The sequence below is a fragment of the Rhipicephalus microplus genome, chromosome 2 (assembly GCF_043290135.1).
Source record: "Rhipicephalus microplus isolate Deutch F79 chromosome 2, USDA_Rmic, whole genome shotgun sequence".
In the NCBI taxonomy this organism is placed as follows: Eukaryota; Metazoa; Arthropoda; class Arachnida; order Ixodida; family Ixodidae; genus Rhipicephalus; species Rhipicephalus microplus.
Window position 1 is genome coordinate 208,553,688 of NC_134701.1, and position 144,179 is coordinate 208,697,866.

Consider the following 144,179-nt stretch of genomic DNA (forward strand, 5'->3'; position numbering starts at 1 on the left):
GCTCTGCCGAAAATATGGTGGAGTCACCAGGCCAGCCGGAAAAGATACGAAAATAACATCATGCGTGGCCTCAAATCACACCAAGACTCATATAGGACGGCCGGCAAAAGACTACCATCTTTCGACAACATTTTGTGCGAAGTACGCAGAAAGAGAACAGAACTTTATTGTCGTCAGACTTAAGGAGCAAGGTGATCCGCCAGGCTGAGTCTGATGACCACCTCCTCTGTCCTTTGTACGGCCTGTAGGTGAACTGCCAGGATGGTGTAGTTAGAACCGCCTCCCACCCCTCTGGTGATAAAGTGGCCAGGAGATCAGAAAAGTTGGGATTTCTCCCACCTTTCCTGACCCATGGATTGTGGTAGAGTGTGTCTATTGAGCCACAATGCGAACGATACGGATCAATCGTTTCGGAGATGTACACGTGCACAAGTGTATGGACACGGGAATGAATGTGTTCGTAATCGGCGCTAAATAACCTCCCGGCACTTAGCCGATCGTGCGGGGGTAGTTTTGACTCTATTGAAAGACGGTTATACTTCATAATGTCATGGTAGAATGTCAAGGCTTCACCAAGGTTTCCGGGATCAGAGGCGGGTATCACCGCTCGGCTGACAAATCCTCGAGCATATTGATGGCTGCGCCTTTCCCCGTGTGCTCTCCGCGTGAGCCGCCACCCATTATAGCTCAGTGGAGCATAGTGTGTCTTCCTCCACATCTGGGGTCCAAGCAAGAGTAAACGCAGCGTTCTAGGGGCCACAATGCCACGTGTGAAGCTGGATATATATCGGCCTTTTTTGCCCGCCGCACAGGTCTAGTGGCTAAAGTACTCGGCTGCTGGCCCGCACGTCGCCGGATTGAATCCCGGCCGCATTTCCGATGGTGGCAGAAATGTTGTAGGCCCATGTACTCAAATTTGGGTGCACGTTAAAGAACCCCAGGTGGTCGAAATTTCCGGAGCCCTCCACTACGCCGTCTCTCATAATCATATGGTGGTTTTGGGACATTAAACCTCACATATCAATCAATTATTGCGGCCTTTGAGTCGCTGAATGCAATGGTGAATCTGTCTGCTGCTGCTAGCGCTATGGCCACTTCCTAGGCTTCTGTCGTGTTAAGTACACGGATGGAAGCAGCAGTTTTGATTCGTGGCGAATAGGCCTTGTTGCTGAGGAGAGTGATAACGTTTATTACATGTGCATTTATAAAGTCCCTATGTTGGGCGGCGTCAGTGTGCTCTACGGCTGGGTTGGACGTGTACGTTTTGTTCAAGGATTGATCGCTCGCTTTCCTTCTACCGTCGTAGTTGTTGGACAACACATTCTTTAGCAGTGATTTTATGAAGAATTTCTTTCTGGTGTCGGGGGAGATGAAGGCAGGATCGTTAGCCATGGGAGATACTAGGTGGCCAATTTCGGCAAAAATTTATTAACCGGCATCGCTTCCCTGTAATCGGTGAAATTGTGGCGTAAGATGCGCTTGAAGAAGTTCTTATAAGGTGTTATGTAGCCCGAGACGTAGTAGGTGCACTGTCGAGGAGTTTCGCGGGAGCCCCAATGCCATCGTAAACGCTTGGTGTGCAAACCGGTTTAGTTGAGCTTACTGAAGCTGAAGGAGATGCGAATAAGTAAGGGCGTACGTGAAGCACGATAGAACGCAGGCCTGCATTATTTCATTTCATTTCATTTTACCTTAAAGACTCCGCTGGAGTGTTACATAAGGGGTTTGGTATACAATATAAACAGGAAAAATTACAGAGACTGTTCACAAAAAAATCTTGCCTATGCATCCGTCAAGGCAGTTGAGGTGGTGATGGAAGCGTTGTGGTGAGAAAGGCCGTTCCAGTCTTTCGCTGTATGATGAAAACATCATGATGAGCATGCTACAGTGCGCGCACTTGGGCGAGCAATGTTATATGAATGGCCTATGCGCAGTGAAACGCGTGAAGGAGGAGAAATGTAGGGTGCTTGACGAAGTGAACTGTTGTAAAACTTGTGATATAATGACAAGCTCGTGATACGATGACGATGAGCCATCGATTCCAACTCAGAATCTGCTTTTAAAGATAAAACACTGACGTCGTTTCAGAATAATGAATGAATATTTCTCACTGCGCGACTCTGCACGGACTCTATGGCGTCGTTGAGATAGTTCTGATGAGGATTCTATATAGGCGATGAATAGCGGAGTTTAGGCCTGACCAATGTTTTATATCCGAGTAGTTTTAAGGGATGAGGAGCACTGCGAAGGTTACGTTTGAGAAATCATAAAGTTTTGTTTGCAGATGAAGTGTTGTAGTCACATTGAAGCATCAGTTGCGATCATGCGTAATTGTAATACCTAGGTATTTGTATGACTTGACATGGTCGATGCGGGTGTCATCAATTGTGAAAGCAATGCGATTACGAATATGTCTGGGAGAAATCGACATGGATTTACATTTATTTGTATTGAAGACTATCCTCCACTGATCACACCAGTTTTTCGTGTTATTTATGCCATTCTGCAATGAGATGTGGTCGTTGTTGTTAATGATAGATTGATAACGGACGCAATCGTCTGCAAACAATCGAATGTTAGATAATATATGGGATGGTAGATCGTTTATGTATATTAAGAATAAGAGGGCACCTACAACAGAACCCTGGAGGACAGTTTACGTGACTGGTAGAAATTCAGAAGCAGTATTGTTGATAATGACATATTGTGATTGGTTACTGAGAAATTCCTCTATTCAGTTAAGGACGTTAGGGTGCAAGTTTTTGCAGGAGTTCCTTCTGCTTCATGCCTCGATTGCGCGTGCTCACTCGAGATATGACATGGGCCGTCTGGTTCACTGTTACGGTGAAGCGGTCTAGCGTAATGATGTTGTGGTGGTTTGTATGTACAATGAATGCGAGTACTCTCATGTGGGCCATCTGTGGTATTGGTCTGTCATTCACATACACGCTAATGCTAGGAATTGGTGTCTGGATTCAGCTGCTGTCTGGAGGTCGAAATGGTAGCTGAAGAACAAGCTCGATCCAAGCCACAGATTCTCTTTCTGCCATCACGGCACAGCTCATGCAAGGTACCCACTATACGTCATGACGATCATGATGACGCTGCTGACGATGACGATGATGACCACGGACAACGATTGGCTTGTGCAGTAGATGACGTCTTGATATGCTCTATGATGCATTTCGTATGACTGGGAGCACCTAACAACCACCATCAAAACGTGGCCAGACCTTTGCCAACCTCTGGCTAGATCCCATGGCGCAAAGCATTAATAATGAAGACGAAATAGCATTCCGAAGCCAACACAACATATCAGTTATGATCAATAAACATTTTAGATAACTGTACACTACTTGGCACTCATTTTTATGCGTGAGTGTTCAATGTGACGGGTGATTTATGGTAGATCTGTGCGAACCCAATGCTTGGTCCATGCATTATCATTCACTTCGCCAATATGCTATGATTGCTTTGTGTTTAGGCGTATTTTTGTGTTTTTTATTAGTGCCAAACATAGAAAGCTTCCTTTCCCACTACTTAAACTGACGAAGCACAACGTCTGCCTAAGATGGTCGTATGAACACACACAGGTGGGTGAGCTTGAAGCTCACATGTGAAGCTTTTTTCATGTAACTGAGGTGGGGCACTTTTTAGCATGTTTCATTTAATTTGGTATGCCACACAAGAAGAAAAGTACAAAAAAGCCAAAAAATAAAAATCACAGCATATCCACGGAATGAATGATGATGAGTGGGGCGAAGCGTCCACCTGTCCGTCCAGTCGCGGGTCAATCTCCGTCCGTGCATCTGTCCGTCTGTCTGCCGGTCTCTATGTCCAAGCGTCTAGTGAACGCTCCAAGTACCACCATCTCGCATTTTTTCACCATATATTGATTTTAAACAAGGACCCCCATCTAGCGGACATTCAAAGAACTAAACTCCCCTGTGGCACATACTAGAGGGAGGTGGTTACTACACAGGACGATGGGGTGACGCCTTAAGGAGCTTCGCCCCAAATATTACATCGACAACCACCTCAGCTGACGTACCACTACTGATATCTCTTTTTGTGCGCTCATTGGAACGTAATCTACTTTTGGAGTTCAGTGCGTACAATATAGCGTTCTCGCCTAGATATTCTGACATCTAACGCGACTGCTTACACAACAGTGATGGAAGAGGATGGGCAATATCAATTTCTATCTCTGAAATTAAAGCATCAATAATGACTCTGAAAGGGTCATTGGCGGTCACAATATTTCTGTCATATTGCTTTCCTTCTAGGTAATATTAGCGGTTCTGCGTCCTGCTGTTAACAAAGCCAAGATGTTTGCTGACGACTGCAGGACAATTTAACAAGAAAAAAATACGTGGGGCCCGAAACGGGTGGGTGGTGGTTACATTGGGTAACGTGCAGATTAGAAGTTCCAGAAAAGCTTGGAGAATTCATAAGAAAACACGGTGAACCAATGAAACTGCTTAGGTGATGCGGGATACTAACAGCACGTATTTCAGCGCATTTTATACAACTACTGCAGCCAGGTGATACTTAATTAAAAGCTTCAGATAGCCGCGGAGAAGTCGGGCGCTTACCTTCGTGTTTGCTTTCAGCCGTGCCCACGCAAGAAAGCTGTAATTGGCTTACCGCAGCACTTATCGAAAACAAACTAGGTTAGCACTAATTTGATAAGGACCACCTTGCTTTTCGTAAGGTGACGACAGGCTTCCTTTTTACTGTAGAGATAACGCATATGCACAAGAAATAGTAACAATCCTGGAGAGTAAATCCTCTTATGCGCTATAACGTACACCAAAACAGCTGAAATTCCGCATAAAAATGTTGGAGGGCACAGGGCCCAGCAACAAAAAGCATTGTTCTTCTATAGGTCACATGTGTAATGAAACAAGTGTTTTTGCGTTTCAGAGCTTTTTTTTCGTGGTACATACTGAGCATGGAACAGTGTGGAAAACTCTGCATCAAGAAGTACGTGAAGCCGTTTATAGCGTGTAAGAGTCAGGTGGTATATGTCATCCCGTTTCTTGAGGACGCTCGTACGTACGACAAATAAGGCATTGTCTCAATAATCGCCTACGTGAATAAGGGTACCATGTGCGAAATTCTACCGGGAACACATTAGCCCCGCATGTTGCAGACTGCAGATGCCGACCTTCATTCGAAGAGTGCGAATTGATAAGCCAATACGCAGGGGCGCTATGCAGGATTGCCCGAGCTCTGCAAAACTTGGGATCTTTCCGAGCTGTAACAACACCCCCATTTCGATGAGCCAACAGTGCTAAACAAAATCAAATACACCCCTCAGCATGCTGCATCTTATTGGTCACTATAGAACTCGGCATCACGTCAAGGACGGTCGACCAAGGTGGCTGGTGTTTTCAAACTAGAAGCATCTTGTTTCACTTGTTTGTCGCTCCACTGAATGCAATGTGCCTCCATGAAATAAAAGAATCGCAAGCTCTTCCTGATTATATTATTTGAAGAAACGAGCTGTTCAAATTCAATTTGAAGCTTTTAATGCCTGCATCAGATAGATTAGATTAGATTTGTGGGGTTTAACGTCCCAAAACCACCATATGATCATGAGAGACGCCGTAGTGGAGGGCTCCGGAAATTTCGACCACCTGGGGTTCTTTAACGTGCACCCAAATCTGAGTACACGGGCCTACAACATTTCCGCCTCCATCGGAAATGCAGCCGCCGCAGCCGGGTTTTGAACCCGCGACCTGCGGGTCAGCAGCCGAGTACCTTAGCCACTAGACCACCGCGGCGGGGCGTGCCTGCATCAGGCCTGCTTTAGAATAATCAGCATGTTGCCTTCCGAGATTTGTTCTGGCCGAGCGCCTCACAACATCGCAACCACAGCTAAACCTTGGGACCGATCATGATCAGTCTGTATACTCTAGCGCGCTGTTCGGCTGATGGGTGTCTTCGTCGTCTTTGTCATCCGCCAACACCGCACCATGTGCTGCCGGCTTATTAGCTATTTGGCTGGATGGTATACTTGGCTACTTTTGCTCTTGCCGAAGAGGAGTGTTCACGCCGCAACACCAGCCAGCGGCATGATTCATTTATCAGCTTTATCACGCAGGCTATACAACACACGTACGCAGAAGTATTCTTTCATCACGTGGCTGCTATGCATCGAATTCAATGGCACCCCGCTCACGACGTGTCCAATCACAGCCGCCACGTTGACGCCATGATGTGAGCGCCCCTTGTGAAAACCTGACTCTATATTTATCTACAACATTTCGAATAAGTGAAACGAGCAGCACGAGGGTGCTGCTGCGTGTGCACCCTTGCCGCTTTATAAATTTAAAATTTCCATGCTGCAGGTGCAACGAAATAACTTGCCCGAAAGGAAACAAACGCCCACGAACACGCCTGCGGAAGCGCATGTTGAGTTGGCAAAACAGATTTGATTGATTTGTGGGGTTTGATGTCCAAAACAACCATATGATTATGAGAGACGCCGAAGTGGAAGGCTCCGGAAATTTCGATTACCTGGGGTTCTTTAACGTGCACCCAAATCTGAGTACATGGGCCTACAACATTTCTGTGGCAAAAGGGAAAGAAGCGCGAGAATCAAGCGGATCGTCCTTAACTGCTGAAATGGTGATTGAATAGCGACGCTGACGCGTACGCATGCGGTGTTTCTTTGAAAACCAGCGCGAATGCCCAAAAACCCATTCTTACGCCACGAGCATTCTTGTAGCCATTTTTATCAGCGCTTGATTCATGCGATCTGCACTGTCTTTATGCCATGGCTTCCGTAGAGCGAGCTCAGAGCGAACTTGTCTGCCCCAGAAGCTCAGAGCTTCCTGCATAGCACCCGAGATAGGCTGGGGCAAGAGCTTCAGAAAGCCTTTCATACTTACAAAAAAAAAAACGAAAATGTATCACCGCCCTTTTCATTGTTCTTTAGCAAAAATAAATTTGTTTCCCCGAGAGCTGAGTGCAGGTATGGGTGAGGAAGCAGATTGTGGGGTGGTCTTGTTGTGCCGATGTTTGGACGCCTATCATTTTTTTTTTTTTCAACCACATGTCTCAGGTCAATAAACTCAGTTGTTAACGCTGTTTCTCCAGCTAGCTCATCACTACACGTTCGGCTGTTTTTTACAGCAAAATCCGTTATGAGATCACTTTCCGGGTCATGCGCAGTTGCATGTTGTCCGCCGCCGCCGCTACCGGTGTCCGTAACCACACCGCGCGAAATTTGAAAAAAAAAAAAATTGGCAGCATATCCACGGAGTGAATGATGGATAGTGGGGCGAAGCATCCGTCCGTCTATGCGTCCGTCTGGTGACCGTCCGTGCGTCCATTCACCCGTCCGTGCGGGCGTCTGTTCGTGCGTCTGCACGTCCATCTGTGCGTTCGTCCCTGCGTTCGTCCATGCATCCGTCCCTGCGTTCGTCCATGCATCCGCTCCTGTGACCATCCATGCGTCCATCTGTCGGTGCAGTCATCCATGAGTCGGTCCATGCATCTGTCTGTGTGTCCGTTCGTCCATCTATTCAACACTCCAAGTACCACCATCTCGCATCTTTTCATCATATATTCCGCATACACACCGCCATCCAGCGGACATTCCAAGGACTAAACGAGAGCTGGCCCACGCACACTTTCTTAGCGTTTGCGCTTCATGTCTACTTCCCATCTTTAACCACCTCGAGTTCATGGTATATACTAGTTCACTGTATTCATGGCACTGCGGTCCAACGCTCGCTAAACCTTTCTAAAACCAAGGAGGTTATGCCCAGCGAGTATAAGGTAGCAGCCCTTTCTTGTCAGATAGTGCTCAATGTGCGTGCCAATGGCTGCTAAGGGGGAATGAGAGACACGAGAATTCGGCTTTTAGTTAACGCGCACGCTGCGAATTTTTTATTGTTCAACGCACAGAAGAAATTTCTTACCGACACCACCTTGGAGGCCAAAATGTAAGACTGGTTACACACTACGACTACTACTACGACTACGAGGGACGAACGGGTGCCGCTATAAGGAGCTTCGCCCTTAAAGAATTGGCGGATCCCACGTACAGTGGGAAGCGATGATATGTGAAGCATGAAAGAGAAATGTTCATATGTCACTTTAAAATCAGCACAACCTTACGAGGTGGAGGTAAATGATGCCGTACATGACTTCCGTGTCATGATCATCATGTTTGGATGTGTCATTTACCTTCGTCATGTATTCACGTCACGTGATACTAAATTTAGTATATGTGAAGCTAGCGAAACGGCCGCGAGCACGCTACGAGCGTGGTATGTTGTCATGTTCTTACATGACACGCATGTCGGAGTTATAATGTTTGCACCAGTCATAAATTTCGTCATTGATTGACGTCACGTAACACCAAATTTGTTATATGTGGAGCTAGCAGAACAGCCACGGGTACATCATGAAGGGCCCAATTTACTCCTATGTAGCGTTGACGCGCGCGCACGCTATGCACAGCGACGCTGCGTTAGCAAAACGCAAGCACTCTATAGTCTGACGCCAGGCGCGATCAGCGTCCGTCAGCGCGGTTCCACGGCAACCGGCGCGAAATGCGACATGCTGAATTTCGCGCTAATGCCATAGAGTAACATTATTCCTCTATGCCGATGTGTTACCCAGACAACACTGCGTCTCCCTCTTTTCGTGACAGAGGAACGCCGGACGCGCTGAAACGCGCATGCGTCAAAGCAACGCAGCATCGCGCGCGCCTGCGAGTATATGGCAGGACCAGCGCCTGGCGTGGCAATGCCGGCGTGACGTGATGAAATGAACGCCGGCGTGCACGTGCACCGCGTCATGTTGAAATGTATTGGCGCCTTGACTGTGGCATGTAGTCATGTTCTCACATGACACGCACCTCATGATTATTATGTTTGCACCAGTCACATACCTTCGTCACCCATTGGCGTCACGTAATACCAAATTTGACATATGTGAAGCTAGCGAAACGGGTGTGAGCGCATCATGCGTGTGGCATGTATTAATGTTGTTACATAATACGCATGTCATGATTATTATGTCTGGATGTGTGATTTACCTATGTCGTCCGCTCGCGTCACGTAATACCGAGTTTGGCACATCTGAAGCTAGCAAAATGGCCGCGGGCTCATTATGAGCGTAGTATGTAGTTATGTTGTCACATGACACGCAATCTCATGTTTATCATGTTTGCACCAGTATCATACCTTCGTCATCCATTCACGTCCCATAATACCAAATTTGAAATAAGTGAAGCTAGCGAAACGGTTGCGAGCGCATCATGAGCATGGCATGTCGTCATGTTGTTACATGACACGCATGTCATGATTTTCATGTTTGAGTCTGTCGCTTGTGTTCACCATGCAATTATGTCATACCATACCAGTTTAGCAACATGTCATGTGAACGAAACCACCGCAAGAGCTGCAGGATCATGAAATGTAAATCATGACATTCAAGACATGATTTTTATGTTATGATTAATCAAATATGTTCTTCATATAGTTATGTTATGCCATGCCAAGTTTGGTATCGATGTAATTATCGAAACAGCCAGGAGAGCTAAAAGTCATAGGCGGCTAGATAGATAGATATATGCTCAAAGTCGCTGAAGTTCGCTAAGAAAATTTTCGCTTTTAAAAACCTTGCACCAAAGGCACAGTGTAGCTCTAACCGGGGTCCGCTGCGTGCCAGGTCAGTATTCTACCACTGAGCTACACCGGTGCTTGTGACTTGTTGTCACACTTGCCTTGGCCAAGCTTGATATCGGAAAAGCAATCGTGTTAATACGAATTATAAAGAGTTCTAAAACAGCGAAACAACCAGTCGCCGCACAATGCGATTAACATAACAAGTGGGTCGTCCAATGATCCAACCTATTACAAAAGCTTGTTCTTCTTCCCCTATTGACTGTGGCGCACACCCACTTCAGCCATAATTCCTCATCGTCGTCAGCCACTGCATGAGAAATCGGCAGAAAATTCTTCGCAATAGTTTAGCGGATACCACGCTTCTCAGAAGAATGATGAAAATAAGCATTGCCAATGTCAGCCTACTACCCAAAAGTTTATTATTAATGCCCTAGTGGGTACCAAGCAAGTGTGCTTGCAGCAATCACCCAATGAGTGTTTTGAAAAGGCTCTGAAAGGTTACTCTTCTAGCTTTCGCTGTGACTTTGCTGCACCTACCACGGAGGCCTGGCGTTTTTGTTTATTATATTAATTTCAAATTTTCCTATTCCGTATCAATTCAAGACAAGTTCTCGATGCACCAATTCCCACGTGAAATAATGTGAAAGCTCTTGTTAACTTGGTATCTGCTGCCGAAATCTCCACAATGAATACTGATAGACCCTTGTCCTAAATGTCGTCCGTATTTTAGAGGCTCTGTATTGAAACAACGAATGAAGCCTACATGAAGGTTGTTCTGCGCTTGCGCGTTCTTAGCACATGATTGACAAAGAAGAAAAAATAGCCTATGACTCTGCATTATCGATGCAAGCTTGATATTCATGCTTTACTTAGAAATATTTCACGACACAGCAGAATTCACCCCACAAAAGAGCACACTATAAAGCTATAGCTTTGAATGATGACGAAGAATATATTCGCAGCTTTGTGGATGGCTCTCACTTTTTACAGTGGAAGCTGTTATGAGACTACAACAGCCACCGCCGGGGTCCTTAACTACTATAGTGCAACATAAGAACAAAACAAGTAAATAAAAATGCCAGGCCTGCGCGGGAGGCGCAGCACAATCACAGCGAAAGCTTGAAGAGTGGCCTTGCAGAGTCACTTTCAGAATCACTCATTGGGTAACTGCTGCAATCAAACTTGCCTAGTACCTTGTACAACAATAATAATAATTATTTGTGTGTAGTAGACCAGCATTCGCTATGCTAATTTTTATCATTCTTCCCTGTTAAACAATTGCAAGGAATTTTGTGCCAATTGTTTATGCAGTGGCTGACGACGATGAGGAATTATGCCTGACGTGGGTATGCGCCACAGTTGACATAGGTGATAAAAAACGATCTTTTGTAATGGGTTGCAGCATTGGACGACCCACTTGCTATGGTATTCGCGTTGTGTGACGCCTCGTAGTTTTTTTCACTGTTTTAAAATACACTTTATTGCGCATACTATTGCGATTCCTTTCCCGACATCAAGCCTGCTTAAGGCAAGTTCGGGAACCAGTAATGAGTAATAGAGCATTTAAGAACAACAAAGAAACAACCAGACGTCGCACAATGCAAATCGCGGGTCGTTGAATCCCCCAACTTCATTACGAATGCTTTCAGCATATTTTTCATCGTCGTCAGTCCCAGCATCAAAAAAATTCTAGAATATCCTTGTGTGTTTCGGGTGCCACGCTTCTCCAAGGAATGACGAAGAATGGAATAGGAAATGCCTCTCTAATACACAAAGAAAGTGTAATGATTTATGGCTAAGTGGGTACCCTACACGTGTGCTTGCAGCAGTTACTCAAAGAGTGTTCATAAAAGGCTCTGAAAGGCTGCTCTTGTAGCTTTCGCTTTGAATATGATGCGCGTTCCGTGTAGACCACATCCGGCTGTGGTGGGTTTAATTTTGTAAGCTTTTTAAGTTCATCTTAAAAATACACAAAGAAAAACTACTGCTTTATTAAAGATAAAGTGAATTTTAATGCCGCAAAACCATTTTCTTTTCGATTACAATACTTACGTGCGCCCATTCTGAGCATCTTTGTTGACGTTTCCTGCAGAATTGAACATTCGGCACTTCCGCTATGCAGGTACGCTTACTTCAGAAGTTCAGAAGACACAGTACCTTGAGCAAATGTTTACCCACATCGCGGCTGCTTGAGGCCCGACTCTTATTGCTGCTGCTTGATGCGTCGATTCACGGCTTGTTCGCAGCCTGTCGGCAAGTTTACTCTGCTGCACAGTTCCTTCACCTCTGTGCAGGAATGTCTTTATTGTGGCGTTTTCGCTGGTCAAAATAATGGCCTAGCACATGTAAGCAATCCATGATAATAAGGGTTGCAGCGCGAGCACGAATGTGCTAGAAGAAACAGACGAAAGTCGAGGTACGGAAGGCAAAGAGGACAACACGAGCGCTGGACAACACAACAAGTACCTCGACTTTCGTCTGTTTCTTCTAGCACATTCGTGCTCGCGCTGCAACCCTTATTATCATGAATTCAAACCAACTAGCCCAAATCGCCATTCTTCTTCAATGTAAGCAATTATTAAAGTGTAGACAAAACAGCTGTACCTGCATGCACGCAAACACCCACTGTGTACAAATAAGGGATGTGCTCTGCTCGTAGCATAATGTGGTTTCTTAGCCATCTTTAGCGTTTAGTCCTGATGTAAGATGATATATATAAACATCTGACTTCGAAGGAGAGCTGAGTTATGACTGAAGCATTCTCGAGGTGCGCCTTTTTGACGAATTGTGCCAATTCGCGAAGACTCTAGCAATTCGTGGCAGTGCTAGCTGACTAATAATTTTTGTTTTCGTTAATGTAAGTACCCAATCAAGGAGACAACCACCACCTTAGCTGATGATGAATCAACATTTATGGGCCCAACATTGTTGGTAGTGCGCGCAGGCACCAGACAGGGCAGTTACCTAGTTGCGGGCCCCGTATGTATCCAGCAGCTCCTGGCCCCTGTCCATCAGTGCACGCCGAGTCGGTAGGGCGGGGCTGAATGTGTTATCCACCACCTTATCTCAGTTGCGATAGCAGGGAGCGCGTTATCTAAACGTTGCTCATTCAGTCCCTACCGGCAGCGGATCGTTCTGGTCGTGTATCCCGTCGTAATTGTATGTAGCCAGCTCTCGTTAGGTATTGAACCGGTCATTAGATGGCGGTACTTACAACTAATGCATATATGCTCAAAATGCAAGATACTAGAGGGCGTTACTTGTATTGTGATATAGGCAAGGCGGCGGTGGCTCGCGCTCAAAGACAAACCCTAATGTGCGAACGCGCCAGAAAACAGAAATGACGTCACACGAAGACGTTGGCGATCGCGTGTTCGCTGGCGGTGCCATACGCTAGGGGGCGCGGTGCAGTAAAATAAAACCCGTTTTGGCGCACGCGCGTGTTCAGAAGGTCGGCGGATGGACAAGGCCGCACAGTGGCGTGCCCGCAAAGTGGCGGTGGCTCGCGCTCGAAGGCGGAACTGCGATGTGCGAGCACGCGAGGCAGAAGCGTGCCGTAAAGCAGCACGACGCCATCGCCAAGATCCTGCCATACGAGAGCGGGAGGCCCAAGCGGCACGGCATATACGCACAGCGTTTCTCACATCTTTAAATGATGACCGACTGGGCAAACGGAAAATTCACGGTTTATTAATGAGTCTTTTCAGAGCTTCGCCCAATCATCATCATTCACCCCATGAATATGCTGATATTTTTTGTAGACCTCCCTTTCTTCCTCTGTATACCATATATGAACATACGCTAACATCACTACAATTATTGTATCCTATGCCGTCCTTGGCTTCATTAGCTATCGTTTTCACTAACGCTGTCTATGCCAAAAAGAAGCTTGGCCTACGTTAGTCATGCTATTCACAGCGCCTTTTTTTGGTAAGACCAATGCATATTGCTTCAGCCACTTCCTTCTACGCAATAAGTTCCGAATGACATAGAAATTTTTTTTTGCACTTTTATCACTTCTTTACAAGCTGTCCTAGCAGATACTCAGAAACTGGCACGCGAGAATCTATATGTTCGCACCGCCGGAGCGCAAATTCATCACCTCGGACTAGACACTAAACTTGGAGTGTGCACATGGTCGCTATTTTCACGTGAGGTTTGTTATTGATTCCAAACATGCCACTCCTGCGTGTTTTGGTAAAACACTTAAGCAGTGGTCATGAGATTTTGCACTACAGAGTATAGTAATCTCCGGGGAACTTGTTTTATGGTAACATTCCCCGTGCCTAGAACGATGGTGCATGGCCGGACACCAAAAATAGGGTCATTCGCAATTTCTATCCGAAGTGGTGCATATGAATACGGGCCATTTCTGCACATACCATGAATCAGATTTTTTTAACTTACAGAGAATGGGAATGACCAGCAAGAAAGCTTTTTATTTGGATAGGAACTAACACATCGAGTTCTTTCAGTAACAGTGTATTTTTCTTAGTAGACTCGTGATTACCAGGCATCAGTTATAAATAAGTCTTAATTCTCTATTGACATAGAAATAAGTGAAATTTCAAAAGTTACGGTCGTCATTAGTCCAGTATATCCTTTATACATGTCTCTCTTGTACATGAAACTCTACTCGAAGCGAATAGTTAATTGATCATGGTGTAAGCTATATACGTATATGTATACACGGTGACCCCAGCCGAGCGAAGTGCAGCTGATTCGCTGTTGTGTTTCATAAACGGACCGCTTATAAAGACTCTCGATGAAAGGGCAGCCATCGCCTCTGGCATTCAGTGTCTCATTAAAACTTCAGTCGTTGCGAATTCTCAGAGAACCGTCTAAGCCCGCGTCATTAGCGTCGATATCTGACCGAGAGCGAGCGAAATTATGTGTCACGCTCGAAGGGCACCCCACTGGAGCTTTCGGTAAAGCTCTAGAATTACATTACACACCAGCATTGATCAACTCCGTTTCATATGCCTTAAGCTGCACAAGTTACGACTAACAATCTCGTGTCTTCTCGAAGAGCTTTCTTCCGGTTTTCAGAATATTAAGAAATGTGTTTTAAAAATATACGTGGTTCAATGGTTCTGCTTATCAATGGTTCTGTTTAATAGTTTTACAATATACATGTTATATGGGAGCATAATTTGACGTAAAAGAAGAGCCTATTACTGTCAGGTTAATTGGGCAAACATAATTTAATTAGTTCAATGAAAGACATTCTTTTCTAGCGATCAGCTGGTACCTTCGCGTGCAAGTCTCCACCGTGCCTTTTTTTATACGTGCTCTCGGAGATGTGTCACGGCAGCGCGTGAGATGAAAACTTTACCTGAGGAATACGCCGAGGCTCAAGAACATCGATGTACGAGCGCCATGAGCAGCCACCTGAGTTATTATGCCCCCCTCCACCCATTTTCTTTAATGCAAAACATTCCTCAGCTAACTTCGGCGACTTTGCGCATATCTATCTATCTAGCCGCCTACGACTTTTAGCTCTCCCGGCCGTTTTGATAATAGTATCAATACCAAACTTGGTATGCCATAACATGACTGTATGATATGACGAACATATTTGACTAGTGATAACATGAAAAACATGACATGTATGTCATGAGTGTCATGATTTACATACCATGGCCCTGCAGCTCTTGCTGTGGTTTCGTTCCCATGGCATGTTGCAAAACTGGTATGGTATGACATGAATGTACGGCGAACACAAGCGACAGACCCTAACATGAATATCATGACATGCGTGTCATGTAAAACATGACTCCATGCCACGCTCATGATGTGCTCGCGGCCGTTTCGCTAGCGTCACATATACCAAACTCGGTATTATGCGACGTGAATGGACGACATAGGTAAATATAACATCCAAACATGATAATCATGACATGCGTGTCATGTAACGACATAACTGCATTCCACACTCATGATGCGCTTGTGGCCGTTTCGCTAGCTTCACATATGCCCAATTCGGTATTACGTGATGCCAATGGATCACAGAGGTAAGTGACTGGTGCAAAAATGATAATCATGAGGTTCGTGTCATGTGAGAACATGACTACAATCCACAGTCAAGTTGCCAATACATATTGACGTAACGCGGTGCGCGTGCTCGCCGGCGTTCATTTCATCGCGTCACGCCGACGTTGCCACGCCATGCGCTGGTCCTGCCATATACTCGCAGAGGCGCGCTGCGTTGCTTTGACGCATGCGCATTTCGGTGCGTCCAGCGTCCCTCCGTCACGAAAAGAGGGAGACGCAGTGTTGTCTGGGTAACGCATCGGTGCAAAATTCAGCATGTCGCATTCCGCTCCGATTGCCGTCGGGCCCCGCCGACGGACGCTGGTCACGCCTGGCATCAGACTATAGAGTGCTCAGCTTTTGCTAACGTAGCGTCGCTGTTCCCAGCGTGTGCGCGCGTCAACGCTACATTGGAGTCTATTGGGCCCTTCATGATGCGCTCGTGGCCGTTTTGCTAGCTCCACATATGCCAAATTTGGTGTTACGTGACGTTGTTTGATGAAGAAATGTATGACTGGTGCAAACGTGATAATCCTGACACGCGTGTCATGTAAGAACATGACAACATACCACGCTCATAGCATGCTATCGGCCTAGCTCCACATATAATAAATTTTGTGTCACATGACGTGAACAGATGACGAAGGTAAACGACACATCCAAACATGATAATCATGACACGGAAGTCATCATTTACCTTCACCTCGTAACGTTGTGCTGATTCTAAAGTGAGATATCAACATTTCTCATTCGTGCTTCGCATATCATAGATTCTCACTGTATGCGGAATCTGCCTATTTTTTGCTTTTTCTTTCTTTGTTAACTCGACCTTCAGCTGTGCCAGTTGGATAGTAGTTCTGAATCATAATAAAATGCGCGCAACTAACCAAAGACGAGAGAGGTCAAGGCGGAGAGGTTCAAACGTTCAACTAACTTCACTAAGCAGAAATGCATACATACCTTAACAAACGGGAAATTTGACCATCGATGGTGACCGTTCCGCGGCGTTTGGGACGAGGGATGCGAAAAGTCATCATCGCGTGATGACGTCAGCATATGACGTCATAATGATGCTGCCATCAAAACGTTTGTAACGCCATCAAGCGTCATCTGACGTAACAATACAATATGCCATTGTAGCACCCTCCTTTGGGCGGGGAACAAAACCGGAGAGCGTGCGACCTGAAGAGAAGAAAGTGAAGACGGTGCATGGCAGTGCGTCGTGAAGCTATGGCTCGTGATCCCTACTCGCTCGTACATCGACTGCCCGCCTCGGTAGGAGAGAGTGGCTACGATGCTTGGCTGCTGACCCGAAGGTAGCGGGTTCGATTCCGGCCTTGGCGGTGACATTTTGATGGATGCGAAATGTTAGTGGTGCGTGTAATGAGCAATATCAGTGTACGTTATAAAACACCAGGTGGTCCCAATTAACGCAGCCTTCCTCTATGGCGTCCCTCGTAATCATATCGTGGTTTCGGTACGTAAAACCCCAAGTAATATATACTTCGACTGAGAAGTAAAATACATTGGCTTTCTATTTCTAGTAATCTTACGTTAAGGCACAAGGGACCTTGTGAGTTTTGTTTTTATCATCAAATCTCAGGCATCAGTTGCTAGCGGCTGTAGCCTTGTCTAGCTGCACTACGGCGGTTAACACAGTTAGCTGAAGCTCTTGCACAGTATAAGAATGCGAATTAAAAAGAAAACATGGTTGGGAACTCTAATAAGGGGGAAGACACTTCCAAGCTTTTAAACAACCTTTCGTCTCGAGCTTAGGGCGCCTAGCGCAAGGATATATTTCTTGTTGAATCGACACTCTCGTATTCCAGTAGAACAAATGACAAATTTCAAACCACGTAGCATCTAAAAAACAAAATGAGGCTGCTCAAAAGCCCCCGAAAATTCAGCATCTAACGCAGTCAGCAACAGTACTTAGCATCATAATATCAATAACATGCAAGGGTATTACGTTGACAACGAGGAGTTTGGTGCGACGCTTCGCCAACTGTTCGTAGCAATTACTGCAAATGGAGGCCTAAATAATAAGCGTCTCCTTACAGCTTAGTGCTACATAAGTGCATGTACGCACTCGCGTTGGCGGCGCTGGTAATGATGCAGCCACGAACAACAAGTGGGTGTCTCTTGACGATCGTCCCACATTTCTCACTCACATTGCTGCCTGTATGAACATACTGCTTATTTGTTCTCACACAAGGTAGGCCCTCGTGGTATGAGTATAAGAAGCGTCATACGCTCATTAGTTACCACGCATATAAATGATCTCCTGAAGAAATAAAAGTATGTTGCTAACCTAGCATATGAATATGATAAGCGCATTATGCTGATTAGTTACAAGACGCCCAAATAATCTCTAGAAGAAATAAAACGTTTGTCACTTCTCTAACATATCAGTTTAATAAGCGACACACGCTGATTAGTTACTACGCGTCTAAATAATCTCTAGTAAAAACAAAAAGTCTGTCTTTAACCTACCATATGAGCTTAATTAGTGTCATACGCTGATTAGTTACTGTGCGTCCAAAAAATTTCCAGTATAAATAAGAAGTCTGTCTTTAACCTATAACATGAATGAACTCATATAAACTGGTATCTCGTAAATACGAATTTCCATAATACCTTTATACGTTTCATACGTTTTCGTTTTAGCTCCCGGTCAACCTCTTTAGTAAATACAGTTATTTGCGAAATACGGTTTTTTCCTATAATAGGTAATATTTCCGAATTATAATAGATGCCATTCAGTGGAGCTTTGAAACTGCAATCAAGTAAGAGAAAGCTGTCAGAAATCTCGGGATAGTGTGCTGCAAATGAAAAACTACAGACGAGGAAAAAAAAAGGGCGAAGAAGTAAAACATTACAGCCGAAATCATCATGCCAAATTGCAAGACCAACAGAAAGGACCAGAGTGGTGGAATCTAATTTAAACGCGGCTCTTTTGTACAATACTCGCTGACGCCGGCCTCAAGATTGCTTTAATAAGCTTGCTCCAGGTGATTTCGACTGCCTTCCCCTTTTATTTGTGCATGATTGTAACTCAGGTGCAATATTCGAAAAACAAGGAACGATAAGTGTACCGGGTGTTACTATCTAGCTTCGCGAGTACAGTTTCCTCAGCCAAGTCCTCTCCACTTACGTCTCACTATCAGCTTAAATCACTTCCGCGAGAAAGACGCGTACTACTTAAACCAAAACGGGAAAGAAAAATCACCAAAAAATACCCAAAAGAAGAGATGCGTGCGCACGCTTTGCCGTTATGTTTAAATTCGGAAAAGAAAAACTGATTCTATGTGAGCGGCCAGAATTAGATTGTCTACGGCTCAGAAAGTCTGACAAATGGAACTTGGGAACTGCCTTTTTGTTTCCTTGCACAGAAGCTCCCATTTATGTATGCAGAAGGAACACTGAGTGGACTATGGTTCGGCAGCTGTCACTGGCGATTGGGCAGATTACTCAATTTTACTCCAGATTCTTAGGCCCCTTCCGTGGCTGACAAAAATAAAGAATATCCCTAATTTATTATGCACTTTAAAAAAAACTTTTGAGGCGCAACATGCAGAAAAACTTACGCGGAAGCCGAGCCGACGTCTTTCAATGCAAGAACCTCCATTTAATGAACTCGCAAAAGTAACATGACATATCAAACATTAGTTCTTTTTATCATGTAGGTTGATATGCAGCTGTATAGATAATGTTTCATCTTCAATGTCAATTTCCAGTCGGAAATTCACTTCCCTGCATCGCCTCAAGAAAACGAAAAGAACACACCTTGAAGAATATACGCTGTTGTTGTTTTAGGGGCGAAGCTCCTTCTAGTCTAACCTTGTCCTGCGTGTGGCGTAAGCGAGATAAGAAAAGACGAGAAATAAAGGAAGGCAGTATCTCTCGAACAGTATAATAGACGGCTCTGTCTCATAGAAGTTTATACAAACTGCACTTGAGTGAGAATAGTCTAGATAACGCTGTACCACTACTCTCCGACTGGCTGCTGCGCGGGTTGTGCCTGGATGTGTGAGGAAGGAGTGCCTCTCTCAGTCTCCTGGATAGTCACAGTACGTGTCGGATCGTTAGTGGAACAAGAACGAAGCAGAGCGGCGGACCCGTTGCAGACGCTTGCGACTGGTTTCCTTGGCTCGCGTCTCCTCGGTGTTACCCGCGCGCCGTCTGCTTTCTCGAACACGATAAGACAGATGGACACATGCATGGGTGAATGGACACACGAATGGATGGACGTGGAGGGACGCACGGACAGACGGACAGATCAACAGACAGACATACAGAGATACATACAGACAGACATATGGATGGACTGACGAAAGTACGCACTGGCAGACAGACGGGCAGACGGATAGACAGACAGACAGCGGACGGATGCACAGACGGACAGATGGACAGAAGCATGGATGGACGTATGAACGCTTCGCCCTACTCATCATCATTCACTCCGTGGATATGCTCCCATTTTTTTTCTCAGTGGCCGATAAATAGGAGTGCGAGATTATATGCAGTGCGAGGTTGGACACATTAATACCGAACATGGCTAAAAATAAGGTATCGACGTAACTAGGGGCTAAAACGTTTCATGCGCTGCTGCGCGCATTGCTCGGCTGCTAATACAGTGTACTCTGGCTTGACCCTATCATCAGTTTCGTTTTATCCCCGTATTCAGAAACGCTCCTTCACTTGAACTTGACTTGTCATAAGCAGCACAAACTCGTATCAAACACGCTGTGTTCATGTGGTTCCAAGGCATCTCAAACGGACAAACGCATTTCAAACGAGCTGTATTGAAGGCGGTGGCTGGTCAAGTCAAGGAGCCTCTCGATAGGGTGTATACCTGTTCATCGTACAACCACGGTGTCTTCAGTGTCCTGTTCTCCAGAATCTACTATCATGATTATCACTAGTTCAGTGCACTATAACAGGTTATTCGTTTTCACGACATCTATCATTTTAAGAAAAGGAGCGGAGAAGTGAACGAGAGCTCTACACGACGAGCCAGTACAACGTAACAATGAAGATATAACCGTGGAAAATACACGGTGGCAAGCAATAACTTTTACTGGTTCGGTAGACCGCACTCCTAATCATAGGGTTTCTTACAATGTCCACAAGAGGTCAGGACCTTGGCGCTGTGATCATTCAGCTACCAGAGTAACGGTGTAATGCACGTGAATTTACGTAAATATTCGGGCTTACGGTTTCAAGAGCACTTTAGCGTTGTTTATTGCTGTGTTTGGGCATTTCTTTCGAATAAAAGCATATATCATAGTAAACTTCGTTGATCGATTTCAATTAGTGAGCTTACAAAAGTTCAGGCGGTGAAGCGGAACGGCTGAACAAGTGCCGAACTTCCTGAATCGACAAAGCGATTCCAGGCCACGAGGAACCGAAAGAACGAAGCTTCCACAAATGAGTGTTCTTCTCATCACTCATATGCTGGCTGAATAGCCAAGCCTCGCCACTCCCATAGCCACTAGCGCCAGAGTTACCTCTGGCGTTTTATTTGGAAACCATGCTTCTAATTCAACCTCAACTCTGTATAAAATACATTTGTTAAAATCCTGATCATGAAGAACAGCCAAATTTAATGAGAAAAATTCAGCTTCGTGGAGTGTTTTGCACTACACTATATTCGATGCAGTAAAATGTGTGCGTTCTTTTGTTTGATCTAGCTATATACTTTCCTATGAATTGTTAATAAAGCATGGGGGTGTTTCAAAACAGTTTGAGATAAAGGATATGCGATTTCACTAAGTTCGAAATGATCGGGTTCAACTTCGCATCCAAGTGTCAAAATTGAACAACAAAGATAGCTTTACAACACGGAAGTGTTAGAAGTAGTGACAAAACCACATGAGTTTCTCGTCTGAAAAAAAAAATCGAGAAGCATTAGCAATGCCTCACTATATCACGCGCAATAATTCCTAATATTCTTTCAACAAACTTTATCTTTCTCTGCTGCTCCGCGTGTACTAGCTAGTTATTTTATTGTTAATGCGACGACTTTGTGAGAATACCACGCATACTCGGAACTCCGAAGTGGCAGCGTGAACACGACGATATAGTGTGTATTGTTGTCTTGGTTAGTCGAACAGTGCTGAGAGACGCCACTAGCACGAAGTGCGTTCCTACCACGCATGGGATAGGCAGTTCAAGCCTGACCACTGCATTGTGGGCTTTCCGGGTGGCCTACAGCTTATCTCCTTCGTTGGGGCTTCTAATAACGGCACACCATTTGGCTTGGTCGGCTTCATCGCGACCCAGTAACGAGGGGCATCACGAGAGCGTGTTTTATAGGTTTGCTACGTTCCTGCAATGGCACACGAGCTGCTAGTGTAAGTATCCACATAAATATAGTGAAATAAATCCAAAAATGGGTGTAAAAGGATCTGTATCTCTTCCTAGCTCTGTATAATGTGTGAGCAGAATGTAGGCTTCCCCTGAACTATTACAAGTTGTACAATGCTCAATCTTTCAAGGTAATATGTCACTATATGGTCAGTCGTGGGGGTCTCAAGCTCACCTATCGTAGTGGGCCGCATTAAATCCTGGCCAAATATGGGTGGCAAATATTGTTTGAGTGTAGGAAAAGGAGTGGCAAGTAGTCCTGTCAACTATTTGAAAGAAGGCCAGTCCCATACTAGAGTTCGGGTCATTTCTGTAAAAAATTTGCTGTCAGGCTGACATAGGCATTTCTTCAGCAGTTGTGTTTTAACACATTGTGGCACCATGACGTTTCTCACCTTACGATGTTGGAGACAAGAAATCTTTGTATACGCCATGAAAAAAAAACGAAAAAAATTGCGCCACCTCCCGCTGAAGGTAACGATGTGCAGATGTCACGCAACGGGTGCCAACAAACACACTGGTGACTCCGCTTCGTCCATGCCCCACCAACAATCCGACGTATGGTGACGATCCAGGAGAATGATGGAGGCAGTCGTTCCCCGCGCACGCAGGCACAGCCCGCGCAGCAGCCGATCGGAGAGTAGCAGTGCAGCGCCATCCAGAATATTCTCGCTCAACTGCAGCTTGTATATATTTCTATCAGACAGCGCCATCTTTTGTACTGTTCGGGAGATACTGCTGGTTACGCGTGACGTTGGACAAGGTTAGAATATGTGGAGCTTCACTTCTAAAACAAGAACAAGGCACTCACGCTCAGGTCGTCCACGGGCCGCAGGTGGCCCATGGGCTACTTGTTTGATACCCCTCTGACGCACAGCTCTACCTGCGCGACGCCAAGTGAAGACTAAGTAGACAAGAGATAAGATGCCAGCCCGAGCCTCTAAAGTGTTCAGCGCCTGATAAGAACTGTGGGAAGTGCTCTCCACGCCAGCTATAAAGCGGTTATCCTGGCAACCCCTTTTCCTCCGTGATACCAATCATGGGTGGTTTGAAAGGGAGAGGCACCCTCTACGCGTTTGCTTCTGATCCGGCCCTGGCCCCATTTTGCAACATCTGCTCGCTAGGCTGTGGGTGAAGTCCTGCTGTCGCATCGTGAAAACATCATTGCAAAGTCTCTATGCCAGCAGGTATTAACAACCACCATTCCTCCATGCTACCAATCATGAATGGGCTCGATGCGATCGCTTCTAATCAGGGCCTGGCCCCATTTTACTGCATCTGCTAGCCAAGCCGTGAATGTAGTGTTTCTGTCGCATCGCGAAAACAGCATGACAGGGTGTCTATGCTAACTGGTCTTACCAACCATCTTTCCTCCATAGTACATATCATTTATGGTTGAAAAGGTAGTATGCACTCGACGCGTTCGCTTCTAGTTAGGGCCTGGCCCAGTAATGCTACTTCTGTTAGCCAGGCCAAAGGTGAAGTGGTGGTGTCACATCATGAAAACACAGTTGCTAGGTGTCTATGCCGGCGCGACGAGAAAAAAAAAATGGCAGCATATCCTCGGACGTCCGGTGAAAGTTTACTGCGTAGTTATTATTCATTGCCTTTCTTTTGTTTGTGTATAAAAATTACATGTTTCTGTTATCTTACCCAAGTTCGAGTATCTGAATATATCTGTCTGTACAATGCCTAACCTTCTTCACTATATCCGCAATGTTTAGCATCTTGTATCTTGGTTGAATGCCTTGTTCTATTGTTTTGCTACATGTGCTATTGTTGCCTTGTGCTATCGTTTGGATACTGTGCCATTTTGTATTGCATCATTGGACCCTATGCTAGCCTTTGGCTATGGGTCCAAACAGTTTTTTGATCTATCATGTTGGAATTGAAAATAAAGTGAAATGAAGTGAAAATGAAAAAAAAAAGACTGAATGATGCAGAGTGGGGCGAAGCATTCGTCCGTCCATTCGTTCTTGCTTCCGTCCATCCATGCGTCCATCTGTGTGACCGTCCATGCGTCCATCCGCCCGTCCGTGCATGCGTCTGTTCGTGCGTCCGTCCCTGCGTTCGTCCATGCATCCACACCTGCGTCCGTTCATGCGTCCATCCATGCATTTGTCTGTGTGTCTGTTCGTCCATCTATTCAACACTCCAAGTACCACCATCTCGCATCTTTTCATCATATATTCCCCATATAGAAGCACCGCCATCCAGCGGACATTCCAAGGACTAAACGAGAGGTGGCACACGCACACTTTCTTACGGCTTGCGCTTCGGGTCTACTTCCCACCTTTAACCACCCCGAGTTCATGGTATATACTAGTTCACTGTATTCATGGTACTGCAGCCCAACGCTCGCTAAATCTTTCTAAAACCAAGGAGGTTACGCCCAGCGAGTATAACGTAGCAACCTTTTCCTGTCAGATAGTGCTCAATGTACATGTCAATAGCTGCTAAGGGTGAATGAGAGACAGGATAGTTCGGCTATTAGTTAACACACACGCTGCGAATTTTTTATTGTTCAACCACGCACAGATGACAAGAAAGGGTTGCTGCGTTATACTCGCTGGGCGTAGCCTCCTAGGTTTTAGAAAGGTGATGATGATTATAGGATGAAAAGATGCGAGATGGCGGTACTTGGAGTGTTCACAAGATGCATGGATGGACGCACAGATGGCTGCACAAACGGACGGACACATGGACGGGCGCAGGAGCGGATGCATGGACGAAAGCAGGGACGGACGCACAGATGAACGTGTGGACGCACGAACAGACGCACGCACGGACGGGCAGATGGACGCACGGGGGGGGAGGGGGCCACACAGACGCACGCATGGATGGACGGAAGCAAGAACGAATGGACGGACGGATGCTTCGCCCCACTATCCATCATTCACTCCATGGATATGCTGCCATTTTTTACTTATTTTCTTTGTCATCATCATCATCAGCAGCAGCAGCATTGCCATAATCATCAGCTTGACTACACCCACTGCAAAGGCCTCTTCCATGATCCTGCAATGAACGCGGTCTTGTCCTTTCTGCTGCCACTTTATACCGGCGAAACTTTTTCATCTCATCAGCCCAGCTAACTTTTTGTCTCTCCTTCATGCATTGGTTTTCTCTGAGAAGCAAGTCACTTACCTTTAATGATCAGTGTTTGTCCTGCCTACGTGCTACGTGCCCAGCCCATGTCCAATTCTTTTTCTTCATTTCAGTTATGATATGCGGTTCTTGGCCAATCCCCCAGCGTTGGTGCGCACCTCATCGTCAAGAATCTTGGCTTGACTTGACCTTAACCTCGATTTTTTCCCTGACCCACTCTGCTCTCTTCTTGTCTTATACACTTATCATTATTCTATCCATCGCTCACTGCGTCGTCCTCAAGTTAAGCTGAACCTTCTGTGTAAGCCTCCAGGTTTCTTCTCTATAGATAAAGTATACCCGCAGCTGCAGCTGTTACATACCGTCCTCTTGAGCGTCAGTGGCATATTATCATTCATGATTTGAGAACGCTTGCTGAATGTGATCCACCCCTTTCTTATTGGCCGCGAGGGCCTCCACTAGAGAGCCCAGCGCTGCGATCGTTTTGACGTCACCGATAGGATGCGTAGTTGTAGAATACGGAAGCTTTGCTTTCGCGACATTACTTGCATCACCCTCCATAGCTGCACCGGTTTTTATTTGCAATTTTATGATGCAAATTCGACACGAGAGTGCCACAGGGAGCACCTATTCGTAGTTTGCCTGCCCGTATTATCACGTCTTACCGCTTCTTCAAGCACTGAGCTTGGCTAGTAGACCATGCAAGAATTTATTCACACTACGAGGTTCGTCCGCTCCCCGCTAAGTAGCGACTCTGTTTGACCTCGATACCAATGGCGTCCTGGGCCGGGTTGCCATTGGTATTGGTTGGCGTAAAAATGTAGATGTTGATGATGACGATGGTGATCTCGTATGAATGGCGCTCACGCACGAAGAGGGATGGGCGAAGAACCAGTGACAGGTTGCCCAATGGAATGGTCTGTAGAACTAAAACCAAGCAGGGAAATCAGTTTAAAATTATCTACTTAATGCAACTTCTTTCTCTGCTTCTTTTTCCGACCTTGTCAATCCTGGCACTACACAACGCCAAACTTGATCTCGGGTTTGTCGTGAAAACAGTGACGTAGCCGAAAACATAAAAAAATTGTTGACGTTCATTTTACCGAAAGTTGAAAACACTGCAGAGAAACGTACACTCTTTAAAAAGGTAGGCAAAATCCTTACGAAGTCGTTACAATGTATTCACTTTTCCAATCATCCGCAAATAAAACCAGTCGTCATTCATAAGTTTGTCAAACTTCCTTGCAGATCGCACCATACTCTCCAGATCAGCCCATACAACTGACTGGACAGTCTAAATCTAATTTGGTCCTACGATGCCAAGAATGTTATTCATATTAAAGAGGGTTGGCTCGTCCCGTGCACATGTAGTGGTCCCTCAACTTTAGTTAGCAAACAGAGAAAGAAGATGAAACAGAAGAAAAAGAAAAAGGCAGGACCGTCACCGGTTTCAAATATCCAGTATGCTACCCGATCCTGAGGAAAGTGAAATGGAAATCAAATGTTAGAAAACTAAATAACGAAAGAGATTGTGAAAGACAGCTGGACCACATTGTCATTGTCAATCTGTATTGTCCAGTACACATCACAACAGGCACATAACCACCCGGGAAAGTCTGTTGTGTTGAAAAAAAAAAAGGTTGTTTCTAGGCATCAGACGTGCCAAAAGGAGAAGGCACACTTACAATGAGAAGCGCACCTTCTGCTTTGCATGGCAACGTGTTGTTTTTCTTCCTTAGATTTCCTCTTATGATGAACCAATATAACTTCTTTCAAATAAAAAGCTTCATAATTGTAATATTTCTGTGCGGCCTTGTCAAGGGGAACTTTAACCACTTTCATAAATTGGTCTCCGATGAATTGCTTACGTATCTACTGCTTTTTTGTTTATTGTAATCTTTCATTCTTGTACTTTTGTTTTCTCTCTTCTAATAAGTATTTCGTACATATTTGCTGTCTCTCGGTTCTTGACCTATCCCCTCTGTTGATGAATATGGTAGATTATTGCCATTCTATATAGGCGGTTACAAATGAAAAAAGTACCGTCGTCTTGACCAGTTTTGCGGAGCTCTATGGAATATAAATCGCACTAGCACTGTATACATTTCAAAAATGGTGCCTGTGAGACAGATTTTACTCATTGAATTTTTTTTTGTTACCTTCGTTCAAAGGCCGCCCCCCAACGACAAAACAAATGGAGAGGCAGAAGAAGTGCGTGCTCGTGCGGCTCATGCAGGTCACGCGGCGTCGTTCGAGGCCTCGCAGTCGCGTGGTGTTCCCGCAGAAGACAGTCGCTCAGCGAGGTCGTCCGCAGGCCCACATTGGTAAGTACCTTCTCTTCAACTTACCGTCGCGTATCCTTCCGGTTTACCAGGCCGTAGCTTGTCTAGGCAAATGACGAAAGGTACTCGCAGATGCCTGCTGATAGGCAGTCGCTTTTGTTGTTTGATTGTTTGCGTTAAAAATTCTTGAACAACCCGCGGCAGGTAATGGAACATATCTGACATGGGTCGAGGAGATTCGGTGCCGGCACTTTGAAAAGAGCACAGCTCTCATCTGGAAAGACGCGGCGCCTCGTGCAAACATTGGTTATTTACAGCATCTTTGGCCAGTGGTTTGTGCCTCTTGACATGACCGGTACCTCTTGACCTCCTTCACGTCGAAGTACTAGAAAGCTAAGCCTAAAGATATGGTTTGTGGCGTAGCGCTAGTGGCGACCAGAGGGCAGGAGAAAGGGACGACGTGTGCCAGTGGCTCGTGGCGCGAAGCAGTTAGAACGCTCAGGCGCTTTTGGCTGGCTGGACGCCACAGCCGCTGCTCTGCTTCGGCCTCTCGCTTCCTTCCTTAGCTAGTTACCTTCCTTCTTCATTGAAGAAGTGACGACGGCACGTCTACCTTGGACCCTGTCACGTCACCGCAAGTCCGTTCAGGGATGCCCCGGCCCCCTTAAGGGTCTTTGTAGCCTCGATTCTCTCCTGCCGGCTGGGTGCCACTAGCACTGTGCTAGCGCAACTAGCTCCGCGTTAGTGGGAGCCAGTCGACGGGATTAAGACGCCCAGCACCGGTGGCTCGTGGCTCGGAGCAGCTGAAACATTTCGCTGCTTTGGCTGGCTGCACGCCATAACCGCTGCTCTGGTTCCGCCTCTCGCTTTCTTCCTCGGCTGTAGCACGTCATCTTCTTATTAACTTTGCGACGATTACATCTCTACCTTGGACGCCATCAAATCGCTACATATTCATTCAGGGGTGTCTCGGACCCAACACAATAACTTTTGTAGCTTAGAACATCAACTTTGTTCGTCACTACCACCCAGCCGACCACCTGGACGCGCGGTCCACTGTATCGACCTCTCCTGGCCTTCATGCATGAAACGGAGTTTTTAGGGGCGAAGCTCCTTAAGCCATGGGCCGTGCGCCCGCGATGTATGTAGTAGTAGTAGTAGTCATCGTCGTAGTAGTAGTAGGTAGCAACGTCCACCGCCACACTAGAGGATCGGCACGCGTGCACTCTTTTGAATTGAGGAGGCCCCCCACGAACAATATTCATAAATAAAAACGATCTTTGTTTCTTATAAAATAACCTACAGAGACGAGTATCGGTGACTCAATCTGCAATAAAATTTTCCTTGAATTCGATGCTTACTAAAAAATTGGCCCCGTATCTGCAATTTAATCTGCAAATTTCGTCGAAACACGATAATCTTGCATATGGAGACAGTTAACAAAATAATTATTTGATGTTCTGCGCAAGAAATCGGTTAATGGTATTCTGGGGGCGCTGCATTAGAGTGCCTCGAGCGTACAGCGGAGGCGAACTAACGCATCAAGTCGCGTCACACGTGAAACATGAGCGCCATCTGGCAGTTTCTTGGAAAACGAAGCGCCTAACTCTGAGACGGGCGTGCGCACCCGTCTCAGAGGTGATAAGTTGTAGAACGCAAGGCGACGGGTAGGTGCCACCACCGTGTCGTCTTAGCAAAGCGTTACAAACACTCGCCTTTTCGTGCAAGCGTTGCATGGTCAACGCAGCGTGATAAACGCTACGGTCCTTAGAATTACCTATGTATGCCTTTTTTAGTAAAAGATACACATACAGAATATAAACGTGTTGTTATGGTGCCTCAGGTATGCGCAATAATTGCTTTTTAATTGACAATCGCACAAGTATGAACGCTGAACCTTGAGCAACATTGGTGGGCGCTGCGGATGGGGTCGACGTTTGGGGTATCGGCCGACCAGAGTATCTAATATCGTTACGCGTGGACAAACAGACAAGTTTACCGACAGACATGCAAAAATTTTTGCGTTAAAGGTCCCCAAGGAAGACTATCGCCTTTAAAAAACCACTAACGAAAGTAGGCACTTTGAGCACCATCTGACCAGCAAACTTTGCCACGTTAAACTCACTGGGCGTAACCTCCTTTGTTTTAGCGAGGTTTAGCGAGGGTTGGACTGCAGTGCCATGAACTAGTGCTGGTGAAAGGTGGAAACTAGACACGAAGCGCAGGCCATAATAGAGTGCGCGTTTGCCACTCCTCTAGCCCGGCTGTGCCACCTCTCATTTAGTCCTTGGAATGTCCGCTGGATGGCGGTACTTCTACATGATGATTATAGAATGAAAAAATGCGAGATGGCGGTACTTGGAGTGTTCACAAAATGGACGGACGGATAGACAGACGCCTGGATGGATAGACAGACAGACGCATGCATGTACGGACGCATGGACGGACACAGTGACGGACGCATGAATGGACACATTGACGAATGAACGCACGGACGGATGGAAGCAAGAATGAACTGACGGACAGACGCTTCGCCCCTCTAATCATCATGCACTCCGAGGATATGCTGTTTTTCTTTTATTAACTTATGCCTCAGGCTATACTGGCGCCAATAAAAAAAAAGACCCAGGCTTATATAAAATATTGGCTCCTGGTCAGCCTGTGTTTCAACCGAACCGTTGTCCGGCATGGCTTTAAAAAAATAGTTTCATTTCATTTATCTCAGAACACTGTGTTCCCGACAGAAGGAAATGTACATGTTAAGTAATTTTGAAATGTACATGTTAAGAATTTCGTCTTAGGTTTTATTATGCTGCTGCTTTTGTGATCACGCTGTTTGGTAGCTGTCGACACCATTACTTTATTAGTACAATTTGTGCCCTGTACTTTATTCATCCTCTGTGTGTGGCCCACTCTATATCTTCTCTCATGAAGGTCATAGTCATTCTGCAGGCCATAAGAAATGTATTACAGCATTACTATTTTAAGAGCTCGTCTTCACCCGAGGCTGCAACCCGCCCCCACCTCTTCGGTGCACCAGTAAATCACCACGCCTACTACTTCAAGGGGTGACTGGCAGTAGAATAACGCAATTTGCTGAAAGCGATGTTTGCTTCTCGCGCAGGCTGTACTCTAGTATCAAAATGATGCTATAAGCATGCCTTTTAAATTTTGCTTTCCCGCAAAGCGCACACCTACATCACTGTAAGGCTTTTCTGCGCTTTTCAAGTCGCGCTTGTGGCTTTATACTTGGTACATTCGATTATATTCCGATGCACACTTTAGACGCAGAAAAAACCTTGATGCGTTAGCTTCTCGTGTAGTTACTTCGGCCGTCATCGTAAAATAAATGTTGAGCACAGTTATGCAGATAAGTATATTACGAATGCTCATAAATATCATTTGTTATATTAAACTAGGTTTATTCAGGAGCACTCCGTGTGATAGGAAGTTTTGTAAGCCAGAGGTAAGCTTGTGGACAAGCGGTGACATAGCTATGCCTAGATTTTCTTTACATCACTGCTCTTAAGTCCGTGAGATAACGTATCTTAGATGCCAGCGTGGTCTTTAAATACCATGGCCCTTATTTTCACATAGTAAACCCCTTCCCGAAAAATGAATAATAAAGAAAAGCTTCCAAACACAAATTTAACCGTTCGACCTCATGAAAGTAGTATATGCAAGCCTGTAGTTTTACTGGCGTTATTTTCATCTTTCACAAGCGGTGTCTTAAAAGAGCGACTTTATAGGTACTCAACTTGTAAAGCTGTGACCGTGTTTTGTGGGCCGCAAGCTGCTTATTAAAACGTGCCACGTGGTATCTTGCGCAGGCATTCCAGATTCCTACTGCCGTGGTAACATCAAGGCAAAATGGCCGCCTGCACCGAGGACGACTGGCACAGCGAGGCGGATCGTGACATTGCAGAAGAGCTGGCTCGGGTGGCCACCCGAAATTCCAGCCTCGAGTGTGACCTTGACGTCTCGGTCACGGTGGCGCGCTCCAGCTACACGGCAACGGCGGTACGCTCACAACGCTCTTCGCTTCATCGTTCTTCTTTATTTGTTCAGGTTTAACGTCCCAAAACCACCATATGGTTGAGAGACGCCGTAGTGAAAGGCTTGGGAAATTTTGGCCATCAGGGGCTCTTTAACATGCATCTAAATCTGAGCACACGGGCCTAAGTATTTTCGTCTCTACCGAAAATGCGGCAGTTGAAGCCAGCATTTGATCCCGTGACCATTTGATCCTGTGATCCCGTGACCAGGTGGTCAAATTTCCGGAGTCCTCCACTACGGCGTCTCTCATAATCAAATGGTGGTTTTGGGACGTTAAGCCCCACAGATCAATCAATCAATCACGTGACCTGCGAGTCAGTAGCCGAACGCCTTAGCCACTAGGCCACCGTGGCGCCTCTCGCTTCACCGTTTTCAGCTTGACACCACTTGCTAAGAAGAGATTTAGCAGTATCTATCTATCTATCTATCTATCTATCTATCTATCTATCTATCTATCTATCTATCTATCTATCTATCTATCTATCTATCTATCTATCTATCTATCTATCTATCTATCTATCTATCTATCTAAAGGTGACGAAACTTATTATCCAAAGAGATGAAAATCGTGTGCATATACTCTCCGTCTCACATGGCTATAAAACAACCATGACGTAAAAAAATTGTACTCAAAGGGAAAACAGTGCCTTGGCTGTCTTTCAGTTCAGCAACAATAACCTCCATTTCTTGACCCTTTTTTCTTGAAAACAAGCTCGACACTTACCTGCGAAGAATGCCGCGTCGCGATGGTAGTATTAGCATGTAGGCTGATCGGGGACCTGTGAGTGCCGCACACGCTGTGATAACGCATGGCAAGGCACTCTATACAGAGGGCAATTACAGTTGTGGGGCAAACACGCCCAAATCATACCGTTTGAATTCAGCGAGCTGATATTGATGTGTGAACCAATAAATGGGCACATACTATAGCTACCATTGGCAAATACTATAGTTAACTCCCGTGGCCAATAACGTCACATACTCATGGTGCACTGATGACGCTATAATAAATGTTACACTGCTTCATTTCAGAAACGTTCGGGTGCATTTGAGGATATGCCATCTGAAAAGTCTGGACTGTCTCTAGAGTAAGCTTTCATATCAGTTATTCTTATACGTGGGAGCCAAACAGTGCGGCACTATAAACCTAAACTACAGCGCGATCGCATGTAACGTAGCTGTGTAGATAGTCCCAATCAAAGGTACACTGGTGGGGGGTGCGGGGTCAAAAGTTTACACGTCATGCTGGCATCGAAATACACGGGATAGTGGTCTGGAAACTTTTGACCAGTCCTGTATGTCTACTTGTAGACATGAACTCGTGGACGTTGCAAGGTGTGTTACGCGATTTGCCAGTAAATGGTGGCGTGAAATACAACAGGCGGAGTGCTGTGTTTATGAACAGAAGCCCCTGCATGCATTGTATACCGTTCCGAAGCGGTGCTGCAAGTTACCATTTATGTGACAAAAAAAGTGAGTGATAACTGCAATGCTTTCATTCTAAAAACACCAACGATATAGAGAAATGTGTGATTAATTTGGTCAGAAAGTGTAGTTCTCGCGTCTTGTTAGGAGTGAAGCTCCTTACCACTTCACAAGGTTCATCCGGCTTCAATTCGAGTGGGCGCCTGGCACATTTGAAACGCAGGTGCGAAACATGCGTGCGTAAGACCATCTACAGGGGGTAAATAGCGAGCATATAGTCTACAAAATGAAAGGCCCCAACACTGTGAAAACAACAAAACGTATCCCACCCCATCAATCAAAACACATGAAAGAACAAAAGCTTAGCAATAAGAAAATGAAAGGCAGATAACAGAAACAGAACATAAGTCTACGATTTGATTTGCACTGTTTCGCCCCTACAGCATTCTCTTCGTGTATCTGCCTTCATACTTCCTCTTCGTTCCAGATCGTGAGAGTAACTTTCCGTGCTATATTGTAAACTCATAAGCGTTAATTCATAGATGACGGCTAGTTTGGTAGTTTGGTCATATATCGCCACGAACAGGTGTTTGACAGGTGTGCGTATGTATTCTGACACGCTCTATAACAGCGAGGACAGTCTCTTGGACGGTGACCCAGACAAGGACTTCCCACCAGGAGATGGCGCCCTCATTTCAGGATTCTCGGACGTTTCCCTCCCCCCGAAGCACACCATCACAGCTGATCCGTTGGGTATGTTTGGGCTTACAACGGTCTCTGGTACTGCGGTATATACAGATTCCAAAGACGCATCCTAATGCAATCCCTGGTCGTGCCTTCCAGAAGATTCAGAACTGGACATGTTTTAATTTCGTCCTTGGTAACGAGCTGAGGTACGCGTGAGTGATTGACGGTAGTGAAATGCGTGGAATGTCCGAATTGGATGACGATGATACATTAACCGACCTACACTACGATGTAGCTTGTACAGGGAGTAGCTTTGCTCGTACAGGGTTTTATGGGGCAGAGAGCAGCACGCATCTTATTTACTACATTTCCCGCTGCTACAAGTTTTTCACCGTGACAAGGGGAATCGTAAACGCACATATGCGGTGGCAGGTATGTTACACTCTATAACAGTGCATAGGTGTGTTATATACAGGCGGGATATAAGGTGACAACCAAGGCGATTACTCCAGCAATCAAAGAACATAGACTATTGGCGTTCGTGCGTATGTTCGACATTGACCGCTCACCCATCCCGCTTGACGTTAGGTACCACGTCCCGATATATTATAAGCCTAATTTGAGACTACACGCCTTCTACCGGCTTCGCAGACCTGAGCGTGTCGGAGGGCGACGACTCGTTGGGACAGCAGTCACCCGTGTCCCAGCACCTGGCGCCGATCCCAGAGGAGCCCGAGCTGGAGGCGCTGCTCGAGATGGAGCACCCGCCCGAACGAAGCCCCGAGGAACTGAGCACTCACATGGAGGAGGAACCGTCTCCTCTCATCCTCGACGCGTTGCCCATCCCGGACCAAGAGCTCTCCACAGAGCCCGGTAACAGTACGCAATCATCTTTATTATTATAATAATAATAATAATAATAATAATAATAATAATAATAATAATAATAATAATAATAATCACTCGCACTCTGACTGTCCACACCAATATACAGAAAGCGAAGCTCTAACAAGGTCAAGCTAATCTTGACGCAGTGATCGGTAGCCTGCATGCCGTTTAAGAGAGTTGAGCGCGGCTCCGAAAAAGAGGTTCAGGGGTAGAATGGCCGTTTCCTACTCAAACGGCCCGTGTTCTAAACGCAGCTGTAAATTGTGGGTTATCATTTTTAGGGTCGCTCGATATGGCTGTAGTAACTTTCCAAGTGTCTTACTCTAAATTCAGTTGCTTCTTATTTCTGCAAAAAGTAACGTACGATGAGAAAATTTTGTTCCGATTCGCGTCTTCGCGAACACCTCACGAAGCCATGCTTTACGTTCTTGTGGAGTGCCGTGCGGTATTGATGCAGATGATTTCTCGCAGGGTCGGCTTTCTTTATTTTCACTTCACATCTGTGTTTTTCGATTGCTGCATATTACTGCAGAAAGTAACCTGAAACGTCCAGTAACATATGATAAACCAGAAAAGCGTAAATATTGTGAGCGTGGCCACACGCATATCAACATAACTGTTCTCTGCCATAACTCTACGTATTCTTTTGCTGCGCATCAGCAACCGGCAACTAAGAGCAGCGTGTCGAACTCACCCTGGCCGGTTTTCATATTCGCGTAAATCTCGGACGCCAAAATAATTTGTTTTTGAGGTCATGGTACGAAAAATTCAGCTGTCGAAATTTCCTTCATTTCGCTTCATTTCACGTTAAATTTTTGCTCGTGACGATAAGCACCAACTGCAACTAGTTTTCAAACAAAAAATGATACTTAGCAAGTGGCTCTGAAAATAAAAAGTCACCATCTAGATCTGCAACTCCAGCGCGGTTATTTTAGGTGAGAGGTGAACATACTACCTAAGCACCACATTCGTAGATTAGCGCGCAACTGTCAAACAACACAGCGCAGGCTACGAGTTGTAGCGCTACAAGCTGCTCACCCGCAGGTCGTGGGATCAAATCCCGGATACGGCGGCTAACTTTCCATGAAGGCGAAAAGGCTTGAATACTGCATACTTGGATTTAGGTGCATATAAAGAACCCCGAATGGTCAAACATTTACTGAGGCCTCCATCGCGGTGTCTCTCATAATCGTATTGCGGTTTTGGTGCATTAAAACTCATCGATTGTGATTACCCAGTACTCTCCCTGTTCAAGAACTCCAGTTCAGTTAAGCAATAATAACAACCAGCGTACGAGGCGCCGAAATAGAAGTGCTCTTAACCTCGGTGCCATTTCTGAAAACTATTGCTCGCAAAGTATATTTTAAACCCTCGCATTATTCGTCCAGCTTAGGTGCTGGCAAAAAGTATTGTGAATGTTGTGTAATTCTAAACTAACAAACAATTGGCCATAAGGAATATCGCTCCTGACTGGTGAATTTTGTAGGACTAAATGTTATCAAGTTGAACTGCTTTTTTTTTGTCACGTGAACAATATGTAAAAAATTCGAAAAGAAAGTCCTCATCGTAGTCATCATAGAGTCATCATAGTGTAAAGTCAGTCGCCAACGAATCGACTTTATTAAGCAACAATTCTACATACGCAATAAATTCATACAATGAGTCTTGAAAGCACTAATTTTATCCGACACTGTAAGAGTGTGTGCAAATTTAATGAAAATAGTTGGGGTTTAACGTCCCAAAACCAAATACGGAAATTTCTAGCATGTTCATGTAATTTTTTGACCACAGTGTAGAATATTTTGCGCATAAGTGCATGATGTTGCTCATTCATCGTGTGAATGACTCGTTTTGAGACGATTCGGCCACATTTCCTACTTGATAAATCAAGCGAAAACGAAAGCGCCGGAGCAGCCGGAAAAACGTCCGCGTGCGTCGAAAATGTTCACATTCGTTCTCTTTCTCGGTGATGCCACTGGCAACTTTGCTTTGAGAATTGATTGAATTTCGCCTCTCCTCTTAGCACTGAATTTCATACCGAACTCTAGATCTTCACGCAAAGTACTGAAAAGAAACGTTGTTTTGGGAGATACTCAGACAGAATAGAAACGAGCGAACGCACCAGCAGTGACGGCGGCAGATTCAGCTGGATGCGCCAAAGCGAGAGACGTTCGGCTATGCCGAATCACTGCTGCTGCACCGTCTACTTCCAGTGTTCTCAGCAATCTGAATCCAAACAAGGCTCTCGATGAATGCGCCCTCGTTGAGGCTGCAGCTTCTTCGTGCTGCATGAGTTGTTTTCAATGTGAGCTGATGGGAGCCACAACTGACGTCTTCCTCGCCATGTTGAATCTGTGGCCGGCTATTTAGATCAAGTAGTTTCAGTGCAGCCAGAGCCGACAAGCGGAAAGGCAATCCGCTTTCGCGTGGCTGACAAACTCGGTCGAAGACAGATTTTTGCGAGCCGGACTCGCGGCGTGGTTTTCTGGCCGCTTATAGGCGGGTAAGCTATTGAACCTCCGGTGCGTTTTGACGCTTTCGCTCTCTTCGAGGAGGAAGTCTGTTAGGAAAATGTGGTTAACAATTCAGAGTACTCCCTACTCAACTATGGGAGAGCTGACAACCGTCCCTTGGGACTCGCACAACTAGTACGCAAGTTCGGCCTAAAGCGGCATTCGAAGTGGATCGCAGAGGATAGAGGATGACGACTCAGCACAACTCGCACAGCGCACTATGACTGCACGATACTCGTTACAATGACCTACCAGCACTATTGAGAGCAGAGTACATACTGTGGCTCACCAGAAAAGGAACGGCTCCGTTTACGTGCTGCCACTTTCACGGCAACTTCTGTACCATATTTCATATATAGTTTTCTAATCACTGTAACTGTTATCACAAGTGTGCACCAAACTTTCCGCAGATTTGCATCCGGATTCATCGGAGCCAAAGCTCCAGATTTCCGAGCAGTCGCTGGCTGAATCTGCGGTTCTGCCTGATATCAGTGACACCTCGAAGGAAGACAAGGCAACCAGCACGGCTGAAGTCAAAGTTATACAAGACGTACCCGTGCGGCCAAGGTCTCCTTATCAGACGCGCAACAGACCACACCTTTCTGCGCACACGCAACCGTCACCGGTTTTGGGTAAGTCCATTTCACAATATGAGAAAGATGAGATGACGTCATGCAGCCATACGTTAGCAACCTCACTCATGAGTGAACTACATAGATCATATAGGCGAGTCTGAATGCGAGTAAGCCCAAACCAAAAAACATTATTCTTGAATTCTGTGACCTCCGCTTTTATTTGCCGACCAATGGTCCTATCTACCGATCTTTATTGTTAATGTGAGCTTTATATCGCCTTAGATTTGTAAGCTGCTTCACACGTACCTATACACACTCCGTCAAAATTTGGGCTTGATGGTACATTGTGATGACCTAATATAGCGCAAACAAACAGAAAAACAAGATGAGGACACACGACACAAGCGCTAAGTGTAAGTGTCATGTGTCCTCTTTTTGTGTCCCCGTTTCTTTGCGCTATTTTCAGTCGTCTCTACACACTCGTGTTAATGCACCCGCTTAATGTTTTTTGGTCGAATACATGAATAGGGAGGGCTGCCGCCTCCACGTGGTCTCCTTTCACAGGAAGTTCTTGATAAAAGATATATCACGTGAGTCATGTAAGGCACCGGTTATGAGACACTGTCATTAAAACTTCGACACCAGGACCAAAAGCTGAATTTACGCTCACAAACTCATGAGTCTACTCATTCAGGGCCCACTCCAACTAAAGCCAAGCCATGAGCCCGAGTCTGAGTGAGCATGGCTGAGCAATACGTCATGCTTGAGTCTGAGAGATTAGATTAAAAAAATTCTGGTGAGTTCTAGTCAAAGTGAGCCGTAATAGCAGAATATTTTTTACGGAAGCTGAGTGAGCTCCAACTTCTTTGCCCAGCTATGAATGGAGCTGACACGACGTGTCTAGCTGATAAGAAACTTGAAGCACCACTGCTACAGAGCAGAGTGTTTCAACTATTTTAACTCAATCAACATAGCCAATTCACCTAGCGCTTTTACCAGAAATATCCACTGCAGATATTGCGAACGCAATTAACAATTAGGTTATGCACATAGAAAACTTTTAAAAACCGTATGAAGCTTATCCACGAAACTTTTAAAAAATGAAACGTATTTTTTTATAAATAATATTGAAATATTATTAAATCGCCGAATGGGGTTTTGGTATTGATACAGAATTCTAGGGTGTATTTTTATACGTTAAATCTAGCTGTGCGCGTTCTTTCTTCCGTTTCCTTAAGGTAGTGTTTATGAAAAAGTTCAGGTGACGTGCATATTTTAATATTCATAAAATAAAACATTCAAAGATTTCACAGATGCCTCGAAATAAACTGTGCCAAAAAAGACCAGCCATTTCAAAAAAAAAGGCGGAGAACATTTATTATTGCTATAGCAATTATGTGGACACTTCCGGCTGAATTTCGCCACCGGTGTCGGCGTCGATGTCATGCACCGTACATGTATACGTACCTATAAATGTGAAAACACAAGAAAGAAAAAAAGTCACAGCTTTCCCTAAAAGGCGAAGCAATGAACGCGATAGCAACAAATTGGAAGCATTATCAGCAAGATGGCGCAATGAGCGCGCAGCGGCTCTCATATCTCACGCGCACTCTGGACCACGGGAAGGAGGAAAGTGTAGTGGACGATCTCTCGAGCGCCCATATTTCCCGGCTGGCGTTGGGCTTAACTGGAACGATTCTGTTCTAGTTATGGGGCGCACAAAGGTCACTGCAGTCGTTGACGCACAGCCTTCGTTTGCGAAAAGGGTGCGCTTTTCAGACAGAGCGAAGTAACTACTGAGACACTTATTCGCGTTCATCTGTGTGCTTGTGAGTAAGTTTCGTGCGTAATTTGTGCTTGAGAAACGTGGCGCACGTTTCGATCTGCTCTCCATTATGTGCGCCACCTTCTTATTTGTTGCTATCGCGTTCATTGCTTCATCTTTGCGGCAAAGCTGTGATTCCTTGTATAAACAGCACTAGCACAAAAAAAAAACACTTAGCGCACTTCGGCGACTTTGATCGTATCTATCTATCTATCTATATATCTATCTATCTGTCTATCTATCTATCTATCTATCTATCTATCCGCCTACGACTTTTAGCTCTCCTGGTCATTTCGATAATGTTATCAATACCAAACTTGGTATGGCATAACATGACTGTATGACGAGCATAAGTGACTAGTCAAAAGATGAAAATTCGCGACATGCATGCCATCAATGTCATGATTTACACTTCATGGTCTTGCTTCTCTTGGGGGGGGGTGTTTCGTTCACATGACATAGTTACAAAACTGGCATGGTATGGCATGACTACATGGCGAAGACAACCGACAAACGCTAACATAAAAATCATGACATGCGTGTCATGTAACAACATGACTACATTGCACACTCATTATGCGCTCGTGCCCGTTTCACTAGCTTCGCATATACCAAATTTGGTATTACGGGACGTGAATGGCTGACGAAGGTATGTGATTGATGCAAACGTGACAATCATGTTATGCGTGTCATGTAAAAACATGACTACATGCTATGTTCATGATACGCTCACAGCCGTTTCGCTAGCTTCACATGTACCAAATTCAGTATTACGTGACGCGAACGGACGACATCAGTAAATAACACGTTTAAACATAATATACATGACATGCGTGTCATGTAACAACTTGACTACATGCCAGACTCATGATGCGATCGCGACCGTTTTGCAGTATTCACATATGCCAAATTTGGTATTACGTCACATAAATGGACGGCGAAGGTATGCGACTGGTGCAAACATGATGTGAAAGATGACATGTGAAAAGATGACTACATTAAACACTCAAGGTGCCAGTACAACACGACGTGACGCACGCCGGCGTTTGTTTCGTCGCGTGACGCCCGCGATGCCACGTCTGGCGGCACGGAGGAAGGAAATGTAGGAGAGGGCATGCCCAGCCGGCACGCGGCGCAAAAAGTGTGGCGGAAATGACATCACGGCGGCCATATTCACTGGGCACAATGGCGGCGTTGTTTTGGTTACGTGTTGCGTAGTGGAGCTGGTCAAGCAGTGAGCGGCCGCGGCTGGCGGCGGCATGTGTGCCTTCGTTGGTCTCGTGCTGAGCAGTGGGGATTGGATTGAATAAACTTTTATTTGGTCCTCCAAAACACAGATAACTGTGTTGCGGGCAGCTCCCACGTGGGGACTCGGATGCCAAGCTCCTCAGCCGCCTCGCGGGCTTGGTGGACAGCCCAGAGCTGATCTGCCAAGGACGAGCTGCGGATTGCCGCCTCCCATCTGGCAGAGGTGATGTTCGATATATGAGCGAATTTGGTGCACTGCCAGAGCATGTGTTCTAATGAAGCTATTTCCCCACAATGTGGACAAAGATTACTTGGGTATAGGTCAGGGTGCATGATGTGTAACATTTTCAAGGTAGGGTACATCCGCATTTGCAAAAGCCTTAATGTAAGTGCTTGGGGCCGGGTTTGATTTTTGTGAGGTGGAGGGAAAATCCTTCTAGATAGGTAGAAATGTTTAGTGAGCTCGTTGTATGTTGTAAAAATTTCCCTGTTATCCCCTTCACCGGTAGAACGCATCCCCGGGGAGGCGCGGTTGGAGAGTCCTCGCGCCGCCTCGTGTGCTGCTTCATTGAGATTGGGAGGGGAATCGTTGATTTGCCCAAGGTGAGCTGGGAACCAACTCAGAAGATGATGCGTTATGTTCTTGCCTTGCAGTATTCTCAGCGTTCGTTCAGAGACCGTCCCCTTGGCGAACGCCAGTAGTGCTGCCATGGAATCACTGTAGACGACTTCAATGTTATCCATCTTGAGTGCTAAGGCGATGGCCACCTGTTCCACAATGATTGGGTCTTTCGTCCTGACCGTCGCTGAGTTGACGACATGGCCAGCCCCATCGACCACCACTGCCACAAACGCTTTCCCAATAGCGTAGGAAGCCGCGTCAACAAATACGACCCCTCGTTCCTCGTTTGAGACTTGACGAAGTATAGTCCTGGCCCTCGCTACTCTTTTTCCGACGTTGTGCTCTGGATGCATGTTTCTTGGTATAGCAGACACCGGGATATTCTCCCTGATGTTGTCAGGGATATCATTGTAATTGCGTCTGATTGCCATTGGGTGTTGGCCCAGCTCCTGTAGGATCATTCTCCCCGACCTTCTTGTAGATAACCTTGCAAACTGTGCTCTCTCTTGGGCTTCTGCTGTTTCTTCGAGCGTGTTGTGAATGCCAAGCTCAAGCAGACGCTCGGTGCTGGTATGTATGGGTAGGCCCAGGACCTTCTTGATAACTTTCCTGAGGAGCACATTCAGTGTCTCGGACTCTGCTCTTGACCAGTTGTGCATTGCTGCCTCGTACGTGAAGTGGCTTAGAACAAACGCATGCATCAACCTGATGAGGTTGTCTTCCTTGATCCCATTTCTTTTGTTGGCCACTCTGCGTATGAGGTGAACCGCACTGTCTGTTTCCCAAGTTAACTTGGCTATAGATTTGCTGTTGGCGCCGCTAGACTCTATCAGCATGCCTAGGACTTTGATGGAGTCGACCCTCTGGATGGCATCCCCTTGATTTGTACGGAGGTGGATGTTTATCTGGTTTCACGGCTTCCATCCCCTGGGCTTCGGTCCCCGGTGTGCAGTCCGATACAGTAAATGTTCAGACTTACTCGAGGAGCACTTGAGCCCAGAAGGACGAAGGTACTCTTCTACGGTGTCAATCGCCTCTTGCAGGGCGCTCTTAATCTGCCCCTCGCTTCCACCTGTGCACCAGATGGTAATGTCATCTGCGTAGATGCTGTGCTTCAATCCTTCAATGCTCGATAATTTCTTTAACAGTCCAATCATGGCAATGTTGAACAGCATTGGTGAAATCACTGCCCCTTGCGGCGTGCCCCTTGCTTCTAGTTCGATTGCTGCGGTCTCGATATCTGCAATCTTCATCACGGCTTTCCGATCTGTAAGAAAGGACCATACGCAGTCATAGAAGGCTTTCCCCAGACCAAGCTTGGAAATCGCTTCGAGTATGAATGAGTGGTGGATGTTGTGAAACGCTTTTTCTAGATCTAGGCACAGAATGGCTCTCACGTCTCTGGTTTTGTTGTCGATAACCTGGTGTTTGATAAGCTTCAATGCATCTTGTGTGGATAGCCCTGCCCTGAATCCAATCATATTGTGTGTATATATGTCGTTATCTTCCAAGTACTTGTTTATCCTGTGCAGTATGGCATGTTCTGCAACCTTGCCGATACATGATGTCAAGGATATTGGCCTCATGTTGTCCAAGTTAGGGGGCTTTCCTGGCTTAGGAATAAGGATCGTCCTGGCCAGCTTCCACTGCTCTGGCACCCTGCCTTCTTTCCATGCTGCATTGATCATATCCTTCAGGTTTTCAATTGAATCGTCAAGGTTACGAAAGGCGTTGTTTGATATACCGTCCGGGCCAGGGGCTGACCTGCCGTTGAGAGCTCTCAAGGCTTCTTCTGATCTCCTCGATGTTCGTCGCCCTCAGGACCTGGATTGGGCCTGCCCTGGTACTGTCTACTTGGTGGTGCCAATCCTCCTTTGATTGGGAGGTACTTATGCACGAGCCGCTGCACAACTTACTGTTCTGTAGTGCGCCCTATTTCTTTATGCAAAATTCGAGCGATAACATGCTTTTGATTTGTTTTGGTGGTGTTTTCGTTGAGGAGATGTTTTAACATATTCCATGTCTTGCCATTGCGCATCTGACCATCGACGGAGTTGCAGATTTCGTCCCATTGCTGCCTGGATATTTCGCGACAATATTCCTCGACTGATCTGTTTACCTCAGCTATCTTCTTCCTCAGTCTTCGGTTCAGGCGCTGACCCTTCCAACGGTTCAGTAATGCTTGCTTTGCCTCAAGAAGATGAGCGAGCCGGCTATCCATTCTTTCAACCGGAAAATCTGTGGTAATGGTGGACGAGACGGATTTGATGTCATCTTTAATCTGTTTGACCCACTGCTCTAAGCCTTGTCTGTGGCCATCTTGTTCCCTTTCCATCCTTATCTTCCTGAAATTATCCCAGACTGTGAAGTGGAATTCTCTCTGCTTTTTGCGCTCCACGGGGAAGGTAGTGGCAAGAATGTAGTGGTCACTCCCTAGGTCTGCAGCAAGGTTCATCCACTGGGCCTTCTTGATGTTCCTTGCAAATGTAAGGTCCAGGGTGGAATCCCTGCAGCAAGATGTACTAAGCCTTGTTGGTAGGCTGGGGTCTGTGATTATGGTGAGATCAAGTTCACTGGCACTTTGCAAAAGTCGATTTCCTTTCCCAGTGTTGTACTTGTAACCCCATGTATGATGAGGGGCGTTGAAATCACTTGCTATGACGAGTGGACATTCCCTGGCGATATTAACAGCTTTCTTTAGAACCGTCTTGAACCCTTGCTTTTGTTTCTTTGGACTGCTGTATATATTAAGTATGAAAATGCTCTGACGGTTGCTGGTACCCGGCACGATCTCTACCAAGACGTGTTCCAACCGGCCTGCTTCTATCTTGAGGTCGTGGGTTACGTGCGTTAGTGTGTTGCATACGAAGATGCACACTCCCCTCCCTTCAGTATCCCCTATTACAGGCCGGAATCCAGGCAACGTTGCTTGCGGTGAAAGGGTCTCTTGTAATAATATAATATGAGGCTTTTCTTGGCTGCTCCTGATATACTGCTGCAGGGTTGCCTTCTTTTTAAGGTAACCTCTACAGTTCCATTGCCAGATACGAAATGCATCACGCAGCGCTGCCATCATGGTTATTACATGGACGGCCAGAGCCTGATGCTGCACCTGTCGACATGTTTGGTACCACTAGTATTGGTGGCCGAAGGGGGTGAGTTTGGTGCATGAGGAGCCCTTGCTGTATTGTGCACATATGCTTCGACCTTTGTAATGCGCAAAGTCATATGCTCTTCCAGTGCCGCCACGCTTGACTGTAGCCTACCCATCTGCTCGCTAAGATTGGCTACTACATCGCTGAGCGTGTCAAAGACCTCTTTCATATCTGACATGGTCGTTTGTTTGGCTTCCACGTGTTCTGCCATGACTGCCCTCTTTTTTGTGGTTCTCGAGTCCCCCACGTTTTCAGCCACGGGGACATCAACTGGCTGAGGCATTGGCTGTGAAGACTGTGCGCTAGTTAGCTTAGTGAGAAGAATTTTTGCTTCCTTTAACTCAGCTGATAGCCTCTCATTCGATTTTGTAAGTCTCGCGTTTTCTTGCTCTAGCTGTGCAATTCTATCATGCTCTGGCAGCTTACCTGTCATCACCTCTGCCGCGCCGTTGCGCACTCTCTCAGCCCAGCTGCCTTTCGATGTAACTGCAGGCGTCCTCCCCGGGTGTGAAGCCGTGATATCGAACTGAACACCAGGCAGCTGGTCATTCGGGTGCCGCCCAGGCTGATTCCGACCCTGATGGTGACCTTGAGAACTCGAGCGCCCGCATGATTGGGAGCGGGCCTTGGGTCTAGAACCTCTTCTGGAACGCGACCTCCCCTGGGAGTGGGGCCGCCTTTCCTGCTCTTGTGTAGTCTGGATGCTCTGGGTCCCGTAGGCTGGAATAAGCTGCTTGTCGTTGATGTCTGGACACGATGTGATTGATGCGTCCCGGGCTTTTGCGGCTCCTCGCGATCTTTCCAACGTCTGTGTCTGACGACGTATGGCACTAAGAACCTGTTCTTGCACTCCTTGTCTGCCATGGGATGGTGACCGTCGCACAGCCTCCATCTTGGATTGCACTGGTGCAGGCTATCTGGGTTCTTGATCTCGCAGCCTCTGCAGATGGTTTCAGCTGGGTTCGGACAGACGTCAGACCGATGTCCCAGCTTTCCACAGACGTAACATATATCGATGTTCTTGCTGTAAAGGGAGCACTGCAAAAGTGAAGGTCCATATCTCACGAATCTGGGCACCGTGTGTCCTTCAAACGCTATGATGATTGTCCCGGTGTCCTTGATTCTCTTGGCCTGCAGCGCGAGTGGGTTGTTCGCGTTTACAATCTTTCGGGTCAAAATGTCCTGAGTATCGCTTACGGGGATCCCGCGAATCACTCCTTTACAAGTATCGTGGGGTGCTGTGGCGTACGCGCTAACCTCGAAAACCTTGCCTCCAATGTCAATTTGCTTGACCTTGAGGTATCTTGAAGCTCTGTCTTGGTCCGGAGTGCTTGCCACCATAATGTTCTGCTGCAAGTTGGAACAGATGATGTCCTGCATGGCCTCCTCCTCTTTGATGCCGGCCGCCAGTACTATCGCGTCTGCCACGGCTCCAGTGCGAATTCTCGAGATATTTAATCCTCCACGTGGTCATAGCACAATTTTGCTGAAGTCCTTGGGTAGTGGCGGCACGCGTCTAGCTCGCACGATTGTATGCTTGGTATCATGCCTACTTAATCGACGTAGCGCGTTTTAAAACATAGTACAGGGGAAGGGACAGAAGGGAGCGCTTACTTTATACTCTAGTTATCATACCTACTACGACTGGCTCGAGCGTCTCCCGCAACGCCAGCTTTGGTCGAACCCTTGGCAGCAAGAACGCTAACCACGGCTTGCTTATTCCTTGAGCGTCTCGTTTCGGCTTCCTTCCAACCCATGTCTTCCGTGCAATCCTCTGGAGAGATGTCCTCTCCATCTACTTGGTATTCCATTCTCAGTTGCAGGTCCTGGAACGCGCAGAGCGTTGAGTCACGTTGGCGCCGGGTCGGCGCATCGGTGACAATCGCCTCCTTGGTTGTTAGGCTTAAATCCCCCGGTGGCGTTGCCGTGTAAAAATGCCCCAAAAACGGTTGAAAAGTCCGCTCACCAGCACAAAGGTGGTACCTGCTGATTTCGTGAGAACGTAGGCACCCGATGGGACTGAAAACTCGGCGACAAATTCGTGAATACCACAGGAAAGCATTCTTGAAAGCAGGAGCCGATCTTCGCGCGTCCGCACTGGTCGGACCTAGAGCGTCTTCCTCGAGCAGTGGGGCTCTTCGATTTTCGACTTCTGACTACCCGCGCGCTGCCAGAGCCAGCCAGAGCGCGCTCGTTTTTCTCGGGCTGCTCCGTCCCCTCCGTGGCGCACTTCCGGTTGGCGTGTGGCAGCTTGGGCTAGTTGGTATGGCATGACGATAGTTATAGCGCGAAAACAAAACGCTCGTGTCTTTCGTGTCCTTATTGTCTCTGTGGTCGTTTTGTTCTCGCGCTATAACTATCATCATTCCGGTTGGCGTTCGTTTTTCTCGGGTTGGACGGTTCTGGCGACCCGCGGGGAGCCCGAGGGTCGTCAGACGCTTCCAGGACAATTTAGTCGTGGAAGCTTTCTGGAAGGTGTTGGGCAGGTTTCGGGCTAGCAGACGTCGAAAAGGTACAATGCGCGCTCGGTGCCATCTTTGTGAGGACTCGATGGATTGTAATGTGGGCGCTTGAGGACTGCGCCTTCGCTTGCCATTACGCGTGGCGTTATCATGTAAAGCCTGTTCCGCCTTGCGAGATGAGGCGATTACGGGTGTCGGCGAGTGTTTGAAGCTACTGTTCATCGCACTTATGTTTTCCGTAAAGCTTCCTCCGGTGAACAACGCGGTGAACAATTGCCTGTTGACTGCGTCGTGCACATTCCTTAAAAAGTTATGTACGTAGTACACGTTCGTACGCACGCATGGAGACAACTTTGAAGTTATTTGTTTTTTTCGCAGTAGTCGTTTGTGAAGCTGTGCCTGCTTTCTGTGCACTTAGCGCAGACGATTGTGATTGAATTAGCTCGCTCCGCCGTATGTTTGCGTACGTGAACCTCTTAGAACCTCTGTCCTGACTACACGATTGATCTTCGATGGTGTTAGAAAGCCCTAGATCGCGACTGTTGGTGATGCTCGCTGGTCGCGGATGGCGTGCGAACCCGTTTCCATCTATGAGCCAGCATATGTGGTATGATATTATACGATACGCCGTGAGAAAAAAAACGGAGAATAGAATCAGAAATGTATACACCCTTTCTTGGCCCATTGCATTGTTGGCTTTGTCTTTTTTCACCTCTTTGTAATAATGACGCGCACTACCTACTATGACCTAGTAGGTCGAATCAAAGCTGATATACATAACATTCGTTAAGTGCTACTTAGGACTGAAAAACAGGCCAAGGCAAGTTCTAAAAATGGGTCGAGAACGTGTCATGCAAATGTTTATTTTATATACGACGCGCACTCGTGGTACCAATACCTGCGCATATCATAAACTTTAGACAAAAACTTAAGTTGGTCAACGTGTGTTTGCGACGTATGATACGAGATAGCTGAGCAGGTATATATCTTCATGCTCTTTTGGGGACACGATCACTTTCGTGTGACTTCCCATCGTGTTGTTCAGTGATTGATTCATGTACTAAAAAAGACGTGAGCTTGTCAAGCCGTCACCGTCGCGGCAGCTCACCTCGCATCGTTCTCAAGGCAGCGTGCACCAGTTGGCTGCTTCGTTCGCGGACGCGGCGAGTGATCGTGCGAGCGTACGAAGTCGTACCCCAAATGCGTACGCTCGAGGACGTTATTTCAGCTTTTTGGCGAGCTTAGCTACGTATTTCCAAGAGGACAATCCAGAAAAAAGCAACACACACGAGGCGCGATGTTTTGTTTGCTGCCAAAACGGTAGAGTTTGTTCACGTTTACGCTGGCTGTCCTGCGTTCGATTTTGCGACCTTCGGGCTCTCACCGTGCGGGCGCGTAGCCAGCTTTGATCATTTCCTATCAGAACCGGATGCCGCGGTAGCTTTTGGGGTGCCCGCTGGTCTCCAGAACCAACCCAGGAATCGGAAAATTGAAGAGCCTTAGTGGCGGACAATATCCGTGCTCTACGCCAGTTTATTGGTTACGTAGTGTTCTCCCGGCAGTTACTGTACATTTAGCAACGGTTACAAATTCTATTGTCCATCACGTGGTTTCCAAAGTGCATAAAACGAGTGCATATCCATGTGTCGTGCGGCGGATCACGCGAATGAAGCAGTTAGTGTTCAGCGAAATTGCGTTGGGCACCATGACGAAGCTGAACGACGACGAACGCCCTGCAGGTCAGTGACGGTTGAGCAGTGTTCCTGCTTGTGACAACGGACGACGCTGTTGAGCCGAGCAAGAAGCCCTGATGACCATGTTGCACATACGTAGTTTGGTGTTGTGTGTGTACAGTAACAACTTGCATGTGCGTATTAAAACACCTTTTCTGTTCCGCTTCGTACACTCTCTACCAGCACTGCATGTAATCTCAGCGGAACACACCACGTTCAAGTGTCACTTGCACCGTGCTCAAAGTTACCACGGTCGCAGAATGCTGACGCCAGTGATTTTCACGCGGAACACGGACACAGTGGCAGGACGCTGCGTCGGCCGCGTGACGGAATGCAACCGTAGAAGGCGCACGACCGATCGTGTTGTCTGTACAGTTGCTGAAATAATGACGTGAAAACACTCCCCATTGTCAGTGCATCTAGCGCGCGTTCTCTTGTAGTTGCTTCGTTGTCGGCGAGCCATTACCCCCTGTTATTACTCGGACGAAATAATGTCACCGAAGGTGTCCCGCTGGCTCAGAGTGATGAGCCCCGTTCCATTAGTTTCGGATCGTCACGACACACGCGCTGCGCAGCCCACGTGCTTTTCGAGCCGGACAAAAAGTCGCGCCTTTTGCTTTACATTTAGATGTAAACATGAGAGGATAATTTGCCCAGTCAATATGGTTGACTTCCGGCTTCATCGCGGCTTCACAACGAGTGACGTCAGGGCCTCTCCTACTTTTCCTTCCTCCGTGCCTGGCGGCGATCTGCCTGCCATGTACTGCTTTGACGCATGCGAGCTTGAGCGCACCCGGCGTCCCTTCGTCGCAATGAGAGGCAGACTCAGTAGTATTGTTATATTGGGGGTATAGGTCACTCTAATTGTGGGTGACGTCATCGGCGCGCTATAGCAGCGTGTCGCATTTCGCACCGACGTGTGCTAGAGCAACCGGGCCGCGCTGACGAACGCTGGTCGCGCCGGTCGCGCCTTTGATTGATTGATTTGTGGGGTTTAACGTCCCGAAACCACCATTTGATTATGAGAGACGCCGTAGAGGAGGGCTCCGGAAATTTTGACCACCTGGGGTTCTTTAACGTGCACCCAAATCTGAGCTCACGGGCCTACAACATTTCCGCCTCCATCGGAAATGCAGCCGCCGCAGCCGGGAATCGAACCCGCGACCTGTGGGTCAGCAGCCGAGTACGTTAGCCACTAGACCACCGCGGCGGGGCTGGTCGCGCCTTTCGTCAGACTATAGAGTACTCATGTTTTGCTAGCGTAGCGTCGCTACGCCCAGTGTGCGCGTGCGTCAACGTTACGTCAGAGTATATTGGGCCCTTCATGATGCGCTCGTGGCCATTTCGCTAGCTCCACCTACACCAAATTTTGTGTTACGTGACGTCAATGAATGGCGATGGTATATGACTGTTGCAAACACGATAATCATGACACGCGTTTTATGCAAGAACATGACAACAAACCACGCTCATCATGCGCTCGCGGTCGTTTCGATAGCTCCACATATACCAAATTTGGTAACAGTTGACGAGAATACTTGACGAAGCTAATTGACACGTCCAAACATGATAATGATCACTTTGAACTCACGTACAGCCTGATTTGCCCCAACTTTGTAACGTTGTGTTGATTTTATAGTGACAAATCAACCTTCCTCATTCGTGCTTCGCATATAATCGATTCCTACTGTACGTGGGATCCGACAATTTCTTAATCGGTGTTACCGAAAAAGTACAGAAATCTTGAAGGACAAATGACATAAAAGTAAGCGCTTTGCTTTTTGAATAAGGCCGAGTTGTTACAAAGCTACTTTCAGTAGTCCAGACGTGTGTACTTGCTGTAGGAGAGCTACCGGAACGAGACAGCATACGATATTTAAATGCCGCGAAATGCACCTCTATGTATGTGGCGGAAGCAAGCGCACATGAAGACCTGGATTTTATGGACAGCAGAGAAAATGTCGACAGAGAGATCGGTAAAAGGCGTTCGGAAGACTGGTGGCAAAAGTAGAGAGAAAAGATAGAAACAAAAAGCCTGGTTGATCTCTTCGTCAGAGTGCTACAACACCGAAGTAAAACGTGTCCTTACAGATGGAGGTACATGTTTAATGTACGTTGCATAGCTTTTGCAATGTCTATTGATGTTTAGCGTCGATGCATCAACGTTGCCGCATAGACACATATCGCCATCCCGATGACTAACGCCCATCAATAATGATTAGGCAAACCTTTGTGGTTAATGGTATAAAGTTTCCTAAATTAACTAGAGGGGACTCTGGCACTGCGATCCTTCAGCGTCAATGGAAGTTATGGGCAGTACATTGATTTGCAGAGTCTTTATGCTTGCTTGCGGCAAACGCGCTTGTGGCTTGATTTATTGCAGTGTTTTGGTTTTGTTTCGAATGAAAGAACAAACCATTTGGAACTTCTTGCGCCGATTTGAATTAGTGAGCTTAAGGTCAAGGTGCTGAAGCGTAGCAGCCGATAAATTAACTGAATATTGTTTCGTGACGAAGCAGCAGAAGCCACACGAAGCCAACTGGAGCCGGAAGTACGGAGATTAGACACATCTGTGTACTACTCATCATTTTCATGCCCGCTGAAGTGACATGATTTGCAGCTCTCACAGACACTAACGCCAGAGTTTCATCAAGCGTATTTATTCGCAACTTTCACCGCCTAGAGAGGGCGCTTGTGCAAGCCCAACAAGGCGGTGAAACGTGAGATACGATTCCAAAGTGGCACCAATATTTAAGATACGTAGAGTCCGGGGCATAAATAGACGTAGCCACGAGCGCCGAGCCAATTCAGACATAGGGTATATTAACATGCAGGGTGGTAGAAACAGGCTGAAGTGGGAAGAGATAGAAGAACAGCTAAGGGAAGAGAGGCCGATGGTATACGGTTTTGTAGAAACACATCTCAGGGACATGGAACAACCTCCGAACAATCCGGACTACGCGTGGGAGTATTGTAATAGAACAGAAGGCAGCAGAAAGGGGGGTGGTATTGGGGCATTCATTCATAAAAGTACAGACTGGCAAAGGGTCAAGCAGGAGTGCAAGGAACATTTATGGCTAAAAGGGAAAGTGGCAGGTCAAATGACACTCCTTGGTTTCGTGTACTTGTGGACGGGAGCAAAGGCCAGAGAGGAAAACCAGGCAATGGTAGAGTGTATATCAAAGGACATTCAGGAGTTAGGAAGAGAGTGCGAGATAATTATACTAGGAGACATGAATGCGCACATAGAAGATATAGATGGGTATACCGACCCGACAGGCAAAATGATCATAGATATGTGTGAAAGGCTTGATTTGATCATTTGCAACAGTACCGAGAAGTGTCAAGGGCAAATAACATGGGAGGTAGGAAGGCTTCAGTCGACGATAGATTATGCACTGATGTCACATAGGATGTATGATAAGCTCAGGGAAATGCACATAGATGAAGGTGGCTCCAGAAGTCTGGGTAGCGATCACAAACCTATAAAGCTAAGTTTTGGAAGAGCAGTGAAAGTGGGAAGGAGACAAGATGAGCAACTACAGGAAAATTTTTATCCAGAAAGGCAAATTGAAATAGCCACTAAACAAATTGAGAAAGTAATCACGGAGGATAATAAGACAGTGTGGACATACACGAATCTAATTAGACTCTTTGAGATAGAGCTTGTTAAGACGCGTGACAAGTCACCCCGGAAAAGAAGACACAAACCCAAAAGTTGGTGGGATGAGGAAGTTAAGAGAGCCATAGCAAAACGCCAGGAAGCCTCTAGGGAACACAGACATGCTAAGCAGCGAGGTGAACCGACAGATGATGTGGAAAGAAAATGGGCAACCTTTCTAAGCTGTAGAAGGGATGCATCCCTTCTGATCAATGAAAAGATTAGAAGGAAGGGAGCTCAGTGGCTGGCAGAAGTACATAAAAAAGATAGAAAGGCAGCTGCGAAATTTTGGAACCATCTAAACTCCCTAAGAAATGAGACGAGCCTAGAGCAGAACTCTATAACTACAGCCCAAGGTGCTAGGCTAGAAGGGGACGAAGCTATTGAATATATAAGAACAAGGGTGACAGATAAATTTCAACAAAGAAGTACTTTATGCACCACAATAGACAAAGACGAATCAAGTGGTGCAATGGCTCCATTTTCACAACAAGAGTGGGAAAGGGCTGAGAAAAGGGTTCCTAGTAGTACATCAACAGGCCCAGATGGCATTCCAATTAGGCTGAAAACATTAGGTCCGAAGTCTAAGCAGGCTTTGAGAGAGGCAGTGAGTACAATAATAATCGATGGTGAAGTTCCCGATGGATGGAAACTTAGCAGGATGAGCATGATCTATAAAGGAAAGGGGGACAAAGCTGACATAAACAACTACCGTCCTATAACAGTGACATCAGTGGTCTACAGGCTGGCGATGCAGATTATAAAGGAAAGACTGCAGGCGTGGATAGAGGATGAGGGGGTGCTGGGGGAACTGCAGAATGGGTTTCGGAAACACAGGAGGTTGGAAGACAATCTGTTCTCACTGACGCAGTGCATCGAAATAGCAGAAAAAGAACACAGGCCCCTGTGGCTAGCATTTTTGGATATCAAGGGAGCGTACGATAGCGTGGTTCAAGAGGAATTGTGGGGAATACTGGACACACTAGGCGTGGAACATGTAGTCACTAATCTTTTAAAGGGTGTCTATAAAGGTAACAAGGTAGTTATAAAGTGGGAAAAACAGGTATCCAAGCCTGCAGAGGTAAAACGGGGGCTTAGGCAGGGGTGCCCCCTGTCACCCTTATTATTCATGATGTACCTACAAGGATTAGAGGCAAAATTAGAAGGAAGTGGACTGGGCTTCAACCTCTCTTTAGTCAAACACGGAAAACTTATTGATCAGGCACTACCAGCATTAATGTACGCAGATGATATAGTGCTAATGGCCAACAACAAGGAAGATTTGCAGAGATTGGTGGACATCTGCGGTAATGAGGGAGATAGGTTAGATTTTAGATTCAGTAGAGAAAAATCAGCTGTCATGATTTTCAATGACAACGAAGGTAGTGAGCTTAGAATACAGGAGGTCACGCTAGAGATAACAGATAAATACAAATATCTGGGCGTATGGATAAGCAATGGGACCGAGTATCTGAGGGAACACGAAATATACGTGACGACTAAAGGTAACAGGAATGCAGCAGTCATGAAAAATAGGGCACTGTGGAATTACAATAGGTATGATGTTGTGAGAGGAATATGGAAAGGGGTCATGGTTCCTGGGCTGACGTTCAGCAATGCGGTCTTGTGCATGAGATCAGAAGTTCAAGCAAGATTAGAAATTAAGCAACGTGGAATAGGTAGGCTTGCTTTAGGAGCTCACGGGAATACACCAAATCAGGGAGTACAAGGTGATATGGGATGGACATCATTTGAGGGCAGGGAAGCTAGCAGCAAGATAAAATTTGAGAAGCGATTGAGAGAAATGGGGGAAGAGCGTTGGGCTAGGAAGGTTTTCAGCTACTTGTACATGAAGAATGTCGATACAAAATGGAGGAAGCGAACCAGGAAGTTGACTGGTAAATACTTAGAAAACAGCAGGTGGCCAAACCAAAAAGAACTATCGGTTAAGAAAAAAGTGAAGGAAACGGAGACTGACATGTGGAGAATGGGCATGATTAAGAAGTCCGCACTAGAGATCTATCGAACTTTTAAGCAGGAAATTGCCAAGGAAAGGATCTATGATAATACTCGGGGTAGTTCTCTACTGTTTGAGGCCAGGACGGGAGTACTGCGAACCAAGACATATCGGGCCAAATACGAAGGGGTCGACACAGTATGCAGTGCGTGTGGAGAGGAAGAAGAAACTGCCGAACACTTGATAATGTTCTGTAAAGGGCTTCACCCTATAGTTCAGGATTATGGCGCAGATTTTTTTAAAGCACTGGGATTTAGGGACAGCGAGGGCAAAATAGATTTTAAGCGGGTAGACTTAACTAGAAGGAGGTTATCTGATTGGTGGCTAAAGTCAAGGCACGAGTGAAATTTAAACCCCTCACTGCGAAGTACGAATCCTCAACTTCATTATTTAAAGGAAAAAAAGATAAATGTAATGGTTAGTTCACTAAGTATTACGGCTAGGTGGCGTTAGCCGCCGCCCGATCGAAAGGGTACAGCCACATCCATCCATCCATCCATCCATCCATCCATCCAAGGCTGTCGTTTGGGGGATTGTGTAGCCGGCGCATGGGCAGCCGCCAGAGGTGTGCCCGTCACTTCGAACTGTGTGGTATTTCCGGCTGAAGCCACCGTGTTGTCAAGGCTTTGCTGAGAAGGTCATTGACTCTAGGATGTATTATACCCACACAGCGTGTTGAAAAACACGTGTGCAACGTATATTGAAGGAAAAAGAGTTTTGAACGCCGGGCACATTGTCTGCTGCGGTGTGAATGAATGCACGTACAGCTTTGTGAACGCTGCTCGTGTCACTGCCAGGGAAGATCGAGCGGCCGTGGTCGTGCAAAGCAGGAAACCTCGCCATTGACTGCACGGCGTCTGCACAGTGGCATCCAACATATTTAGTGATTATTCTAGCTGAGCAAGCATACAATAAAGAGTAAACCATTGCTACTACGACTCGCAGTACCTGTTCAAATTCAGTAGTTCACTACCGAATTCAAAATGACCGTAGTAGAAATCGCCAGCGACAAAATATAAAGCACCAGCGAACCGCCTAGGTGAGGCCGACTGAACGAAGGCATGAGCTGGCAGCGTGGGCATCCCCCAAACGACAGTTACGACGGATGCCGCATGGCGACACCATCATCCGTGAAAGTTGCGAATAGGAAACTCTATGGTAATATGGTAATTTATGCTTGTGCTAATTGTAATAAATAACGTTAAGGGCGGAATAAGAGCAAGCGATGTTGCAGCCAGAAGAGCGTGAATGATTCGACGCGGAACGTGGGCTTAGGTCACCTACTCGCGGCATGTTGGTGCTATCGAACACCGTTGCCCGACCCAGCGCCTTCTCTATTTAAAATAGAGGAGGCGTTGCCCGACCAGAGGAAAACTCAAAGCGTGCCCTGTCTTCCCTTTGGGCGATTACTCGCGGCGTGCGCGAGTGTGGGGAATGTGGAGTTAAGGCCAGGCGAAGCCGGCGGGTTACCATGAGCGACGCCGACACATTTGGTAAGGCCGCCACCGTGGGGTGTGTTTAGGCATTGGCAAAATTGTGATTCTCCTATTGGAAACGCGCCGAAGAGAAAACGCCTCGAAACGATGCGTTGCAGAATCTGATCACGGATGTCGTCGTCTTAATGCGTTACTGCACTTTACCAAGAACGCTGTGAGGCGACACGGGTAGACATAAAAAGCGCGTTTTTCAAGCCTTCACAGTATGAGACACTGGCGCAGTGTATAGCATGCCCGGCATATGTTGCCACGGACCCAGAGGTCACTGGTGTGAATCTTATTGACAGAACTTTATTTTCTATGTTCTAATCGTGGGTATTTTTCCCTTCCTTATGTGACAGAAATACGTCACTGAATTCTTGGTGAAACCCGGAATAAAACACTTTCGTGTTGGGAAAATGCGTGAAGTTAAGCTATAAATTTATAGCGGTCTACTTATGAAATGATATTTAGGTCATGCAAGCAAGATTGTAAGCCTAAGTAAATGTACTAGCCAGTTGACAAAAAAAGCTAAGTATTTTTAGAACTTTAAACCAGCGCCATCAAAGAATCGGAGATTACTGATGTATCATTCATCTTTAAGCGTTGTGGAAAACGAAAGCACCTTTAAATGTATTAAAGTCAAGTGACAGACAGTTATGCCTAGGAAAATATACGGGGTGTTATAAGTAATTGTCATGTAATTAGAAGAAAGAAAAATAATGAGATGATAGCATGCTGTGAGCAGACACCGAACTCGCGACCTTCAAATAACGCGTCCGATGATTTACCAGCTTAGCTACCCTGGCAGCTATGCTCTATCTTCTTTATAGGATATGTATATGAATTTAAACGTGGGAGCGTCAGTCAGCGCAGCCTGTTTCCGTTGCGGCGAGTGTGGGACACTCATTTTTTTGCCTGTTGGCGTACACTCTTTTTTTTTCATTGTGTTGCACTGTGGATCGCAGTGCTCGAAGACCTGCCACCGCCGCCAGCCGAAAGCCAGCCAGTGCCACCATCGCTGTCCCAGCGAAACCAACTGGGAGCATGCCGCAACGTGGCGCCATTGTCGGCCGAAGTTCGAGGCCCTCGTTCGGTAGGCGCTGAAGCTGCTCCACCAGTAAAAGCCAAGGGCTCCGTGGCCAAGCAATTCCTCGAAAAGATTGGCCAGTTGCGTGGCGCCACGGTGCTGTCCGAAGGAGGCCACGACACTTGCACACTGGCTCGGGACCTTATGAGCATCGAGGGTGCTCAAAAGCAGCCCGAAAAGTACAGGAAGGAAGAGTTCGGGGAGCTTTTCACCAAGAAGCCGTGAGTTCTCTTATATCCTTCAGTTTTCCTTTGTCGTATTTCTCGTAAGATGTTTTTCTATATCCTACCACGAAGGTCGGTTTTATTTCTTAAACTACTTTATGACCGGGACATCATCCTTGATCCCGTAAGTATAAATTGTAGCAAATCAAGACCTAGGCCCACGCAACCTCAAACTTGGCACCAACAAAAAACAACATTGAACACGCAGCTGCAGATATCTATATCTATCTATCTATCTATTTATCTATCTATCTATCTATCTATCTATTTATCTATATCTGTTTGCCTGCCTGCCTGCCTGCCTGCCTGCCTGCCTGCCTGCCTGCCTGCCTGCCTGTCTGCCTAGCTGTCAGAATATATCTGGGCATTCTCTTAGTCCGAACCTTAGTATTTAGTGGAAATGACACAGGAGATAAATGAATGACGAACACGATTCACCTGAATAGCTTGACTTGCGTGTCCAGTGCGTCATGAAGACCTTTCCACCACACACGTGGGGCACATAACTGCATAACATGGCCAGTGGTGCACGGGTATGACCAACAGATCAGCATCAGTCAACCAAGGGACGGCGAAAATAGACTTGATATTGCGATCGCATATGTTGTCGAAAATGTGGAGCTGGCGTCGACAGCGTTGTCCTCTGTGAAAACAAAAAAATAAATATTACGGCTCGAGGTTCGCCTTGAAACTAGGTATTCTGCGGGGCAGTTTAATATTCTGCTACAGAGCCAGGCCAGTGTTCAGAATACTTCGGAATAATACCCTATACAAGCTTCATGTCGGGGCAACGCCAGTTGTGGTTGCAGTGATGGCTATCCGCTTTGGTGACGATTAAACAGCTACGGACTTCACGTACGATTCTCGAATCCGCTGATGACCGCTGCTTGCATGCACATCATCGCACCATAGTAAGTCATTCGTTACTTTCATACTGACATCCTTTCAACGTGATGGCTGACGCCGAAGTTGACTCCGAGCTATCCTCTACACTGCAAGTGTTGTAGACGTCCCTGTCAAGTCCACGATAGGCGCACTACTAAGTTTATTCATGGTCATCAACTGAACTCTTAAAGCTGTAGTCAAAGCGAGAAAGCCGGTACGGGTTGGTACTCGCCGACTGATTCGCATGATCCCGATGGCCGCATTTATCTAGATCTGCCGTGTAATTAATTTTATTCTAGTAATTTGGACATCACGTGAAAGCTTAGTGCGCCTTTCAGTCTACGAATTATTGTCGTTCATACGGTAGAAGTGAGCCTAACTTGGCAAAAAGTGCTAGAGAAGACTCGGGACAGATACCAGTGAAGATGAATGCTGCTCCGAAGCGAGCTCTTTGTCCTGTGTCTTACATTGCGTTGTAACCACTTTTGGAATGAAAAACCAACTGGCCCGTGCTCACTTCACTTCATCTGGCTTAAGATCTGCGCCCACTGTCACCATGACTGTGTGTTTCATCATTTTATCCCCCTCACTTTCGCTTGTTGAGCGTGTTGGTGGCACGCGGCGCCTTATAAGACGAAGAAATTCTGCTTCTTGAATCACCACAGAAAAATTTATTTTGGTCAAATCAATATGGAAACAATTAATACACTCAAAGTGACTTATGAGTGTGAAATGAAAGTAGGAAATGGAGTGGGAAGTTGAAGCTATTCATTGGGCTTTAAATAAATGCCTAAGGTCAATTACGTTTAATCATGTCCGTCACGTTCATTGTAATTAGTGTGCATTAGGCTGCCGAGGACTGCATCGACCACATAAAGTGGCCCAAACTCCGTCGTAGCAGTGCAAGGAACGCAGCCGCTAATGACTTAAGGATTTCTCACGGGAGATCATGAAGCGTCTTAAAGTGTCCCCTAATTGTAATGAAGGCCATGTTATTGCTCACCAAACTTACCACTTAACTTGCAGGCCTCATACACTGCAACAACACGACGAACAGTACGAACTCTATGTGCAAACAAAATGGCATACGTTTCAAAAATAAAAAAACAGCAAAGTGGCATTACCTCATCGCTAATCCATTAAGCTGCAAAAAAGATTGTGAAGCTCAAACGTGTATGTCGCAGGACATGATTGGCAGCATCACTTGTTCAAGCGTGGCGGTTTGGGCTAGTTGGTAGGACATGACGATTGTTAACGCGAGCTCAGAACGACGACATAGGGACAAGAAGACGAGCGTCTTCTTGTCCTTTTGTCATCGCTCTGAGCTCGCGCTATAACAATCGACTTGTTCAAGGTTCTTCATCACGTACTTTCACAGAAGTTTTGCCTGTCACGAGAAAGAATCCGATTGATCTCCTGACAAACGGCCGCGTTTGCTTCCTGGTGCACGACACATTTTAATCCCGGCTGCGGCGGCTGCATTTCCGATGGAGGCGGAAATGTTGGAGGCCCGTGTGCTCAAATTTCGGTGGACGTTAAAGAACCCCAGGTGGTAGAATATTCCGAAGCCCTCCACTACGGCGTCTCTCATTATTATATGGTGGTTTTGGGACGTTAAACCCCACATATCAATTAATCACGACGCATCTGAAGCCCAAGTGTTGCTGTGTTGCTTTCTTGCCAGGCGTTATCATGATACACGCTCGAACAAAGGAGTGGCTGCAATTGGGCGTCTACTAATACTCATCATGCTGAACTCCAATCAATGGCGTCACAGTCTATGGCCATTGAAAATTGTGTCGTTCTGACGAGTGTCCGCTATCTTTTTTCCTCTTTTTATCAAGAGGGAGCCCTTATGTGGAACCTTTCGTACAGTTCTGCTTGAGTCGTAGTCACATACTTATTTTCGTCTTGCAGGGCCGTAACTGGAGGATTCGCTCCGAAATCGCAGGTAATTTACATTTCATGTATTTTCAATACTGGTCGTTCTAAGAATTAGAAGGCTCTATAAACATAATACAAGCTAAAATTTAAATAAATGGACCGGGACTGACTCCCATACTACTAAGTTATTGCTCCTCATAACGATGACTCAAGAAATATTTACTGTAAGTTTGATAAATATTATGCACAATCTCGTGCTGGCTGTACTATATACTAGGCTAGATAACGTCACGGTGTTAAAACGAATTAAAGTTGAGTGATGAAAGCACAACTTGATCCAATGACGACGCTGACTGGGACGGCCTTGGAGGATTTCATTGGATCTGGGGCGCCTGCAGTTAGCAAAATATTTTCACTAATAAATGTTGTGTCTTTTATGGCATTGTATGGAAATATCTGCGTGTGCACGCTTACGTGTAGTTGGCTCTAGCCAAGATGGGCACCAACCACGAGCCTGTTCCAGCATATGTGCTGGTGCAGAATACGCCAATTTTTGTGCTCGCCACATTCGCTTTTGAAGGTTTTAAATGGGATTGTCGGGGTCAAGGCGATATGGTTTTTCCGCGATCAATTGGAAAACGCCCGAATTTGTTTAGAGGACGTTTTACATTAAACATAAGTGACAAGATACTTCAGTGTGTCCGCACAAAGACCGACTGTGCTCTTGTTTTTCATCCTCTATGCAAGAGTGATCGCTACCGACTTTGTTTTGTTAGAAGTGGCTAACATAGATTATTTGCGTACATCCGCTACACGACACATTTCTGTACGTTCGCTCCATTCGCTTAGGCTATAGTTTCGGGTTGCGAGGCGAAGCACTTTTATAAATTGTCAGCTTAGCGTGCTTTCCTGAAAGCAGTGACCTAGAAAGGCAGTTTCAACTATCTATATTATTCAGATTAGGACGGACGATTGGACTGTTGGAAATGATATTTCGCTTTGCGCTAATATTGTGCAACATGACTCTTCCCAAGCTTGGGTTGTGAAGTGCCGGAATTATACCAGGGAAACGCATCTGTCATAGCATTGTCATGTATTGTTGTCATTTTTCCCTCCTCTGCTCAGGCTCGGTCTTGGACCGAAACAGATGCCGATTCCGACGATGAAGACTCCTCTGTGGACTTCGACCATCTGCCCATCCGGAGTCGCATGGCCATTTGGAAGAGACGAGAGGCACGCGCGATCCGCAGGGGCCTGTGAGTGCGCTCTTTGGTCACCCATACTGATTCTCCTATCACGTCTCGGAGGTCATTCGTTTGAAATCGATACGTGTCGCCAGTATTGACCTGACAACCTGCCTTTCAGCATTCAAATAAAGTGCCATATTTGCATGTTCTCGAACTACTGTTACAAATTATCCACCTTATTTCCAAAGTATTGTTAGATATTGACATCAAAACAAGAGCATGATTATCTACTTCTTGGTAGTCCGTGATAACTACCGTAGGCCACATGAATGTGATTGTGCTGCTAGTGTTTCACGCTTTCGAATAACAAGTTTACTATTGTCGTAAGTGTATTGGCCCTCAGATACTACACATTCACCACAGTGAATGCGACTGGATTTCGAAGGTTTCGAAAAATCACTTCTCTGCAATAGACTGTATTTCATCAAATGTATAAGATAAAATTAATGCCTATGAACTAAACGCATTCTCTTTGTTAAAGAAATAAGCTTCGTAAAGGGAAAAATAGCAGTAAGAAGTGAATGAATGAAAGAATGAATAAAATTTTCAAGTTTTCTTGACCTATAATAACTGAACGTTCCTAAAGTCAAGTAATCAAAGGTAAAAACTAGGCTCGCGAAGTTCTGTCGATTCTGCTATGGCCACTTTGAGAAGTGTTTCTATTCTGATGAGGGAAATGACATAAGAAAAGCAAGCTGGTGTGTTACACACCTGTGTACAGTACACCAGCTAAACCAGACGAGAGGAGGCTCAGCCATTATTCATGTCTGTTCGTGCGTGCGTTGATGTATATCAGGGGTCTAAAACTCGGTTTTCTATTCTGCAGGCATGTCTCATAATTCATATTTGGGTATCCGTTCTGAAGAGCAGTTGGCGTCTGTGGCATTCGAGAGACATATCATTATTCATCTCCGGAATGACTAAAGTCAGAACTCCGATTCTGAACTAATTCTTCTTTCAGGGTTGTTTGGATAAGTGGTGATAGCATAGGGTGTCTCGAAAAAATAATATTTGAGGCAAGCCATGCTTGTCTAACTTAAGCTATTCAAATATTATTCGCAATATGCAATAAACTATTGCAAGAACAACCAAAGAATATTAGAACTTTCACTGGTGAACCGCATATTATTTATAAAGTTTAAACACGTCTTTTGCCTTCCCCAAAGAGGTTCTTTCTGCGACGGTCAGCAATTGGTTGGGGGCTCAAAGCGCGTGAACTAGTCACTTAGAAATAAAAAAAATATGAGGTGATGAGTCATTTACAAACCGAGCCGCTGGTGAAATGTCTCGGGCTGCGTGTTGAATAATTCTGGTTTATTGGTTCAGATCATGGAGGCGGAAATGTTGTAGGCCCGTGTACTCAGATTTGGGTGCACGTTAAAGAACCCCAGGTGGTCAAAATTTCCGGAGCCCTCCACTACGGCGTCTCTCATAATCAAATGGTGGTTTTGGGACGTTAAACCCCACAAATCAATCAAATAAATCAATCAATCAATGGTTCAGATCATGGCATGGCTTCGCTTGCCAACCACCGTAACAACGTAGACTGGTGGCTTTTTCCTTAGCAACAAAGTGCTATATGCCGGGGTCCACCAAAACTTGACTGAAAAATTCCTGCCAGGGAAAGTACGTCAGTGTAATTAGGAAGACAAAAAAAATACATGAAAATTTTCGTTATCTTGTTGTGCGTGGCAGTCAAACTAACGACTTCTAAATCCCCGATGATAGATTCCGCCTCACCTGACCACTGCACTGCCGACGCTAACACATGATGAGGCTTCACAGGCGTGTGTTGCATCACACCTCATTCAGCACAGGTCTGCAAACTCCATCAAGAGTCGTCTCGCTCGGGCTCGCTCAAACTCTTGTCAGGCCGTGAGTCTGATGATCAGTGAGTACGGCTGAGCAATGCTTCGGTTAGTGTATGAGTGAATGGGGTTGTAAAATTCTTAAGCCTGGGTTTGAGTAAATCTCATGGAAGGAAATTTCGGTGAGTCATAGTTCGAGTGAGTCCTGCTCGCAAAGTAAACCACATTGTGAGTCGTTATGGCATGACAAGAACGGTCGCTTTTGGCACCGTAGTTGTCGACCATTGCTGCCGCCACCACCCATTTCTGTAACTACTACCACACGAAATAAGAAATACAAAATGAGAAAAATGTCCTGAATTTACAGGATTCATACCTGTGGCCACTCTGTTCGAGCCCAGTATTTGCCAGTTCTTCAAACACCTTCGTAAAAAGACCGTAAGCAATGTTAATTTTTAAAAAAATGACGTTAACATGTGCGATATAACGTGCTAGGTCAAATACCTCAAGTTAACTTGTATTAGTTGCCGAGGAAGCCCATGAGGACTCCATGATTCGTTTGCCGAGAACCTCAACACAAATTTTTTTAACACTATATTTTAATACCGGGGTCCACCACAGCTTTGTTGACATATTTCCTTCAAGAATGTGACGTAGTAAAATACAAATTGACAGATGGCAAAGGAAAAAAAACGGCAAGAAAGATTTTCTCAGCAGAGCGTCGAATCGACGACCTCTCACTTAGCAGCGCGCGACACAAGTCGCTATGCCACGAAGCGTACGTTGTCAAGCTTGCTAACAGCAAGCCATTTAAAGGTCGAGCTGAGATAGTCGTCTATCCACGCCCATACATGCATGCTAATTTCGTGCGGGCTTGCTTCATGCATGAGGTGCGCACTGTACGTTCCGAGCTGCTTGTCGTTCTTCGCATGAAATCGCAATTTTTGCTGTAGTACTTATTGCAGTAGTTTCATGTTATACCGAACTCTAAAAAGATAGATCAGCCATATTTTAGATGTGAAGCAGCAATTTGAAATGCCCCTGTAATGCTGTCCGTTCGTGTCTTCGTGCCAACGCGCCATATCGCGCTCCCCTCGCCGCAAGTGTTGGGGCGGTGTCAAGTAGGTCACGTCTTCCCTTGCAGTGCGCGGTGACGTCACTCTTCCTCGCCTGCTGTGCGCTCGCCGCGTGTCACCTCTCTCTCACTTCACCCTCTCCGCCGATTGCAACGTTCGAGATCACATCGAGTGAACACTCTTTCGGCTCATTTATCTGCGATGCTCTGACACACCGAAAAGCGAAGCTCCTTTGCCCCCCGAAACGTTTGCCGAAGTGTAGGCCTAACGCGGCCGTCGCCGGCGTTGTGAGGGTTAGCAGAGTCGATCGCGCTCGCCAATGGTGACATCGCACCTGCAATACCCACGAGGCGCGAGCCGGAGAAGCCGAACTCAAGCGACTGCAGTGGAAGACCAACGACACCGACGAGGTACGAGTCAAGAAAGCCGATCGCGTGCGTACGCAACGCTGCTGCTTCGCATCCCATAACGGTTTTCTTTTAGAAGATGTCGGTATATTTTTTCTTAGTTCATGTTGACGCCTTCAATATGGCGTTGTAGTGGAGTCATATAACGACCACGCGTCACACAATGCGAATGATGTAACCAGTGGGTCGCTTAACGCAACACAAAGGACTCGGCCTTCAATCGTCATCAGCCAACGCATCAACCAACTGTTCATAACTTCTTACATATTTGTATCACTGCCGCACTTTCCCACAGATTAACGAGTAATGGCTTAAAGTTAATGCTCGTGTACTTGAAAAATAATCATAGCACATTGGGTGACATGCAAGAGTACATGTAGTTGTGCCAAGAGTGTTTAAAGGAACATCTATAAAGGCTTCCCTTCCAGCTTTCACTGCGACTATGCTGCGCATTCTGCGCAGTCCTGCGCCTTTTGGTGCTCTGAGTCTGTGGAAGCAGTACATTTTCCCTTGATCTTAGGTCGCTGTTCTTAACTTCTTCATTGGTGTGAGCCCTGTGCCTGCTCACGTTAATACTCTAGTCTACTAAAACATACTTCATTGCACAGTGCACTATAGCATTCACACGCAGCTAATTATTTATCGATCCAAGACAGAGTTAAGGAAGAAAGGGGGGAGGGGGATATCTTGATATATTGCCCCGAAAAAAGTTTTGACGGGAAGTTTGAGTATTATCTTCAATGAAAATTCCCTTACTGGATTGCAGCCACTGACTACTTGACTATGAAGGTACGAGACGAAAAGGCGCCCCATAGAGCATTGATCATCGGATATATCGGTGTTAAAGAAAACGTTCTTTTTGAAAAGTTGTTGACGTTAACTAAAACGTGACGTTGAGCTTAGGAACTCTGACGTTAAAAAACATGACAAACGTGTGTTAACAGTTTGAGCTACCACACGGGATAAATCATGATCTTTAGTATTACCTGTCGGGGTATTATTTCAGATAATTTGCAGCGATGTTAAAGAAATATCTAGTGGAATATAACTAATAATTATCCTCAGCATTTAAGTCACAAAGTTGCGACCTTCTCCCGTTTTACCCCATTAGCAGCCAATTTATTTATTTAGACATGCGAGTTCACAATGCATTAAAAGACTCTGCATTTTGCATTAAACTAAAGGCACTGAAGAGTCGTCCTCTAGAGCATGCCATGAAAATCTCACAACCCGTGGTGACAATACGCGTGTGACTCTGGTAATTCATGCTCGTAATCGTTCAAACCAGTTGCAATGACATAACTGGGCACCTCGCAGCGTTATTCGTGGCGCAAATCACGCCGCCAGTATAATAACGCACATTACAGACAACGATGCTACCTTTCGCCTGCATTAACGAAATAGATATTCAGCGTTGGCTCTGTAGCTTTTGCAAATGGAAAAGTAAGTACAGGTGGCTTAAGAAGCACGCTTCTGTTGTGTCCGATTGTAAGAGTGTGCCGAAAAACAGCGCACTAAGAAGTTACAAAGAAGCAGTGTCGGTGTACATACCGAAAGCTCATTCCGAGTTCCTCGTTAGCCAGCAGGTCATTCTGTCGTTAATGGCCGAGATGGTGCCCATTGCGGATGGCGGCGGCAAGCACTCATCTGCTTAGAAATTTGTGTCCATTACGGTAATCACAACGGGAGTAAAAGTATTAAAAATATATATTGTGATTACCGTTCTACCGCTAACATACAGAAACAAATCATGGAAGCCCACTGAGGACATTTACCCTGACACCTGGAAAGCTGGAAGATGAGGCCCTAGTTGAGTTCCACATTCCGAGCATGGCGCTGCCGGGGCAACGGAACACACGAAGAAGATACAATGAAACGCAGAAACATAGAGTGGCCGGTATTGTAGTTATATTTCCAACGTACCCTACAGTAGATAATTCACTACCTGACGGAGCGCTCACCTACTGTTAAAAGCACCGAGTAATGTTCGCGTCTTTATTAAAGGAGTCCCCAAAACACAGCGTGTTCATTGCTCTTGTTGGTGTGGTGATGTATTTTTTACACTGAAAAGTATCCTCTGAAATGCAGTTAACAAATGCGAGATGCCCACAAGCTGTACTGTGCCAAACGTGCGTCCACTCATTTCTCTCCCACATTTGTTTAATGCCAGAAAAATTATTCTTAACGAAACCATATTTCAAGCATGATTACTCTACGATACAATTCTATATAAGCCAGATCACTCGCTGGGCTTTCGCGTGGCAGCATAAACGAACGCACCAAGCATGCAATAAAAATTTTCCACTTTTGCAGTGCAGCAATGTAGGATACTCGAAAAAAAATAGCTTCTCTGTGGGAAGGAAGAAGTACGGATTAATGTCGCTTCTCGGTTGCTCCTACACAGCTTCAGTTATTTTGGAAAGCTGTTCAAATGATAGCGCTTTTGCTTGATTGCCAGATTCGTGCCAGCCATTTAAAAATAACCGTTAAACTCTCGGGACAAGATTTAGTAAAAGAACACTCGTACTACCATAAATTTCTTGAAGATAAAAAATCTTATTTCCGACAAATTCTTCGTAGATAATGTAGCGTGTTTTAGTAATATTTATTGGATGTTAGCATTCGCAGAATGCACCATTCTGTCCAATACTGACGAAGATATAGTGTGGACATGCATACGGAACTACAGGGTGGCACACCGGGCGCACGCCGCTCTGAAAATGTGTTTTTGCTATGGAACACGCAAAGCACAAAATGACAGTTCACATTGGTCAAGAACGTGCCCCCCCCCCCCCTGCTTTCTAGAAACAACCTTGTGCTTACACCATTAAACATATATTTTACTCTTTATCAATGTAGAGCATGTTCAATGTATGATCGGTTCTCGTCCTGCCGATAAAAAAATATTCGAGCCTTGAAAGGATGGAAGCGTAACGGACAAGTCACAACTTGCACCAGATACAATGCTCATTTATTCACGACGCCAAAGCACATGCACTCTTGCCCTATCGGAAAACGAAAGAAGCCACGTAACTCCTCTTGATCTGGCAAAGGAGGCAAGGGAAGGGGGGCTTTGTTTTTGCTATTGCCGGTAGTTGCGGTACTTACCAACCCCTACAATATTCCTTCAAAACAGCAAATGACAGTACAGGAAAATAAAAAAAAATGAATCTCTCAACGTACCCGCAATTAAATCGGTGCATGTGTATACCTTGTGTTTCGAGTGATCTCATTTTGGTATGCGCTGCAATACGCTAAATTAATCAAGAAGCCCACTTTTACATTCTAAGTATAGGTTTGACGCAATTTTCTTTCTTTAAGGGGGGAAGAGAGGGGAGGGTTTTTTTATATTTGCAATACAGGTGGACCAGTGTGCGCACTGACTGCGCTGTTTACACGTAGCAAAATAGGAGTTTTGTATATAATTAAATGCCTCTTACTCTCACAGTCAACAGTGCCCATAGTGCAATTTTATGGGCTCTTAGACAGACAAGGTTCATTGTTCGGATAAGTGTTGCTGTTGTAAATTTTAAACTACATTTTCATTGGTATACAGTCTACATCGAGTTGTTCACCGATGATTGTGCGCATGCGAGTTCTGCATGGATACCGTAATGTTTCGCCAATCCTGCACACTAGCTACAGTTAACCTGCAGAAGCTAATGTTAGCCTAATGAAATAAATAACAAACTTAGGATAGATTATCAATCAAACCTGGCGTGCTCGCCCAGTATTCTGCCAAGGAGTCCGGCCACTGCTTGAAACTCTTTCGGAAACACTGCATGCATACGCATCATTTTGGGAAAATGATTGGGTTAACAGGTGTAATAGTGCCTTAGAAGAGTAATGTGGCCAATGGTCGGACAACGTAAATTGTTTAAAGAGGGGGTCGTAGAACGCTTTCAGCTCATCACAAAAGACGCGGCCACGATACTTCACCAGGGGCAACATCAACAAGTTGTACAGATTGCCTTTAAGGTGTGTGCTGTATTCCACGCTTTGTCGCGAAAGATGCACAGCGTAGTTGGTACTTATTGTCTTCACAAAAGTTATGCACATTTATAAAGCAATGGGTGATATGCAGCGTAGTACTTTCCACAAGATTGCTTAAAAAAGGACTCTAGATAAACCACTCTTGCATTATTGCTGTGACTTTGCTGATCATTCTGCGCTGGTGAGGAGTTATTTCTCATCTTGAAGTAGGTGAAACTCTGCACGCTGTAAGGTCTACTGGAATTAGCTGCAGTAGTTGTTTAGATCTTTTTCACAGATATGATAGTCACTACTTTCTAAGCGTTAATGCGCAAAAAAATTGTTGACTGATCCGAATCGAAAAACCTCCAATATCGAAACGAATTTGCGTGACGTTGAGGAGCAATTCTCATGCAATGCTTCGCAATAAAATGTTGAAACCAGATGCAGAGGAGCTTTAGAAATCTTTATGCGGAGCGTTCATTCTCTACCTGCGCACTATACCTTACAATAGATCCATATACCTCATAGCTCCAGTGAATCTGACTATTCTTGCCTTTCTGCGATTGACAGTCACAATAAAAAAAAGCAAAGAGATGACGACGTACTCTTTTTTATTAAAGGTGGCTCAATGTTTACTGAATGACATTCTGAAAAGCTGAACGGTTGACGTCTAATAAAATCATGATAAATTTTCGCAATATAAGCTTCAGAATTTTATCAAAACCAAAATTGCTGTACTTGTGTTTCATAAGTGGTCGCTTGCCGCCTTTTTTCGGCTACTTATTGTAGACGCCATAACATTGTAGAATTTAGTAAGAACCTTTTACATTGCTTGGCAATGAATAAGCCACGAAAAAAAAAACAGGGGCCGCTTGCATCTTTTTCATTCTAAGGTACTCAGTGCCGCCTCCATTGTTCATTACTGTAAAAAGTACGGACAGTGAGGCAATAATATCCACCAAAGCAGCACCCAATAACAAGTGCAGCCTCACCTAATGCTGACAGGAATATTCTATTGCGCAACGTTGACCACCCACACGGCGTGAATCAAAACTCTGTATTTCATGCCGGCGTGAAGCTTTGTGGTCAAAAAAGACAGTTGGCATAGTGCACGCTTATTCCGCCTCATGATATCCCACATATGCAGAAATGTATACGCAGAACTGGTACTGCTTCTCCGGTAGTTTATCAGTTTAATACAATAAACGTAGGAAAGCACAACGTTAACAATGTTTATCCGAACTTCGAATTTTCTACTGTATACGCAAGATTTATTTTCTTTTGTATTTTCAGTGACCAACGACCTATATATATATATAAAGGCCAAGCTGCTTCTCGGGCACCAGCTTCACCCACATTCGAAGGCGCACGCACGCTCGCTTATAGATATTGTTTGTTTTAGAAAACATTACATCTTTGATGTCCCGCGCACTAGTGCTACGGAGGGAATGGTACGAGTTATAGTGAGGCCAGCCGAGGCTGTAGATAGTGTGGAAAGTGACACGAAGGGAAATCATAGGCCATAGGGTGAGTAGAGCTAGGAATAATTCAACGCAGCAGAAAAAAGTTGTAGCAGCGAAGAAACTAAATTGGGTAACGAGCGTTGAAAACCTGAGCGTTCGTTGAACATCATAAAACGGGAAGAAAACTTGGATGCACCATTGTATAACTATATATGAAGGCATTTTAACTCTCCATAAACATTGTCACCATTCACAACGTATGTAGAGCGATCCGTCTATTTTTGTTTCCATCATTTGCCCATAATGCAAATCACCAAGGTCATTAGCGGCCGCTGACGCTGCCGTAATGACTCCCTAATCTGCAAGGCATTTTGTGCTTACAGCTATAGCGTGATACGTAATGACCTTTGTCAGCGGCCGCGCCTACATAGTGCCCGCATGCGAGTAGATCATAATGCACCTGCCCCTTTATTCTACACTTTTTATTACACTAATTACACAGTGTAGTCTTAAGAGTCAAAATTCCAATTTAGATTATGCAGCAAGGTTATTACATCACTGAAAGATTGCGACGAAAAAATAATGTACTTTGGAAAGTTTACTTTCATTGGCACTTGACATATTCATACCAAGATTTTAAAGCGATAGCTAAGACGTCAGTCATCTCATATGCTTCGAACTCATTATACTCTGAAAATAGTCTCAGTTTACAGTAGAAGTTGTTGGTTAATCGGTGACAGAGGCATTTCTGTAAATTAAGAACAGCAGACTTCGTTTCACGGAGACTCCGTATCTTAATCTGCTGTATCACCGCATACAGCGCACTTCGTTATTACGAGCACGTTATCTCGGTATTCTTAAAGAAAGCGATACTGTTGTCCTTAGCCCAGCATGACTCTGTAGCTTTCAATACAACATTTCTGTTATTAAAAAAAAAACAAAAACGGGGCGTCCTTAGGACGGGCTTTCTGTAAAATATTCTGTTATCATGAATGCAAATGGACAATTTCAGAACTGTAGTCCCCTATATTACTTCACTAATGGCCAATATTGGACCACGCGCGGATTGTGCGGAATGAGATGTGAAAATTGGGGCTAAGTAATGCGCATGCTTTCGTTTTCACCCTAATGATCTTGTAGTCACAGTGTGATTGACTCTTAGAGCAGAGTCAACGTTACCTTTAGCGGTTTTTCAATTAGAGATAATTTACGCTTTAAGCTATAGAGATAACATACTATTGTTTTGTTTGCCTTCGCTCAACACTGTAGCGGCTGATTGGCATTGGCAACTTTGTTTGGTTCTCTTTTCCAAGCTTACCAGCAAATTAGGCCTACTCATTCTTAGCCTACGGGCAGAGATGATAGCTGCACAGCTCGGCCTGAGTAAACTCAGCTGAGAGGCAGTTCCACATCGGATTCACTTACTTTTTAACCACTGATGTGAAATAATTCGTGCTCATGTGATACACGTAGCCTAATGAAAACTATATACCTACGCGAGTAAAATAAGTACCGTGGAAGGCAATGGGAGTCGATGCAATAAGAAAACGTCAAATCCTGAGAGCTGGTGTCAATATTCGTCGCTGTGGTTGCTCTCGGCTGCACTCTCATTACTCAATTGCTTAATTACGGAAGCTGTAGGGTGTAATCAGTGAAAAACGTTTCTAATTTTCCACAGGTGCGCTCTTTCTTTTGAAATATACTTTTTTCCATTATATGGCATATGTATTATTAACGGCGGAAATGCATAGTTAGCAATAATACTCAAAATGACACTCGGAAAATTGTCCATTGAGGAGAAAAACGGCGCGGTGGGCGTTTACCAGTGACACGGGAAGCCTTAAGAACGTGGGAGGCAGAAACTCGTAGCCTGAGCCGTCAACGAGCGAAGGCGTTCTGCTCCTCGCTGGTGTGTATCGCTCCACGGAGGCACAACACTCCACCGTCTACGTCATTCCTTTTCTGCGATTTATTGAAGCGTTTTTGTGCTCTCTGATTTCCTTACTTATATAAGCATTTTTAATAGTCGGCGTCTTTTCACTGGAAGCACAGTAGGTGGCGGAAACACGCTGTTGATGCATGTAGAAGGTGCACTATTTTGACAACAATCCGTCACACGGCGTACACCACGCAAAGAGAAAGTGCACAACCTGGTCAAGGGCAGCTCCTCGATGCTGGCGGAGCCAGAGTTTGTCGGCCGCATCAAGGCACCCTAACGGCATCGAAAGAATTCCGGGGTGTTAACTGCATCGTCGTGAAGTCGCTCCCAATCAGTGCTCGATTGTGTGGCGAGGCAATGCTTGGTGATAACTTCCAGACGTTGGGGCAACCCCGTCAGCAAGGAGCACCGGCTAACGTGTGCGAGAGATACATATGGTGCGCTTGTAAATCTTGGTATGTGTGCGTGGGTAGCGCGGTTAAAAAAAAAGGCTCGTATAGTAATCTTACGGCAATTACTCTATTTGTAGGGCATTTTCAGAATTCATTGGCAGCGTCCTAACATGATTTTCTGAGCAGGCACGGGGTAATTTCGACTTTTTGCTCGTCGTCGATCACAGAAAGATGTGAATGATCGACGCGACATCACTGAAGGTGACATTTCTTCTCAATTGACGAGTCATAAGCATTGCGAAGACGTGAAAACTCATATATCAATCTTGTGACAGCGGGGTGATCAATGCAGTCAATCGAGAACATAAAAAGGAAGGTCGTTTGTGCCTTCGAGTTATAAGCATGCGAGTTTTTTTTTTGTGACTGTGGGTGGGCCGGTGAGCGCAGGTCACCGACCCGTTTGAGACGGGTCGGTGACCTGCGCTTCACCAAGCTCATGGGTTCATTATGATAATAGCGAAAGTTGGGCTAGTTGTTGGTTCATGCTTGGGATGTAAAAACAGCGCAAAAAATATAGACAAGGACGGGACAGCGTGGTGTCGTCTCTTCCTCTGTCCTTGTCTATGTTTTTGCGCTGTTTTTACATCCTAAGCATGGGTTTATTGTGGCCATTATTAGATGCGAAGCAGCTCTTTTACTATAGACTGTGTAACGCTATCCTTCCATGTTTTCGTGCTAATGCGCCTTACCGCGCTCCCCTTGCCGCAGGTGTTGGGGCGGTGCCAAGTAGGTCACGCCTTGCCTCATAGTGGGCGGTGACGTCACTCTCTTACTCGCCCACCTCACGCTTGCCGCGTGTCACCCATCTCGATTCACCCTCTCCACAACTCGCAATGTGCGAGCGCACATCGAGTGAACACTTTCGGCTTCTTTGTGTGCGATGGAGAGGACACCGGAAAGCAAAGCTAAAGCCCCTAGAGCTTCGTAAAGTAGCGACACACTCCTCCTCCGCTCGCGTTTCTTCTCGGTCTCCTCTCCTTCACAATCTTTCCTAACGTGGCGCCACCTGCATTGCTCCTGCGTAGCAGACGCCCTTTCGCGAAGAGAGCACTTGTTCGGCAGGGAGCGCGCTAAGAGCATTCGCGCCAGTCGTCTAACTCATCCTAAAGTTATCTTAATGAGTGTAGCGTTAGCCCATATAAGCTCTATTTAGTGCCACGCGCAACGCGTACTTGTGATTAGGCCTTGATCGAGTCACTCGGCATCGCAGTTACTGGATGTTAACTTTGTGCGCATGTGTACTTTGCGAATGTTCTTAAACAAAAAATGTGACGTTAGTTAGAACACCAATTTTTTCTTGGTCGATCGTTTAGTGCGTCTCCGAATAAGCTTTATAGTGTAATAACATCGCTCAAACCTTCATGTGCAGCTCCTATGACCAATCTTTCTGTTAGCTAGCGCGATAGGGCACTAAGGGTCAGTGCGACTGTCTTTCCTTACTCAGTGCATTGGTGGTGCAAGCTTCACCGTGTATAGGGTACGCAATATGGGCAGAGAGCATTCACAGTGACTGTCATTCGATGAAAGCAACAACTCGCGTTGACGCTGTCTACGCATGTCGCCGACGGCCAATTTTAGCGTTTGGTGAAGCATATAAAACCTAAAAATGTGTCGCAAGGCGCACAGTTGATACATTCGAACAGCTGTGGTTGTATCGTGAAGTGTCTAGATGCACGAATCATATTTCAGAAGTGCACCTTGTGGACGTATCTCACATATGAACTCTATCGCCTAAAGAATTAGCTAGCGTATGAATGAACTAGCGTGTCACCATACGCGAATACTTCGCGAGAGCTCCACTTGTGAATATACGAAATACGATACGACATAGCAAATAAGCTATCACGTGAAATAACACGTATGTGTGATGTTCCTAAACGATGCATGCGTCCAATAGCTCGAAAGCACGCACGCTTTGCATAGCTGCATGCCGTTTCATCGCGTGTTCCCGGCTGATCGCTCAACGTAAAATAGCCACGAAGAGCAATTTGCTCTGAAATATACGAGCACGCACTAAAATACAACAGAGAGTACCAATCTCAATTCAAGTTCCTGCACTTCAGTTTTGTTTATTCAAAACAGCAACGCGAAACCTCTGATGTTCTGTATTCACAATTTCGAGCGTCTTTCCACGTACATTATAAGCGCACAAACCAGTACCGCGAACTCGAACCAGTAGGCGCATAACAAGCCGAACGTGTAAGCATGTATTGTGGACAAAAAAAAAAACAGGGGTGAGAGATCGCCACGTCCTGCACAATTAACTGACTTGTAGCAGAAGGCGCAACAACCACTCACGGCAACGAACCGCGACGTTAATCTTTGGTGAAAAGTATTTCACAGCACAGCGCGCATGGAACGACAAGTTCATATGCGTCAAAACAGATGCGCTGCGCCCCAAGGAGTCCAGGCCTCCAGAGCAAAGATGACAGTCGCGAGCGATTGTAAACAAACGAACACGGCTAGTGATCCCACGTGACGGCATCTGGCCAATACCGACGCGGTGCCGGCCTCTGAGAGGTCGGAGGAGGGGAAAAGAGACGAGGCGTGTGAATACCCACGTAAGTCGCTAATTCACGAAGTTTTAGGGGCATTAAGAAAAGCTCCTTCGCCCGCCGAAACATACGCCGAAGCGATTTCGCCTAGCCCGGCCGTCGCCGGCGTTACGAGGGTCAAGAGAGTCGATCTAGTTCGCGAATGGTGACCTCGCGCCTGCAACACCGATGAGGCGTGAGCCAGGGAAGCCGAATGCAAGCGTCGGCAGCGGAAGACCAACGACACCGACGATTCGCGAGTCAAAAACGCCGATCTTGTCAGTGTGCAACTCCGCTGCTTAACATCCCATCAGGGTTCCCTTTGGGAAGATGTTACATTATTATTATTATTATTATTATTATTATTATTATTATTATTATTATTATTATTATTATTATTATTATTATTATTATTATTATTATTATTATTATTATTATTATTATTATACTTTTGTGATTGTGTTATGTCATAATTACGTCCGGAATAAAAAGGTTCTCATCCTAAAGACAAGCCTTAAAATTTTTTAAGGGCAGAACAAAGTCAATTTTTTATTTTTTTTTCTTAATTGCCTAGCTGCCCGCCAGCAATTCCCCAGTCATCTTTCCCTATCGACGATTTGTTTACCTTTGCAATGTTGTCCCTAAAACCCCTAAAACCTGAGGGTTCATGATTGATTGATACGTGGGGTTTAACGTCCCAAAACCACCATATGATTATGAGAGACGCCGTAGTGGAAGGATGCAGAAATTTCCACCCCCTGGGGTTCTTTAACGTGCGCCCAAATCTGAGCACGTGGGCCTACAACATTTCCGCCTCCATCGGAAATGCAGCCGCTGCAGCCGGGATTCGATCCCGCGACCTGCGGGTCGGCAGCCAAGTACCTTAGCCACTAGACCTCCACGGTGGGGCCTTGAGGGTTTATGTAGGCTAAAGTCAAATCAGGTTCTTCACATTGAAATAAACATGCTCCGTGATTTCGTTACTTTCCCCGCGCTAGTGCATTTCTCTTTAATGAATCCACTTGAATTATCGCAACGTGTACACTTGCTCATTTTGTTTTTACCCTTTTGGTTTTAACCTACATCCCACATTCTTTCCATCACTGCTGTCCAATACATTTTTCCCACCTCTTTGGCATTTCGCTTAACACTCTTTGTAACTGTATCGCTTACACCGCCAACCGATCACCATCTAATGAGCATTTTTTCAATACCAGGACATGATGTCATCTATTGATGTGACCATGCCAAGTCATGGTTTACGAGATTTCTGGGTTCTCTTACGCCAATATGACGTCATCAACGGCGAAGGATACGTTTGTTCTAGTGACATTTATTTACCCACCCTGTTTATCTCAAGGGTACACACAACGAGAAACGTATGCCTTCCGCCTTAGAAAGTGACTTCACAACACACGTTGAGAAATACCCAGTAGAAACGTGGCCATTCTTTCGGACTATCTATGTCAGGAGCGTAGCCAGAAAGTCCACACTTTAAACACTTGACTGTTCGTGTGCGTGTTTTTATGTTTCAGCGTACACATACAAAAGCTAAATTAAAAATTTAGGAAGGGAATTGAACCTTCCCCGCCTCCCCTCTTGGCTACGTACATGGCGTATGTTCGGAAGGAAGTCACGAGGAAAGCTTGTTTTGGGTGTTTTTGAAGTAAACATTAGGGTTGTTTTCTTCGCAGAAAACAAAGCATTTGCAATAAATACATAGATGCTTCAGTTACCACATATCTTACAATTTATGAATGCTTGTCATATTCTTTGCAGGGCGCATCCACTCGGTCCCGAGTTCTCAAGTATGGGATAGCTTCTGGCGTCGGTGCCATACTTGAGCGGTGGTGATCACAAAGGCCTGCAAGTCAACGAAAATATTCCACGCTGATCTATGCGCAAGAATTTTTTTTTCAAAAAGATGAACCGGAGGAGTATCATTTCCTTTGGTTCAAAAGGGAACCCGCGTTTAGGCTTGTGGTGAAAATTCATCGTCATTCCAGTCAATACTTTTGTAGAGCAACTTTTTATTTAATGAATTGCTATTACTGACGCCAATTTATTTTGTTACCCGACCGAAATTAATATGCTACAACCGGCGTCAGCTTCAGAGATTGATAATTCAGGCATCGATTTTGATCGCATTGGAGTGCAATATTAGTACGCAAACTGGCTCATGATAAATGACAATACCTTCGTTTTAGAAAATTGACCTAATTAAAACCCTGTCAATAAATCTAATGTTTCTGATTGTTTTGTTGTTTTCTTTCAGATTAAGTTTGTTTTGTTGTTTTCTTTCACATTTAGTAGTCATTTTGCACTTCTTTATACATCTAGTTATGCTGTTCGCTTGATTGGCGCACATTTTCCCAACACGTGTGTGAATATTAAACCCCTATTTTGTGCTACATATGGTGAACCAGACTGATTAAGTACCTGACAATATTTTTACCCAGGACTCTCGTGGGCACCAGGAGCCTCAGTCCTTCACACCGCCCTCGTGTTCATTGTTTAAGTTAAAATGATTCCATTTCAGAATTCAAAGCGAAAGCTGTTATGAGATAACAAGGGTCACGTGCGCTGTAGTTGTCCGCCACCACTGGTGTTTGTCACTATCGCACAAAATAAGAAAAAAAACTGAGTGATTATAAAACGATGACACAAAGATTCGAACAGGGGTCCCCTGCGTGTCGGCCCGGCATTCTACCCCCGAACATCGCCACTGCTTCAAACATCGTGGCAGCCCCAGGCAGGGTTCTTTTCGTGAATAGAATCTCGTTAATATGAGTAATATTTTTAGACAAGGCGTCCTACAATGGGAGCTGTGTTACGAGAGGGTCGTCAATCGCTCCAATCTATTACAAAATCCCAAGCCGTAATTCTTCATCGTCGCTATTTCATCTAGCGTAAACTCTTTCCACTCCACATGGGTTGGCTTTACGATATGTCCATCTAAGCATTTTTTTATTCCATTTTGGTGCATATCGTATTTTGAAAGAGCAATATCGCACGCAGTTCTAAAACTTTTAACACTGCTTACGACTAATTAAGGGAGGCACTAATGCAGCGTTTTCGGTACACTGCAGAAGAGTATCGGGAGAAATTCCACAAACGGAAACATTGAAGGCCGGCCTGCAGTACGCTGCACGATTTGCCGATCGTTTTTAGCCTTGATTTCAAATGAGCCAGACAGAAACATGTTATACGGGTTTGATGGAACTGGTCCTCCACGAACAGTTTATGAAAGGCTGTTCCCCGGCACCTTTAGTTTTTCTCAAGGAGAGGAAATTCCAGATGCTAAGGACGGTGTCTGAGATCACAGACAGCGTTGTGGAAGCGCAGACCCTTTCTAATTCAAAGGATGAGCTTATTGAGAAGACGAATAATCGGATATTAAGAAGAAAATAGAGTGAGGAAGACAGCTAAGCGCTCGTATCGCTGCTCCCTATGTGACAAGACGGGACATCGCACAGCTCAATGCTGGTCACGCACGGAAGCATGTTCCTCTCTGCATGGTCAGAGTGGTGGCAAGTATTCCACGAGTTCACATGACAGGTGCGAAACATCTCGCGTGGTATCAGTGGGGTGGAACAAGAGAAAGTCTGCAACGAACACCGATCAAGTCGTTTTTTAGGATGGACAAAGGATCCCTGTGGCAAACACTGTGGTCAGCCGAAGTGTTTTATCTTCCAAAACTGAGAATATGCCCGTTGTGAAAAGCTTCCTGAATAAACGCCCTTTTACAGTACTGTGCGACGCTGGCTGCTACACAGTCATACAGCGACTGGCATTAGAGCCGAAGGAAACGTTACCCGGAAGGTATCGGCCAGTACTGTTTCCTGACTGGAAGGTACACTACCTACCGGAAGCGGTAGTATTTTTCGATGCGTAAATTTTCAAAAGAGAAGTTCTTGCGCACTGCCTGTGTGACTCATTTTACGATTGTGTGCTTAGAAACATCGAAGGTGCTTTGTCACTGGACATCATGGCCGAAACGGACAACAGGGAAGAATCCAAGTCCACGCACAGACATCGAGAGCATGACGCCTAAGGCGTCTCAAGTTCATCGGGATAGGCGACGACATTAGGTCACCGTAAATCACGATGTGAATCGACCTCGTGCATCTACACCCGGACCTAGTGACAGCGGTGCATCTGAGACAGAGAGCGATAGATAGACGTCATGGGTTATGAGATGGGAAGGAACGTCACATTCAAGATACCTTCGAAGCTATCTTCCTAGCCGTGGCATTATTTGCAATTGAATTTGACATGTTTCCGCAACCTGCCTACCCCACATGTTGAGGCATGGTCAGCCGTGAACATGACGCCCAGGGTACTACCACGTTTGCGAGCCAGGAAGCATGCCCACTTCAAGCGACGCAGTAGCGGCCGCCCCATTTGAACTCAGCCGGGGCTTTTCATACTCCACAGCGATGGCACTAAGAGCGTCTGTGGCCCTGTGCAGCAGTCACCATCGCCACTTTTGCTACCGTTGCAGCCACAAGTTTGCCAGAGTCGCTACGCGCGACACAGATTCAAGACGTACAAGCAACGTGACAACACCTAATGACGAGTACTGGTTGATGCATGGTGTGGGGTCGTCACTGTACGAAGTGGACCAAATGACGACGAGACATCGGTGGTGTAAACCTTGTGTTATGTGTGCTGAGTGTAGGCACGTGTATCAATATCAGACCAAGTAGTCTGTCCGCGCCTAATTTGAAAAATGCGCAGTGTGTAGATTGTGTCAAAGCCAACAGTGTTCAAACATGCGAGGAGCTTATTTGACCACTCATGCCAGAGTGCTCCGAACAATCGACTCACAGTGTTCTAGTGACATAATGTTCGCAATGTTAGTATTGTGATGTCTGCAATGATCGCCTTTAATATTATTTTGTTCCGCTTTGTCACGTAACACTGAAGTTTTCCGGGGCACAGCGTACTGATAGTTGGATGAAATGTGGTAAGAGTGCCAACAAAACCAAAAGTGAAAATACCGAGGACGACCAAAGTGTGCGCGTAAACAGAAAAAAACGTGGCACACGTGAGCTGGCGGACTTCGACTTGCTGGAAAACGTGGCAGCTGGCGACAGCAGTTGTTCGACCTGGGGGACCGAAGAGGACAGAGCTGGTGCCACAGGCTAGCCAGGATGAGCTTGGCGTGGCCTGAGGACGAGCGAGTGTTCCTGACCCGGCATAGCAGTGCTGTTCCCGCTGTGAACGAGTGAGCAGCCTGGGCGAGCAGCGGATCCCACTCCAGTGGCGGAGATCGTGGTCTCGGTGCAACGTCCGAGCAGGTCCGGCACAACCGGCGGTGACCGTGGTCGTGATGCCACGTACGAGCGGGTCCATCGCAACCCGGAGCTGAAAGCGTGGCCTCTGTGCTACGTCCGGCGCAACGTGGCCTGGCGTGTTCCTGAACGAGCAGTACAACGTCTGCTCCAGCAGCCTCGCATGACCTCATCGTGCACGCTGGTTCGACTTGGTCGTAAACATGCCTCTTTGTTCGTGTGTCGTCGACATCCCCGTGGTGCATGTGAGTGACGTCGGACGAACTTAGACTTCGGGACGCCCCAATACTCGGGATTCTGTACGTTTAGGAGCGTCAGGTTTAGGACGTAAATGCTGCTTGTAGTGTCTGGCTGTTCGCAGTGTTGTGTCAAGTCGATAAGCGTTTCTCATCTGTGTCTAGGTTGTCCGGGTATGAGGGTCCCGAACCACCACACTGCGCGGCTCTATTGGAACCCATTCCTTCATTGTACAAATGTAATCAGAAAAGATGCTGGAGGATATCTTTATTTTTCTGACAATGCAACCTATTTAGGATTTTGTCGCGCTTCGCTTATTTAGAAAGAGAAGACGTACGTATAAATATCTCAGAGATTGCAATTGTTCTTATGAAGTTTCACAAACCCTGTTTACTGCCCTTATTTACAGAAAACCTAGGAAGCTGGGCGACTTCGAAACAAACAAACAGGGAGTGAAGACACGTGTAAATACCGACTGCGGACGACACGAGTAGTTGACAATAATAAATGCCCTTTTGAAAATATTTGGAAAGCGAAATTCCAAACGAGGACTCTGTGAGCGAGTCTATGCGTTGAACGAGGGCTTCTGGCGCATATCAGTCCTTCACTGCACTGACCTCCTCGCTAGTTCGTCAGCATCATTTACAATGAATGAGTTATTCCTCATGCACATATTGTACGCAAGTTATTCGATGCGTAAGCCATGACAACTGTACGTGCATACTATGATGACCCCTTCAAACTTCCGTCCTTCCTTTTTTCCACTATATGCCCATATCTCTGGTCTTTCTCGGTCATGCCCTCAAACACTATATGTATTAAGAAAAAAATATATGAATATTCCTATTGCCAGTAACGGACAGACAACAGATGAAAGCTCGTAAATGAACTGTTTCGTAGTTACTGTTGTCACGCAGCATTTAACACGTGTAAACGCTTTAAATTATATTTTCATATGTTTCGCCTATTTGGCATCTGAAACTTCACTTCCATTCGGCTAACAGTGCTGAGCACCGAATATTCACAGGTTTTGCTGAATGCACAACAGAAAGGCTCAGGTTTAAATGCACAAATGCTTAGTTAGTACAAACTTCGTTAGAAATAAGGTTCATTAAACAACCTATAAACATCTTTTATCTTCTCATAAATGTCATGAAAACTTACAATGCCTATCGACTTGAAAATAATCGCATCTGAAATAGAACGTTACCTAAAGCCTATACCTGCTCGTGAGCGTCGTCGAGAACAACATAAGCCTCGTCGCAGCATATCTGTCATGTAGGGAAGTCAAAACACCGATACTCAATCAGCCTATATACGTGTTTCCGTAGTCTCCATCGTTCGGAGTCTTTTCCCTTTGAGCGCTTGTTTCGCGCTCACCTCCTGTCATACCACAAGCGCCAAGTCATATATCCGTTTCGATCGGCGTATTGGCCACGACGTACGCCCTATTCCGGAGACGGCAATATGTTTGGCCGGCCTTCGCGAAACGAATAGGCGGCAATGCATTCTCGTCTATAGTCAGAAAAGCTCGCACCACGTTTGTCGTGTCCAGTCCCTTGTATCTATTTCTAAGCGTTTTAGCTCTTCTAGCTTTTCCTGCATGTATCAGCTGTCGCTGACACATATGGAATGCCAGTAGAAGTTGTTTGAACATATTGAAAAGACATTGCACGTAGGTTTCTGATCGTTGCTTGGGTAAGTTTCTCAGAAGCTTTTGCATCTGACAGGACGTACAGCATAAATATTTTGGTTTAGTGTTCTGTGTTTGAAATGAGAAGCAGTGTTTGTTAAGTGGCGCTTTTACTAGAAGATTCTTCTATTTATTTTGTCTGGAGACCTTTATTGAACAAAAGGTAAATACGAAAGTATGCGCTCTTTCTTTTATGATAACACTCACTCACAGCTCACAAGGACGATGAACGCGCCCTGCATTTAATGCGCGATGTTTTATTGATGCTTCCCTCTGGATGAACTCTTGAATCTCAGACACAGGCTCTTTCTCAAGCAACGTTGCAAGTTTTTCGTGGAAACTATTACTAGAAATGCTATTAATAAATGTGGTCTCATTTTACCTACCTCTATGATCTGGGTTGTTGCTGGTTTCGGCAGTTCCTTGCTGCTGTTTTGGTAGTTATTGCTGTGGATATTTACGTGATTGGAGATGACACACGACTGCCATGGGGAGTAGCAGCCGATCTTGCAATGTGTACGTATATTCGCTGAATGCTCAGACTGCCAGTGAGTGCTACTTCGAAAAGAAAAGCAAGTCGGGGTCGTTTTTCCGAAAGTGTTGAAGATTGCACAAGTTGGTTCATCGTACTTGAACTTGTATAGTGCATTACTGGGAAATAAATGGGTCTATCTGCTGTTGTTTTGGTTGTTCATGTTATTGCTGCGTATACTTGAGAGATTAGAGATGTCACACATCTGCCATGGTATACAGCAGCCAATCTTGCAATATATGCCTATAATCGTTCTATGCCAAGACTGCCGCAGAGTGTCAATGTTAGAAAAACCAAGTCTGGAACCATGAAGTGTTGTAGATTGGGCTAGTTGGATCGTCGTACTTGAACTTGTATGGCACGTTACGGGAAAGAAGAAACAGTCGAGCAGACCTACCCGAGAGGACAGAGTGCTAATTCTCTTCCCCTAACGGAAAAGTGGTGAATTGAAGACACGTGAACCTTTACGTAGGATTTTGTTTGTTTTTCCTTGAAAAACAATGTCACGTACCCACTCTTGGGGACTGGCTAAGAATGAGTAGTTTAAAATTTGAAAGGGTTTGCAAAAATGTTAGGACGGTTAATCATCAAAACATAATTGAAAATTGGTGATACCGTGCTTCGTTTCTTCTTTTTCTTTTGTTTTCGCTTCTTTCTTTTTTTGAATGCTGCCTCCTAACGTAAGCATTCAGTTAAATTAGATTTTATAGGAAAAATTTCACATCATACACCAATTCATGCAGACCTCGAAACCACAGCATATGCATAAACCAATAAAAAGTATGATTTGAGACAATGAGTTGACCTATTCACTTGGAGGCTGTATTCTTAGACGACACTCTCGCATGGTATAATGCATTATCCAACGTGTCCAGTGAAGTGATTGCTTTCCAGTCCTTTCCCAACCAGCCAATCACCGAACACTGAAAGCGATGTGATAGTGTTTGTCTCCGATTCAGAATGTGGCGTTAGACTTCCTTCAACTTTTTTTTCTACGGGCCTCTTGGTCTGTTTTAATTATTCACTTATACACTATAACGGAAATGAAACGCTATCACACAGCAGGAACAAAAATATTGATGTTATTGAATGTGGACCATAATCGTTTAGAACGCACACGGTTCTCTATCTATTAGGCCTTACATCCATAACCTCATCGCGACACATATTGACGTTAAAACACCAGGAGACATGTAGGCCTTTCGCTCAGACACTCCACCACCACCTAGTCTCTTTACCAGCTGGCAGACCACGTTCTTCTTTTTGCCAAACAATAACCACGTGTCGTGAGTCTTTACCAACATGCTTCATGCCTGCCGCGACAATTTCGACTCCTCCGTCGTACCGGACTCAGCCTAACATGTGGCTAACAACACCTAGCATCCAGAAAAAAAGCAGGTATGCCATCACAGACTTTTGAGCAGCTTAGTCTACTCCTGCTATATAATGTGTATCAATGCTGTATACACCGACGGCTTCGTCATCTGTTGTGATACAAAAAAGCCACTACAATTTGATTCAGGACCTTCCACTTTACGACATCGACGGCAGTGGAGCTCTCAGCGCTTCGTGCCCCATTAGTATTCATTAGTGCTTAACGGGCACTGAAATGGACTATTTTTTGTGCTTCCAAGATGGCATTGCAATCCCTTCTGTCACTTTTCCACTACCGCCAAACGAACAACTGGTGTTCGAGATTGCAGAAGAGACCCACCATTTAATTTAAAAAGCACATGAATGAACTAGCCTTCCAATGGCTTCCAAGTCATTGTGGAATTATCAGCAACAAACGAGCCGATAGAGCTGCCCGTTCTGCGCACACTGAAAAAAATCAAATATCAATTCCGCTCTTGACAACTGACGGTGCACGGAAGCTTCGCATGCTTGCTCGCGAACGCACCACTTCGCAGTGGAACGAGCCACACTTGAAGCACACACAATTATATACCCTAAATCCAACTGTCAGTCTTCAACCTCCTCCAGGACTTCTCCGGAGGGACGCTATCCTACTGTGCCAGTTATGGTTGGGTGTCGCATTACCAAAGCGGACGCGTTCCGCATAGGAATGGCTGAAACCGCAGCCTGCGAACCCTGCGGCAGTGACAAAATAATTCAGAATATTCTGTGTCAAGTTTCCGCGATAAGTTTTGCAGATGCTGTAGCTTTGCAATGTACTCGATCAATTGGACGACCAAACTCTTTAAGCAGAAAAATTACTGCGCTACAGACAAGACTTACGTCGCAAAAGAAGCCTGTGTAGGTGCTTCTTAGCTTTATACGTTCAACTCGTCGCCCTCGATCACTCTGATTGTGTGCGTTTTTATTTATTTTATGGTAGTTTTATTTCTATCCTCATTTTCTATACCTCATTTCCCATCCTTATACAGAGTAGCAAAGCGGTACTTCTACCAGGTCAACCGCCCTGTCTTTTTCTTCCTTTTATCGATTTCTACCTTCCCTCTCTCTTCTCTCGCCTAAGTTCAAGCAGCACCTTCAGACAGCAATCACTTACAGAAATCTACGTACTCCATGATATTGTTTATCCTGAACTATAAGTGAAGTTACGGTTACGATATTGAAAAGTTGTGAATAATTTTTGCGGCTCAGCCAAATAGTACAATAACAGAAAAATTTCCGCTTTATGATAATTCAACCACTTAGGATTTTGCAAATTCTTATGTACACACAAGCATTTTTAAACTCGGGAAAAATAAAATGTGGTTGTTGTGACAGGCTTCGACCTCATGACCTATACATGAAGATGGCAACACCCAAACTCACTGGTCTACCCAGGCAGCATCTTATTTTATATAGCAAAAAACAATAAAATCACGAAAAATTAAACAAAAAACGTAGGCATGGCAACAGAGACTGCTCTTGTCGGTGTTCGTTAACATCATACATTGTTCGATGATTGACATGTGGTGTTTAACGTCCGAAAACCACCATATGATGACGGGTGACGCCGTAGTCGAGGGCTCGAGAAATTTCGACCACCTGGGGTTCTTTAACGTGCACCCGAATGTGATAACACGGACCGCAGCATTTTCGCCTCCATCAAAAATACAACCGCTGAAACCGGGTTTCGATCCCGCGATCTGCGGGTAGGCAACCGAGTATACCTCAGTTACTGGGCCACCGCGGCGACGCCCGTCGCATCATTCTTCATTTATATTTTGAGGGTACTCTTCATGTATTGTACAATGGAGTACCAATTCGGCCATACCTTCACGTTAAGAAATACCAAAATCCGGTATTCTGCACCAATAGCGGTAAAATAATGTACAGATATTATCTACACAGATAGCAAAACTAGCCGTCATATATAAAGCCCTGGTACTTATTGCTGTCCTCTTACCATCTCCTCGGATCTTCGACGTACTTCGCTAAGTGTGGCACCATCAAAAGCATCTTCCATTCGTCTGAGACGCCCTTTATGGTGCACATTGTTACCCTGTCCCTCGCCGCATCCACGCGAAATCGATGGCGAGACGGGGATCTTGTCCCAGCCGGATCGCACCCTTTCTGCTATCCCGTTCACCTCACCTCACACGCGCCTTTGTTCTGCAATGCGTGGCCCATGTCGCCCTAACGCTACACGATAAGCAGAGACAAGAGGCCGGAGAAATGGCAAGCACGAGCCTGGGCGATGCTCACTGGCCGTCGCGACACTTGAATCAGCGGACTGCCCCTATGTTTTGTCTCGCGGCCACAGTTTTTGATTGGTTTCATTCCCGTTTCATTTCTTGTTAGTTCCACGAGTATTATGAACTTTTGATCTCGTCAGGGAAAAACTCTATTCACACAATGGGACGCAGGACTGCCTGACGTAGAACATTGTTCCTAACCAACACACCAGTGACGGGAAGACTATGAGTACACACGCAAAGCTCGTGGAACAATCCCTTGAGGTGAGACACCTTCATTTTTGTTGTTATAATAGAAGCAGCGTGCCTACATGTATTGATTTCAAAACTGCGTTTTTTTTTTCCTGCAGCTGCTTCGTATGGTAGGTTTCTGTATGCATGTGTTGTTTGGACAACGCGTGGGCCGTCAACTTCAGATTTCCATTCTTGCGGCTATACGAATGCACTGCGTAATCATGTGGCTACCACAAAAATTATTATTCTTTTGCGTAGGCAGCATTCATCTAGGAATAAACATAAATATACAACTCGTGCTGCACCAATACACAGCTACAGCACTCAGTATGTATACAGTAGAAGTATGTGCTTGTCTTCGTGTGCTAATAAAAGGTGGCGCTAACACATGAAAAATCATATGACATCTAAAAACATATGGTAAAAGGGCACCATAAGCTTCCCCAGTAGCACAACCAGTGCTCGCCTCAGCCAGCCTTTGATGCATTTGTTCAGAACGCTAACGCCTAACATTGATGTGCTGCGGGAAGCCTCTGTTCGTTGCCGACAAGGACTGCGTATAGAGGGCCCAAATATTTGAGCCAGAAGTTTCGAGATGATGTAAACACAGAATATTCACCCTTCTAAGCAAATCTTATGTCCTCGCCTTCACGCCAGCACTACACACGGAGCATATTGAAAGGACTGGATATGCGTGCAAGTGTTTTGCAAGAATGTCACTGGCTTAAAATTGGGCTTACTGCCAATTGATTCCTCTTGTTTATGCTTTGTCATTCACTTAGGTGCCACATGCTGTAACGTTTTTTTTTTTTTTTGTCAATACCTTCTGGTCGCATGTCTTTGTATTGCTTACTCTGAAAGTGAACATCCTTGACTTTTGTCTAGCTGGATCAAAATATAGAAACGACTGTTCCACCAAGTTAGCTTTTCAGTTTTAACGTTCATGATGCATTCGCTGCAGCGAATACATCAGGGATATAGTACCATGTGCTACATTGCAGTTTGATACATCCGTCCTTTGAACTTTTGTAGTAGGGTGCAGAACAAAAGCGCAGTACCTTTATCCCGAATATAAACCATGCTCTCTAATCAAACCTTCGGTTATCAACTTTCCTATACTTGTGTAACTTGCTTACTTGCCTCATCACTTTGTCACGGGAGCACATTTACCCAAATTATTGCGAAAAAGATTTGTTTTTAAAATACTCTTAAAAATATTAGCGGAAATTTGTGGCTATGTATTACCACTGTCAACCAGAATACTTTGGTGGTCTACCTAAAACACTTCGTCTGCAATGCTGAAGTGTGCCAGCAAACCGTAGCTGCGAGTACCAGTAAGATGAAACTAGCAACGTATCGGTACCCGTATGCCACACACGGCACATTTTTGTGAAACATCTGTGAACTGCACATTTCTGTGAAAAACATGGCACTGTCCAAACGTGCTAAGCATGTGAATGCGCTACCTTTCCCATGGTACGTTCTTAAAAGAAACCTACCGCTTCTGTACGAGTCTCCATCACAGATTTGGCTGCAAATCAAAGAGCAATATTCCTAGTATTTAACGCTTATGTTCACTTTTTCTGTTGAAAGAGGATGTACCAAATGCCGAGCTAATCTATCTTTTCTAAGAGACAGTTTCTTTCCTAGGTTACAATTTTATTACAGCTTCATTTACAAAAAAAAACGAAGAACAATAAGATAAATAAGATAGGAGGTGAAGTTTGCAGGAGCTGAAGAGTCTCTTGTAATTTTCCTTCGTACGCAGATTCCTTATGGAGCTAACATTCACACGGTTACTCCCTAAATAAGGTCTTGGCATGCGTTTGTGTGTTCCCTATAAGTTTCCCTAAACTTTATGTATATGCAGTAGCCATCGGGAACCTAAGTGGACTTCAACTTTCCCAGCCAATCTAGTATCATTTGTACAGAAAACTAGGAACTTGTCAGTGCTTTGGTGCGGAGCACCTTTTTATTCTAATTAATATATTGATAACTACTTTCAATGAGTTTGGAGAAGAAACGTTCTGAAATTTTTTTTTATTATTACAGCATTTTGTGATATTTTGACACCCCTATAGAGACAGTCCACTTCCCGAATCTCAGACGCATTGGCCGTCAATAACTTTTTGTTTAATGAAACATTGTTACCAATAATTTACCCACATAATGTAAGCGTCATAAGAAGAGTTTACTACTCAAATCAGGAAGTCAGATTTCACATGTCGCTATCTTTACGTAGTATAAACTGGCGAACTATAAACAAGCCCTCTTTGTACGCAAAACAATATGCTATTTTAACGATTCATCCACTTGTCAAAATGAATCCCGACAATTATCTTTATTACTTTCACCATAACAGACCTAGTTTTAAGCCTTGCATAGTTTTTCGCTCGTGAAACGTTCGTTTCCTTTACACATTGTTTTATCACTGACCGAAATATGAACTTTAAACAGTGTGTTGATACCACTGCAAAAGGTATCTATACAATAGACTTCGAGCTTGTATTTAACTTCAAGAAGTAAAAAAACTGTCTTTTTGATCAAGCAACATTGAACACACATTTAAGTGAAATCGTACTTGATGTTTTTGCTGCTCAACTTCACATAAAGTTTGAAAAAAAAAGAGGCATACGCGCAATAAATATTCAAGGACTATTATCATAAAGCTTCTTCGCGTTCACTGCACTATGTGCCATCTACCATAATTGTGTTTTTTTAAGCTTACCATTTTTTGCAGTCACTTTCTAAAATCTAGCATTTTGGCGGGAAACTAGCTTTACGCATAGAACGTTGCGCACGTCACAGTTGAAGGCGCTTTGAACGTTACTGCCCCCTATTCATAATAACCACCACCTTGCCCACCAACTAGTCTGAGCATGAGCGGTGAGATAGCGGTACCTGCTTCAAGAACGAAATGCGCCTTCGTTTATGTGGCGCAGGGGGAGTTTGAACAGTCACAGCACCTGCGCTCACCAAAATTTTTGCGGCTCTCCAGACACCAGCTTTCTGCAGTGGCATTTGTTTCCTAGGTCAAGGAAATTTGTCTAGAAAACAAACGTTGGCGAGCCATTCGCTAGTAATTTCATGCTTACTTTTTTAGCAGGGGCGTAGACAGAATTTTCTTTCGGGAACGCTGAGCATGGAGGGGGGTATGAGTCACATCCTTGAGCCTAAATGGGGCCGCGGTCAGGCAAATGGTCATTTTGCGTTCTACGCCACTGTCCTGGAAATACTCTTCTACGACAACAGCTGCTGAGAATGTAAAACAGCTATCATTTGCGCAGTTCAAGCGTGTAAACAGCAAGTACAAAATCACCCAGCGCACTGTAATCGTGCAGTGGCACCGAGAATAGCACACGTCGACGCAACGTCGAAGCTCACCCGTGCTGGCGGCTTATATCAACAATAATAATGTAGGACAATTCTTACACATTGTTCCAGAGGATTTTACCTTTCTTCTTTTTTTTTGGTTCTCTCTAACATAGGCATGTGTAGGATTTCAATTATATCAAGGTTAATTCTCACTGCAGTGCCCTGCCTGCTCCTCAGCCGGTTTTTCGACTTAGAACAAAACCAAGCTTCACCATGGACGCAAATGTGTAAACCAAAGAATGACGTGTCTTTGGCATCTGCCAGCCTCCCGTGTGGTTTCGATTTGCCGCGAATAAAATTTGGGAAGCAAACAGCTCTTGGAATGCAGCATGAGGGCTCGTCAGTACCCATTATTGTCAAACACGTGCATTGCTATTATCTGACACTTGAACTCTTTCATGCACAGAACTCCACTTTTGACGAGAAACAGAGTTTTATGGAAAAGGGAACAAAAAATTCACAGAAAATGATTTCATCACAAGAAACAATAAATTCGCAATTTTAGTTTAAAAGACATGAGGTAGCTACCTGAGATGACCACCATGCAGAAGGGTCTGTCTACTGGTTCCTTTTGGTGAAATGCCTAAAGCAGTCCTTTTTTTTTCGCAGAAGCAAGTGGGCATTGTATGTAGCGCACATTCATCTCATTTTGAGAGGCACTTTTATATATCCTGCAAAACACATCCACTGAACGATAGAAAACAGCATATTAACGCCCCTCTCAGGACTTCCAGGCATGAGATTATCACCAACTTCCGCGACACGGTGCTCATTATACTGATCGAGTGCAGCTTTTCATTTCTAAATTCCTTCGTATTGGCAACAAGGACATGATGTGCGATGCTATCAAAATTATAAGGAGAAAACATAGGTATAGTACTACTTTTGCAAAGGGCGCTTCATTGAATATTTCGTGTAAGCGCACTAACGGTGGTCTACCTGAAAACGCACAAAGTGATAGCAAGAATCGCATAATTCTGGAAAGTTTCCACTTCGAGAACATATACTGGGGTGTTCTGGGTGGCACCTGGCTAGAAAGCTCTAACACAGTGGTTCTCAAATGAGTGTTCTTGGACTCTAGGGGTCTGCGAAGTCATTTATAAGATCTGCGAAACCCTCAACCACTTTTTTAGAAAAGAAGCACTTAAACTCTGTTTAAGCGCGAGTGTCACGTATTGAGGAACTGTCCGAAATGAAGTAACGTGGCACGTTTGTTTGATGTGTGTGGTAGCAATGGAAAATACCTGTTTCACATTAGAGTTGTGTTTATTTACCTACGTACCCCCTCCCTCTCCCCTCCCTCACCTCCGCTGCAAGGGGTCCCCCATCACTTCCACCAATCCACAAGGGGTCCCAGAAACATCCATGGCTGAGAACCACTACTCAAGAGACGACACCAAGGCACAAAGTGACAGTTTTTACTCGTGCAAGCCTCGGCTGCGAAGGGTCTCCTGTCAGCAGCCGCTGAGCACGAGCTACGAGGACGACATCGTTTCTTCGTTCTCTTCTTCTCCGGTTGATGCGCCCGCAGCCGACACTCCTTTAATGTGTATCACCTGCCTTCTAAGACCCTTCAGTATGGTGGTCATCTGAAGTGACCGCCAATTCAGTGACATGACGCTCTGTACTGACTGAGTGCAGCTCTTCATTTCTATAATCCTTGGCGTTAGGTACTCATAAAGCGTGCTTTCTTGTGCTATCAACATAGTAGGCACAGCACATACTTATATATCTATAAACATATCTCGGGTACACGACCAAGCGCACCTTGAGGACGATGGCATCCGAAAGAAGCAAACGTGATATGTTACATTGAAGCACAAATGAAGTAGAGTCATCTCTGTCAGATTGCCAAAAGCTTCAAATATGCGCCATTTAAATCCAAAACCTGGGGCTCACGTGTTTCATGAGTAAAAAAAAATGAAAAAACGGTGGTTACCCTGGATGACCACCATGCTCGCAAGAGTAAAACAACAATAAAACGGATCTGACTGAGCAAACGTATTGGGTAGACTTCACCCCCTCTTCATTCAGATAAATAAAGGGAGGGGTGGTACCCTCAGCTACCCCATTTCTGCCCATGGCTATGATTGGTTTGAATGCAGTAAGAAGTGACTGACGAAAAACAAACGATTACTGTGCACTAATCCCATTTGACCTTTGTGTAGCAACACAATATCAAGGCTTAGGATATCGACATTTAACTTCTAAACTGATAACAAACCTGTAAAGTGCTCATACGTGCTGACCAAGCATGTAAAGACATTATGAAAGGTAAACACTAGGACACATTGCTGTTTCACATTGAAAATAAGAACGGCGCAACAGACAAAGGACTGACCAATATCACACAGTCAGTTGAAAGTCAGCGCTTTGTGTTATCTTCATCAGTCCTTATACTCATTATATGGGAGCGTAACAGGACGTTGATTTTCTTCGCAAATTTCTAAGGTTTCCCTTAGTGTATGCTTCTGCTACTGTGAATTTACTTCGAACGCTTCGTTAATACGCCACAAAACAAGCTGATTAGTGGGCGCGTTAAAACTTGCCGTATTGTAGTTGCTCCGAGAAGTGTTATATAAGAGCGCGAGACTGCATAGCATGGAGAGGTTTTTCTGGTTTCTTTTTTTTTCATTTCTTAAATTTCGCACAGCCATTCTTGGCTGATTCGCCGTGTTGCAGCGCCTCTGAGTATGTGTATCATAGAGTCATCTTTTTAGAACGAGTATCCACTGCAGTAAAACCAAGATTATTCCTATGCAATCATCTTTTTAGAACGAGTATTCACTGCAGTGAAACCGAGATTATTCCTATGCACAGATCTTTCGAAATTGTCTGCTGTTCAGTGTTCAGGGTTTAGAGCAACTTTAGCTTCAAATAAAGCGCCTCCCGCTCTACTCTGAAATCAGTTTTCCAGATAAAACCTTGCGCTACTTCAACAACCATTAATGTGTGTAATGGAACTGCACACAATGCCATCACACACAATGATGGTTCCAATGACTCCTGTTACGAAGCGCACCTCCGACGACGTTACGAAGGGCGCATGAAATCCCATCGCTGCTCTCACTGTTACGAAAGACGGTGACGCCAACACGGCCCCGAAGGCGCCACTGCTTCGAATTCCGCCGGGAAGGTCACCAGCCGTTTGGTAGCGTAGGTTTCTCAGCTCGCGACTGCTTCTGCGCAGAGCTGATAGACGAGCGGACGAGACGATGGTGAGTTAACAAGGTTTATGTAGAGCAAAGAAATAGAGGCGTTAGAAATTCGGCACTGGGGCCGACAGTTTAGAGACTCGAAGAGCCGAGCTCTCTTCTCTGACACATAGGTCTACTGCTCGCGACGCGCCGCAGGGCTTTTTTTTTTTTATATGCACTGGGAGATTTCTTTGAGTAACCAAATGTCCAACCAGAAGCGCCGCTGGCCGCGACGTCAGAATAATCCAATGGGGTCGCCGCTGGGCCGCGTCATTTTCATCGAATCCGGAGCCGCTGCGCGTAGTTGCAGCCAAGGACGAGTGACGTCGCCACGCATTGCGTCAGACTCGCCAGACAGGAAGGCGCCGATTGCTTTGACGGGCTCGCTAGCTGAGGTGACTCACTGTGCGTGCGCGACAGAAAGGTGCCGCCGCGTGATGACGCCGTTGAGTTGTTCGCGTCGGGCGGGCTCGCGTGCTGGCCTTGACACAGATTGCCTTTTTCAGAGGCATGGACGTTCGCTGTGGACTCGCAGGCATAACACTCCACACTTACATGCCATTGACAATGACGTATACGGATAGATTGCAGTATATGCATGCCCTGGCTGTAAATTGTTGAGTTTTGCAGTCCACTTATCGAGTCGCCCTAGAGAAGCTCCACATATGGACACCACGTAAGTCAATCGCTTCTATCTAAAGATGTCCATTTCCTACATTCAGTCGTGCACACTGTTTTCACTTGGCTGTTTGATCTACTGAATTCGTAGCGGTTTCCAAAACGCATTTGTGCTTTAAAAGCGAGCCAATCCAGAAAGTCGCGTCGGCCACGTTTAAGAACTTAAACTGTATTAGGGGCGCTTTCAGCACTGCTTAGTAACTCTAATAGGCCAATGGCTCTTTTCGCTCTTCACGGAAGTAGTTGTAGGAGGCCTGCAGAATATTCTTGACCTACTTGCATTCCCAGCCCATGCACAGATTCATGACGCACAAGCTCACGGCCACTCTGAACATTACTCGCGACTAGTTGTTTATTTAGAAGACGGATGAACAAACACGCTTAGCTCTTTCCACTTCGACAGATAGCCAATTTTCCGCCATCCTGAGTGTTGCCGTCTCACGAAATATGTTATACTAGAAGTCTTCATTCGATGTGTCTATAGAGGGTGTCGGGAAAGAGAATAAAAGAAGGCATCGCAAATTCCCGTGTCAAGCTGAGCACCGCAGTGCCAGAGTAAGCCGAGTCCACGCCATCTATTCATGAGTTTTGGTCAAAGTGCCTCCATGTGCATTATCAATGTACATGTAAATAAACAATAAAATATTCCTTTGATATTTTTCAGAGTTATTCGGAGTTCATCTGCGTGTCCCTCGATGATGCGGAGTGACTGCTTTGATTTGGTCGATACTGTTGCGCAGAAAAGAATGCAATCATTTTTTTTTTTCTTGCTGTGTCCAAACGTTTGTTTTGAGACACTGAAGCCAGCAGGAGTATATATAAGAACCAATAATCTACATGGCTACAGTCTTTGTTTTACACTTCTACGGACTTGGATTGTTGAAGACACCGCTTGCGCGAATTTTTTTTTTTTTACTTAGGGCAACTTTTACTCATTGCCGACATATCAGAGATTGACAACTACACGAACGGGGAAGCTCGATGAGAGACCTCTTTGTTCGCGCACTTCTACATACGTGTCACTTTCTTGTTTTGCCAATGCTAGCTGGATCTTTCTTTAGCCTTGGTTTTCCGAAAATGAAATAGACAAAGAGGTAAGTGGAAAAACTATCGAATGAACGAGACCTCTGAAAACCTCCCAGTTAATTCATAAAGTAAGAGAAACACTAAAAACCACAGCAGAACAAGACAAAAGTGGATTTGGGGATGAGAAAAAGAGTGGCAAACTATCTGTTAAAAATTTTATGAAAAATGGAAATGACAGGTATGCACCTTCCTTGGCGAGGAGCGCGATTGAAGTAAACTCACGCACATATCACCTTTTAAGTGCAAAACATAGGTACTGCAGCCACTTTGAGCATCTATCTATCTATCTATCTATCTATCTATCTATCTATCTATCTATCTATCTATCTATCTATCTATCTATCTATCTATCTATCTATCTATCTATCTATCTATCTATCTATCTGTCTGTCTGTCTGTCTGTCTGTCTGTCTGTCTGTCTGTCTGTCTGTCTGTCTGTCTGTCTGTCTGTCTGTCTGTCTATCTATCTATCTATCTATCTATCTATCTATCTATCTATCTATCTATCTATCTATCGAGCCGCCTACGTCTGGGTTCTCTCGTGATCCCCCTTTAGCTTGTAGTAGGCCGAAATTAGTATAGGAAAGTAAGAAAGTTTGACGAATATGAATGTCCGGTCATGACATGAATAATGTCAAAATCCCGTCACGTAAGTTGTCGTACCCTTTCATCCAGAGACATGTGGCACATACCCATATACCACAAGCGGCGGCATGCGAGTTTGTACCACAAGCCGTTGGCAATTCATATCTACCCAGGAACAGCGAGAAGAGACAGTGGCAACATTAATGTGAGAGCGTTAAGAAAAGCTGACATCGGCAGCGGTGTCCCGACGAATGCAAAGAATAAATATGCGATGTTCCCAGCTGGAATCCAAACCATGCATTCGGCGTGGCATTAAGTATTGGTACTGCAGAGACACGCCAGGTCACGGAACTGCTTTGGAAAAAAGACCCTATTAAGGCGTAATGTTGGCAAAATGTCAAATGTTGTTGCAGTGCTGATTATCTAGCTTTTATAAACATTACATATGCACATTGCCAGCCACATTCGGTTAACGTCGGTGGCAATTAAGTGCCATCGACTGCAGTTGGCCTACGTAGCACTATCGAGGGCTACCAGCCTCGTGAGCACAAGCGCTATTTCAGCTAACTGCTTGTCGGGTAATATCCATGTTGCTGTGGGCAACGTTCAAGTACTGTAAGCAACTGGCTATATAAAAGATATTCGACTGTCAAATATATGCCTGTGCGTAAAACTTTGCACATATCTTAAGCATAGTTTCATAGCATTTCGCTCAATAAAAAATTGCAATATAGTCATCTTTTCTGCGCATGGTTCGTATAATATCGATCGCCATGGTAGATTTGCCGAATTTTTCGTTGATGCAGTAAGCTTCATGTATTTGGCGACTTCGTTTGTCACCATAACGGATTAGTATTTTGTATTGAATCAAATAGGGCATAAAAAAGCCAGATGGCACTGTGCGCAGCCAGGTGGCCTTAGATTAGTGTTGTCTAAGGCGCTCATTAACACTTGGTTCGCCTTTGTCTTGTTGTCGTGTGGGTTGTGCCGTTTCTCGTGCTCTGTAAACGTGTAGCAGCCAGACCAAATAAGACCTCTAGTACTCATGGTTGCCACTCGTAGACCAACCTTGCAACTTAGCAACCGCTAAGACGATTTTAAATAGTCTGCTATGAGCGCTCTTGTTTTGTTCTCGAGGGCTGATATATGGTAGCGTTACGCCTACACTGCAGTGTGTGATGCCATAGCAGTTAGTTCATTGTGAAGAAGCTTTACCGAAAATGGGGAATAAATGTAGTTTTCCACTAAAACTTCTTTCTTTTTTGTGCCTTTCACGCCGAACCAATCCTAAATGAACCCTGGTTATGTTTGGTGTTAGGACATCGCAAACAACCGTTCAAGGTAGCATCACTCGATAGCATATGCTAGCGTGTACGTGACCGTAGGCGCTGCATATGCTGCAGAATCCACTTCATAGTGTCACGAGTAATTTCTTTAATAATCTATTTACAACGCACAGAACTCGACGAGCACGATGGCGCCAGTCGAGCATCGAACGAAAGCTCACTTCGTCCTCCTCTTTCATGCATATGTATAATAACCCCCGGCGGTAGAAGCACCGCCCCGGTGCTAAATCTACGCAGATGATGTCGAAGGGGGGTAATAGGGCTTTAGCCGAGCCACGTGAACGGTGTCGCTCGGAGCTGACGATGACTTTGTTGGATCGGTTGGAACCATCTCGTACGTGACGCCTGTCACTTGGCGAACGATACGGAATGGCCCAGTGTAGGGCGACAACAATTTTTTCAGACAGTCCCACACGCCGAGTAGGTGACCAGAGGAGCACGAGAGAACCCGGGGAAACGTGCACGTCCCTATGGTGAGAATTGTAGAGCTGTTGTTGGTGCGCCTGCGAAGCCTGTAGACGTTTACGGGCGACTTGGCGCGCGTGGTCGGCGCGGGCAATGGCTTCCCCGGCATATTCAGTGGCCGCAGGTAGCAAAGTGTCTAAGGGTAGAGTTAGGTCCCGGCCATATAGGAGTTAGAAGGGCGAATAGCCGGCAGTGTTGTGACGAGATGAATTGTAGGCGAACGTCACATACGGCAAATGAATGTCCCAATCCTGGTGGTCTGGCGCAACGTACTTGGCAAGCATATTGACTGTTATGTATCAATAGTGTTGGCATACGTCATTGAGTCGTACCCTTAAAGTTGCGTTAACGTTACACTTTACGTCATCCTAAAACATGAGAAACGGATTGATAGCTCAGCAACCTCTCCAATTTAATCACCGGATTAACGGCAACTCGTGGGCGTTGTAAATTCTGTAGCGCAGAAAGACACCTAAGTAATCAGCATACCAAATTTTTTGGTTCTACCAGCGTTTTGTCATCGCGTGGTACATTCCCTAAATGTACCAAAATTCAGCGTTTGAGAGCACAGGTTAAAAGCAAATTTCGCTTGGCAAGTTCGTTTCACGGCATCGCTACAGATTATTCTTGCAAGGATCGTTTCACGGCTATACAGTCAGTATGTTTTTCTGTTAGTTTGCTTGTTTCTTTTTCTGAAAAAAATGTTACTTTTGCAGCAGCATTTGCGAGCCACAGGAAATGCGTTAATATGATTTTATAACTAAGCTTAGCGTTTCGAAGTTCAGTTAGGCGCGCGTCTTTGTCCTGTTGAAGGTAACGAGTCTGAATTGCCGAACTTCATGAGGCGGCTCTTCGTCGGGCTTTATTTGCTAGTGTTGGGGAATATTCGAGCGTCCATTTAATACGATGGATGATGGTAGACTTCTGCTAGCTTAGTCTGCATGGTCTGCCCTACCACAAATTTCTGAGCTTAGTCTGCCCTACCACAAATTTCGGAGATGACCACTGCATGTAGCCTATTTGCGGGCGCGCTTGAGATTTAAGCGCCGTAAACTAGGCGTAGACTTCAGGCGGCAGGCTTTGCATCAGATCTTGGCAGCAACTTCCGATCTCAAGGAAGTCTTACCACTTTCTTCATACATACTGAAATCAAATCGCACGTCACCAACTGTGTTTAGACAACTGAGGCGACTTGGGCCACCCACCGGCAGCAAGACAGGCATAATGATCACCAACTCCCATGAACGCAGCCTGTATAGTTCCCCTGGTTGTCAGTGTCAGAATCAGTGGACTGCCAGTACTTTGGGACTTGAGTGTACAGTAGGTCTTGGTTATGTTCGCTCCCATTTCAGTGTGAATTATCTTCGTGCACTATCTTTTTGTATACTGTAGTTATGTCTTGCCAGATATGTGATCTGTACAACACAAAAGGTGGAATTGACTGACGTGGAACGTTATTGATAACCGTGACACCAGTGACAGAAAGATTGTGAGCGCACACGCCACCAACCGGGCAGTAATCAAAGCAAGCGCACCCCTCTCCCGTTTCTGCTTATTAAATAGCATAAGGTTGATTGGCTGTTTTGGTTGAAATCACTGTTTCATGTTTAATGATTCGTAAGGCACTGATTTATATCTGCATCTTTTGTTTGGAGCGACAATGTGCCGTGAATTTCAGAGAGAGGGGAGACACAGGTTTATTTACAGAAAGCCAGAGAGGTCGGTCTTAGTGGTAGCATGTTCTATCCTGCTACTTCACAATATCCATTAGGCTGGATATAGGAACATGCTACGCATTCATGCGACTGCCATATAAATTACTTTTTGCCTGGGCACGTGACAGTCGTCTAGGAGTGCACGTCACTATACAACTCATTCAGCATCAATACCTAGCTATAGCGCATAGTATTCAATTCCGGTATGTACTCGTCCGCATGTGCTGAAAGAGTGTGGTGCTACCGCGGTAACATTCAGCCCCTGCACGCGCAGGCACTATCAGTTTTTGTGGTAGCGCAAGCGTAGCTTGACTCTGTCGGCCTTCAATGGCTTCGCTTGCAGTGGCGGCGCACAATATCGATCTGTTGCCGCAAGTCACTGTTTGTTGCATACAATGAATGTGTGGGTGGCGCATATATTCGGCCAGAACTGTCGTAGAGTTGTAAATATGCAATATTCATTTTTCCCACTATGTCTTATCGTAATCATCACGAAACATTCAGCGATGATGATCAGAGTTTTTTTTAGTGACCAGCCAAGTGACCCGCACCGTTATTATGTTTCGTAAGCATACCGTTCTTTCCATACACAATCTAGGATCAAGCTGTGTGACATGCAAGTAACAAACACATCGCAATGTACTCTGCGCAACTTCCAAGTGATCTCGCTTTGAACAATATTGCCCTCTCTTGATTGTAGCCGCCACATCGTGCATCGGCTAGTACTAGCTTTAGCTGTGAGATGGCGGTACGTGCTCTAATACCCAAGTGTGCCTCCATCTGTGTGGCGCAGGGGGTGAGTTTGAACAGTCATACCGGCTAAAAGTTGGTGCCACTCTCCACACGCCAGCATTCTGCAGTAGTATATTTGTTACTCTGTCAAGAATATTCGCGTCTCATGTAGAAAGAATTACGTGTCGTTCGCGAGTCATTACATATGTATCTTGCATAGAACTTTCTGCTAGAACAGCTGGTGGCCATTTATGAAACAAAATTTCTTTGCATAGTTTAGGCCTCACAAGGGCACTTAAAAGTCATCCCGCGCATTGCACTTGTGGCAGGGACCGTAAATGTAGCGCACGTAGGTACACGTATCCAGCTTAGCAAGCGCACCGGAACAAGCACAAAAGAAGAACCACGTATACAGTTCATGCGCAATACATAAACCGAACGGTTACTGACGTAAAACGACGAAAAATGTACAGACATGCACAGAACCCTATAATAGGTGAAGACATCGCTACTAAGACAGATATCTGGATTGTAGCTTGCAATATGCTTTTTCTGTCGCGTGCAAAGCTAGTGAAGGTGTACTTACGCATTTATAAGCTTCGATAATGATGCATTATGTCTCACAGCTCTCACGAGCTTGCTCAGTAGCAAAGCTGAACAAGATACTGATTGGTTGAATGATAAGCGGGGTTTAACGTCCCAAAACTACGATATGATTATGAGAGGCGCCGTTGTGGAGGGCTTCGGAAATTTCGAGCACCTGCAGTTTTTGGACGTGCTGGCAAATCTGAGCACACGGAGCTACACCATTTTCGCTCCCATCTAAAATGCGGCCGCCAGATCTAGAATTCGATCCCGCGACCTGTGGGTTAGCATCCGAGTACCTTGTCCACTGGACCACCACGGCGGGGCTGCGCAAGTTACTGACGCCCTTGGAGTCGGGCGTGCAAAAACAACAGCCGCAGTGATCTGCCAAATGTCCACCCGACCCCCCAGTGAATTGACGGCTGGGCAATGCTCTCTCAGCCTTTCATTACAGCAGCGGCCAGTGTGGCCAACACTGCCCATTCCACAACTAAGTGGGATACTGTAAATCACAACCTATGCACGCCACAATGAAATTTGTGGCGCTCTCTGTGCAGCCAGCCTTGGTAGCCCCATTTATAGGTGTGTATCTATAGGTTTAAACATACCAGGTGCTAAATAAACAATCGAAATGCCGCACGTCTCGGCCACCTTCTTGAAGCCGTGGAAGAGGTCATGCACTTATGGCACAACATCGGACCACACCGTTTTGATGTCCGATTGATTCGGGCCAGTGTGGTTCCCTGTATTCAATTCTTTGATCAAGCTTCCGGGAATGGAAGTCAACGATTCGACGGGGAAGGTGGAGCACCTGGAACTAGAGGCTGCACATCACCTGATGAACGCAGGACTTTCTAAGAGCAGCATGCATGCATTTTTAGCAAAAACTTTTTTCATAGCCTTATAAGAGGCTGAATCGTAGCTGAAAACTGTTTTTTTTTTTTCATCATGGATGGTATGTGCAGCATGCCTGACTTTTATGTACACTTTGGCTGATATCAAGAAGCTGAACAAATCTTGATGCAAGTCGTTCAAGCATGAATCTCACTCCTTTGCTACAAAACTAAAACAAACGCTAAGTGCTTTTTGTCACATCTCTTCAAAAACTCCCAGCTTTGCTTCTTTTAGGATTATGATGTAATCGGTGATATATCTCAATATGTTTAAGTCAGAGCAGCCACAATTTTCTTACACTTGGAAATACGCTTGTCACTAAAGAATAAAGTTGGATTCCTCATAACTGGAGCAGTGAATAATCTAATACAGATTACTCCCTCTTGAAAGAAAGGCATATTAATAAAAGCTACGGTTTCAGAGGGCAGGTACAATCCTAAGCTTTCCACAAAATGTCGAATTTTAAGCCCATGGCCTTTCGGAAGATCACATCACCAAAGTCATTGATACTATCACATACGGCACGAAAAAGTTGCCCTTGGGGAACGTTTTTGTACAGCTTGCCCCCGCAAACTTCCCCTTGGTGCCTTTACACCAACGCACACTAAAATCCTTATTAACAGCGTAAATAAAGAGGCAGTGAGGGAAATGAAAGGATGAGAAAACAGTGTTATCAGCAACAAGGCAATGCCTTTTGATTGAATCAAAATTAATGAGATATTGCAACAACATATAGAATAAAACTTAACACCGCACCTCGGAGTATTGGAGATTTGTGAGAAATAGACACCAATAAATGTCAAATTTTCTCCACAAGATAGACTTCAAAAACAGCCTTCGATTTGAGAAAAAAAGGGACGTCGAGAGATGGTAGTCTGAAACGCTGAAAAACGAGCTCTATAACTCTCTCGCGCAAGTATATGCTACAAATGGGGCAATCATTTTCATTCTGGAGTTAAGATGTTAAAACTTTTACAGGCATCAATGAAGTATGCATATTTTTGCGTGAGGAGAATCGTAAGTTCAAAAAAAAAAAAACATCGCCTCTCCTTGGTGACAACACATGTCCTCGTTTTCAAAGAGTGTACTACAAATGAGTTAGCTATAATTTACCGCTTGTTCTTGTTTCTAGCATTCAAACGTTTCATACAGTCCAAGTTCTAGGATCTGAGGAAGGAAAGTTCACACACAAAAAATACGTTAGTAACATCGGCGTATCAGCCGCAGGTGAGGAGGGCAAGAGGGGCGCGACACCCCCCCCCCCCCCCCCCTCTTGAGAAAAGTTGACAGTGGTCACGGGTGGCTGCATGCTGGGGAAACCAACAAAGAAGTCGAAGTGTTCCTTCACCACAGTAATCACTGAATTATATTTTAACGAGGAAATGAAAATGTTAACAGAGAATGTTTTAAAGAGTAAATATTTTCCCAAAATTTATGCTGTGACGATTGCTCTTGAAGGCTCCTAGCGGTGCGATGCTGAAGCTGCAACTGATGTTAAACAAACATGACGTGCATCTGTATAGTAGGAGTACAAATGAAATGTTTATCTCCTTGTTATAAACTTAGATAGCTGGCATAGTAATCGTAATCACATTGCACTGACTTGAGGTCTGCACAGTACTTTTACGCAAGCAGATTGAATACCTTGCATGGTTCTGTGATAGAAACCATGATTGCCCCACGAAATGCTGCATTTCCATTCCTTCTTGGATCCTGATTTTTATTATTTGCACTCATTGTATCAGCGCTGCAAATGCGAGGTTTTCGGAAGGCTCTCGCTTTTAAAGGAGCGACATCTGTTGTCACTGCTCCTAGGTAGATTCAAACTTTAAGGCGCATACCAGCATACCGCAGCCCGTGCTATACGTGTATGGGACACATGGCTGAAAGAAAGAGTTTCATGACGTACAGGTGATTTCCACGTTATGTCGGCATCATACATGTTCGCATACCTTCGTGTGTCCCCCCCCCCCCCCATGCCGATTTCGGTCTGCACTAAGCGATGAGGCGAATGCGAGAGTTCCAAGACGTATAGCTAATCAAATATCTAGATAAGTAGATAGAAACGCTCAAAACGTCTTTTTTTTCTCTATAAATTGCCATGCATTTAAAATTCCATTTCTTTGTGAGCTGCTTTTAGTCATCAAACATTATTTTAATGATGCAAATAAATATATAGTGTTGGGGGAGGCCGCCAGCTACATAAATTTACTCACGCGGAAAGTTGCGAGGCAATGCATAAAAAGTGTCTCATGTAATACTACTATGTGCATGACACAAGAGACACATATATACATGTGTTGTCTCAGTACATGCTGCTTTAAACTCACATGTCGCTTTTTTACGCTATTGAACGCTGTGTGCATTAAAAGTCACAACAATGTGCAATTGCGTCGATGAAGTTCTCTCTCTTGATATATATATATATATATATATCCTGCCTGACGAGCGAGGCAGGTTGTTTGCTCCCCCCCCACTCGCGAAAGAGTTGGTACGCCACTGGTTAGTAAACTAATACGAAGCATGACATTTCCAAAGTAATGCACGTGGACACCTAAGAACATAACCTTAACAGACATAAACAGACGCAAAAAAGAAAGTAAAAAAAAATCATGATGCTCATAGAAACGCGCGACAAAAATCTGTCCCTGTCGGTGTACACAATGCGGAAAAAGTAGTTTGTAATAAAAGAGGCATATTTATCATGTCACTGAGACCATGGAGAGAGAAAGAGAGAGATAACGATGTCATCATGTAAAAGCTTAACGCTTAGTCGAGCTGAGACCAGTCCGCTAGCCTGTACCTCTGAATATGTAAAAAGAACGAGAGAATACAAGGAAAATAAAGAATAGTTCGCCTTATACACAAGCAGATGCGCGCCTAAAGCGCCGTTCACGATGTTTTTCTTCACAGCCAGTTACATAGGCGGTGCCACAAAGTGAATGCTGATGGGTGGGGTGAACCCCAAGGCTTATCGGTTTACCCGTGAAACATTCGTCCCACACATGATACAAAGACGTGACACGTTGTTATAGGGTGATTGTATACACACTTATATGCACATCCAGCTCCTGTTCCGCTCCTAAGTTCGCTTTTCGCCGCTTTCGCTTCTCGGGCCTCGTGGGCACTCAGCTGGGGGTCGGCTAGCGGCCGCCTACGGGACGTTTCTGTCTCGCTGGGCCTCAGCGCTGGGTCCGCTTTCCGAACTGTCTTTCTCATTTCAGTCTCCCGGGCTCTCACCACAGAGTCTTGGCGCTGCTGCTGCCTTGCGGGTCCGCGGCTCCACTGCCTTCGCCTTTGGCATGTACGTGATGAGTAGCAAGCCCACGCGGCAAGTTTGCAGCGGAGTGTGTGGAACCGAAAATTGCAGGTGTGTGCCGTGACATCTAGCTGGGGTGCTTCAAGCTATAGGACAGCTGCGCCTTTCGCGGGAGCAATCAGAACTATATGGGCTACACATCGCGAGACCAGTCATGGACGGAGGAGCTTCGGCGCTAAAAGAAAGCCTTATACCCTTATACCTCCGTGTGGGCCAGACTTTATTGGCAACTTAACGTACTGGTAGAAGGTTACGTCGCGGAGGCTTCGTGTCGGGAAGTGTGGCAGCTTGGGCTAGTTGGTATGGCATGACGATAGTTATAGCGCGAGAACAAAACAGTGACATATAGACAAGTCAAGTGTCCTTCTTGTCTCTGTGTCGCCGTTTTGTTCTCGCGCTATAACTGTCGTGTCGGGGTTGCGCTTATCCCACCTGTGACCACCCTCTTGGCGCAGCATTACCGCGGGTCACATGGTACACCCCGCCCGTTTTGTGACGCGATGTTACTGCGATATTACTGGTACACACTTGTGGGCTTGCGCAGGACTATATTGAATGCGAAGCATTTCTTAGCGAACTTCGGTGACATTGAGCGTATCTATCTATCTATCTATCTATCTATCTATCTATCTATCTATCTATCTATCTATCTATCTATCTATCTATCTATCTATCTATCTATCTATCTATCTATCTATCTATCTATCTATCTATCTATCTATCTATCTATCTATCTAGCGAGCTAGCTATCTATCTATCTATCTATCTATCTATCTATCTATCTATCTATCTATCTATCTATCTATCTATCTATCTATCCGCCTAGGACTTTTCGCTCTCATAGCCATTTCGATAATGGTATCGATACCAAACTTGGTATGGCATAACATGACTGTATGAAGAACATATTTGACTAGTCATAACATGAAAATCATGATATATATGTCATGAATATCACGATTTACATATCATGGTCCTGCAGCTCTTGTGGTGGTTTCGTTCACATGACATGTTGCACAACTGGTATGGTATGGCATGATTGCATGGCGAGCACAAGCGACAGACCCTATCATGAAAATTATGACGTGCGTGTCATGTAACAACATGATTACATGCCACGCTCATGATGCGCTCGCGGCAGCTTCGTTAGTGTCACATATACCAAATTTGTATTACAGTACGTGAATGAATGACGAAGGTATGATACTGGTTCAAACACGATAAACATGAGATGCGTGTCGTGTAACAACATGACTACATGCTACGCTCATAATGTGCTCGTGGCCATTTGTCTAGCTTCACATGTACCAAACTCGGTATGACGCGACACCTGCGGACGACATGGGTAAATGACACATCAAAACATGATAATCACGACATGTGTGTCATATAACAGCATGACTGTATGCCACACTCATTGATGGGCTCGCGGCCGTTTCGCTAGCTTCACATATGCCAAATTTGGTATTACATGAGGCCAATGAATAACGAAGGTATGTGACTGGTGCAAACATGATAATCATAAGATGCGTGTCGTGTGAGAACGTGACTACATGCCGCAATCAAGGCGCCAATACATTTGACGTGACGTGGTGCACGTGCTCGCTGGCGTTCATTTCGTCGCGCCACGCCGGCGTTGCCACGCCAGGCGCCGGTCCTGCCCTCCTTGGTCCTGCCTTATACTCTCAGGCCAACGCCGACTAAATATCAAGGTCGAAAGGCTGCCACAGTGACGTCAGAGGTTGGGGGCCCAGTTGCCCAACCGAGCATGCTCAGTAAGACTTTTTTTTCCACATCTTTTATTCGGCCCAATCAAGCCGCAGCAGCTGCGAGAGCGCGAGCGTTGGTTCTCCTAAAACGTGAACGAAACACAGGCTTTCCGCCGCGTTCGCGGCGTAACTGGGCCCCCACCCTCTGACGTCACTACGGCAGCCTTTCGGCCTTGAAATTTAGTCGGCATTGCTCAGGTGCGTGCCGTGCGGCGTCCGTCGTCCCTCCGTCACGAAACGAGGAAGACGCAGGGTTGTCTGGGTAATGCATCGGCGCGAAATGCAGCATGTCGCATTTCGCCCCGGTTGCCATCGGGCCGCACCGACGGACGCTGGTTGCGCCTGGCGTCAGACTACATAGTACTCGCGTTTTGCTAACGTAGCGTCGCTGTGCCCAGAGGGCGCGCACATCAACGCAACATTGAAGTCTATTGGGCCCTTCATGACGCGCTCACGGCCATTTTGCTAGCTCTTTATTTACGAAATTCGGTGTTACGTGACGTCAATGGATGATGAAGTATATGTCTGGTGCAAATATGATAATCCTGACATGCGTGTCATGTAAGAACATGACAACATACCACGCACATAGCGTGCTCGCTGCCGTTTCGCTAGCTCCACATATACTAAATTGGGTATCACGTGACGTGAACAGATGACGAAGGTAAATGACACATCCGTGCATGATAATCATGACACAGAAGTCATGTGCGATATCATTTACCTCCACCTCGTAACTTTGTGCTGATTTTAATGTTTCATATCAACATTTCTCATTCCAGCTTCACATGTCATCGATTCCCACTGTACGTGGGATCAGCGAATATTTAGGGGCGAAGCTTTTTATAGCGGCACCCGTTCGTCCCTCGTAGCTGTTGTAGTGTGTAAGAAGTATAACATTTTGACCTCCAAGGTGGTGCCGGTGAAATAATTCTTCTGTGCGTTGTTGAACAATAAAAAATAGGGCTCATTGTACATGGCAATGGCTGCTAATTGGATATGAGAGACGGGAGCACTCGGCTTTCAGTTAACACGCATGCTGCGATCCCCATTAGCTGCCATTGGCATGTACATTGAGCACTATCTGAGAATGGGCTGCTACGTTATGGGCTGCTACGTTATACTCGCTGGGTGTAACCTCCTTAGTTTTAGAGAGGTTTAGCGAGCGTTGAGCCGCAGTGCCAAGAATACAATGAACTAGTATATACCACGAACTCGAGGTGGTTAAAGGTGGGAAGTAGATACGAAGTGCAAGCCGTAAGAAAGTAAAAGCCGAATTTTCCTGTCCCTCATTTCCCATTAGCAGCCATTGGCATGTACATTTAGCGCTATCTGACAGGAAAAGGTTGCTACGTTAAACTCGCTGGTCGTAACCTCCTTGGTTTTAGAACGGTTTAGCGAGCGTTGGGCCGCAGTGCCATGAATACAGTGAACCAGTATATACCGTGAACACGAGGTGGTTAAAGGTGGAAAGTACACCCGAAGCGCAAGCCGTAAGAAACTGTGCGTGTGCCACCTCTCGTTTAGTCCTTTGAATGCCCGCTGGATGGCGGTGCTTCTATATAGGGATAATATGATCAAAAGATGCGAGATGGTGGTATTTGGAGTGTTGAATAGATGGACACACAGACAGATGCATGGATGGACGCATGAACGAACGCAGGGGCCGACGCATGGACGAACGCAGGGACGGACACTCGAACAGACGCGCGCATGGACTGGAGGATGGACGCATGGACGGTCACACAGACGGACGCATGGACGGACGGAAGCAACAACGAATGGACGGACGAATGCTTAGCCCCACTTTCCATCATTCACTCCGTAGATATGCTGCCAATTTTTAAAAACTTCCTTCTCCACCTTTATGCAACGGTCCTTATGCGTGGCCGACCTCTATCACTGAATCGCTGGGCTTAACCACCATTCACTGTTAGACTTTATAAATGAAGCAAATTTGTGTGTTTTTGACATGACCAATGATTGCGCGGAGCGCAGACTTTTGATATAAATAAACAATTCATCACAACGTGTTTTAAACAGCACAACGTTCCAATGAATGCGTTATTAGGAGTAGTGTAGCAGTAGATAATAGCATTGTTGTTCTGCTGAGCACCTGAGAAGAAATGATGTCCACTATAATTGTTAGGGCTTTTGGTAACCCTTAAAAGCCGCGATCGGAACAAAACGTTTGAGCTTCGTTTTGTTTATCATTCTGAATCAGGCACAGCCCGGGACGGCTTTAAGCTCTCCCATAGTAGAGTACCCTATACTCTAAATCGTTACCCACTTATTCAACCACTTTTTCTAAACGCATATCGTACTACGAGGGATGATTGATGTAAGGCCCACGGGACGGCTTTCAGCTCTCCCATAGTAGAGTACCGAGTACTATAAATCGTTAACCACTTTTTCTAAACACATATTGTGTGTTCCTACATACTTAATTTCTGCGCTACACGGGATGGCTTTCTGCTCTCCCATAGTTGAGTACATCGTACTTTAAATCGTTAACAACTTTTTTTAAACACATGACGTCTGTTTTGTCATAATCGTTAGAGTATGTCTAAGAAGTAAATGTTCTGTTGAGTGTTATTGACGTTTGTGGCAATAAATTTTTTCTGAACAAACGTTATCCTTGGCTCCGGGCCTCGTCAAATATGAGGCCCACGGGACGGCTATATACCCTCCCTTAGTAGAGTACCTATTACTCGAAATCGTTACCCACTTTTTCTAAACACACATTTGTCTAAAACATCGCTCTTTGCATACAGCGGGACCGCTCAATGTTTCCATAGTTGAGTACGAAATACTCGAAATCGTCAAACATTTTATTCTAAACACCATCGGCTAGTAAGTACATACATATATAACTTCAACGGGACGGCTCAGTGCTCTCCCATAGTTGAGTACGAAGTACTCAAAAACACGTTAACTGTCTCAGACACAGTGCAGCAACATTTAGTGTCACGTACAGAGAGCCAATGTCACTATGTCATGTGGTTAATATTGCCTTATTCGGATTAATGAAGTGGTTGAGAAATAGTTGAAAAAGTAATATAGCTTACCTTTTAAAATCATTCTTGCCCTCGCCCTTTCTCATTGGAGAAGTGAAGCATCCGAAAATGAAGCAGTCTTTCTACGCCCTGAAAAAAAAAAAGAAGTGCCAAAAACAAGAATTGAGCATGGAATTTTTTTACGTACGATGTCATTTCCCATTAGCATTTCTCTATGAGCTTCATCCGAGATATACAGCAGTGTTTTGTTAGTAAGGTATAGAATAAACTGAGTACTGCTTGCGAGTATCTTCTGAAGAGCTTCTCGACAATCACTTTTCTAAAACGAAGTCAATATTTCTGTGCTCAATCAAAGTGGTATTCCTCAGGCTCTTAGTCTTATGTTGTTCATGTGAAATCTTAGTGGCGAATAGGTACGATTTGGTGAGATTATATAAGTTTTCTATACACTCTCCAACTTCGCATGGCAATTACAAATATGTACAGTCTTTTATGCAAAAACATAAGGCAACTCTTTAATTATTCAAAACAGAGCCCCTCCCCCCCCCCTGAGCATTTCGACCTCTCTGCCCAGACGTCCTATTTTTAGCGCTAACAGAAAAAAAAGTGGCAGAGAATAGAAGAAGAAAGTTCACCAGGCAATTAGAAATACCTAAAAGTTCATATAAACAAATCTTTGACAATCCCCCTGAGATGGTATAAGCCATAGTTCAAGCATCAACATCATCATCACCATCATCACTAATCTTCTCTTCTCAGCCAGCTCTTTCTGTTCTTCTACGCGGTAAAAATTGTGATGTCTGGGATACAACATCGCAACATCGACTAGCCAGAGATTAAGTTTTTTCAACCTCACTGCCTGTGTGAAAGACTATGTCTCAGATTACGTCAATCTTCATTACCCTTTGAATTAACACCTCAACTGAAAGAAAGCGAGAGAAAAAAAAAGGCCGGGAGGTTAACCAGATATTGGTATACGGTTTGCTACCCAGCACTGGGGGGGGAGTAATATGCGAAAGAAGGGGGGTAGAGAGAGGGGAAAAAAAGAAGAAAAACACACACATACACTCATGAGAAAACAAAAGAAATGGCAGCATATCCACGGAGTGAATTATAGAGAGTGGGGCGAAGCATTAGTCCGTCCAGTCGTTCTTGCATCCTTCCGTCCATGTGCCGTCTGTGTGATAGTCCATTCGTCCATCCGCCCGTCCGTGCGTGCGTCTGTTCGTGCGCATCCGTCCCTGCGTTCGTCCATGCATCAGTCCCTGCGTCCGTTCATGCGTCCATCCATGCATCTGTCTGTGTGTCCGTTCGTACAGCTATTCAACACTCCAAGTACCACCATCTCGCATCTTTTCATCATATATTCCTCATCAGGGAGCCTTCATGTGCGCGCGTCTCCGTGTTTTAGGGTGGTGACAACTCCGATCATGGTTTCTTACAACTGGCTAAAATGACCCCCATATTTGACGGGCCGCCATGTTGGTTCTGAGTGCTCGCTCATTTACATTGACGGCAGCGTGGGTTTCAACGAGTAGAGGGTATTTTTTTATATATCAAGTTCTGAAGGCTGAAGGGTTGTTTTCTGAAGTTAGCCGTGGGTTGGTATAACAGGAAAGATATGTTCGTGACTTGAGTTTGTGTAAAATACTGTTAGAACAGGTCGTTTATCACACTTGGTAGACCCACTGCAATGGTGGAGCGAGGATAATTTAGGAAGCCTATGTTTGTGAGGGGGAGTGACCTCGATGTCACTATGAACGGACTTCACTGTCGGCGCGGCTTTGCTGAAGTAAATTCACCTTAGCACTGCAGATACCTCAAAGGCCTCTTAGTGGAAGCCTCGAATTCGTGTTGTTTATATGATGGAACCCTTAACGAGAGGGAAGGCAGAACAAGCAACCGGGTTGCTCACGATGTTCTGCGTAAACTGAATAACTCAGCTAGCCTGTTTCTCATACCCTAAACATTGCGTTTGTCCGTAATATAATTTCCTGCAGCAAGTTTAGTTCCTGCGAACGAATCTGTACAATGACTGCTTAAAAACTTATAAGCTGTAAGCATTGCCCAAAAATAGTAGGGCATTCAATCATATTACACCAACACTCCCCCTCTGGCCACAAGCCTGTATATTAGGCTAGCAGAAAAGCAAAGGGAAGCAACGATGGACCAACCAAATTTTTACAGGTCAGATTTTATTGCAAAGAGCATCCAAACGGCATCTGGCCTTAATGTCTTCAAACCATCTTGCCTGCTTTTCTGGAAGCTTGTGTCCTCGTAGTGGGCCTACAGTAAAGCAATAAGACGAAAAATCATACACGGCTCCGACCAAATATACGGAGTCGATACACATTTTCTCTACAAGCACTAAATAAAAGCTAAGTTTACGATATCAAATCATTTGTGTGTCTGGTTATGAAACAAAGGACGACACAAATAACGATGCAGTACATAGGGCATATTCGAGTTATGGGCTGACAACTGACTTGCTTAGTGCACATATTCTGCTCCGTTCAGGACCGACAGACCGACAGAAGGATGGATGGACACGAACAGTAAATCTGTCGCCTTCTATATCATTAAAGAAAAATCCTGTTTGCGAAAATCGAGCGAGTTTCGGTGTGGTTGCACGCGTCATTAAAACAAGGAATAAATACCCAATGGCAAGCCGCACAAAAAGTTAGTTGTGTTGCAACTGTGCCAGACAAGAGTCTACAGGGAAAGCGTTTATTGGCTCGTATGTCTGCCTCTGCAAATGCCCTCCCTCAGCGACCAAGGTAACATTGCAGGAAAGCGAATATCTGCCAGCAAAAGAAGACCCAAACCGGAGCCTCTGCAGGTGGTTTACGGGCCTGGCGTTTTCCGCGACGAATGCAGCGACGGCTTCGGAAACCGACAAAGCGCCGATAGTGAATGCATGCAGGACCACACATTCGACTAGTCATATCATTCAATTGAGCAACTGCGCTTCGACTACGAGGATAAACAAGCATACTCCATTATCTTCCGCTCGCATAGTCTGGCGTAGCCGAACGAAGCCTAATTAATTATTATACTGTGCACGTTGTCATGCTTACTTTGCTCAAACTGCTTTTCGTTGCGTGACTAAGTCAGCCATTTCATGAAATGTGTGGTGATATACTCAACCCACTCGCAATACAACAGGTACTCACCTCACAAACACGGCGAGAAGTAGTCACCTCCAAGCAGTCACACTTCACTTGTGTAATCCAGCGTTTCCGTTGGCTAGAGCAAGTCGGGAAGCACTAAAGTCTCCAGATGGTTTTGCATTGTGGCATGCAGCACCCTGGCATTTACACTTCAAAGATCTTGTAGGTGCGCTTAGCGCGAGGATGGTGTCGCAGCGGAAGCTACGTCTACGGGGTAATCAAACGCAGCTCATACCGCAGCTTGCACACCTGCGCCAACATGCAGCTGGTGCAGTGTGGCGGAGCAGGAACGCCTGGCCGAAAAAACCAACATGGCGCCTGTTGCCAAGGAAACCGGCACTCGCAACATTGTTTTAGCGGGCGGCGGCAAGTGGTGGGACAAAGGCTGACACCATCCTAAAACATGGGGACGTGCGCACATAAAGGCTCCCTATTCCTCATGTAGAAGCACCGCCATTCAGCGGACATTCCAAAGACTAAACGAGACGTGGCACACGCACACTTTCTTACGGCTAGCGCTTCGGGTCTACCATAGAGTTTCTTAATACACACTAGAGGGAACTCTGGCGCTAGTGTCTATGGGAGCTGCAACGCACGGCGCTTCAGCGAGCATGAAAATGATGGGTAGTACACACATTTGTCTATTTTTTGTACTTCTTGCCTGCTTCTCGCTCCGTGTGTGTTCGTATGGCTCGGAGCTGTTTTCTCACAAAACAAAAATCAGCAAATGTTCAGCGATTGTGCTTTACCACCTCATTATTTAGACTCACCTTTCCAAATTGGGTCACGAAGTTCAAAAACTTCGAATCTTTATTTCAAAACAAAACCGAAACACAGCAATGAACGAAGCCGCAAGTACGATTCGCCGCCCGTAATTACGAAGACAGGACAAATGTGTGTACTACCCATCATTCCCATGGTCGCTGAACGATCGCAGCGCCAGAGTGCCCTCTAGTTAGTTTTGAGAAACTCTATGGGGTCTACTTCCCTCCTTTAACCACCTCGAGTTCATGGTATATACTAGTTCACTGTATTCTTGGCACTGCGGCCCAAGGCTCGCTAAACCTTTCTAAAACCAAGAAGGTTACGCCCAGCGAGTATAACTTAGCAACTCTTTCCTGTCAGATAGTCCTCAATGTACACATTAATGGCTGCTGATGGGAAATGAGAGACAGGAGAATTCGGCTTTTACTTTCTTACGGCTTGCGCTTCGTATCTACTTCCCACCTTTATCCAACGCGAGTTCATGGTATATACTAGTTCATTGTATTCATGGCACTACGGCTCAACGCTCGCTAAACCTTTCTAAAACTAAGGAGGTTACACCCAGCGAGTATAACCTAGCAACCCTTTCTTGTCAGATAGTGCTCAATGTACATGCCAATGGCTGCTAATGGAGATCACAGCGTACGCGTTTACTAAAAGCCGAATGCTCCTATCTCTGATTCCTCATTAGCAACCATTGACATGTACATCGAGCACTATTTTTTATTGTTCAATAACGCACACAAGAAATCTCTCATCGGTACCACCTTGGAGGCCAAAATGTTATACCTGTTACATACTACAACAACTACGATCGACGAACGGGTGCCGTTATAAGGAGCTTCGCCCCTTATTTTATCCTTGCATTACAACCCTTCTTAAGGGCCGTTGAACATCACCCGCAAATTCGTGGCTTACCTCTACCCGGTAACACTCAAGTAAAGGTCACTGCATATGCAGATGATATTACTCTATATGTACATAATGAACAGTCGCTGCAGTATGCTCTTGATACATTCCATGATTTCGGTATTATCTCCGCTGCAAGGTTAAACTTTTCTAAAAGCCAGTATTTTTTCATTGGCAACCCCAGCGGTCGTATGAACATCACGTCGCCTTTACAGTGGTCTCCTGAGATTTCAATACTCGGAGTTACTTTCACTGCATTTGGTATACAGGATAGCATCTGGTCATCCGTTGTACAAACTCTTCTAAGTGATATCAAAGCAGCCAGGTACTTCGAATTCCCCCTCTTGGAACGCCGATACCTAACTCAAACGGTGTACCTAGGAAAATTTTGGTACCTTTGCCATTCCCACCGCTCCACGTCTGCAGGAAAGTGCAAAGCTTAATCAGTTCATTTTGTTGGTCTGGTGGCACAGAATTGTTATCGCGCCCAGCGTTAGCTCAACCGCGAGATCAAGGCGGTTTCGCATTCCCCGACGTTTCCGTCACGGCTTCTACATTGTGCATCCGCACTCTATTGCGAATACTAAGCAATGATGGCATGCCCGCTCAGACACTGGCTCGCTACCATCTGGGGCCGTCACTACGTGTCTTCTTTCCGGATAGCCAAATAAACCAAGGTCCCCAATGAACTGAATTACCATCTTTGTATCGAGCCCTTCTGACATTTCACCGACGTTTGGAAGCTACGTGCCCAGAGATAGAGGTGGCCGATTCTAAAGTGGTGGACACAATGGCCGCCCTTCTACGACCCTTGGTGCCCCAGCATCGTCAATCTGTAATGAACCGCGCTTGGAAACCAATAACTGCCGCAGTGTTGCCAGGGCATCTCAGAGTCTTTGTCTGGAGGTTGGCTGGGGCTTGCTCCCCACGCAAGATCGGTTGCAGCGATGGCAGGTAGTTCGCACTTCCACTTGCCCCAACTGCGTCATGGTAGAGACCAATCGACATGCGACGTTTGAATGTGTGGTTTTCCGCCTTTTTTGGCGTGCGGTTAATTCTGGTTTTCGGGGACAGGGTGTGTGAATTTTCGTGTCCAACGGCCGATTTCCGCGTAGCCGCTTCTCCGCTCTGCTAATAGTTGCGGGGCTGTTCAGCCTTTGGAGAAACCGATATGAGGCCGTGGCTGTCAATTGCCGCCGGCGTGCTTTGTGGCCGATACTTGGGAGAATGAGACGAGAGATGCTCGCGTTCCTCTCCGAGGAGCTTTTCTTCCTCGGGGAGCAAAAGTTTCTGCGGCACTGGTCGTGCCCTTTCGTCAAGGTGGAACACGAAAGCATACAACTCATTTTTCAACCGACTTGGTGCTAAGCAGCGCCCGTTGAGTTGTTTTATATGATTTCATTTGTTACATATCGTGTTTCATTGCATCTATTGTATCGTTATACCATTGTATCATGATATCGGATTGAGTTCTTGTGTACATATATGCCAACATTTTCATGTATATTAGAGCAAATGTCTTCACTGTAACGTAGCAATGTTAGTCGTGAATTATAGATGTGCCGAGGTGTATATGCCCTGTTACTGGAATGGTGTGAAGCTTTTGTGTTCTGTACATGCTGTAAATAATTTTTTCTAAACAAAATGCACACTGGAAGGGCGACCTGGCTATAACTTGTCAGAAAGGCCGGTTGATCGCAAAAAGTGCAGTAGCACTTTCAGTGCCTCCTTCTGTGAATTTGCATCTTGTCGATATTGTAAAATTCTTTCATTGGACAAAGGGTAGATGTCTAATTTGCTAAGTCCCTTTCGTAGGCATAGGGCACGTCACAATGAAATCAGCCGCAATTCAAGCATGCCCGACTGTACCCGCTCGGCCCTACGTTAAGTCTTCAAGTCCCGTCGAGGCTATGCCGAGCAGACCGCAGACATTGTTATGTAGGCTCTGGTTAGGCGTTGCGTTTACCAACGCCTACGCTTTCCGCACAGAGACGGCCAACACCACAGACTGTAACCACTGTGGCAACGAAAAAATATCAACTGAATATATATAAGGCCCTTATGGGCTTGTCTAAAATGACTCGAAGGCGTCAGCTACGTCTTTTTAACTTACCAAGTTCGGGGCAATATTAAACACAACGTTACAAGGTGGAGGTAAATGATGCCGTACATGATTTCCGTATCAGAATTATCATGTTTGATTGTGTCGTTTAACTTCGTCATCTGTTCACGTCACGTGGTACCAAATTTAGCATATGTGGAGCTGGCAAAACGGCCGCGAGCATGTTATGAGCGTGGTATCTTGTCATGTTCCTACATGACACGCGTGTGAGAATTATCATGTTTGCACCAGTCATATATTTCGTCATCCACTGATATCACGTAACACCAAATTTGGTAATTGAGGAGCTAGCAAAACGGCGGCGAGCGCATCATGAAGGGCCCCGTATACTCCAATGTAGCATTGACGCGCGCGCACGCTGGGCACAGCGACGCTACGTTAGCAAAACGCGAGCACTCTATTGTAAGACGGCAGGTGCGACCAGCGTCCATCGGCGCGGTCCGACGGCAACCAGCGCGAAATGCGACATGCTGCATTTCGCGCCGATAGGGGACCCAGACAACGCTGTTTCTCCCTCTTTTCACGACTGAGGGACGCCGCATGCGCTGAAATGAGCATGCGTCGATGCAACGCACCTGCGATGCGCCTGCGAGTATGCTGCTGACGCCTACGCGTTCTTGCCGCCGTGCGCCGCAGGCGCGCGTCGGCAAGAACGCACAACGCGTCACATCGAAATGTATTGGCGCCTTGACTGTGGCATGTAGTCATGTTCTCACATGACACGCATCTCATGATTGTCATGTTTGCACCAGTCACATACCTTTGTCATCCATTCACGTACTGTATTACGAAATTAGGTATATGCCGCTAGCGAAACAGCCGCGAGCGCATCATGAGCATGGCTTGTGGGCATGCTGTTACATGACAAGCATGTCATGATTTTCATGTTAAGGTCTTTTGCTTGTGTTCGCCATGCAATCATGCCATACCATAGCAGTTTTGCAACATGCCATGTGAACGAAACCACCGCAAGAGCTGCAAGTCCATGAAATGTAAATCATGACATTCATGACATATCATGATTTTCATGTTATGACTAGTCAAATATGTTCTTCATAGAGTCATGTTATGCCATACCAAGTTTGGTATCGTTACCGCTATCGAAACGGCCCGGAGAGATATACGTTGACTAGGTGGCTAGATAGATAGATAGATAGATAGATAGATAGATAGATAGATAGATAGATAGATAGATAGATAGATAGATAGATAGATAGATAGATAGATAGATAGATAGATAGATAGATAGATAGATAGATAGATAGATAGATAGATAGATAGATACGTTGAAAGTCGCCGAAGTTTCTTAAGAAATGCTTCGTATTTAATAACAATATTCGTTGTTTAACGTTCCAAAACTTCGACATTATGCCGGACGCTATTAGTCAGGCCTTCCAAAATTTTGTCCATCTTGTGTGTTTTTAATCGGCATAGATGTCGTATAGTACACAGGCCTCTGGAAGGGCGCCTTCACGAAAATGCGGCCGACGTGGTTGGGGTCCGATACGCGACCTTTGGGTCAACAGCCAGGCACCAGAACTGCTACGCCACCGCGGTGGTCCTGGTGGGAAGAGTCAGTGGAGTGCATCACGAAACATACTTAAAAGCATTCTTTTTATTTATTTTATTTATTTACATTTCACCTACATCGCCGTGAGGCATTACGTAGGGAAGGTACACATAATAATTTAACTACATAGTTTTCAATGAAAACAATAGATTCAACAAATAAAACAGCACTCAAAATATTTTAAGAGAAAAAAAAAACACTCGAATATTGGTGAGTGAAAACAACGTCACAGTCATGCATTTGAAAACACGCACACGCTTCAAAACAGCAAACCATTCTTAGTGGTAGTGATATTGTAGGAGTTGTTACAATGAAGAAAAAAAAGGATTCATTATCAGTTTCATTGACGAGATCATCCGGTAGACGGTTCCATTCCTGTATTGTTTTTACGAAAAAAGAACTACCGAAAGAGTGGGTTTTGTAACGGTATTCTAATATTTTTCGTGAATGGTCCTGACGATTAGAGACGTACGTTGGTGTGAACAGATAATCAAGAGGGTTAATGGTATTTCCATTATAATATATACAATGAAGAAATTTAAGCCTGAGTTTCTGCCTCCTTACCTTCAGTGTCTCCCATTTAAATGCTCGTTTCATTTCCGTGATGCTTGCAAAGGAATTATAGTTGTTGCTAACAAATCTGGCTGCTTGGTTTTGAACTTTTTCCAATGCGTCAATCAAGTGTTGCTGATGGGGATCCCAGATTACGCAAGCATACTCTAAAATAGGTCTTACATGCATGAGATAAAGGGTTGCTTTCACGGTCTGTGAAGCTTGTCTAAAATTTCTGCGTATGAAGTATAGCATCCGGCCTGCCTTGGTTGCAGTTATGTCACTGTGTTTATTCCACTTGAAATTGTCGGAAAAATAGACGCCCAGGTACCTATAATAGGATTCATGGCTAATTATTGAATTATTTATTTTGTATGTTGTGTCTAGTTTACTAAACCGGTTGGGGAATGATACGCAGCAACATTTACGGACGTTTAGACTCATTTTCCATTTTTGGCACCACGTTGATATTCGGTACAGATCATGCTGCAGAATTTCAGCATCCTTGGGCGATTTAATCACTCTAAACACTACACAATCATCTGCGAATAACTTAATGTGGGAGGTAATACCATCGACTATGCTATTAATATAAATCAGGAAAAGCAAAGGTACTAATACGCTTCCCTGTGGTACACCGGACGTAACGGTTACAGCATATGATTTTGATCCGTTAAGCACTACGTTCTGCTGTCGATCGTTTAGGTAGTTCTTTACCCAATTGATAACTTTATGGTTTATGTTTGCAGAGAGCATTGCAAATTCTAACAGATTGTGTGGGACGGTGTCGAAGGCTTTCAGGAAGTCAAGGAACACTGCATCTACTTGAGCGCCACTGTCTATAGATTGTGCGATGTAATGCGGGAATTCGACTAGTTGAGTTACGCATGAGCGTCTATTTCTGAAACCATGCTGAGATGGAGTGAGGAAGTTGATTGACTCTAGGTGTTTAACTGTCCCGCTGTATATGATGTGCTCAAATAACTTACAGCAAATTGCTGTTAGCGAGATGGGTATGTAGTTTTCGACAAACTTTTTATCACCTGATTTATGAACCGCGATAACGTTTGCAACTTTCCAGTCATGTGGGACAACTCCAGTATTTAGTGTAATTTCATATATAACGCATAAATACTTTGCAATAACGCTGTGACAGTTTTTAAGAACAAATGGTGATAAACCATCTGGTCCAACTGCTTTAGTTGTATCTATCTGCCGTAACAAGCAATCAACACCAGTAATGTCAACCTCCACGTCTTTCATGGAAGTCCACGTGACTGGAAGCGCCCCCACATCGCCAGGTGTGCTTTGAGTAAAAACTGATTGGAAATAGTTGTTAAAAGCTTCAGCTTTTTCTTCATCGGTGCACAAAGTATCACCCTCCACGGTCAGAGCAGGAATGCTTATATCGTCTTTTCTAGTTTGTTTAACATACTTCCAGAACTCTTTCGGGTTTTGCTTTAACCTATCGCTTAATTGGGCAAAAAAAAGTATCCTTCCTTGTTTTTATTGCCGACTTCAGTGTCAGGTTTGCATGCCTTAGCTCTTGTTCATTAGACGTGGTACTCCTATCGCGAAATTTTATGTACGAACTTCGTGCTTTCCTAATTAACCTGCGAATGTCTTTATTAAACCAAGGCTTTTGTTTTGTTCTCTTCTTTAGAATTCTGTTTGGTACATGAGCGTCAACTGCGTGAAGTAGCTTATCACGAAAATAAGACCACAGAGCTAAACAGCAACGACTTTCTGCCAAAAGCAAGAATGTTGGGTAATACGACTCTAATTCTGCAGAAACAGAATCGTAGTCACCTTGTTCATACAGGAAAATTTTTCGGGGTATTGCCTGTGCTACTTGGCAGTATTCTATCTTTAAATCTGCCACAATGGCCTTATGGTCACTTATACCAGGAATCACCGAAACCAGGAATATTGGAAACAATATTTGGGTCATTACATAATATTAAATCCAGAATGGCATCATGTCTCGTTGGAACATTCACATATTGACAAAAACCAAACACTCTCAAGAATTCGCCGAACAAAGTATGACGACCTGTTTTGTGTACCACTGGTTATCCAGTCAAAATCTGGTAGATTGAAATCTCCACTCAGGAGTACACTGTCTGGAATTAACTGTACCATTTCAGAAAGCAGTGCATACTTAAGAACCATACTTAAGAAACAAAATTTAAAAAAAAACAACTGATGAAACTTATTAATTCTACTCGAAAGATGCAACAGTTCTGATGAACATAGTTAATTTCCCATCTTTTTGAGCAGTTGGGTGTGCTTTGTATGGATATTGAGCGTGCGGTGACCTCACCAGAGCGAGAACTATGACGTCATATTCACCTAGGCGCAGGCAGGGTACGCGAAATCCCACCCTCCTCTTCCTTTTCTCCACCTTTCCTTTCTTTCCACTTTCCTCCTTCCACAAAAGCACTCATTCTGTGCCTCAGCCATTGTTCGCAACCTGTGCTGTTCATACCGGTTCTGGGAACCAGAGGCGGAAATGAACGAGTTGAGAGACGCAAGCGACGGCTGGCATTGTTGGCTGCAGAAATTAGGCGTCTCATTCTTCCTCGAACCACCACCACCAACAACAACGTTTCGCGTGTGCTTGACGTCACTAAACGTCACCTCCTTTAGTTCACGGCGTGGCTGCCAGACGCGGCAGTTTGGTGAAATTGCATAATATTTATTATGTTCCTGTAGTTTCTGTCTGGAATTAAGGTTGTCTCTATCGATTTCAGGATCGAATCTTTCCATTTCGTTGAAAATTTTGATAGCGAAAATCTTGTTGAGTATTTCTTTAAGAGCGCTGGGGGACATGCATGACGAAGAACCGATTGCCCTCCATCACTCTTTTAAGTTATGCTTCAAATTACTTGACAATTGCCACCATTGCTTTTGTTTTCCTTTTCCTTTACCACTAGTAAGCCTATTCTTCCCCTGGGCCTACACTTGTCGGCAGAGTATCGATGTATAGTTTTCAGCGCTTAGAAACTATTCAAACGAGATATATTTGAGACGCAGTTGCTTGTTTTTACTATTTTCTTAATTTACAGTCAGCCTTTCGTTCTCCATAATCAGTCTTTTCATCGGCAAACGGCCACGATAAGCTGCCGGAGCACTCGCAACCATGCATCAGCTGTTACCTAACATCTTATCTGCAGCGAAGAACACGGAATTTTCGAGAAAGTGCTTGATGCAGATCTACTATAGTCGGGTACAACTTATGACGACAAGAGAGGCCCCGCCGAAATGGACGAAGCGCAGTAGCCAATTCACTCCACGACTAAAGAAATAGTATCACTGAAAAACATTCAGACTGCTTCTAAAACTCGTAATCGTCGGTATAAATAAAATTTATGTATCGTGACGAATGATTTGGTAAAACTGCAACGATGTAAATGATACAGCACATGCCAGATCGCACATGCCGATAAGCAACGTTCCACACACATCATGCTCGATTTGAGAAGTTGAATATGCCAGCACTGTAACACATTTCCATGCTGGCATATCTTAATTGAAACACTATTGTTTCCTGTGTTGGCAAGCTCAAAATGCTCATTCGGGCAGCTAGACGCCCTGCTATCTCATCACACTGCTGCCAACGATTGGTCGTTTGCGCGCTGAACTGGAGACAACGAAGGCAGCATGTCCTCCGTCGGCAGGGTCAGCGTCCGGCTGATGACGTCACCTGAAGTGTGGGCCTGTTGGTAGAGGCTTGTGTGCATCCGCCTTTGAAGAGAAAATGCCGCTGCCTTCTAGGGTTGTACCCGACTATAGTTAAAGTTGAGTGTCTTTGTAACTTTAGGTTTTACAAGCCAGGTATTGCATATTCTTTTTTTATTATTACACTTGGGGTGACGATGAAAACTTACAGCGAGATCTGTCGCATACGTCTGGATGTGCGGCACCGAACAAAAAACTAAGCTGAAGTTGCTTGCAAACTAAAGAGCACTACTTACAAGGCGATAATATTTCCAGCTGGCCAAGTTAAGCTTCATCCACTGATTATTGAATGTCTCGCACCACAATTTCATCCGTATGTCGAGTACGCGTTCGACAACAAGGCAAGCAGGAACATCCTATCTGTGACGTCGAAACGGTCGCAGTGCCAGCCTCTCCAGTGAAGGCCCTCACGGCCAATACTATACGACACTTTAGAAAGAGGTAGTGAATTTTGAAATATAGAAGAGTAAAGAAAACGAAATAGAGAAGTGAATATCGGGAAGATAATCTCATATGTAACGTCACAGTGGTACTCTATTGTGGTATTACATCTCTTTGTCACTTACGCTCAGTGCCAGAGCATATCTGATAACCACCTGTGAAAATCAAGAAAAGCATAATTGATCCTTTATCTGATCTTCAGAAACTGATCATTAGAAACTTCATGATCTTTAGAAACTCTGAAACGCAACGAGAATTACATGTATACTCATAAAGCGAGAGATGGGAAGCATTCGTGGATGGTCCTGGAATTCGTGGAGTGACACAATCCGCTGATTCATAACTTCTGAGTCACTCTTGTGGTGAAAAACATAAGTGATGTCATATACATCGAAAACAATTTGAACATGTAGATTGTTCAATGAAGACACGCATCATTCAAATATAATTTTTTTCTTAAGCTCGTTGAGTATTACGAGGTATGCCGTATTGAATCTTTTTTCCTTGTGATTGCGTAGCTGTTGTGCATAGCTGACCATGCCTGTTCACACGGGCCCTATAGGGGACTAGCTGCCGTTTATTTATTGGATAGTGCTTTTCTGAACTGTCAGACGAGCTGCCAGCCTGCGAAAACAAGTCCTAATTAGTTCTTCTGCTAAGTAGGTCACTGCTCAATTTCTTTCCTTTGGCAAGGCGGGGTGCTGTTTTTAGAAGCCGAGGTCTCTATCGCCCCCGCACGAAAACTCTGAGTTGATCTAGACTCGCACCGGTGCAACGTTCACTCGGAGTCGAGAAGTCCTGGTGATGCCAGCGTTACGAAATTGTTATGAAGGCTTTTCGAAAATCCTGTCTAACGACGCCGAATCAGATGAAACACTTTTAAGATAACTAGAAGAATAATTAACCACTAATGTGGTACTAGTCCAGCAGGAACTATGGAATGCAGGCTGGACATTTATGATAACCTACATGTGCCGACGTTCATGTGTCATAATACTCCACCTCTGTGTAGAGAACTCAGGGTAGGCGTGCTTATAAGCATACTGAATAGCGGTGAACTTTGAAAGCTGTTGGTACTATGCAGTTCTTCCTCATTTTGAACTTTGTTTTGCAATCAATACAATTGCGAACATATCAATCTTTGCACAACTACGCATTTAAAAACAATTTGGCGGGTTGTAAGTGCTCTGCACCCATAATTTTCCACGTTCTGTTTTCAAGTGCTGTCACCTAATTGTTTACCAGATCGATTATTTTTGCCAAGATTTACGTTGGCAAGAAAATTTCATGTAGCTGACATTGAAGTCAGAAAGAATAAATTTCCATACAAGAGTGAATATCATTGAGTCATGACGGCTTAAAAACAACAGCCGGTATGTGGAGGTCCTATATGGTGTTCCACAAAACTATGTCCACGTTTTTTAAACGTGTACTTGCCAACTACTTCAAATAGGACGTCGTGACGTGTTTGACAGTCGCTTGATGGGACTGACTTCTATATTTGTTGTCCAATTATCCATACTCTACTGTTCAATATTCAAGGTCTGTAACAATAAAAATAAGTCGTCTCACTGAGAAAATTGTTGGGGACCTTGAAGGTTCCCGATCTTGCTTTTTCTTGTTCTATACGAGAGTGATTTTGAATTGATAACGTGAAATTGCGAGAAACACTTGTCTTGTTTATTTATTTATTTTATTTATTTCATAATACTGTCAGCCCTCTCTTGAAGGCTCTTACAGGGAGGGTACAACCAAATACAAACCAACCAATATACATATATGTCAGGTAGTAGTGCAATCAATTAATACATGGGTAACACATTTAAAATAGGCAAGCACTGCCTGAAATAAAGCAATGCCTGGCTATGCATTACAAGGCTTAAACACAGTTGGGAGAAAAAATTTAGCTCCGTGACGAAAGTTGCCTGCATAACTGGTCGCAAAAAAGAGGACTGATTTGCAGCAGACTGTTTCAGCGTAACGGTAAGGCATTGAAAAAGAGTTTCAAAAAGTACTTTTGGTAAAGGAAGGAAGGCACGAAAGCTTTTACTGTGGGGCACATTTTTTTTTATCAGTTCGATGTGTAACGCTCCGGCCTTGTAGAAAATGTTGACGACAGTGCCAATTCAGGACATTAACTAAAACAACAAAAAGTTGATTGTAAACAACAAAAAGTGATCATTATAGTTCTGCCGTTTAGTAAACAAAGTTGTATTAAAATTTTTCAAAGCCACACGCGGTTTATTATGCATTCATTTAAGACGGATCGAAGACGAACGAATTTTTTCTGCTACTTTTCATCTTCACCTCATTGCAATGATAACTTTCCATCCCGAACGCTTTGGCACCTTATATGGTTTTATACGGCCTCCAGAAGCTATGGTATTGCGACCTTGCAACCTTTTTTGCCCCGCACATAATTTTGCAGCAAGTGACGATGTCGTTTGAGAAAGTCATTACGTGACGTGACGTTGTGATGTCAAAGCAACGTCACACGTTTTTTCTTGCTCTTTGCTTAGTCTGCTACTCCTCACAATTTCGCCTATGTCCCGTGATGAAACATCTTCCAGGCTGAATGAAACTATTGATTCCAGTGCTCGTTTTAAGCCACTGGCAGCTATGTAAAACTTAGGCGTGTGTGTTCAGAACAAGATGTTAACAAATTAGAGTACTTGGTACTCTACTGTGGGAGAGCTTAAAGCCATCCCGTATGCCTCCTAACCCATAACGAAAGTAATACTTAAGCGGAGGTGCGTGCTTATGACAACGCCATAGTGTTCCGCCACTGGTGGCATTGTGATAATTTCAGTACGCCATCAGCTCGCATACATGTGCTTGGTATCACACATCTTTTGACACCCTTCTTTAGTTACTTTGTCTTCTATCATCGTGTCGACGCCGCCTTTTCACAATGTCCTGTCCAATCAGAATTTTCTTACTCAGTGAAGTATGCAGAGCTTTCGCCATGTCTGTTCTACATACTTTCGGTGTATGATCACAGTACTCAGTCGTTCATGTTACGCACTAAGAAGGCAAAGCTAAAGTTTCCAAGTCGGTGACCGAGAGTGATCTAAAATTCCGCCGAGTGCCAAGCAGGTTCCTGTTTTCATCTGCCCCAGCAAAACTCAGCGTGCCCTCTAATCATTGCAAACATTTCGCTTAACACTAAAAAAGCCGATTCGTGTGGCCGCACAGTATTTTTTGGAAAGATGAGGGCTTCAAACGCACCTCGCCATTTCACGTTCCGATTCACTTGGTTCGCACACGATACGCCGCTGTGGTTTCAGGGTGCACCATACTTGAGGTAAAGGCATTCTTAAGGGCACACTGGTTATCGACCCTGAATTTTAAATCGAGGCTTCGGGAGGCATGTAATGTCTATCGGTGGGAGCAGTCAGTCTTAATATGTGTTCTGGTTTTCTGCACTAGCGAAGGAGTGAAGTTAGGACCTTACCTTGATAAGTGGGACAACCTAACATTTAGGTAGTTGGCATTATTTCAAAGTTTGTTTTTCTCAGTGTTATCTGCTCATTTTTTTCCCATTTAGGTAGATAAATGCCACCTGGCGTATTTCGATCAAAGTTGGCAGCATGTGTTATTAACCCCCCTCCCCCTTTTTTTGTTCAGAGGTGCATTTGAAGACACTTTCAAAATATTGCCTGCCAATGCTACCCATAATTTCCAAGCTAGGCCATCGAAAATTTATTCCGTCAAGCTCCAAATTTTTTAAAGTCGTTGCACTATATTCTATTTTTATTTCTTGTAATACGCAATGAAGCAAACACGCAATGCCAGCACAGAGACATACGACTTTCTTGTTTTTTTTTATAACCATACTCGAGTGATACGAATTACGAAAAATATAGCTCATTTCAAAAATCCTGCAATATCGATACGCTCCACTATTACTTAAGAGAGTATAAAGCACTTAGCTTTTTTTATATTATAGAGACCAGAATTACTTCCGTGTGTGTGCGTTTGTGTGGTGAATGAAGAGTACTGTTTCATAAATATGAAGTCAATTCATCAGTCTATATGACCATGTAATCGGGCCACACGAGGCGACCGGGGCGAGTGAATATGCTACATTGTCATTCTGTCACCAGGGTTGTGTTGTCTCATTCTCATAATCAATTACAAAAGCATGCCTCCACCAACAGCCGCTAAATCACAAAGCACATGCTAGCCAACGCAAGTTGCACAGGGCACAATCAATATCCCAGTCGGTCCCAACAGGGTCAATCTCCTCCTGTTCAGCACGCATCCATGAGCACCGTCGATACATAAATGAAAATGTCAATGGGACAGAAGCACTAGAAGCTAGATTGGCGCGTACGGCATGCGTCCTCCTATATATTCACATTGGTGTACTTCGTTGTGCGTCCAACGAGCTCATCTGCATTTGCCATCTGTCAAGTCATGATCAAGCTCTCGCATCCATGCAGTCATTTGCATTGATCGCCATTGTGTTACAAGCGAAGACGGACGACTACACAGCGTCCATACTCGGTGTGCGATAGTGAAGGGTAGAAACACTGATACGCCGTTTTTTTTTCCTTTCCCACAATACATGCGTTCACTATGAAATATACCGGCTGTTTTTCGTAACCTATTTCTTTCTTGTTACAGCTCCTGAATGAGTTCATAGTGCCTGAGAGGAAAAAAAAAGATCGAGAACAACTAAAACGCACAATAATCCTTGTATCAGGTAGAAATGAAGACAGAAGAAAAGCACTCGAGGATTAACATTGCTCGCCTCTTAAGCAGACAGTTCAAAATGTGAATAAATGGCGATAATATACGCTTGACGTTATGAACTACGTGCAATCCTCCTTACTAGGACGCAACTGGAACAAGCTTCTGAGCTTTCCAGCGAACAATATATTATCTTCAGTGAACTCTTCTGTGCGACGTTGTTAGGCGTATTGGTTTCTATAGTACTATGTATTTATATAGTTTGTATTTATATTGGTTTATATGTTAGTATGTATTCGTGAGCAGTGAAGCGGCCTAAACTGGCCATGATTTGTGAGTCAGAAACAGAAATCATCATCATCATCATCAACCAACACGTGGTCTTTCTGCCTCTTATTTATGTATACGTCTTCTTCTACTTCGCTCCAAGAACACGTGCGCCGATTTCTCAAGCGAGGCCTGGAATAAACTCGATGAGTGAAAAAAAAAGAAAAAGAGAGAAAAAATACCAAAACAAAGAAAACGAAAGAAGTAAAGGAAGAAATTCTTCACGAGGCGGGATTTGGACCCTTGCATATAAGGTTTTTTTAAGTCTTCATTGTTTATATGAGTACACGTATTCTTGATTCTACTATAAAATATTGTCACTACATGCTTTAACGTTTTGAGATAGCTAGCAGTGCACTTTAAGTTGTGAGTATGTCTACATAGTACAAGTAGTAAACGCAGACCCTAACGACGAGATGGAAGTAGCTGGTAAAATAAGAACGGCGTGAAGCGCATTCGGCAAGCATTTTCAAATCATGAGTGGTAGATGGCCACTACTTTTCAAGAGGAAAATACATAACAGCGGCATCTTAGCTGTACTAACCTACGGAGGAGAAACCTGGAAGATTACAAAGAGAGTTCAACCTAAGTTGAGGATGATGCAGCGAGCAATGGGAAGGAAAATAATAGTCGTAACCTAAAGAGGCAACAAGAGAGCGGAGGGCACCAAGGAACAAAAGAGTGATAAAGACATAATAGTCGAAATCAAGAAGAAGAAATAGTCATGGGCAGGCGAGACAACTGCTGGTATTTAAGAATCACAGACTAGATTCCGAAAGAAGGCAAGTAGTTGAAGGGGAAACAAAGTTTTGTTGGCACATAAGGTAAGGAAGTTTGCGGGTACAAAGCGGCAGCAGCAAGCAAAGGACCGCGTTAACTGGTGGAACATGGGATAAATCTTTGTCTTGCAGTTGGCTTAGTCAAGCTGATGACGATGATGGTGATGACTATTATTGCTTTTTTTGCTAACATAGCAATGTTTCTCCCAATTTGCGCGCCCACTGAAGAGCTTCCTCTTGCATTAGGTGCAGTTATTTCTACGTTGCGTAGAACAGCGATTGTTTCAGCTTCGCCTGAAATAAGGAAAAACAATTTGAAGTCACTTCTGTGTGCTACGACGATGTATATCAGCTTCTTTTATCAGTGGATAAACGAATAAATTTGCTGGAATAACTCACCGCAGATGGATGCCATTTGGGGTTTTGAGAAGACGGTAGCCCGACGTTCCCACTCTCGCCATAGTAGCAATACTGCAATAAACCAGGAACCTCATATGTCATTAAATGCCACGTGAAGACTCCATTACTTGTGGAAAAAGGCGATATGTGCTTTCATATTATACCGGTTACGGAGGCAGTTCCTCCTTAAATTGCCACGTTTGGCAATATAAAAAAAGGTAGGCATGCTCACAGAAAAATGCAACGAAAGAAAACATGAGACGCACCTTTTGAAGTCGCAATGAATACATCACTCAACTCCACTTATGTTCCTCATGCGTTCCTTTACTGCGCCAGATTATCATTTTTCCTTGAAATTGCAGGAGCGGCGAACGTTCGATTTTCGACACTTCTCATTTTCAGCTTTTGCAGAGGTCACCGAACTACCCCTTTAACTTCTTCTTTTATTAACACGCATCCGACATCTGCAGCCAAAACCTACTATTTTCTACGACCATCGTCAGGCTGCTCCGATCAATAATATTGGCGTACAACCGGTGCCTTATGTGACCGGACCACGGACGCCGTAAATGGCCAGTAGCAACGAGGGCCGCGACTGAGTTTTTCAGAAGATATCGGGCTCCAACGCCTCTCGTTACTTCTTTTTCGAAATATGTTTGTACTCCTTTTATGAAAATGTTTTTTTGTGTGTGTATATGTGTCCTGATTCATCATTGCTGAAGATATCTAGCGGTGTTCGATCAATTAAAAAAAAATGTACACGCTCGGTGAGCACGCCACATCCAGAATAAACGTTTGTTTTAAAACTTTGTTGATATGATATTTCTGTTCAGCACAGTAGAGGCAGCCGCAAAAAAGCATGGCAGAAATGCCATAACATCAAGTGAGAACGGCAAAAATCGGCAAGATAAATGAATTTGTAATTAACGTAACAAACCAACGGCGCAGAAACGATACTGAAGTGGGCACGCCTCTCTTCTTGCGCTGCTTTTCATCACAATGCTTGAAAACTAACCATCTTGCCAAGAAGCATTGTTTAAGTAATAAATTTCCTAAGTAAGAAAAACGAATCCGTCAAGTGTTAAGTGGCATTCCAAGAACGAAGAGAAAAGGAGACAGTGAAAGGTAAACAAGAGAGAAATATGGAAAAAGAAGGAGGCTAACCACATCGAACCAGGTTTGACACCCTACCCAGATGAAGGGAGAAGGGGAGAATGTCAGAAGGAAATAGAGGACAAAAAGTACACTTGCACAGATGGCAGCGTTCACCGTGTCGCTGGAAGTTCACAAACTGCGAACCGTGCGGTACGGTTCTAATGCAACTGTCTTAGATCGTTTCCACCGCAATTCATGAGATTTGTGAGCGCTTACGAGAAGACAAAGAATAAGTAGCAAAGGAAGTAAAGCAAAGCTTACATCGACAGCTGCGGGTACTTTACCTGCCCAGACTACGGCAATAATTAGGAGTTTATTAACGGAAGAGGGACCGCGCCGGTCGTCATTGTTTTTTTTTTTATTGAAGCTGCCTTGGTGCTGTTAATCCATTATTTTACATGCCTAGCAACCAGACCACCTTTCGTCGCTTGTTAGACTTTCTCTGCACTACACCGCAAAGTGTTATCATTTCGCAGATACGAGAAAACCTTTGTTCGATTTCCTAGCGGAAATATAAAAAAAAATAAGACTACGCGCGGCGTAGAAAGCACCAGCGGATTAAACTGACATTCAGTCTTATCTTTTTTCTAAATTAAAAAAATAATAAAATGTCCGTATTCTAGAAAATCGTTGTTATGATGCAAGTGTCAGCCTCGAATGCTATACTCGGGGACCATTTATCTTGACAGTGGAGCGAAGGCTATGGAGGCAGGACTTCCACATACTGTTGTAGTCCTGTGAGTAGTTTTGCAGCGTGTGGTTGATTTTAGTTTTTTTTTTTTGCTCACGTGGTTAACGCGTTTAGAATAAAATTATATACACGCTTCGATTGTTCGGTACAAATTTTGGTGCCATGTGACGAGAATATTTTTGTTGGAGAACTAAACAGTGCATTTGCTGCCACACACTGACTGAATACGTCATGGCCGTCATGTTTACTTTCGAAAGGGCATGCTTTGAAAAGGTGGTGTTGTCTAAGAAATGGAAAGAACATGAAGGTATTCTTGAAAAGAAAACAACAGGTGTTTTTTTCGCCTACGGCTATCCAAAACTACTCCAGTCTAAGTAAATAAATCAGCATTTATTTTGGCAACAAAAATGGAGGAAATTAGCAGCAAATCTCATTACAATTTCTCGGTGCAGTAACTGGCATGCTGTTCGGTTTCGTAGCTTCCACAGCGCTGTCAAGCAAAGTTCTCGTTGAGTATAGTACCAGCAATAAGTAATAATTTTGAACTCAGCATAGAGACATTGGTAAATTGCCTGTCACGATGTAAAAACAACCTATGCTCTTCGCTGAAATTACTTGATGGGCAGATACACTTGTGCGCATGAAGGAATTTATAAAACCCTTCAACGAGACTTCCCAGTAAGTAACTAATTTAATCGTGATGTGTAGTGAATAGGCGCTGTGGTAATTTTCATTGTTAGTGGCGACATAGGTCCTGTGATCTTCGTAACAGCCTTTAGCAGTGCGCCAACGTCATCGCCTACATTAATGGGTTACGCATTTCCGTACAGATGATCCTGGGACCTTGGACATAGATTTTGAGAGCGCAGAAAGCAATTAACGCGGTACGGCAGCACCTGAAATTAACAAATCTGCGTGACCACCTCTAGACTGGACGTTCTAAACCAAGTATGTTCTTGATTCTGCGTATCTCTTTCCCCTACTATTCTTGCATCTCTCTTTGTGTCCCCTTTCTCTCTTCCCCCAGCGCAGGGTAGCGAACCACATGTGCCTCTGGTTAACCTCCACTGTTTTTTTTAATGTCTCTCTATATATACGAAGGTTCATATATTACCAGGTAAGCATAGCCTTGCCAAAATATTATTCTAATTAGATCGAGCCTCATTACTAAAGGTGTGCAGCAATAGATTGATTGTGAATACGAATGTGTGAATCGCTTATCAGAGTACTTTATGGAGTGAGGCTCAATAAGAAAGAACCAATGCGGCTTAATCAAATGAAGGATGCTTTAATGCCGAACGCAAGATCATTACGCAGCGAATCGGAATTGAAAGCAGCAGAGAGAACGTCAATACGTCTAGAAACAGGCACTATTTCCCGATAGCAAGTCTTCCCGATAGCAAGTCTCTTCTACAAAAGTCTGGCCTATAAAAAAACATTCGCCCACACTAACAGAAATTTATATGATAGAACCGTCTCTCTATACTTTTCCAAAGACTGTATTGGTGATCCATTTCCGGTATATCGAGTGCTTTTCATAGTATCTAATATCGTCCTCCGTCGTAACTAATTTATTTCTACGCAGCCTTATCTTCAGCTTCATTCCAGTGCTCCGCATAATTCGTGTTCCCACGTTGAGTTTCTTTTTCTGTCTTATTCTTCGCCCGTCAATTTAATTTCACCGCTTTGGTTTCCCGCCTTCTCTGTTTCGGAGACGAGGCAAGAAATTGCTTTTCCTCCATCATCCATATTTTAAATAACACGTCCTCGTCCGACACACAGTATGCGCTAACCCACATTCAAGAGAACGCAGCAGTGTTTTAAGTCCTACGTTTAACACAAAATAATTAGAAAACTTGCTTTCCACTCATTATGTGTGAGACCTTTGATACGATTATGAGAGACGACGTCTGATTGAGTTTGACGCCTTGAAGATATTCACCTAGATCCTAAATAAATGTAGATGGGCGTTTTTGCAATTAGTCTCCATTAAACGCGACTGATGTTTAACGGGAAACGAACACGTGTCCTCGTGCTTAGCGGAGGAGCCGTTTAATCACCAAGTTGCGACAGCAGCTAAAAGACGCTGAAAATTTGTACACAAAAATAAGAAAGTAGAGAAGACGAGTGGTTGAAGTTTTTTTATTTTAATTACTTCGCTAAAGAGTCAACGAAATGTTCTGGTCATCTCTTGAACAGCCTTTAACGTGGCTTAGCAGTCAACTTGCGCAAGATCATTCGCAGCAGGGGTGTGGCCAGAGGAGGGGGGCTTAGGGGAATCGAAACACCCATAAATTTTTTTCAATTGCACTTTCGCATAATGTAGACGTGCACATACAAACGCACGCACAAACTTATAGTACGGTTCCATCAATTTAACATACGCAGTCACATGGTATGTTCCTATTCTTGGCACCAGTGTGTTTCTTAGGAAAAATATATTCTTCCTCTTGCATCTGACACTTATCGTGTGGCGTACATATTACGCAATGCTTTTTGACAGACGAGACCTGAGCGTTGCAGAATCAGCTATGATAGCTCCAAAAGTTTCCCGCTACAGTCAGTATTGAGATAGAAGAGTACAGTCGCGTTGACCGCGTATATTACATTATTGTAAAGGCGTTGATCTGCAGAAAATGAGGTGGCGGGATCTTGTGCTGCTCAGAGCATTGACACTCTGATAAACTCAAAATGAAAGAGAAACATTAACGTGTTCGCGATGTTGGTACATGGTAAAGCAAGCCACGTTATTCTAAGAAGCCTGAACAAAATCATTGTGGTGGGCCTTATTATCATACGATAATTACAGCAAGTAAAACATTTTAGTACTTGTTATTCTTTAAGCGTCGTTACTGCAGGTACCTGCATGCCGCCTCTGGCATGGTTTTTTTTGCAATAAACTGGCTCGGCCTGTGCATGCTGCTCTTAGTCACACTATTTCCTCTCAGTACCAGATTGCTGTCATTGCAGTGTCGTTTCCACGAATGTTGACAGCCGGTGCGAGGTTTGCGACAGGTTAACCAATATACCGTTCCTTTGCTTCTTCTGCTTTTTTAATAGCGTTTCAGCATTTTGCTACATTGTTGCGGAAATTGCTGCCACATCTCATGTACTCTGGTTAAGGACGCCAAACAGCTTGACCGTACATTGCAATAACAAAACTTCAAATTAATGGACGTATTGAAGCAGTTTTGCAAAGCTTAAGCGTAATTTTCATGATGAGGACAGAACCAAAGACCTGGTCCTGCTATCCAATACAAAAGCATGATTTCTACGATGAGAACTTAGAAGCTGATGAAAGAGCGATATTCTTTTGGTATGTGCAATGATGTGATTGTTCACCTACTTATACGTAAGGAAAAAGTGCTTACGGTAAAAGTTGTTGTAACTTCAGCTCTGAGGTTTGCTCTTCCTTAGCGTAGCCATTGGGACTGTGCGCGTTATGCACGAACGAGTTCTTCCTGTACGGCGCACTTATAACTGTCACCTGTAAAAGGTACACGACGAGGAAAAGACGCTCATACCTTTGAGATGCAGCAACGCCGGCGGAACAGATGAGGTCTGCTAGATTGCTCCACCACTGGCTATAAGTAATAACAAGTTTGTTAAGTTGAAGAAAGTTCTTAAGGTCTTATGTCTTAAAGCAGCATGCATTGAAATAAATAATGAAACACGAAGTTTCGAACTTTTCTGCGAGCCAGCCTCCGCGATGAACGCTCACGCGAGCAAGCTATTATTATATTCGCGCTGCGGTGAGAACTTCAACGCGCCTCGCGAAGTTCATGTGCCGGGCTTGACAAGCGTTTCACGCAAGGTCATGATGAGGACGACCTCCCAGAATCACATCTGTCAGCGCTTATTCACGAATAATTTTGGAGCCGTTGAAAAACGTAGTTCGCGGGACGACAACAGCGGGTCGAGGTCGAAAGCAATGGGGAGATTCGTGGCTTAAAAATAAATTACGCAAGGACGGGAAATTTCAGGGTCCCCACGATGCCCTCCCTTTTGTTATGGTTCAGTGCGAACCAAGCTCCAGTTTGTGTGTGCGCACCGTCTTCGTAAAAAAGCGCTTGACATGTACAGGCCGCTTTAATACGACGTCATTCTGTTCAAGTTGATTACGCCGAGAGCGCTTAGGAAAAAGGCGCGAAAACGCGAAATGCACAAAATCTCGCGAACAAGAAAGTCACTCTGTTCGGACGCATTGTTTTTTTTTCCTCTTCCACGTGTTTACGACGAAATCCCACTTTAATATCGCGTTGTTTGTGCTTGAATTCTTTGAACTACTGGCTTTATAATCATACACGAGGGTATAACGATGGGTGTCAAGCTTGCACCTTTCACAGAGTTTATCATGCAGGCTACAGCATAACGTGGCCAAGGAGTGTAAAGGACTATATTATGTCGCAAAGTACGCGGTCTTGGTTAAAGGAGCGTATCAGCTAATACTTATTAGCGAAAGTGTCGTATTTAGTCTCACAAACTTTCTGTCATGTGAGCCTTTTCCCAACAATGTTTCTTAGTCGAAAAAAAGGGGGGGGGGCATAATAATTATTTCTGCAAAAAACAAAAATTGCAACTAACACAATCGCACGCACATCGGTTTAGCCACACAACGTAATCTGCAGTTTGCTCCCCGACATGGTTACATTGCCTTTTGTCTTACTTCTCGTTGTTTGACTTCAGTTTAGTGCAATGTTTTCTCGATATTTGCTTTATATATGTAACAATTACCATCAAAATCGATTGTAGCCAATTCGCTATATCTTTACCGACAATCATTTTTGATGACCTCGTTTATATTTCTATAACTTACATCCCATCCGACTCATGGCTTGTCTATCAAAGTGCATTGTCTTGCTGCAATTAGGAACTGCTCATCATTGAGAAATAGGTATAGCACCCATAAGAGCATCTGCTTATATTTATCGATGCACTGACAACCAAAATCACAAATTCCCCTCTCACGCGATTGTCTTTGACCCCAAAGAATGGGGATATCGCCATGGTTCAACAGAAGCAGCGAATACAATTACCTAATAGCATTCTTTTGGAGGGGCTTGGCCAGAAAATTTTTTCCGTAAGGGGTGGGAGCATCTTCGCTCTCTATGGATAGGCAAAAAAATTGCCCGCAGCTTCCCTCGGGGGAACACTGAGGAGGATGCGGAGCGTAACTCACGCTAGCCGAGGGAACTCGACCGGCAATCAACGACTGCTTGCACGTAGCACACACGACGTAGTCGGCATAGTCGGTGCCCTTTCCAAACGTATCGCAAAGAACCGACAACGCTTTGGAGTTGTTCTGATTGTTGCCGATCCGAGTTAAGTTGTTATCGAACCAAAGACGATCACACACCTTGCAGGTGTGGCCGAAGCTTCGGTCGAGGAAGTCGCGCTTGAAGCGAGCGTTGGGCGTGGCATACTGCTTGGCGCGCCACGCCGCTACCTCGGCGCGCTTGCGCTCGCGGGCAGCATCGGGATCGGCCTCTCGTCGCCGACGCTTGCACTCGGCGTCCCGTTTTCGAAAGTCCGGGTCCTCTTGTCGACGCTTACGTTGCAAAGCGGCCAAATCCGGTGCTGCTGCTCGACGCTGACGTCTCTCAGCGGCTTCACGTTCTCTAAGTTGAGCATCTTCCGCTCGACGCCGACGTTTACGTTCGGCGTCGCGAGCTCTTCTCCGCGCTGCCTTGTCTTCGGACGACGACTTGGTTGCGGTTCCGCCAACACTTTGGCCGGCGCTGGTCGAAGGGACGTCGATCATTGCGACCTCGGACGTCGACGCGCCGTACAAACCAACCGACGAGCGGCAACTGAGCGAGCGAGCACCGACCTTGAGTATATATACAGCGCGACGGCGCATGCACTGTCAGCTGTCGAATGTTCGAGAAGGGGGAGAAGCGCAACGGCGCATGCGCGCGCGTCAGCTGCCGGCACGCGGTGTGAGGAGGAGAAAGGGTGCACAGATGGTGGAGGAGTGAAGCGCGCGCGGTGTGTAGAGGAGGAAGAGATGCACAGATGGTGGAAGAAGGAGGAGGAAGCTTGCGGACGGCGCCGCACTACAAGCCTCGAGTATTAGATGCTCCGCATCTAAAAAAATGGAGGTGGGCATGGGTTTAGTGTGCCAGCCCCTGGATACTCCTATGCTCCTTAGCTGCAGCCACAGTAGAAGTCGGCTGCTGAACACACACAAAAAAAATTGGTTAATCCCTTGTCATGGGAACCGGTATAAAAGAAAAAAAGATGATGTCTTTACAGGCGTAGTTGAATGTTTACGGTAAATTGATATAAGAGAGCTTGAGAAATGTCTGTTATTGTTCGCCGCAGGAGCTATACCGAGGGGAGCGACGCCCGAGTGCATCAGGGGTCGTCGGTAACGTCGGACGTCAACCGTGGCGGTACCATAGAAGGCTGTGTTTTAACGCGATAGCGATATAGAGCTCGTGTCACAGAAAACCCGCCACTGGCGTCGGCCCCGTTGGTTGTGAGTGAAAAATTATTTGTGCGTCTGTGACCGAAAAATCAAGTTACCAAAATAGCCACAGGAGGCCGCTACTTGTCCACGCGTGCGCGCGATATCACACTGAAAAAGCCGTGCATTCGAAGAAAAAAAATAGTTCTCAAGGTCACGAGGCGTGGTAGTGTATTAGCCCTGCCACCCCTCCCTGCTTAGCTTACAGCGCTTTCGTCGGGACGAGATAAGAGATAATACAATTGCAGCATGCGACAAACCTCTGTAACTTCACTGGCACTGGACAGATTCTTAAGAGAGAGAGAGATAAATAGAGAGGAAAGGCAGGGAGGTTAACCAAGCTTGGCTCGGTTGTCTACCCTACACTTTGGGTGGGGGAAAAGGAGAATAATAGAACGGAAAGAGACAGAAAAGAATAGGAGTAAGAAAGAGAAGCATAAATAGTCAGCTCGAGACTACACAGCACGGCCTCGCACAGTTCTTTCACAAGCGGTCGTGAAGTTTGGTGGTCCTTAAAAAGTACAAGAGGGCTTTCGTGGCTTTGCGCGTATGGGAAGCCGTCGGCCAAGGTCCCAAGATTTTCACTTCTGTAAGCGGCCGTGAATCCAGCTGACAGAGCTTGGCTTCCATAATATGTCGTTCGGTCTGGTATGCTGGGCAATGACATAGAATGTGCTCAAGCGTTTCATCGCAGGCGCAGATGTTGCATGCCGAAGTGCTTGCCATTCCAAGGGGACGAGAGTACGAATTCGTAAATGCCACGCCCAACCTCATGCGACACAGTAAAATTTTCGCGGCACTCAATAAGCTCTTCTAGTGAATTTATTTCATGGTTACTTAAAAAGTGTTTCAGGGCCTCTTTAACGCATTTTGTTCGACAGGTGTCACGACGAAAACGAGCCCATACGGCGATAATAGCACGCGCTGGTCCAATAGACTGCGTGCGTGTTTCAGTGCGTGCGAGTGTATGTAACAAAACATATGAATCAGTATGTACTTAGCGGTTGAAGGGTGCACTAGGGGCCAGATTTCGCTATCGCGCTCAATCAACTCTTTGAGGCAAAGCTTAAGGGTCCCCCAGTTTTTGCTAACGTGACGTTAGATAGATGGATACGTAAATAAAACGACTCAAGTTTCTCGCAGTTCACCAAGAAGCGCTTTGTAAGAAGTGCTTCGTAGCCAAAAGAAGAGCACGACTTCACTGACGTTCGACCCATCCGGTGTGATACACGTGCGAAAAGAACATGGCTTTACCGAAGCTTACAGCAGCCAGATGTAACAAAGAAACATCACTGCACAGAATGATGGGCAACACATAGGAAATAGAATAAACGTAAAAGAGAAGCGGGAATGACCGCAATCAGGCGGTACAAACCAGCCAGCGCTGCAAACAAGCAACGAAAAAAATCTTGCAGCCACAATCTTGCTCGTTTCCTGCCTTATTTCATTTGATTCGTTTCATTTAGACCACGCTTACTGTTGGGCTCCAAGACGACGACTGCCTTCTGGCACTTGCCGTTTCTTACTTGGTTTCTTCCTCGTGGTCACTCGGATCACGTTCGTTGCGCCCCCCGAAAGTGCGATTGCAAGTTTCCTACTTTCACGGGGAAGTTAGGATGTGGCCAATTGCTGGACGTCGGCCAATTGCTGCACGCATTAGGGGGTCACGTAGCACAATGATGAGGCCGACCGTACGCGGACTTTGATGGAGGGCATGCTGTAAAGGCGTTCTGGAGTGACAGGCAATGTGTTTAGAAAAAAAGTCTTTATTGATTCCGAGTACTTCGTACTTAACTATGGGAAAGCACTGAGCCGTCTCTACGGGACGCCTATTCATCTCTAATCCCATTCGTTGTACACGACAAAGCGCACAGGTGATGTGTAGAGAGGAGGCGATGATTTAGAAAAAGTGGTCTCGTAGGCCTCACTCATGGTGATGACCTGTCAATAACATTTACGGCATGAATGGCAACGGGCACCGGAGCTTTGAGCTCCGGGGATCAGATATATCAACTCCCAACTCACACATTCGGACAAAGCGATGTGGGCAGAAAAAAAAAACGTATATTTACGAAGTGAATGCAGACGATTGGGCAAAACAGTGTGTATTGAATCATGAATTGAAGCCCTTTTCTGTTCTTGTTAGTATAGCCTTCTATTTTGTTCCTGTTCAAATTTTCACAGCGAAAGCTGTCATGAGATCACAACACGGGTCACGCGCGGTGCCATAGTTGTCCCCCGCCACCGCCGGTGCTGCCTGTAACAAGAATTGCAAGAAATAGAGAAACAATTTAGTAAATAAAAAATAACAGCATATCCACAGAGTGAATGATGGATGGTGAGTGGGGCGAAGCATCCATGCGTCCCTCCGTCTGACCACGTGTCTGTTTTTCTGTCCATTCATCCGTGGAATTCTCTATGCGTGTATGAGTTCGTTCGTCTGTCTGCCTGTATTTTTGTCTATCTGGCAACTAGCACGAGCCGCTGAAGTCCTCCACTTCGCTTCTTCCATGCGCCACCAAAGATCTGCCATGACCAACGACAATCCAGGAGAACGAGAGAAGAACCCCCTTGAGCAACATAAAAATTACGCGACACGGACTTGAGCAAGCGGCTGTAACAGCAATGTCACACACCGCGAAAGACAAGACTGTACAATGACTGAGTGTGCGCGCGTGTGCTGCCGAATGTGCTGTGTTAATCTCTCTTCCCTCTCTGCTCTCTATCTTTCATCTCTCCCATCACCCTCTCATGCGCAGGGTAGCAAACCGGCTGCCTATCGGTTGGTTAACCTCCCTGCCGTTCTTTTCCTCCTATTTTCTTTCCTTAAGAGTGGTCACACTGGCCAAAAGCGGCGGCGCTACGCAGCTTCACGCCGGCCGTTAGATGGCAACACATCACTCGCTGATTTTAAGAAAACGCGTGTCCTACTTATCTACTACAGTACCTTTGCTAGTGAATTACACGTCCACTTGTCTTTGTGACTGTGATTGTGTCTTTCACTAACTAGCATTTTGGCTCCGACTCCGTCCTTATTGCCTGCGATTGTATGGTACAATCGTAGATCAAGATCTGGCGGGAATTGGGTGCCACAAGTGTCGACAAAACAGTGACGTTGTTGTGCATTTTGTTCGTGAGCATATAAGACAAGGAAGAAGTATGGACAGCAGCAGGGAAGTGGGATAAAAGGTGTGCGATAACATGGCCGGCGTGCGTCGTGGTCTTCGCTTGTTTCGTGTGCCTCTCAGCTTGGCTGCTGCTAGATACGAACGCCACCAATGCTTTGTAAAGTGCGTATTTCAATTGTCATTGAAGTTTTAACGTAACATTTCTTGCATTGTGCTATTCGGAATAGAGATATTTTTGTGCTCTTTATTTCGCGTATTAATTTTTTACTTGGATTGCTTCAAACGAGGTAAAAGTGTTTAGAATTCTGCTTAGCACGTTTGCGAGAAAATCATTTGTTGGCTCAAAAAAGTGAATATTCGCTCACGTTGTTAGATTTTCTTTGTGCCGCTACACATATTCAAAGTCACTGCATGAGTGAGATTTTGCTAAAAGCACATATATGCTCAGTATTTTTATCTGTGGCGTTCGATTTGATTTGATTGATTGATATGTGGGGTTTAACGTCCCAAAACCACTATATGATTATGAGAGACGCCGTAGTGGAGGGCTCCGGAAATTTAGACCACCTGGGGTTCTTTAACGTGCACCCAAATCTGAGCACACGGGCCTACAACATTTCCGCTTCCATCGGAAATGCAGCCGCCGCAGCCGGGATTCGAACCCGCGCCCTGCGGGTGAGCAGCCGAGTACCTTAGCCACTAGACCACCGCGGCGGGGCAATATCTGTGGCGTTCGAAAATTGCCTAAAGCTCTAACGAGCGCAATAAGAGAGAAGTGGTGAATATAAAAAAAGTGATTGTTAGCTAAAGCTACGACGTAATTTTTGAGTAAGCACTCCTGCCTCGTTAACAGCTTTTATGACACCTAAAATTGCTTTGTTTTTGCAGCGGCAACTGCTTGTGACTGTTTTTCGCGAAAGAGCGATATAATGTGTGTACGAGAAAATTAGTGCGAGGGTGGGGAATAAAACGTAGCCAACATTTTTCGTTTTTTGGTTCTGCCGTCTTCAAGTGCTGAGTGCAAGGCCGAGTCGCGTTGAGCGCTGTATGTGTAGTTGTGTGCGTTTATTGCAGTTTTGCTGAGCAGCAGGTCTTCTTATAAAGGTAATTTTGGGACGATAAGCCATACATATTATTATATTCTTATTTATTATTATACTTGAAACGATCAGGCTTGATAGTTCTCTTTTTTTTCATTACAAAATGTGCTTATGGTTTGTTGTTCTGAACTATTGTGTAGTGACTAATGATCTAAGCATGTACAACTTTAGAAGCTGCCACGTATACCCTAAATTATGTTTCTGTTCCATATTTCACAAAGGATTGTCTGTAGAAACGAATTTCGCAAATGTTGGTATTAACACATAACTTGGAATTCACCACTGCCAAATTGTAGTGCAGTCGCTATTCAATTTTTGGTTTGTTTCTGTGCATAGCGTAGCACATCATGGAAGATAACACCTTGCTTAAATATCAAATTCATACGTTAACCAGAGTTTTTGTCCTTACCGCTTCACCATAATTTTGCCCATCGGGTGTGCCAGAAAACAAGTCAAGTGAAGTTCATGCAAGAAAGGAGTTTTTGTGTGTGTGTGTGGCACGCAGAATTTGTTGGTAGTGTGTGAAAGGATAAACTACTTATATTTTCCTTTCTTGAGATAGCAGGAATCGTGTCGGGCTGTCGAATCGACGTCTGTCAATTTCTGCATGCACAGCCAAGCGTCGGCTGGGGAACATAGTGATAACAACTTACTCTCCTTAGAAACGCAGTGAAAGTAACCTTTATGTTTTACAAGCACACCCGTGCTGTATAGAATTACATGCTTCACAATACAACATGAATTATTGCAGTAATCATGTATGGGACAAGCGTACATTGCCATCGGGCGTCAGCACATCTCATTATTATGACGATTTGATGGATTAAACCCAGTCAACCACTACACAAGGCACACACGTTACTTCGCCTATTCCCTTAAGGCCACGTAATGGGTGCGTAGCAAGTTCGAAAAAACTTCACGCAATATAAGTGTTTTTCAATTAAGCACTAAGCATGGGATATCGCTGTCGCGTAAAACTCTTAAAGGCAAAGCTTAGGGATCTTTCACTTTTTTGTACACTTGCATATATTGTGATTATGAGTTACGTTGAGAACTCAACTGGCGCTCACAGTTTCTTTATCGTGTAAAGTTTCATCAAATTATCAATTTAAACACGACGGCTTTCCCATCATTCAGGCTACTGGTTTACGCTGCTTCTCGAACTGCTTGCATCTAATAATGACGATAGCGATGGCAGCAATGAAATCCATTGTTAGTGGGGCGTATATGCTTCGTTACATAAAAAGCGCGCAATATTTATCGTGGTATCAACGCTATTCGGTTGCTTCTGTGACAATCACTGTTGTTTCTTCATGCCTGTGCGTTCACCGTTTTTTCTGCCTTTATTATCTTTCACACCCCAGATGGCGTGAAACTATATTATAGTGTGTTTCCAGCAACGTCGCTGCACTGTACCTCCACCCCCTGTGTCGTGTTGTTTGTATAGGCGTTTATTTCTACCAAGGACTCGGCATTGAACAGGTACTCTGAAGTGATGATGATGATGATATTATTCAAATGAGGGAGGTGTGTATAACAAACACCCGCACGGATTACAAATTGTGCGCAGTGTAGTTATATTTAAATGTTGAGTATAATAACCTTTAGATTCAAATTGCTGATTTATAGATATCAGCATAGCCACGCTATCAGAAACATTTAAATTAAAACATGGAAAGAATTACCACTGTTCCCACTATAGGCGGGTACATCAAATGAAATGTTCGCGAAAGGTCATTCGAAAATCTGTTTTCCGTTTTCAGACTTTCATATCGGGCCACTTTTTATTGCTCTAACACCTAATTTTTTTATTCAAAGAAAGCTTTGTTCAGTGCGCCAACACGTTTGAAAGCAGCTGGGTGATTTATGTTTTTACTTCTCGCCTCCACGTCTTTATTCTGGTCGAAATTTGAAGCGGCAAAATTTCAACGGCACAGACACTAACATCCATCTTTATACACGCAAGTTTTTGCGAACTAAGCTCGCGCTGACGACAATTTATGACGGTTATACAGGTACCCGCAGATGCCACTTGTGCGTTTCTCACGAGGCTTTCTGCTATGAAAATTCACGCTTGGGATGAGCACGAGAACCTAACATCTGTCGTTGTTTAAGAGCCAAACATCCCATAGCCTTGTCGTGTTTTCTTCTTTATCAAAAGCGAATAAACTCATGCCGTGGGTGTATATGATTGCACACTTTGGGCAAAATTAAAAACCTTATATTTAGCCTAGCAATGATATCAGGAGTTTTCATAAAATTTCCAAGCACCCACGCAGGCTTCACACTTGAGACGTGTAAAACGAATATGCCTGGTATAAGTCCCATAGGTTAATTATAAGAGTGACTTGACTTTTGGGTTATGCGAAGTGCATTTGAGTTGAAAACAAATTGTGCGCTGTCTCAATAGTAGAAATTTTCACCTTCGTACAGCTTTCCGCCTCCGAATAGCAGATTACATGGTTCAAACTTTTTTTCTAAATACAAGCAATTTATTATAGATTACAGAGGCTGTCTACAATAAAAAGAGTTATTGTGGAATTTTCGTTGCGTGTGTCACCCGTGATGCAATAGAACTTATAAAGCGCATGAAATTCTACTTATCTAGTGCACTGTGGAGACCAAGGAGGAGCTGATGAAATTGCTATTTTAATTTTTCGAAACAAATGTCTCCGTTTACCACCTATTATCGAACCTTCTATTGGAGTGTACGCCACACTTTCTAGGTCCTAGATGAATGGACTACTTCGCCGAAAATTTCGAGGAATTGTCAGTCAGAAAAAAACTAACAGAATAAAGCTTCAACACCAAATACGTGAGCATCCACATTGCTCACATGGGTGCTTGCATTGATGAGGCTTTAATGTAGAGTGGTCGCTCTAAGGGTTCCTGTTTTCTTTTTTTAGCACGAAAGTGTTTTTGTCGTTGTCCACCATGGCTCCATGACGTATTTCCGTCACAGATATGACGTAAAATATTTACCAACAGATTGCAA

General features: G+C 45.0%; 1 protein-coding gene across 2 annotated transcripts; it reads left to right on the plus strand.

The window, feature by feature from the left end:
• The first annotated feature begins 27,388 nt into the window (after positions 1–27,388).
• On the plus strand, positions 27,389–77,022 carry LOC119169586 (uncharacterized). Of its 2 annotated transcripts, none has more exons than XM_075884684.1 (10): positions 27,389–27,484; positions 31,273–31,462; positions 32,531–32,586; positions 33,555–33,676; positions 34,262–34,489; positions 37,422–37,643; positions 56,753–57,095; positions 59,901–59,934; positions 60,993–61,123; positions 76,548–77,022. In XM_075884684.1, the coding sequence occupies exons 2-10, from the start codon at positions 31,313–31,315 to the stop codon at positions 76,585–76,587; spliced, it is 1,326 nt and encodes a 441-aa protein (XP_075740799.1). In that variant the 5' UTR covers positions 27,389–27,484; positions 31,273–31,312; the 3' UTR covers positions 76,588–77,022. The 2 variants fall into 2 exon arrangements, with proteins under 2 accessions (XP_075740799.1, XP_075740804.1); XM_075884689.1 differs by having other exon boundaries at positions 34,262–34,483.
• The last annotated feature ends 67,157 nt before the right edge of the window (positions 77,023–144,179 follow it).

Excerpts from the sequence above, each read along its gene's own strand:
- LOC119169586 (XM_075884684.1), top strand. The coding sequence starts at position 31,313 with ATGGCCGCCTGCACCGAGGACGACTGGCACAGCGAGGCGGATCGTGAC. Across the intron at positions 32,587-33,554 it reads AAGTCTGGACTGTCTCTAGA|CGAGGACAGTCTCTTGGACG; the intron begins GTAAGCTTTCAT and ends GCTCTATAACAG. Across the intron at positions 61,124-76,547 it reads CGCGCGATCCGCAGGGGCCT|GGCGCATCCACTCGGTCCCG; the intron begins GTGAGTGCGCTC and ends TATTCTTTGCAG.